At 41.3% G+C, this 115814-nt stretch overlaps 7 protein-coding genes across 12 annotated transcripts; 4 read left to right on the plus strand and 3 right to left on the minus strand.

Annotated features, from left to right (window-relative positions):
- Nucleotides 1–2710: 2710 nt before the first annotated feature.
- Nucleotides 2711–14359, plus strand: septin2 (septin 2). Of its 4 annotated transcripts, none has more exons than XM_080440907.1 (13): nt 2711–2866; nt 3835–3890; nt 4848–4962; nt 8261–8347; nt 8522–8645; nt 8860–8994; nt 9331–9448; nt 9663–9764; nt 10094–10239; nt 10534–10656; nt 11881–11941; nt 12387–12476; nt 12782–14359. In XM_080440907.1, exons 2-12 carry the CDS (start codon nt 3852–3854, stop codon nt 12465–12467), a joined length of 1131 nt encoding a protein of 376 aa, XP_080297033.1. In that variant the 5' UTR covers nt 2711–2866; nt 3835–3851; the 3' UTR covers nt 12468–12476; nt 12782–14359. The 4 variants fall into 4 exon arrangements, with proteins under 4 accessions (XP_080297033.1, XP_080297035.1, XP_080297034.1 ...); XM_080440909.1 differs by having other exon boundaries at nt 2712–2866; nt 10534–10617; XM_080440908.1 differs by having other exon boundaries at nt 2712–2866; nt 3835–3875.
- A 1216-nt stretch (nt 14360–15575) lies between these two features.
- stk25b (serine/threonine kinase 25b) lies at nt 15576–22989 on the minus strand. Its single transcript, XM_080440962.1, has 11 exons — nt 22501–22989; nt 21135–21365; nt 20832–20888; nt 20262–20370; nt 19702–19859; nt 19201–19386; nt 18417–18562; nt 17003–17108; nt 16756–16833; nt 16092–16228; nt 15576–15915 (listed from the first exon to the last, which is right to left on the minus strand). The coding sequence occupies exons 1-11, from the start codon at nt 22531–22533 to the stop codon at nt 15876–15878; spliced, it is 1281 nt and encodes a 426-aa protein (XP_080297088.1). The 5' UTR covers nt 22534–22989; the 3' UTR covers nt 15576–15875.
- A 2185-nt stretch (nt 22990–25174) lies between these two features.
- LOC308094246 (bcl-2-related ovarian killer protein homolog A-like) lies at nt 25175–36304 on the plus strand. 2 transcript variants are annotated; one of them, XM_080440774.1, is made up of 5 exons: nt 25175–25444; nt 26051–26420; nt 27602–27730; nt 33721–33884; nt 34998–36304. In XM_080440774.1, the coding sequence occupies exons 2-5, from the start codon at nt 26192–26194 to the stop codon at nt 35121–35123; spliced, it is 648 nt and encodes a 215-aa protein (XP_080296900.1). In that variant the 5' UTR covers nt 25175–25444; nt 26051–26191; the 3' UTR covers nt 35124–36304. The 2 variants fall into 2 exon arrangements, with proteins under 2 accessions (XP_080296900.1, XP_080296901.1); XM_080440775.1 differs by having other exon boundaries at nt 26075–26420.
- Nucleotides 36305–36678: 374 nt separating this feature from the next.
- thap4 (THAP domain containing 4) lies at nt 36679–41421 on the minus strand. 2 transcript variants are annotated; one of them, XM_080440617.1, is made up of 5 exons: nt 41286–41421; nt 40561–40714; nt 40357–40466; nt 38267–38370; nt 36679–37433 (listed from the first exon to the last, which is right to left on the minus strand). In XM_080440617.1, the coding sequence occupies exons 1-5, from the start codon at nt 41308–41310 to the stop codon at nt 37317–37319; spliced, it is 510 nt and encodes a 169-aa protein (XP_080296743.1). In that variant the 5' UTR covers nt 41311–41421; the 3' UTR covers nt 36679–37316. The 2 variants fall into 2 exon arrangements, with proteins under 2 accessions (XP_080296743.1, XP_080296744.1); XM_080440618.1 differs by lacking the exon at nt 38267–38370.
- A 1040-nt stretch (nt 41422–42461) lies between these two features.
- Nucleotides 42462–48679, minus strand: agxtb (alanine--glyoxylate and serine--pyruvate aminotransferase b; the record flags this gene model as incomplete). The annotated part of the gene is made up of 11 exons (XM_080440372.1): nt 42462–42569; nt 42790–42918; nt 43098–43193; nt 43974–44043; nt 46760–46858; nt 47007–47091; nt 47247–47317; nt 47396–47496; nt 47840–47904; nt 48041–48233; nt 48407–48679. 11 exons carry the CDS (start codon nt 48677–48679, stop codon nt 42462–42464), a joined length of 1290 nt encoding a protein of 429 aa, XP_080296498.1.
- Nucleotides 48680–55334: 6655 nt separating this feature from the next.
- Nucleotides 55335–93280, plus strand: kif1ab (kinesin family member 1Ab). The gene is made up of 48 exons (XM_080440381.1): nt 55335–55422; nt 56900–57077; nt 59877–59950; nt 60312–60494; nt 60622–60684; nt 60817–60995; nt 64873–64984; nt 65443–65520; nt 65685–65750; nt 65864–65887; nt 66255–66333; nt 66636–66714; nt 67058–67236; nt 69548–69747; nt 69938–70017; nt 70650–70725; nt 70840–70919; nt 71149–71255; nt 71429–71512; nt 71679–71859; nt 72465–72537; nt 72863–72953; nt 73338–73486; nt 73845–74023; nt 74259–74396; nt 75206–75324; nt 75919–76004; nt 76167–76299; nt 76454–76628; nt 77316–77406; nt 77682–77800; nt 77908–77963; nt 78157–78271; nt 79442–79508; nt 79773–79857; nt 80043–80148; nt 80458–80481; nt 80595–80709; nt 81040–81173; nt 81999–82060; nt 82212–82357; nt 83150–83338; nt 85272–85343; nt 87303–87406; nt 87871–87990; nt 88365–88557; nt 88944–89062; nt 89654–93280. Exons 2-48 carry the CDS (start codon nt 56972–56974, stop codon nt 89700–89702), a joined length of 5139 nt encoding a protein of 1712 aa, XP_080296507.1. The 5' UTR covers nt 55335–55422; nt 56900–56971; the 3' UTR covers nt 89703–93280.
- Nucleotides 93281–97088: 3808 nt separating this feature from the next.
- espnlb (espin like b) lies at nt 97089–102179 on the plus strand (the record flags this gene model as incomplete). The annotated part of the gene is made up of 5 exons (XM_080439678.1): nt 97089–97103; nt 97365–97500; nt 99215–99333; nt 99780–99965; nt 100473–102179. 5 exons carry the CDS (start codon nt 97089–97091, stop codon nt 102177–102179), a joined length of 2163 nt encoding a protein of 720 aa, XP_080295804.1.
- Between the last annotated feature and the right edge of the window lie 13635 nt (nt 102180–115814).

The following is a 115814-nucleotide window of genomic DNA, read 5'->3' on the forward strand; positions in this document are numbered from 1 at the left end:
ATCATGCAGGAGCTAACATTAGCTCTATAATCATGCAGATGATTACGATGTTACAGTAACGTCGTAATCAGTGTCGTACTGTTCATAATCATTACAGCCCCGTTTGCACCTTTGTTGGTATCAGCAAAAGGTGGGATACGGGACGGGAGCATGCATGGACGACGTGTGGAACGGGAAACACTGGACTAATAAAGTGTAAAGTTCTATTGCTTACAACATTCTTATTGTTTTGTCAACTGAAAAGTTAACATACAGTTACCTTCCTTTGCTGGCTCCACCACGTGTTTTTGTTTTCAGGCAGCTATGGCCTATTTATTATATACCACAAACTAACCAGTCAAATGTATAATAAGCTAAGTATAATTTGTTGTCATTATAACCCCAAAAGTTTCCCTGTAGTTTCCCTGTAAAATCATGTTTGACACACCATACAGATAAGATAACACGCCCACTCTGCATGTTTCTCCTTGGCAGAGAGCACTGATGGACACCATTAGGTTTAGAGGCCCCTCTGGTGGTGCTTGCTTTCACAGTTCAATGAAAAAAGGCTTTATTTCTAGGAATAAAACATATTTCCATAGAACTATAAAAACCAAAAAACACATATTCAATTGTAATTCCTTGAGGTAGTTTATGTAAGAAATTAACATATCGTGATTCAAATATAATGATTTATGACAAATTTCATTCAATGAATTGTTTATGACTGTGGTGTTTGTTAATGGGGATTTTTTTTTGCACAACCAGCAGGGGTCAAAGTTCCCAACCTTTGTGTCCAATGGTGTAGCCTACAATAATCACAGATGGTTAGGCTACCTGAAATGACAATCTCCTCAGTTGTAGCCATACACCTGCGACTGTGTCATTTTCTGAGTAGCCTCGGAAACCCATGCCTTATTTTTATTTTCTGAGTAACTTTAGGAAAGGCTGTATTGTTTTGTACTTGTAATTGCCCCAAATTCATATATACACAGTACTACTAGCCAGTTGGGCACCGGCTAGCCTCGGAAACCCATGCCACCGGCCTACTCAGGAACAATGCAAGTCGAGAATGATGTAAGTTGGAAATGCATGGCTGGGGTCATGCATTTTCCTGGATCCCTTTATGCCCATATATGGTGATTTATGTATCTGTGTCTGCGTCTCTTTTACGCCCATATACGGAGTCAGGCATACCCAAATATGAAGTCTAGGCTAGTCTATGGCATCATATTGATTACATTAGCGTACCGTACTCCATATATGGGGATTTACTGTATATGGATCTATCGATATTTTGGGGAGATCCGCTGATCCGACAAACATCTCGCCCTCGGGTCCTCACCGATAATAATAATAATAAACTTTATTTGTATAGCACCTTTCATGACATGAAATGCAGCTCAAAGTGCTTTACAGAGCAAGAATACAATTTCAGTACAACCAATTTAACAATAAAGCAAAAAAAGAAAAGCAAAAGCATAAAACAACATTAAAATGATAGCAAAAGGCAGTGAATCAGGCAATACAGTGAGGACATGGGTAACAACACAGTTAGTCAACCAAAAAATCTGCTAAAAGCAAGAGTGAAGAAGTAGGTCTTGAGCTGTGCTTTAAAGCTATCGACAGAGGCTGCCTGTCTTAGGTGTAATGGGAGTTTATTCCACGCTGTCGGCCCGTAGAATCAGAATGCTGCTTCCCCCGCAGAGTTATGCACGCAGAGTTTGAAGTTGGTCAGTCCCATATATCAGCATAGTAGCGGTTGGATTGGCAGTACTGGACAACCGGCTCCCCATATGCTATATCCAATCCAATCCACCTTATTTATAGAGCACATTTAAAACAACAGCATTGAACCAAAGTGCTGTGCACGCAAAGGTCGGATCGGCCTACTCGGATCGGCCTACTCGGCCTACTCGGATCGGCGGTTCTGGACGACTGCCTATCCGTTCTCGAGTTATGTGAACTACAGACACACGCACACGGACAGAGATTTTTTGAATAAGTAGTAGGATATTAGGCGACAGCCCCCCATTTGAAAATATTTTGTTCCTGATTTTTCTGGAGAGTGGGACCCAGCTGTGGATGGAAACCCCACAAGGATCCCTGGAGAACCACTAGTCTAAAATGTTGCATCTGCCCTATCTGTCTTAATTCTGATGACATTTAAAATATATTGGGTGTTATTCAGTCATAAGTGTGTGTGTGTGTGTGTGTGTGTGTGTGTGTGTGTGTGTGTGTGTGTGTGTGTGTGTGTGTGTGTGTGTGTGTGTGTGTGTGTGTGTGTGTGTGTGTGTGTGTGTGTGTGTGTGTGTGTGTGTGTCATCTGAAATGAAAGGCATGTTATTAGATGTGGTTAGTCTGTGGTTGAAAAGGTATCAAATTAAATGGGAACCTGCATAAAGTTACAGCTGTCACTGTTCTGAGCTGTGTCTCGTCTGTACTAGAGAGAGCTCTCTAGTCTGGTACTGGAGAGAGTTGTGACTACTGGAGATATTTGTGACTGTACTGGAGAGATCAGTGTCTGTTCTGAGAGATCTGTCTGTACCGAAGAAAGCCATAGGCTCAGGTACTATACTGATATATGTGGCGCTCTACTGGAGACTGAGAGATCCGTGGCTGTAGCCTAGCTCCAGGAGAGATCCTCCCGTGGCTGTAGTCTACTTGAGAGATCCTGTGCCTGTACTGGAGAGAGCTGTGGCCGTGTACTGTAGGCTCGGCTGTAGTCGTTCACGCCCAATGCATTCTGGTCCGTGTAAAGGAAGCTGCTGCAGCGGAATCTGAAGAATTTGAGGTGTCCATCGGCGTCTGTCTGCAGCCGCAAGATCCGAGTCCACCCCAGTCTTTACTACACTCCTCTGGACATTTGTTGACGACAACCTGCAAGGTAACGTTATATGTTTAATTGTTAAGGAGTTTAAATTGTGTTGGAAAAGCGACACCCGCGGAGCGGCTTGGCTAACGCTACTAGCATCCTGTAGTACGAGTTGTTCAGTAGTTGTGCTAGCTTTGTAGCCCTTTAGCTTTATGTAACTGCTAGCTAAAATGGAACGGTGCTTTTAGCTTGCTGCTTTTATAAGTTTAGGCAGTTCATATGTCTACACGTCGTGTCAAAAGATGGGTGTACAGCGATCCTGTTTTGAAAAGCATAATGTGCGATTCACATGTAAATAACTGACGTTGAACTAAGTTAGCAGTTAACTAACTCCCATCCGAATCCAAGTCCCATCATTCGGATGAAGGTACACAGAGACCGTAGCTCTGATTCATGTTAGCACTTCTTGAAGACACATTTAGCCTCCAAACTATTAGCCTCCAAACTATCAACTCGAGTAACTTTTGTTTGGCTTTTGTCCAGTGTCTTACTGATGTTAGACCTCTAGTTGATTTGTAGTGGTCCATTTTTATTTCAGTCTCATTTTCCCAACTGATTAGATTAGGTAATATGATTGGTGTCATCCCATGATAAGACTTCTTCTTCATATTAGACAGTTAATTTCAAGCACATATGATGACATTATTGAACTGAGGACACTGTTGATGGAGAGCTTGAGCCATCTCTTACGATCAAGTAAAACATATTTAGTTAGATCTAGCTTGTCCAATCAAACAGCAGGAAAAGAGGGCCTAAGGTTTTCTGTGGTGAGAAAGAACTCTCACTATTATTGTGAGTAATCAGTATGAACCAGACTTCCTGTGTCTCACACAAGTCTGCAGTCTAGTAACCTCCATTTTACAAAGGCTTTGCAGGCCTATTGCATTGAGACCATAGTTGAACTTGCAATAGTTAACACACTTTTTTTTTTTACTTGCCAGTGATTGACTGAATGTGTAATTACATCTTTCTTATGGCAGGTTGACGGAGTGGAAATATGTCTCAGGCAGACAAGATGAAGGTACGTCCCACAGAGGTACTACTCAAATGCAGTTTTACACCTGAGCTAGTACAATGCCGTAATACCAGACTTTTACATTTCAGTGATCTTTCTAGTTTAATGACTTGGCAATAACGATGACGAGAATGCATTTTGACACACAATCATCACTGGCATGCAACTGGTATCTTGGAAATGGTTTTCCATGTCTATTTGATCTCAGCTTAGAATTAGAATTATTTAAACATATTTTAACTCGACGTTTCATGTTTTTCCCCCCCTTTTCTCCACTTAATTACCCTGAACATCCCTTGATAACTAACTACTGCAAAATAATGCTACTCTCTGAAGGCCTGGCCACTCAGGCAGATGCTCCCAGCTGCTCTCCAGAGACTGCTGCCACGTGATGACTCACTGTTTTGTGTCAAGTCAACCCAAGGGCCCAGAGGCAGAATATGAGAACATACGCATGTCAGGCTTCTCAGTCACCCACCTTTTGTGAAAGAATGGGGGAGGGGAGGTTTTTTACAAGTCACACAAAACCACAGGGCAGAATTCTGGCTAACAAATCAGCTGTGTGTGCACAATTATCTTTTGGGTACGGTGGGAATTACAGGTACTGTATGGCCATTATCCTACTGGCCTATACACAGTGACACAGGCCTTTTATCATCTGCACACTCTTCTCCTTGTAAGTAACACTGGAAGGAAGGTCTTTAATACTGTAGATGGCAGAGGGCCACAGTGCCTCTTCTGTTCTGCGTGAACAGCTTGTCTCTTCCTGGGGTTTCTCCTCCGGGGGTAATAATGTCATGATGCACTGATTATTATGAGAACCAACGCAAGCGTGTCTAAATTTAACTTGATGGTGTGATAAGGGGATGTTCCCAAGTGAGTACTGAAATTTTAAACATTGATTTATGTGAGAACAAACATAGAGATTTAGTTTTTTTTAAACAGCTGCCATTTTCCTTTCTCCCATTATGTCTATAGCAAGGCCAGTTCTCGAACCCAGAGACACCAGGGTATGTTGGATTTGCCAACTTGCCCAACCAGGTTCACCGCAAGTCTGTCAAGAAGGGCTTTGAGTTCACCCTCATGGTGGTCGGTAAGTGTGCTGTGGCATTTTCTTTTATGTTCTTTTTCTCCTTGTCACTCTGGGGCGTCTCTCAATGATGACAGTTTTCAAGAGCTCCCTTTTAACTCTAAGCACTTTAGGAATGTGATGGCTACAGAAAGCGCTTGACATTGGAGTTATGTATTTCCTTTTTTGTCTCTTTTGGAGGGAAGTTCTGTTTTTTCTTTTTTTTTATTGAGGAAGAGGAAATGACACATTGTCTGCCTGTGCACGATATGCACACAGACCGAAGAACAACATGAATGCTAGGACACTTTTCATGTTCAAGTTAATGATGATATTTCTTGTGATGCTTTGTGCTGATGGTCATAGATTTGTGGCCAGAGGATTGGCAAATGGTCAGTTGTTGTGATCATATGCTTCCTGGTTCTTAAAGGTCTCTTCCATTTTTGTTCTCAGTACAGAGTCACAGTAATTCCTTTGTTCGCATGTGTCTTGTCTTTGAGCCTGTGTGCATGAATGTACAGGTGTATATCTGCTTGCGTGGGAGCATGAGTAGTTCCAGACAGATTTATACAAGTTGTACAGCTAGTGTCAGTTTCTATGTAAACTCTTAGTGTGATTTGTCCGATTGTGTAAAGGCCCTCTCTGCGGGGGTTGGGAGATAGAGGGGGAGTCTATTGTACACTCATCATCCCCCTTTGCCTTAAAATAAACCAGAGAGGAATGTGGCCCTAGCGACTCCGGGAAGCAAATTCACACTGGACATGGCCTGCCTCTCCTAATACTTGAAGAACTGGGAGTGCTTGCTTGGTTTGCTCTCTAAAGACTTTTTCAACCTGTACCCTAAATGAGACTAATTGATCCTCTTCCCCTGGAGGACCTGGCTAGTAAACATACATTTCTCATGTTGGAACTAAGGGGTGTTTCTGATTTGCTGTTATCAGAATTGGCCTTTAATCTATGAAGCTCTTGAAATCAATTATCAGGCAAGGGACTTGTCTAAGCACATTTTGTTCCCTTTTAAGCTTCTATTCGCATATCATGGAATCATGTCATGAACAGATGAACGAGTCAATACAATCACAGATAGCTTCACAGAAGCCTAATGCAGCATGCATGAGAGATGATATGTGTGATTTAGAACACAACCAGTTTGGGTTATTGTTGGCGTAGCGGAGACTGTTGTAGACTGCACCCTGTCTGTCTGTCCATCCGTCTGTGTGTCTGTGAACAGCTAATCTCAGTCACTGTTGGCCCGATAGACGTGAAACTGCACACACTCCCTGGATGCCAGAGCAGAACCTCTGGTCCAAATGTTTCAGATCGGCCTTTTATAGCGCCTCCAGGAGGCATATTTTTTGCAAAACTCATTTTTTAAATATTATTGCTCCTACAGATTTTGTCCAAACATCATGCAAATCGGTACACATAATCTCTATAGTCATGTGATCAAGACGGATCTGTCCAATATTTCATATTCCATCCTAATTGGCGAATTCTGAACATTGCTGGCCCTCAATAACCTACCTGACATGGCGGTTTTTCGAGTTTTGGCCTTAAAGTGTTCAATGTTCTCATTCAAGCTTTTGAAATCTTTGAGACATATGGTGATGATGAAATGTGCTTGCTATGCATTGGGTCAAGGATTCAACTTTTCTCATCCTAGACTTAAGTGTTGACCAACGTTTGTGTAGACTAGAGAAGTGAAAAGCGAGGGGGGCTGGGGCTCACACAGTCTGTCACTGTGGTTCATGAGATTGAGTCTTGGATGTTGGTCTCTTTATACTCATTTTTTCTCACCATATACTGGGCAAACTTTCTCACACTTTCCCCGACTAGGCCTCATGCTTTCCCATGAGAATCACTAAAGTCTCACACATTCGGTGTGTATTTACGATGTCAGTCAGACAGACAGATCTACATTACATGGAACGAGCTTATAGTGTTACTGTAAGTCGAGAAGTCAAGAGAACAGCTGTTGCTACTCACAGCACAGAATATTTTGCCTGTAGAAAATAGGATAATTATTGGGTCGATTTTTTTTTTCTTCTATTCATTATTTATTTTGCAACAGATAGATTGATGCTTCATGTAACTTTCCAGAGGCTTAGCAGTCTCTCTAATGGGACTGTAACGTGAGACTAGAAGAGAACACTCAGGATCTTACTTCCTGCCGTTATTATAATCCCTACAAGTCGATGGCATTGAGTTGGTTTGAGGAATGAAATGATCCAGAAGGGCTTCTCTAAACATTTAGAGCTTGGATGTTACTGAAGGATCAGTAACACTTGCACTCATTCCACAAGGAATGTTTTTTTAACCATCGCAATTCGCAAAAGATGGCTCTGGGGGAAGACTGGGTTAATGTATTTTCCGTATAGCGTGAGGTCCAATGCCTGTCACCAGGATATGTGAGGTTTCCTGCTGCACAGTGTGGTTCTTGCATCTGTTCTGTCTAGAACCTGAATTTGTCTTGATGGAGATGTGATTGAAACTGTAAACCCCTGCATGACTTTCTGGTGGGTGGTTGTGTTTCTTATAAGTATGTCACCTACAGTATATCTTTGGTTGTCTTTTATGGCTTAGGTTAGACTTCAAAGCAATGTTCACGGGAGAACAGAAAAGCCAATGTATTCTGAGGTCTATAGAGCGTCGCAGTTCCCGCCCACTTCCTGTTTTTTTTGGTGCCGGAAGAAAAAACTCAATGCATTTTTCCATTGACATTTCCAAAAATATTTATATCTATTAATTTAAGCCTTGAATCAAGCCATCACGAGATGACATGAATCATGACCATAAAACGTTTTTTTCTGTGATTTCTTTTTTAAATTTTATATTTAATTATATGATATACTATATTTAATAAATACCCTTTGTTTTGCCGTTTTCAACAAAAAAAAAATCACAGAATCAAACGTTTATGGTCATGATTCATGTCATGTCATGATGGCTTGATTCGAGGCTTAAATTAATAGATATAAATATTTTTGGAAATGTCAATGGAAAAATGCATTGAGTTTTTTCTTCCGGCACCAAAAAAAACAGGAAGTGGGCGGGAACTGCAACGCTCTATTGTTGGATTTTCTGATGTTCATTGGTCGAGGGCCGGAGTCGGCCATAACAGAATGGGTAGAGAGCCCGGAATCTGTCTTGAGAGATTATACGATCTATATCAAGAATTAATTTATGAAAAAACAAACATAAGAAGATTACCGTAAATACTAGGGTTCTGCCAAGAGCGAGAATATGTATTATCTCTCTTCCAATTCATTCTTCTATTCCTGCTGATGTGTAATGCATGGTCTTTATTTACCATCCTCTGTAGGTGAATCTGGATTGGGGAAATCTACTCTGATCAACAGTCTCTTCCTTACTGACCTCTACCCTGAGAGAATTATTCCCGGAGCTGCAGGTAATGCACAGATTGATACACTGTTCCCAGTTCACCTCAGCTGAGCGTATCATTCATTAGTATTTCATCCATGTCACTCATACCTGAGACCTAGTAATCTAAAAGCCTAACCATCATATCTGTCTTTGCTTTATCTTACTGTTTCGATTGACTCGTTTCCTTCTCTGACGACAGAGAAGATCGAACGGACGGTTCAGATTGAGGCTTCCACGGTGGAGATAGAAGAGCGAGGGGTGAAGCTTCGTCTGACTGTGGTTGACACACCAGGATACGGAGATGCCATCAACAGTCAGGACTGGTAGGCCAGGGCTCAGTTGATGGAAACTGCTTTTTTTACTATAGATTTGTGAACATGAACATTGAAATGTCGTCCAATGTTTGTGCTCACAAATGTAGGTTAAAATATGCAAGATTGTATGAAAAACATACCATAGGTTAAAAAGCATACTACATATCCAATGGTCTTGAGTGTGTGGCATTGACGAAACTAATCACTCTACTTCTTCTGCTAGCTTCAGTACTATCATCAGCTACATTGATGATCAGTTTGAACGCTACCTCCATGATGAGAGTGGACTAAACCGCAGACATATTGTAGACAACAGAGTTCATTGCTGCTTTTATTTCATCTCCCCACTGGGCCACGGGTGAGTTCACAGACAAAACACACACACATGCGCACATGCACAATTTTGTCTGCTAATTGTGTTGTTTAATCGCCTCCAATTTCTCTTGTTTATCCTGTATGAGTTGTCTCTCCTGATTGGATGAAATTGGTATCCTAACCTGAAAATGCATTTTTTACTTAAAAAGCTGGAGAGATGGGCAGACACCTTGTTACTCAACATCTTGTCTTTCTTTGTCTGACTCAATTTCTCCCTCTGTGGGTCTTTCTCTCTTAATATCCATGTATCTATTGCTTCTTAATATCCATCTATCTATCGCTTGATATCTCTGTCTCTCTGTGCTTCCTTTCATCCCAGTCTGAAGCCGTTGGATGTCCAGTTCATGAAAGCCATCCACAACAAGGTCAACGTGGTTCCTGTCATTGCTAAGGCAGACACGCTGACCCTTAGGGAGAGGGAAAGGCTTAAGCGCAGGGTAAGGACTACACAGCCTGCCATTGGTCTATATCTGCCTGAAGTTATTCATGTTGACCATCTATTTATGGTCCTTTAGTTTTAATTGCAAAATATACATATACGTATATAAAAAACAAAGAGTGGTGATAAAATAAGATGTATGACCAAGCATTAGGACAAACCACACCAATATGCAGTAAAACCTCTGTGGTCCTTTTTATTTTCTTGTGTAGGTTCTGGATGAGATCGATGAGCACGGCATCAAGATCTACCACCTCCCTGACGCTGAGTCTGATGAGGACGAGGACTTCAAGGAGCAGACCAGGATTCTCAAGGTAAAGCCCCCCATCTCCCACTGACCCCTCTGAGTTCCTGCTAATTGAAATCGGGTTGAATTGATCTTTCTTTCCCTGAAAGGAGAGGTGATTCTGTCAGGGATAGTAAAGATTGATCTTGGATATAACAGATCATGAAAGACTGCAAATCATGGGAAGTTTATCAGTATAGCGGCCTAATTCGGCAACCAATATTTGACACTAGATGCCCACTTCATCTGAGACACTTCCACTCAGGAAGGAAGCTCCGTCTTTTCTGTCATGTAAATGCAGCATTATTAAATAGCAGGCGACTGAACCTGGCCATTCTCTGTTGTTCTCTGTTCCAGGCTAGCATTCCCTTTGCTGTGGTGGGCTCCAACCAGCAGATCGAAGCCAAGGGGAAGAAGGTGAGAGGTCGTCTGTACCCCTGGGGAGTGGTGGAGGTGGAGAACCCAGAGCACAATGACTTCCTCAAGCTGCGCACCATGCTGATGTGAGTGTCTTCCTGGAAGAAGGAGGTTTAACGCAACTCCCTCTGTTGTGGCCTCTTTTTGAGAAGGAGACGAATAAGACAATTTAGGCATTTAGCAGACGCTTTATCCAGAGCGACTTGACAAGCCCAAAATATGGGTGCCATGGTTAAAGTAGTTAACTAGTTTTATGTACTGCAGTTTTCCCCTGCACTACGTTATCGCACACCCACTTACATGATAGTTTCTCAAATTGTTTATTCATTTATTATATTTGGCAATTCGTTCATTGTTTATTGTGTTCACATTCTCTGCAGTACCCACATGCAGGACCTGCAGGAAGTGACCCAGGACCTGCACTATGAGAACTTCCGCTCGGAGCGCCTCAAAAGAGGCGGCAGGTTGTCTTCCCATGGTTACATTCTGCCTCTGTCTCCTGCGTACGTACCTGTCTGTCAGCTTGCCTTTCTGCACCTCCCCCCCTCATCAAAGAGCAAACCTCCCATATACGACGGTAGTACAGTATTGGTATACCAGTAAGTTATAGCCAGGTAGATGAATACATGCACAAGAGGAGTTCACTGCTGCAGTGCAAAGTCACTTGAGTCATAGGTCTGGTACGCATAGATGCTAATTCAGGACATGGATATTAAGAGTCAGTCAAAGGAGAAGAGCTTTGGAGAAGAGCTTTGGTCAAGATTTATTCATTTGTAAAGGGATAGTATCCCTCTGTCATGACGGCATAAAGCAACTGACATTTTCTTATTTCTTTATTGTATCATTAATATTAGTATGGCCTTTCTGTAGTACAGTAGTTTTAACATTTGCATGTTGACAACAATTTGGCCATAGTTGTGAATGACATTTGATCATAATACTTTGGGATGTAGTCATGGGTTAGTTATGGGTAGTTTGTAGCATGTATAGTTTGGGTAACTTTGTAGATCGGCAAGGGTCTTATTCATATCTACCATGACTTGTGTCAGTATCATGAACTTAAATCAAAGTATCCTTGAACGTAAACCAAAAGATTCTTTGAGACTTACTTCTGAAGCCAACCCAGGAAACGGCAGTGGTTTTACTGTCGTCCCATTGGTCCGCCATCTGTCCAATGATGGCTGTCTGGCCTGAGTTGTCCAATCCCGCAAGTGGAATGTTGGAGGTACTTTCTTTCTATTGGGGGAGGTTATGGCTGTTCCCTTACTCCTGCACTTGCTACTTTTACTCTTGAATCTTGCTTCTGTGGCTTGCATCTTTCAATTCTTTGTAGTTCTTTACAGTAGATATCCACTTTTCTCACCTGATGTGTTCTGGCTTCTGTCAGAGAAAACTGTCACTAACCCACTGACTCCCCCTTTTCACTTTCTATATGTCGCTTGCATCACATCTGCTTGATGCCACTTGAAATGACCTCACATGCTCTCACACACACAACCACACCAAGAGTCTGGATGCACTGTAGACCTTTACTGTGCATCCTGCTTCTCTGCTGATTCTAAAATGCTCGCAAGCATAGCTAATGCACATTCTATGCAAACAAATTATTTTGCTGTGTGTGGGTTATTTTTATGCAAGTTAAGGTAAGTTCTCATGCAAATATTGGATATTGAGTGCACTTCTCAGACCATCTCACTGACAAACATTTTCCTTGCGTGTTATTTCAGGAAGGGACCAGAGCCGGAGGAAATGGACAAAGACATGATTCTGCAGGAGAAGAATGCTGAGGTGAGATACTCCATAAATGTTATGCCTAATTTATACTGAGTCACGGCTGTGTTGCATGATAAAAGTACACATTTGTAGTTGAAAATAACATTATTTTCCTTGGAAAACTTGTCCAAAGTATGAATTAGCCGTTAAATAACTTTTTTGGTTACAGGATTTCTCCCTGTCGAGTCAGACCCCAATGACATACATTGTAAAGCTCTTGTTAGGAAAACATTAGTCTCATTTTGTTAAGATGTTATATGATGAGTTAATTTTAGACTCCACACAGACGGGAATTGATAAGAGTGATAAAAATTAATGCTTAAATATTGTTGCTTAGAAGGATTTCTAATGGGGAAATGGTATGATGGTAAAAAGGCTGCCGGAAAAATATGTGCAAGTCATGATTGCAGTGGAGAGATTCTATGCTCTGTTCTTAAGTCCAACGTTTCTTATGCTTCAGTTGAGACGAATGCAGGAGATGATTACAAAGATGCAAGCCCAGATGCAGAAGCATTCAGACGGAGAGGGAGAAGGCGTTTGAAACCACATGGTAAGAGCAGGACACAAGCATGTGCTTACACACACCAGATACACACACCAGATACAAACGCCAAAGCACACTCACCCGCACTGCTACGTTTACGTACATCTGAACAGTGTCACATCTAACTCTCTGCCTTGACATCTGTGGATAAACCACTGAGACACGATTATGTCTAACTGTGGGGATTTTCTGAATGCAGCTTGAGTTACGCAAATCTTCCAAACACACAAAGCCTAGCCAAACTCTTGAGTGCCAGGAATGCTTGAATACTTGAATTGTGACAGTGTTCTTTATCCTGCCTTTTCTTGTAGGATTTTAAAGCTGTTGCTTGAGTTTGACCAGAGACGGCAGATGAAGGAAGAAGGAGCAACTAAACGAGAAAGATTAACTGGTCAATATCTGCTTGCCACTATCTTAGTGTATTTCACTTCTTGGGATGTTTTTTAAATATCTAAATATATATACAAACAGTATTATGTTTTATACAGTTTCTACATGCTTTGGTTTCAAATATTCCCTATTTTTAATTATTCATATTGTTTCATTGTATTGGATTAATTCCAATTATTCAAATGAAATAATAGGAGCCTTCTTTAAAAATTGAGGAATATCACTTTTTTTTTTGCTGTGGAGAAAGCCCAAGTCTTGCTGCTACTCCCCAGTGCTGTTTATGGTGGGCCTTCTGGTCCTATGAAACCACTAGCAGATCATATGCTATCTGTTGTTTAGCGTTCTAAATGGGAGAGCCAACTACTGTGAAAGAATAGCAGCTCTTGCTTTTTTCAGGAGCAAAAATGACAACCACCCCCCAAATAACCCTTTTTTCTATGATTAAGCTATGATGCCAATTTGAACATTTTCTTTGTCAAAAGATAACATGTTTTCAGATTCACTCTGGTAAGCAGCCAAAATCAAGTTTCTCTTATAAATGTCAGGGCTCACCCGCTTTCATGTTAATATTATTCCACGGTCCTGCATACAATTATGGACCCTCTCTGAACTGGCATTATTTGATTGGAATAATTCCTGGTGAAAGTCCCTTGTGTGCTAAATTGGGATCAATACGTATTTTTGTAATGTTAACCAGTGAATAGGGATCCCAGGTCGCTGTTTGTTGGCAATTTCACCCTACTTCTTTTGGACTCCGGTATGTTGTGACTAAAATACACTGACTGATGATATCCTCCAGTCTTCCTGTAAACCTGACAGATGAAGGAAACACAAGCTGTTTTTTTTTCTTCTTACTGTAATGTGCCTCTGATGGATTCTGTTCATTTCCCCCTAGCGTTCCATTATATTGTCAAATTCATTAATACTGACTGACAAAAATGTGGAAATGAGCTGATATTGAGTATAACAGACATGCCTATGAGCGGATATATTGCTCCCTTATGATTTCCTTTGTGAAGTTATGTAAGAGAATCATTTCAGTGGACGTCATGCTGTCTAGCCTATACTGTAATGAATTCTTGTTTCCTTGATAACTGAAAACATGTAGGCAAGAACAAAGCCACATGAATGGAGGCATTACATCTCTGAGGAGGTCAAATTACCTAGTTCTGGAAATATTTGTTGCCAGGCAACATCAGTTTTTTTTTACATTCTATCTATAGAATTCCAGGAACCAGGAAATATTTTGTGCTTCCGTGTATTAGTGATGTAGCTTCTTCATTCAACTATGTAATCTTTTAATTGTTCCAACTGCTGAATATGTTGTTGCCATAGTTACAAAAATGTTAAAAGGTGATTTGGTGGGGACAGTATAGCCAACATGTCCCTCACAGCCAAGATCAGAGTTCTTAACATTCCAGTTTATGCGGTTTTATCCAATAATAAACTACCGAAGTTCATGTTGCATATCTTGTAATAAAAAGTTTTTATTAAATCTACGTTCTAGAGCCATTCTTACTATCTTGTTTTACTAGATACCTTTAATTTAACCGTAGCATCATAATGTACTAAATGAATTCTGGACATATTTACCATGCTGTTAACTGAAATTCCTTTGGCATGTCCGCCTCTAGTCTGTGCTTATTACAGGGTTACGGTTTGATTTAACCACTTAAACCCGAGCATCCCGATTCTAAGCATGTCATAATAGGCTAACATTCAGTGGAAATGACAGATCTACAAGCTCAACTCGTTGTGACATGCTGTGAGCTTGTAGAACGGCTATTTTCGGTGATATTTGACCTAGAGGTTGAAAAGGAGGATGCAAAGTATAGACCCCTGGGGAACTCCAGTCAATGGAGTATTATAGGGTTTAAGTGGTTAAAAATGTATTGTCATGCTCTGCCACTCAAGGGAGATTAAGATGTCTGTCAGTCTAGCAGCAGTGTGCCAAACTTAACCACAGATCAGCTGACGCCCTCTGTTACTCTACTAGCAGCAAGAGAGCAGCAAGTGAGGTGAAGCATGGGTGAGTGATAATTTGGCAAAACTGCAGCGTTAGTGCTGTGGGGTTCTGTATTACAAAGAACCAAAAATAATTAGACCCTGTAATATTGAAATTAATGTGAACTGTTACCTACTTATATTTACCGTCTTCATATATTATAGTTAAGTAGAATGTATGAATAGGTCAGTATCACAGATCACTGCATAATCAGATACTTTTAAGTGAGCGACAGCGATGTGTGATCAAGTATTAGCCAGGCTGAAGTCACTCAGAGCACTGGACTGAGATTTCAGGCAGAGTTCATATGGTTCAGATTCCATCTGCACTGTTCCAATAGTTGACACTGCTGCTTGTGAATGACACTCCAACTGAAGGTGAAGGACGTTGGCAATGTTCTTCCAACGACCAAGAACTTTGTGATTATATTGGCCAGCAGGACCATTTAGGATGCACAAAACAGGACCTAAAGCTATGCCATAATAAAATATCTTTAATATCTGATTCTTGGAAGTATGTTTTCTACTGTATTGTTACTGTTGCAAAGAAGCCAAGTTAATTTACTTCCTTCAGAAAATGTAATCTTGTCTTCCCACCTGATCAAACAAACCACTGAGGTACTTTCTAAGAAGCTGAGTAATAAATGACCATTAGCCATTCCTCACACTACCATCTAAAACAACCAAACAGAAACACGCCAAACAAAAGTGACCTTTTTTATAGACTTTATTATAGGACTTTTTTCCTTCTCAACCTAACTGGTATACACAGCGCTCTCAATGTCATGGCTTTTTTTCTTAAATACTCTCCATTCTATAAAGAAAAACTGTAAAAATATTTAATTATAACTAATTAAAAGTTCTCTTAAGGGGACAGGGCAGAGGACAAAGAGGAATCAAGGAGGGTATTTTTCTGTGGTCCTTATTTTATTCCTGGGGCACGGGGCAGTTCTTGGGGGGGGTGGGGAGGCAGAAAGAGGGGTGAGGGGGAGTTACATCCAGCTGGGGGTTTCACCGTGAAGAAGGGGTGGTGTTACCGTTTAAAGAAAACCTGGAGGAAAAAGGAAGAAGTGGAGTTAGAAAGACTACAACATCAAGACTTAATCTTAGCCTTAAACACCTACAATTGTAGATCTGCTTATAATGTCCAAAACATGGCAGGTTGAAAATGGAGGTCTCCTCCCAACAGTGACGATATACTACTGTATATCACAGTTAAATGTTGACCTGCACACTCTCTCCATCATGTGTGTGACCAGGCGGTCAGAGATGCCAGGACAGGACTCCTCAGCAAGGTTGAAGGCGTTCTCCAGTTCCTCAATGGCTCCAACACCACCACCATTCGCTCGTCGCTTCTCCTTCAGCTGAAAAATGATACACGTTTGTATAAAATTATACTTCCACATAGGTGAAGTTACAGCCACTTTTCTCGTCACATGGATCAAGGCCGGATTAACCCTTTGTGGTGCCCGGAGAGACGACCAGGTTTGGTGCCCCTCGCAACAGAATTTCGTCAGCTAGCAAGCCGGGCTTACACATGATGCAAGTTGATTCCTTATATTTCTACTAATCAGCTGAACAAAGACAGACATAAAGGAGCAAAGATAAACTTTAGTAGTAGGATGCTTTTTGCTAAATTAGACATTGCTGACTTTTATTTTTCCCTAAACTAACAGAGGTGTGTGTGTGTGTTTATATGTGTATGTATGTATGTATGTATGTATGTATGTATGTATGTATATATATATATATATATATATATATATATATATATATATATATATATATATATATAAAATGGTATTGCTTTGTTCTAGCCAAGGAACTTCATATGAACAGTTAATTGACATGTTCCGGTTATGCAACCACCGACCCCAAAACTTTGCCGTACCTCTCTGAAGATGGGCGTGACCAAGGCAGACAAACATTGTGACTTCGGTTGGCGATACGGTTTCACCAAATCGGCTGACTGGAAACAAAATTAGGGTATTAGATTTTTTTACCTAAGTGTTAAGACATCATCTCCAAGACTGTACAAATGTATGGGTCCATTTGATTACATACTGTATGTACTCTACACACTCTCACAGAGCTAAATGAACTGTGTACAGTGCATGCATCTTTAAGTGTGTACATACATCGGAATCTGTGTGTGTGTATCCCTGCTGCAATTTGTTCAGGGAGGTGGGTCGGACTGTGGGGAAGGTCCATATGGGGCACTGGGGGTCATCACCATCAGCATCCCTAAAAAAAGAGAGAGAAGCAGAGAAAGAGAAAGAAATAAGCATGTATCATGTATGGAATAACACATTTAAGGGCAATGCTTATGTAGAGGTCCTATGTGTACGTGTGTATGTACGTGTGTGTGTGTGTGTGTGTACACGTACATTACATTACAGTCATTTAGCAGACGCTTTTATCCAAGGCGACTTACAATAAGTGCATTCAACATAGGCAGGGAACGAAACTACTAATCACCATAAGCATTAAGTGCATTCTCTTCTAAAACAAGCAACCAAGAGTATACCTAGCGCTAAAGTAAAAGTGCAATATATCAGCTACCTACTTTCATAAACAGATGAGACTAAATGGGAAAATCAAATGAGCAAGAGCTAAAACAAATAAGTGTATCGAATAAACAAGATCCAATAAAACAATAAAACAAGAGTTCGTACAACTAGTTAACAACAAGTAGGCAAGGCGAAGAGGAAGGGTAGTGTTTCCTGAAGAGGTGGGTTTTCAGCCTGCGGCGAAAGATGGGCAGTGACTCTGCTGTCCTGACATCAGTGGGAAGTTCATTCCACCACTGTTAAACTGGATGCGAGCCGCTACGGGGAGCCAGTGTAGAGAACGGAGAAGGATAGTTGTGTGGGAGAACTTGGGGCGGTTGAACACCAGACGAGCCGCAGCTTTCTGAACAAGCTCCAGAGGTCTGATGGCAGATGCCGAAGCACGTACGTACGTACGTGCATTGTGCTTCAGTCACAACTAATTCATGAATACGAACTACAGAAAGCAAGTAAAACTGAACTACAGCAAACTGCAGTAACAGCACTTCAACGGCCCTACCATAGGTAATGCATTAGATGATTTGTACACTTCGTATGTGCACGTTCCTCACTGTATTATTGTACTTGACTTGGCATTCAAATAAGCTCTGAAACAACAACCACATACCAGCCTTTAGCTGCATATAGGGCCTACTGTATTAGAGGTATGTGCTGGTAAGCTGATGATCCCGATAATTTGTGGCGTTAGTGGTCTACAGGCGTACAGACCAATCTAAAACAATACGAAAGAAACAAAAATCTCTCGTCATAATGAACCACTTTCAACCTGGTGTCCCTATTTTGGGCATGTTATAATAGGCAAAAATAGCAGATCTACAAGCCCACAATGTGTTGCACCATGATGCCTTGTGAGCTTGTAGATTGGCTATTATTTACGAGCTTAAGTGGCTAAAGACAAAGAGACATGGTTGAATCAAACGTTTCCACTGGAAGTGGGAGATCGTGTGTGGAAATGTAGAGTGGTGCACTGGGGACTACTTGCATGTCTGAGTCGTCGGAGCTAGACTCGTCTCCATGGCCCTCTGACTTCCAGCGGCGGTAGCGGTCGATGAGCTCCGTTAGGTAGGGTGTCTTCTTGGTGTAGCGTGTGATGAACTTGTGCTTCACCAACTCCTTGGCCGTCGGCCTCTGCGTAGAGAGAAGGAGAGCGGACAGAAAAAAGATCAGCATTCAATTATATTTTCGTAATCGTAGCATCTTCAAACAAAGAGCCCTTAGTCAAATTACAACGCTTATTTCAGCCTTTTAGCTCAGGGCATTGGGCTAAGTCTGAACATTAGAGACAGTACAATGCAAACCACACCTCCTATCTGAGTAATTCATCCAGTCACAAAAATAGATATGACTAAGCGGTTTTACTTCAAGAAACAGCATTTTTCAACCCAAGCTTGACTCATCAGAGCATGATTTCTAGCTGGTACTAGAAGTATCTAGCTAAGTATTTATTCAAACAATGAGTCTAAAAGCCAAGACATGCTCCCTCCGATGTGTCCTTCCGAAGTAGGAAAATATCCATTTCAGACGGCCTTTCCGATCTAGTTCGGAGAGTCAGGACATCTCGACTCTCGAGTGCAGGAGTTCTGAGGAAAAGTTTTGAGACCACCCATCAGAAGTTCTGAATGACGTCAATTTGTAGTTATATCACCTCCCTTTCCGAAAACTTCGGAAGGAGCATGTATTGTGCTTAACACTGATCCTAGATCAGTACTTCCATAGTACCTTGAGAGGTACCAGATGGATGCCTATAAAACTTCTACTTGACTCACAAAGCGGGGGTCTTTATTGAGACAGGCCTCAACAAACTCTTTGAAAGGTTTGCTGTAGGAGCCCTCCAGAGTGGGAGGGGTGTTCTTAGGGATGAGGAACAAAACCCTCATGGGATGCAGGTCTGAATTGGGAGGCTCCCCTTTGGCCAGTTCGATGGCAGTGATTCCCAAGGACCAGATATCCGCCTGATGGGGAGAGAGAGAGAGAGGTTTTTAACAATTTTCTCCTTTATGTTAATAAAGTATTTCAAGAACTACTGTGCCATTGTCCATTTGTAGTTACAAGGGCTGGGGCTAACTGCCAGAGTTGACCAGCTAAATTTAGATTTTTTTTCAGGAGGAATATTTTAACAAAGTAAAACACATCTTTTACCAAAAGAGCGAACAACACTGAACCTTCCAGCACGTTTAATAGACTGAATATTTAAGCAGACAAGACTGTAACTGAAATCAAATAAACAAGTTATGTGGTTTTATGCGTGGACTGGACTCCGGTCTCACCTTGAAGTCATACGCTGACTGTTTGATGACCTCTGGAGCCATCCAGAAGGGCGTGCCCACAAATGTGTTTCTCTTTATTTGAGTGTCTGTCAGCTGACCGGCCACCCCAAAGTCTGCTAGCTTCACGTCTCCCTGCTCTGACAGTAGCACGTTGGCAGCTGGAAGATGAGAAGGAAGGTAGGAAGAAAGAAAGAAATAAAGACCAGTGCTAATGGTCAAGGCATGTCAGCACGATAACTGAAAACATTCAGTCTACATTAATGTTAACATTTTATCGTTCTAGAATGGCTGTCCATTAAAAATGACTAAAGGTCTTAACAGACGGGGAACGGTGGGCGCTTATCTCTATAGTCATGTGATCAACACGGATCTGTCCGATTTTTCATATTCCATCCTGATTGGCTAAGATTGGCATCAAAAGTTTGCACGTTAGATGAGGTATGATACATTATACGCCAACCCATTTAGCTGAAGGAAATACAATTCTTTCCAGTTAGCTGTACTGAATGAGTGCATCTATTCTCTCCAAGTGTTGCTTCTGCATTATGCTCATAACTTACCTTTGATATCTCTGTGTATCTTCCTTTCAGAGTGCAAATATTCCAGTCCCTTCAGTATTTCCCTCAGTATGGTGGCAATGTAAGTCTCTTCAAGAGGCCCTGGACGCAGCTGAGAAAAACAAGAGAGTGGTTAGAATATGACCCAGATAAATGAGAAATGGATGGAAAGACGGAGACAGAGAAATAGGCAATGAGTTCAGTTCATATGTATGTGTGACTGAGAAAAACAAGCAAAAAGAAAGAAGAACAAATGTGGATCTAAGGATCCCCGTCCGGAACAGCGTGGCTCCAATGTGGATCTCAGACTTCATGTGGTCTTCTATTACATATCTATGACATAGGACTCCAAATTTGGGCAAGATTTCAGCCCGATCAGAGCTCCATTGACTTCAATTATAAAGATTATAAAGACAGACAGACAGAGAGACCGACCCTCTTCTATACTGCTCGTGTCTGAGGAGCCATGCCGTAAAAACGAAAGAAAGAATGGCTTAGGAATCAATATCAGATTCTTGTTATAGTATTATGCTGCCAATTAAGCTTTTTGATGCTAAATTAATATTGTCTTACCAGATCTAGAGCAGAACCTCCTCCTAAATACTCCATGATAATCCATAACTTGGTCCCCTGAGAAAATAGAAAAGCAAGTTACTGGACAAAATGTTTTAATCAGAGAGTCAAACCAGTTTACATTGCATTTCTGATGACAACCACATTCACTATGTCATTAGTATTGTAATGTATGCGTGTCACACGTTATCACAAGGTCTTTGTTGACAGTGGGCCTGACAGTCAAATTCCCGGTTTATTTCGATTTTTCCTCATTATTCAGCTATGATCGATAGTTCCATCTGTGTGTAGGTCTTTCCTCACCTTCAGGTATGATCCGTAGTACTTCGTGACAAAGGGACTGTCACACTGGCTCAGCACTGTGATCTCCTGTTGAATGTCCTCAATCTCATCCTCTGCCTCCTCCAGGTCTATGATTTTAATGGCCACCACCTCTTTAGTGCGATTGTTGATGCCTTTGTAGACCTCTCCGAAGGAGCCCTTCCCAATACGCTCCTGCTTGGTGAAGTACTCCTCCGGGTCCAGCCGGGAATTCTGGGCCACCGATGAAAAGACAAACAGTGGCATTTTGAGTGCATTATGTTTTGTCTGAGTGTTGCTAGTGACTGTGTTGTCTGTGTGTGTTAGCCCGAGTGGAATGAATGTGATGAAAGCGAAAAGATAATTTCCTATCAGTGTGATTGTCACTAGTCATAAGTCATCCAAGGTAAAGTTTAATCTATCTTTTATACTTCAATAAACTCATCCAATGCTCATAAAAAGGCTAATGTATGAATAGTTTATCTGCTACCAGCACTGACCCTTTCAGTCACAACACAATTAGCTCTCCACTCTGACACTGTGTAATTTAAGATGCATGACATTTATAAGTTGAGTGGTTCCACTCCGGGTAACAAGCATTATATTGGGCAAACAATTAACTGTTCTGGTATAATATAACAATTACCATTTAAAAAAATACTGCTGCAGACTTGCCATCGGGAAACATTTTCATTAAAGGACGACTTCACCCATTTTCAAACTATCTTCATATAATTGGTCCTCACTAATGCTCATGATCAAATGATACCGTTTTTTCTACTCAGTTGTGTCTCATAGGAGGGCTGTGGACAGTTCAGAACAACGCCTACCAGTGACATCATCGATAAGCACTTTTTTTGTGGTATTAACACGTGAACAATGGCTTCCATCATATCAGGCGAACTTTCCAGGAATAGAAAGCCTGCAGTTTCTATTAGCTTGGATTCCCCATCAATGATGTCACTGGTAGGCGGGTTTCTGAACTGTCCACGGCCCTGCTCTGAGACATGACTAGTGAGCATTAGTGAGGACCTATTATATGAAGATGGGTGAAGTGCTCCTTTAAATGTGTCATAATATCCGATCCCCATTGTTGTTGACAAGTAGAAGATTAAACTGAATGGATCTGGGATGGGCGTGTACCACCAAGTTTGATCACTATGGCATCGCCAATCTCTGGATGGTGATCTAATGATTCCATGATGCCCCACCACCGACCCACGCCCACATACACACTCTGTATTCACACTCAGAAAGCCTCACACATCCAACCGTCACCTCCCTCGTTTCCCAGACAAGACGAACCCCCATCAGCCTTGTCTGGGAAACGAGGGAGGTGACAGTTCCCCGAATGTAACATTTACTGTACCTGGTTCTGCAAGTCTCGAAGGTGCGCCATCATCCCTTCGGCGGGTCTGACAGGAAAGGAGGGCAGCGCAGCCGCAGCCCTCTCTCTCTGTCTGTGTTATGAAGTTTTAAAGTCTTCAAAATTCTTCTTTTTCCGCCCCCCTCCTCCTCCTCCTCCTCCTCCTCCTCCTCCTCTTCCTCCAACTCCCCCCAGTTAGCTGTCTAGGAAGCTAGGTGGCTATCCAGCCAAGCTAGTGAGATAGATAAACACCCAAGGCTGCTGGCTGGCTGGCTGGCTTTAACAGGGATGTCACTCCGCGGCCTCGAAGTCCCCCAGCAGCGGCCTCAGCGGCCCGACAGGAACGCCAGCTCTGTGTCGTGTGACTCCATGTATATGAGCCGCAAATGAATTAGGCGAGGGGAGAAATATCCATATTTAATTCATATCAAGGAACGCAGTCTGTTCGTTCTTCATTTGTGGCTTCAGGAGGACAAAATAATGGCCCAGACACACTGGTGGCAGTGTTGCCATGTCCGCTTATTATAAGCGACTTTGCGCTTGTTTTCCCTGTAAAGTTGCTTGTAAATATTGGTTGGCAATATTGTTGCTGGTTGCGTTTTTTGGGGCTTGTTTCTAAAGTGTAGTTCCTTATTTGGGCTTGTTTCCGAAATGTTGTTTAAACCAGTGGTTCCCAAACATTTCAAGTCAAGGACCCCCAAATTAATATGCATTTGTCTGCGGACTGAAAATATTCTGTGCCAGGGACCCGTGTGCCAGATTTGTGTTGTTAAAATATTGCACTTTTTTTTCCTCCCAAGATTCTTTTGAAAATAGCAGATCTTCAAGTACTTCAGTTATTTTCAAATAGCCAATGGGCTAAAGGTTTAAAGTGCTCATCATGTGTCCAAGTTGCTTCTTTTGGGCTTGTTTTCATAGACCTGGTTGCTTATTTCTCTCACTAAACCTGGCAACGTTGCACACTGAGCGCCTGCGCAATGAGGCGTTTGAGAAACTAGGTTTGTGGGAGTTGTATTTTCTGAAAGCTCGTTCATTCTGCTCTGTCCAGGTTAGATGATAGCAGTGGTGGAAAAAGTACGATACTAAAAGTATCGTAATGTAGAAATACTCCGTACACAAATTCCGTATTCAAAATGTACTTGAGTAAAAGTACAAAAGTATTGGTATCAAAATATACTTAAAGTACCAAAAGTAGAACTCATTGTGCAGAATGTCCAGTTTTATAAGTTTTCAAATGCATAAAAATCATTTGAAAATATCAGATCTACAATGCGTTGCATCCAGAGTCTTGTGATGCATTGTGAGCTTGTAGATCAGATATTTTCAGATGGCCGAAATGTAGTGGGCTTTTGATTGATTGATAGAATACTTTATTAGCAGTTTGCAGAACAAAGCACAGGAAGGTACAGTTCAATACAAGGTCAGCGAAGAGGATTTAACAAGCCTATGGCTTGTTTCCATTAGGGTCCTTGGTAGCCCCATTTAGAACCTCTCCCTCCGCTGTGTAGCTCCGAGATGAGGTCCTACGTGGCCCGGTGCCGTTTGGGGGAAATTTGTCCGCACATTTTCCACTTTACATGTTTCTTACCCCTTTCTGCACATCGTATCCAAAAAGTAAAGGTTTTTTTAAATGCTCTCAGATGTTTGAAATTTTAACGTACCATAAAATCTATCTAACGAGTTGAAAAAAGTGTTTAATTCGCCTCTCTCCTCCTCAGCCGGTTACATGTTTTTAAGACATTGCGCAAGAGTTGCGCCCGTAGAGATAACATTACTGATTCCCCTACTGGTCAAATGTTGAATTGCATCTTCTAATGCATAATATTATGGAACCGGCTGAGGAGAGAAGCGATTTAAACGCTTTTTTCAACTCGTTGGATAGATTTTATTGTACGTTAAAATTTCAAACATCTGAGAGCATTTCAGAAAACCTTCACTTTTTGGATACGATGTGTAGAAAGGGGTAAGAAATATGTGAAATGTGTGTGAAATGTGCGGAAAATTTTCACCCAAACGGCACCGACAAACGAGGAACCGAGGTTCCGATTGGAGCTTGGAGTCCTTGGCTGAAGTGGTTTTCCCAATGCAATCTTACGGGAGCAGTACTGCACATGCGGACGGGGGTTGACTGGCCACAGGCTGACTAAATAAGCGATTTAAACGCTTGTTTCAACCTGTCAGTTAGTTTTTTTCCCCCGCTAGAAGTTAAAACATCTGGGAGCAGGGGGGACGACCTTTACTTTTAGGATACGATGTGGGGAAAAGGGTAAGAATCATGCATAGTGGGAAATATTTGAAAATGTCCCGCCCAACAGGCACCAAGCTGTGTGGGACCTCATCTGGGAGCGGTAGTGGAGGGAGAGGTTCCAAATGGGATTAGTATCAGGGCTAATATAGCCTACAGTTTGGCATGAAAGGCAAGCAACAGGTGCCCCGGAACATAAGCGTATATAATCTATGTTTTAGTTGTTATTAAATATAATACATCACTAATGGTTAACGTTATATAATTATTTTGTTTTATATTTTGAAAGAGGCCAGCTGTAGACCTTGATTGTAGAAGGCCAGAGCGCCACCTAGTGGTCTTCTGCTGGTTCCATATTGATAATGATCAGGAAGGTGGAGCAACAGGAAGGCGTTCTCTGTCTTCAGATCGAAACTCATTATGCTCATGATTATCCCACGCGTTGGCTTTACAAGGTAACAGAGAGGATCACAGTTCTCTCTGTGGAATGCGACACTCCTAACTTTGATCGAATGGGATAAAATAGGCTGAATGTAGTTTTCAGAGCATATTTCACATTCGCGCGGACAGTTTGTTGTGGGACGGAGTTGGATTGTAGGATTGTCTGTTCTTATTTATGTCTTACCTCCTCAATATGGTCAGAACAAGTCAAATCATTCATATCGGAAGAGTGGACGTTTGAATTTGGACAAAATGTGCAAGGTAAGTGCGGCATGTCCTTCCCATGGCGTTGACCCATAGCATAAAGTTATAGTTATCTTCTAGTGAATTATTATGCTATGTTTATTATTTCATACAGTGTAGTCTATGCTGTTCCATTGCTCTTGCGCTCTATAGATCCATCATCATCCGACACTTTCATGAATATTTATGTACTTGTTTGTTTGTTGCATAATCGAAATCTGTTGCAATATCTTGCTGTTCACAGCAGCATGTGAGTCACTATAACGCCTATAACGCCTCCAGTATTATTCTTATATAAGTTTCAGTTCTGATCTGGCTTTACTGTCCTTACCACCCACTCACCTTTGTATGGGGGGGGGGGGACCTTGTGGTAGCTGCAGGTGTGAGAATAGTCTATTCTATGCAATAAGTAGGTTGATATAAACATGACATTGAATTAACTTTTTTTATTTATTTATTTTTACATATTTTACGTTTGTTAAACATTTGTATTCATTCATCCTTTAAGGAAATTAAAACTTTCAGTAACATACTAAATATGTGAGAGTGAATTGGGCTACATAAACAAAATGTCCTTTTGTCTTATGTGTAATACAGCTTCCTTCTCTCTGTTTACAAAATTAGAGTTTCTATTCCTCTTCCTTGCAGTCAGGAGACTGTCATCGGTGTTGACGCTCATCCTGCTGAGAGTAGGAGGGGTGCTGATCAGAGGAGGCCAGGCCTTCCCTGGCCCAGTCCCAACACCCACCACCACCCAGTAGGACCATGGATGTGCTTCGGAGGTCTACAGAGTTTGCTGCTGAGGTCCTGGAGGTGTTTGACCGCTCTGTGACTGAGAAAGAACTGGTGTCCCAGTCAAAAGTGCTGTGTAGAGACTACATTCACTCCAGGCTGACTCAGAGCGGGTTAGGCTGGTGCAAAACTGAACTGAACCTTGGCCTTCCTGCCTCGAACGCAGCAGTCGCTGAGCTGTCAGTGGTGCTTCTCTGTCTTGGTAAGAGCTGACAAATCCAGGATTATATTGTTATGAAGATCGACAACAATCGGTGTAGGCGAGCGAGGGTCAATATAGAACAAATGGCATCTGTTCCTGGGTGTCCTTTAAAACTCAAACACAGGCTGGTTGACATTTAAAGAACACTTGATTCTTTTGTTATTCTGGAAATTCTAAATGGGTGAAATTCACTCATCTTGAATTTAAGGTCAAAAGCGAGTGACCTTTGACCTTAAGTTATTGGTTGGGGTGGAGCGGATCTATACTGAATGTTTTACCCCTGTCTGTCCATGATTTATTTGCCATATAGTTGTCATTGGTTTATGTCATGGAGGGCTCAAGTAAGATGAAGTTGTCCCTGCATTTTCTGTTCCTTTATGTAACCTTTGGGGAGAGTGCAGTGACTAAACATGCTTGATTTAAACACACACTTTCTGTTGACAAAAGTGCCGTAGATGTTCCTGGCTCTTATTACTAGTTCCATTTTGAGAAATCTTAACGAGAACGGTTACATTTTCACACTTCTTTATGGTGCAACACTACTTTAATGTTGTACAACACAAGTGAACTGTGGCAAGTATTTGAGCACTCTACTACACGGTAAAGTACTTACTTCTGTGAACTTGCTGTCTGTATCTCATTACTGAACACAAGCTAACTTCCATGTTGGCGTGTGAGAGCAGAGGATTATGTGAAGTTCGGTTCCTAGTCATTACACCTGAGATCTTTTTTAAAGAGGGTTTGACCCAGTGACCTAGACAGTAGTAGATTGAGTGGCAAATAGAGTGTGTGTGTGTGTGTGTGTGTGTGTGTGTGTGTGTGTGTGTGTGTGTGTGTGTGTGTGTGTGTGTGTGTGTGTGTGTGTGTGTGTGTGTGTGTGTGTGTGTGTGTGTGTGTGTGTGTGTGTGTGTGTGTGAGTGTGAGAGAGAGAGAGACGTGCATTTGGAGCAAGGAGGAAGAATCTGCCTGTGACCTCCATTGTAGGAGTACCATAAATCTATATGCAAAGTTGCTTTTTGTAAGCAAATAGTAAAATGTAATTGAGAACATTGTTTGGGGTAACATATTGCATGATTGCTTGCTTAGCAAGTCTAAAGGCTTGACTTGACTTAGTCAATGTTTAGGTTTTGTCTTTGTCTGCTGAAATAACATTTTTTGAATATTCTCCAACTGTTACCTAGGTGACGAGCTGGAGTCCATTCGGCCGAGTTTGTACAGGAACGTGGCACGACAGCTCAACATTTCTGTTACCATGGAGAGCATGGTGTCGGATGCCTTCATTGCTGTGACAACAGAAATATTCTCCACAGGTATGGCAGCTGTTGTAAACGTACACAAACACACCCAGCGAAGGAACAGATTTAAACATGACAAAGTCTCAGACAGGGCCGATCCGTCACACTGATGGTGACGCAGTTGATGACGATCACAGCGTCAGTCCTTCAGACCCATGTGCCAGGTTGGGGCATGCTTCTTTAAAAGACACTGTGTGGGTGTGATTCAAGCAGAGACACTGTGTGGGTGTGATTCAAACAGAGATGAGCTGCTGTTCTTGTATAACAGGGAATCCTTCATCTGAAAGACAAAGGCTGGCTCTTTGTTCAATGCTTAGCTTATAATAAACTTTATTAATGGAGCACGTATCAAAACAAAATTACAAAGTGCTTTACATAAAACTGAAATAAATTACACAGTGCTTAGATGCACCCACTTATAGCTTGACCAGATTGCATCAATGCTTGGCAGTATTTTTGAGGGGGTTGGATTTAATTATCCAAGTTTGTGGTTGCATAAAGGACTAAAAATACAAGCATTCAAATTTCTTGGGTTGATTATATGTAATAATGACATTATCTTTTGATTTTGGTACATACATGACTGTTCCACTGTGTTTTTCTTTTCTTTTTTAATATATGTATATATTTGTCATGTTCTTTCTCAGTTATTTTCCACACATACGATGAGAGCAGGATAATATTATATGTTGCATATATAGTCTTAACATCATCAGCCAAATGTGATGTTCTGTGTGATCTTACTGTGTGATGGCCAATGTAATGTACTGCTCATACAGTAGAAGGATGAGAAGAGAAATTACTGGATATTTGGTCAGGTTATCGCGGCTATGAGCTTGTATATCTGCTATTTTTTGAATAGCCAAAGACATCTAAAATGACACAGATGCGTTCCCGGATTGAATGGGTTAAACAGCCATGGTCAATTACCTGAACCGATCGGATTGGAGCAGGGCCAAATGAGGTGATTGAGTTGATTGCTCATGTTTATCAGTTGAACTGTCATTTTAAAACTCCTGTAAAACAGGAAAAAGCCAGGTCTTATGCACACCTGATCAGCTCAGAGACGGGTGAGTAGGCAGGGATCAGACGTCAGAATATAATAAAATGACCCGCACACCGCCTACACTTGCACAATAAGGCCAACTTTATTTAGGCAACGTTTCGGTCAATAGACATTCAGGCATCAGATGCAGGAAACGCTAAGAAAACTAGCGTTATTTCTGTTAAAAAAGACTATCTTTTTTTTGTAATTTACCAGCAAGGTTCCTGATTATCTAACCCTTTCAATATTTGTTTTGTTGCTATAGAGATATGTAGATTACAGTGGTCAACTTTAGACGGATAAAAAAAAAGAGCAGCACAGTGTTTCCTTTTGTCTGATGCAGATACTGTTATTTGTAAACCCGTGTGATAGTTGATATAGTGCTGTGATTAGCTCTAAATCCAGACAGGTGCAGACTTAAAATCTACTAGGCTTGATAGAAAATACTTGCACTGGTTGTTTGTTTACCAAAGATTCCAGGATTTTTGCTTAGCAGCGTAGTTTGGAGATAGGGCGGTAATTATTTAAAGTCTCAATCACCACCTTTTTGCAAAGGAATGTCATGGGCCCTTTTCCAAACACTAGGAAATCTGCTGCGCATGCTGTGTTAACAATGACTACTGTATATCCCTCATGCAATTGTCTCAATCTTTGTCATTTACTGTCTGACACGCAGAATGACCTTTGGAATTTCCACACCAACTCCACTAGTGGGCACATTTTGACGTAACCGAGAGCCACATGAATAGCTGTATTCTATGAGGTTTTACGATGGATTGGGTGTTCCTGGTCTGCATAGCACATTCCTGTGTTAATTTAACACAGAGTGAAGTTCACTCTCAGGGTTTTACTGAGAGATCAAAATAAACAGGACTCGTTTTTTAGAACTTTTTAGTGTTTTGGCTGAACTTGTGACTGTTCTGACGTCACAAAGGGGGGTAATTTTTAGAGCAGCCTGGGATTCCTTCTGAAGAATAACAACCACTTGATCTCATGGGACTCAACAGCTACACAACTGGCTATTAATAGAACTATATTCATCAGTGCTAGTTTTCCGTGCCATTCAAATTTGTTGCATTACTGTGCTTTATGATCCATTATCTTGCCTCTAAGTGCTTTATAGTAACATTTAACTCTGGGCAGTCTGCAAATCAGAGTTGATGCTTTCACTCATCGAACCCTGGCGTTCCTATTCAGGCCAGGGCGTGTCATAATAGGCGAACATTCTGTAACACTAGCAGATCTACAAGCTCACAACACGTTGCAACCTGACGCATTGTGAGCTTGTAGATTGTCTGTTTTCGGCTAAGATATTTGGTGTACTGTAGAGGGATAAAAGGAGGGGACCCCTGTCAACTGAAGTATCCAGGTATAGGGTTTAAGTGCTTATGTGAACCTGAACCCAAGTAAACAACATGGGCAATAGTCACACATGTTTTTTAATTCGTTTTTTGGGCTCATCAAACATAGAACAGAAGACATACATAAAATATTAACCCATTTAGACCTGAGACCTTCTAAATCCTAACCTACGTTTTCTGGAAAAACGTGATTTATTTATTTAAAAAATGTATAAAAAAAAGAAAAACAAGAAATGACAAAGTCATAATATACCCGCTTGCGGCAGGCTATTTTTGCCCCAATCTGCAGCACAAAATGTAAAAGTTGTCATTAAAATAAAATCTCAGCCATTCGAATGCAACAAAAATAACTCCACAGAGGTTCATTGGTTGGCTACCAATATAAAGTGTGTGTGTGTGTGTGTGTGTGTGTGTGTGTGTGTGTGTGTGTGTGTGTGTGTGTGTGTGTGTGTGTGTGTGTGTGTGTGTGTGTGTGTGTGTGTGTGTGTGTGTGTGTGTGTGTGTGTGTGTGTGTGTGTGTGTGTGTGTGTGTGTGTGTGTGTGTGTGTGTGTGTGTGTGTGTGTGTGTGTGTGTGTGTGTGTATACAATATCAATGATAATAATTGATCTACAATCTCACAGATCTGCTATTTTAACCAGCTGATATAGTTACTTCATAATGTAGCCTACCCTTACCCAAGTCAAAACTACAGTGTTTCACTTAGAAATGTATGAACAACAAAAATGAAGACACACACACACACACACACCCAGGAGGACTGGTTGATAGTGTTGTATGCATTGTTCCTGGACAAAAGACCGGTGGTGACCAGTTAGTATTCATTTATGTATGAAAGAAAGAAACTATTTTCACAATAAACGAAGTGAGTCCATAGAATACAGGTAGCGTAAGGGCAGTCATGTTAAAAACATCAACAGTGGTGGAAAAAGTACTGTAATGTTTTACTTAAGTAAAAGTATCAATAGTGCAATGTAACCCTAACCCTTTATAAAAGTGAAGCTCACAACTTGTCTTTTGATTTCACTGTTTGAAACAGCTAGGCTTGAGTTGTAATGCATAACTGCAAGTTTGCCCTTTTCACTACTGGCTTACATGAAAAATGTTGCTACAGTAACCTTGGTTGTAGTGTGTATTCATTCATTTGTGAACAGGGCAGTCATGTTAAAAACAGCAACAGTGGTGGGAAAAGTACTCGTACTAGTGTTGCCATGTATACTAATTACAAGCGACCTTGTTTTCTGTGAAGTTGCTTGTAAATGTAGGTAGTTGCTTGTTATATGTTATTATTTTGTTGTGAGCTTGTAGATCGGCTATTGCCAAGTCGTCTATTTTCAAATAGCCGATGCATATAGGTTTAAAGTGGTCATGTAGCCTAATAGTCACTTAAGTCTTTGGGCTTGTTTTCATTGACCTGGTTGCTTATTTGTCTCTCAAAATCTGGCAACCGTGTCATTGTTTAGACCAACGAAGAAGAAAATGGCGGAAGTGATCCTCTTTTCCAAGGCCCGTGTGAAAGACAGTATTATGTTGAGAAAATATAAAGTCATTACAGCACCATAACATGGTTAATAAATTTTATTTTGGGATGTACAATACATGAAAATTACGAGAGTAATAACGCGAATTGCGTCGATAACTAATGGGGAGCGGACATTAGCGCTCTTGGCTAAAAACAGTTAGTTAGTAACATCATACAAGCTAACTATTAGCCAAATTCGGCTAGCGCTCGGAGGACTGCATAGTCCCATAGCTTGGGAGGACGAGGCCGCCCGTTCAGAGTATGGGAAAGTATCCCATTGGCTTAAACGACAGCCAATGACGCAAATCTGTCGAACAAATCTGTCGAATGCAAATGAATCTGTCGAATGCAAATGAATCTGTCGAATGCAAATTTGTCGAATGATGAGTCGTAGGTCTGCCTCTTCATAGACCCGCAGCTTTCGCTAAGCGGGTAATAATTTGCTATATACATACTGTAGCAACATCTACAATGACACAGAGGCTTTCCCGGATTGAAGGGTTTTCCAGGTCTAAATGGTTAACAATAACTACAGTAGATTTGTATAGCTCTTTTCTAAAAGCAGCATTTACTAAGTGTTTGCACAGCACATGGCAGGCCTCTGGCCCATTCATTCACCTCAGTGTGCTTCCTACTGTACCTCTCATGCTTTTTGATCCCTCCCTTCTCGTTTTCTCCTGCCTTAATCCCAGACAATCTTGTATCTATTCTGGTCTTGCTTCTCAGTAGGGAGTTAAGTGACCTGGCTGGGGCTACAGTCATCTTGTTTAAGCTTACCCAGAGTCTCATTAACCTCTACAGGACTAGCGAGCACAGGATGCCCTGGTTCAGCACTAGCAAGCAGAAATCAGGGTACAGACTGTCCCAAAGGAGGTTAATGCCATTAGGACCTATTATGCATCATGGACAGTTATCCCTGCTGGCCTGGAAACAGTGCTCAGAAATGGTCAGTCAGTCATCCTGGTTTATCAGAACTTAACCCCTCATGGATGTATTCTTCATTTAAAATGGAAATTTCCCCTAAAATATCTCTTGTGACGCAAACATCATAATTTAAACACTTAAACCCTATTTAAAAAAATAGCAATACCAATCTTATCTCTATTAAGGTGAAAGAAAAACACAATTAAATTTAAAAATATATTATTTTGTTTTGTTTGGGGGGGGGGGGGTCATCTAATTTTTTTTTAATAAATCTTATTGTCAAAAGATAAAGCGTATTTTTCAAATTATGACAGTCTTCTGTTGTATGTCAATTCATTGCCCCAGAATAGAAACATGCAAAAGGCAGGAGCCTTATGAACATTGACATTGAGTGTTTTGCTTAGAGACATAGCAACCATTGTTTTGTCCTGTTCAGTTTACTATGGTCTTGTAATATGGTAAATACATCTTATCAGCTACAATAATACAAATGTATCACCAGCTTGTTGAGTCAAATCGGGTGTTGACCATTCATTTCATTTCAGTACAAGGTCCATTGAATTTGCCCTCTTCTAGAAATCCACTCTTATCTCTTATCAAATCACAGTCTGAGGTGAAGGGAAGTTTTTTTTTAAATGACGCAGAGTAGAAACGGTTATTGGAACATGCCATGACCTTGAATTCAAACTCTTACAGTATGGGTTTGTTTTTAAAGTGATTACAAGTCAGATATTGTCTGCTTACTTGACCAAACTCAGGCCTGGCATGTTCTGTGCATGTTCTGTGAACTTCCGCGAAATCTGCCATCAACAAATACTTCATCAGCGTCAAGCATTGCTAATAATAGTACCAAATATGTCTAACAGTGACTACTCTGCATGCCAAATCTAGACACGATTAATCACTTTGGGGCACCAGTGGATCAGGAGGTAGAGCGGCCGCTTGGGAACCGGAAGGTTCCCAGTTCGATCGGGTGTTCGATCGGGTGTCGAAGTGTCCTTGAGAAATCGTTGTGAGAATATAGATTAGCTATATTCACAATTGTGGGGGAAATGTTTGAAAATAGTGTGAAGTGGTTAATAATGGCACATGCACTTCTGTTGACACCTGACATAACACATAACCACCCAACTGACATCAGTTCTTGTTTGTAGGTATTACATGGGGGAAGATTGTGTCCATGTTTGCAGTTGCTGGGGCTCTCGCAGTAGACTGTGTGAGAGAAGGCCATCCAGCCACAGTGCACATCGTGGTGGACAGTCTGGCCCAGTTTGTCCGCAAATTCCTGGTGTCCTGGCTGAAGCGACGTGGAGGATGGGTAAGAATATAAAACCATAAACCATCTAGCTTTCAGGATAATTTACAGGAAACATTTTGAGGAACTGTAGGACAACCATTTAAGGTATATGACCAATGTTTGTACCCGTTTCCTTATAGCATGTCTATAATTCACATAGATTAAACCATTTGCCAATTTATCCTTGAGTTGAGTGCATGGCCAATCTATTTTACCTCAGCATTAGAACTCTTTAAGTATGTATTATCATTGATACTTTTTTTTATTAAGTTCATTCAAAACATGCTTTGGCCATATATTGAATAAAATGCAAATATGTACACAACAGGAGAAAAGAAAATGTGTCCCTCTGTCTGTGGGGATTTGATGTGTTTCCAGTCACACTCTTTAGTTTAATCTCATACTCTCATGGTTTCTCATCTTTTGGAGTAGAGCCTGGTTCAGTTTCATAACCTGTTCCTTTGGGATTATAGAGAGCTGTACTGTGCATAGTTTTGGCCCTCCCTTGCCAACGCTCTTTGGATTGTCCTGTCGCCATGGTAACTTCTACAACTCACAGGGAATTTCAATCCTGGAAGTGCTTGTTTATACTGCCCTCTGCTGTCTAACAGTTAAAATACACCCAATTGCACTATTTTCAGAGGCAGCACATATCATTGCTGTCCGGCAGAAACCAGCTAACTCCATTTTGACGATTTTTTTCCATAAATCAGGGCCATTGAATTCGTCTGTGTATTGGTAAAAAAAAATATTGAACCAATGAAAAGCATTACAAAATGCTTCTGATACAACCAGCTAACTCCATTGGCTCCTCAAACTTTCTGCTAAACCAGCTAACTAGTTAGCTGGTTTTGCTGACTCCAGGCTCCACCCCATTTAGCTGTTCTTATCAATGATGAACAAAACCCCAACTCCACTTTTTGTTTAGTTTTTTTCATTTCCTGAAAAGTGAACATTTTGGATTTAGCTGGTTTCTGCCGGACAGCAGAGATATAATAAATGTACTCTTAAATGTAATCTTCAGATGGCAGGGATGTTCTGGGCTGAAAATCTGTCTTATTTAGATTCAATGTAATCCATGTACACCAGTGGGAACTGCACAGCAATAAAATGTCTTTGTACTTCCTTTTCCAGGGAGAGATAACAAAATGTGTGGTGAAAAAGGAGTCTGTCCCTGAACACCACTGGCTGTCGTCTACCATGGAGTCCTTCAAGTACTTCCTAACAACAGTGTATGTCTACATCATGAAAGAACCATGAACAAATAGACAGACCGCACAGGGGCTATTGACAAGATGCTCACATCTCTGGCTCAAAGACAATGGAAAGAGTTGTGAGAGGAGCGGCTCGACTGATGGGAAGGCAACTGGTGAATATCAACTCGTTGCTGAGTGGCCATCAATGATTGTTCCGTCAGCATCAAGCTTATCTCATATTGGTGTCAAGTATGTCTATACCAGTGACTACTCTTCATCCAAAGTTTAGCCACAGAAACATGTATAAACATCAGCATATGATTGACTCTTGTTTTTATTGGAGGTTTCTCTGTCACAGCAATTAAGTAGCACTCAAATACGGCTTGGATAAATGCTGTAAACAACTCCAGTGTTATAATTGTAATGCACTATGCCATTTAGCTTTCCAGTGGCTATGAGTGTTGTCCTGGCTTCTGATTAAAAGCAGACTGCTGAGGATCAGTTTGATTCTGTCTCAAATCTGATCCAAACAATTTCAAGTACAGATAAATGCCATATTTAAGTAATCTAATGAATAGTGTGGTCTGGCCCTGAACGGGCCCAGACCACACCATTCAGTTACATGCTTATGTAACAGAATGTTACTGGCAGGCACTTTGTGTTTAACATTTGCCATCAGCGTCACTCCAACTGTGAGCCCTGTGTTGGCCATCAACAAGGGTTAAGTATGTCATGTCTTATCACTTTATAATAAAAAGGTGGAGGCATTTCAACTAATGCCATATAGCGATATATTTTTCTGTATCAACCTTCTACATAATGGGTCATGTTTGAGGTACATGTTTGAGATCTCCTACAGTAAACATAGCTTCTCATCCCAAATATGAGTGGAAATATTGAAGATACTTTAAGAAACATTATTGATGTACATTTGGGTGCATCTCATTGCACACTGGGTTTGTGGCCATTGCCCAGTGTTGGTCAAACGCTGCCATTCAGAGATTATGCATTTGGCCAAACACCCTGCAGGGTGAAAGAATGTCAAACATTTCATGATTTTGCATATTTAAAGCTGTAAATAGGTTATTTATTATTTTAGTAATCAGAGCCATTCTAGCCTACAGAGCCACCATTCTGGGTCAAAACACCATGATTGAATGTATATGCCTGTTGGTTGGCACTTTCACAGTGTTAAATTATTTTGTGTGAACCATTCCTTTTAAACTCCAAAATAAACTTTGAACAGAATTCACAACAGTTGAATTCACTAAACGATGGTTTATTCCTTTATTCCACTGACCTAATTAAATATGCCATTACATTACATTAGTCATTTAGCAGACGCTTTTATCCAAAGCGACTTACAATAAGTGTATTCAACATAGGTAGGGAACGAAAACTACTAATCACCAGAAGTCTTTAGTGCATTTTCTGCAAAAACAAGCAACCAAGAGTATACCTAGCGCTAAGGTAAAAGTGCAATATATCAGCTACCTATTTCCTTAAACATATGAGACAAAATAGCTAAATCAAATAAGTGTATCGACTAAACAAGATCCAATAAACAATACAACAATGCGCCTCTGTAAAGTGTTATATAATGGCATTTTACTTTAAAAAAAAAAAGCTTATCTGATACAGACAAAGCTGTAATTCATAAAGATGAGATGACCTAAGCTGAGAACAGTATTGAACAGCATAGTAACAGCTGACGCATAGAATCAAGTACTCTTTGCCATGGCCTTGAAACATACAATAGCAATGCATGACTCCACAGGTAGAACAGTAAGCATTCCACTCACAATGCATAAGACACTAACCATTAGTGCTTTAAATCTAAAAAAGACCATGTCCAAAATACATGTAAAAGCATGATTCATTCATAAGATTGATGTAACTTAATTGGATACTGTCCAGTATTATACACTTAATGTCAAGTATGCAGCATTTATGGTTTTCCATACATAAAATGTAAAGTGTGTGCAGAATGTGATGTGCTTCATTCATTGTAGGAAGGTGCATTAGTTAAATCCTAAAGGATGCCCTGATTGTATACACCTTACTCATTTGTACTGCCTAAACAATTACTGTGCACTTGATTTACGTTTGATTGCTAAGTTAAATGCCTTCAATCATAGTGTAGTGTTAACATGACCATTAGACCAAACAAGTGACGACAGATAAATGCTATTTTCCGCACATGTACAGTTTTATTATAGCAAAGATATCTGCATCTATCCATGGACTGACGGTTGAGTCAGGGTACACGGTTGTAGGTGATGTGCAAATGCTGCATCAGCGGCTGTTTGTCTGTTGCCATGGAAACAGTCTGCTCCAGCTTCCCGTCTGATCTTATTTGGAACACTCTGGTGATCTGAGAGAAGGGGAAAAGCAGGTGCCCATGACAACAACATTAGCATACTTGCTAAATGCAAATCCAACGCTAGCTTGTATGACAGTTGAGTGCAGTGAGTGCGTTAAGAGAAAGCCGTACTGCAATCTATTCCTTATGAGCACCTACCATCTTACCCGTTTAGAGCGTTTAACCACACCCATATATGGAGTGTGGTCTGTCAGTCCTTGTCCCTTTTATGCCCATATATGTCCCTGATGTCATCAGTATATGCCCATATATTGTAATGCCCATAGATGGGCATATTGGTTGGATCGGCAATTCTGGACAACAAGATCCAAACTACTCAACGGCAGGCACTGCACTCCCTCGAGTCCTTGCCGCTGCGCACGCCGAGTTTGAAGTTGGTCGGTCCCATATTATGCACATGACCATATCTGTGGCTCTGGACAACCGGATCTCTGCATCTGTCAGTCCTTTTTGTGCCCATATGGAACTGATTGATTTGTTTGACCTGATTCCATGAGGACACATTGAGGTTAGACAACACACTCCACATTTGGGCGTAGCTACATTGGGAACTCCTTATGTGGTTATGGATGAGTCATAGTGAAATGAGCGTGACGACATGGTCCGCCGGCGAACCCTTAAGCCACTTTTAATATAAGATGAATGTGGAGACGGCAGGTGATGTTTAGAAGTTACCTTGTTGACAAAATGTGTGAACATGATAATCATTAACACTGATGCTATGGAAAGTTAGATAATGTGATGATGTGGTACCCAAAGGAAATAGATAAAATTGCAGATAAATCAGAAACGTGTAATGTTGGATCACAGAAACATAGTCTGACCTCCTTTACATGTGGTTCCTTGGCAAAAGATGTTCTGGCCAGAGCCTGAGACTTGAGGTTAATTTGCTGTCCATCGATCTCCCCTTCCTCGATCTCCACCAGGCCTGTACCACAAGAGAGACTGGCACTCAAAAGTACTGTGTGTGTGTCTGTCTATTGCTCTCAGGCTTATATAAGTCTTAGGGCACGGCCACACCAAACTATGGTTGCCCGCTGTTAAACTCAGGTTGTGCAGCCAGTATGGCATGTACCAGGAGGCGTATAAACACAAGGTGTGCGTGACACGTTGAAAGATGCGCAACACCATCAAACCACGCCATTCCCATTGGAAAAGCATTGGCAGATTCCGCCCCATGGGTAGAACACAAGTGCGGTGTGGCCGTGCCCTTATACCTGATTTATACTTGGTTGCAGTTGTATTACGCACCGAAAATAGCCAATCTATCACGCAGTGAGCTTTTAGATTTGCAGTTTTCTTTCTGTGCACGACACCTGCACGCAACTCATAAATCTGGCTTTATTTTACCCAACATCAATAACTGATATGTTTTGAACAGATATAAAACTGCTGTGAGCAAAAGCTTCTTTTTTTTTTACGAACCCTTTTCCCCACTTTAGTTATCGCCATTCCCCTCCATGGGTACTATGGTCCTTATCACTGTCAAACTACCACTGTTGGCCTGGGGAGAGTGTCCCGTTTCGGTCCGGGTCCAGTGTTTTGGACCCGTGCTACCCTCTAGTGTAGACTACTATGTGCCTCTTCCGATACACATGGAGTCACCAAGTGTTACTTTTCACCTGACAGCAAGGAGGTTCACTGGGAGAGTGTAATGCATACAGTATGTCTACCAGATCCCTCCCCACTGAACAGGCTGAACCTTTGCTGGCTTCCCACCAGCAATCACTGCCAATAGACCTTTTTCATGGCAGCAATATTGACACGAACTCACTGGTAAACTGTTCTTATGAACAAAGTTAAGGTTCCAGTCCATTTAGTGGAGCAGAGCCTTAACAGTGTGCCAACATGCAAAATAGGTTCTGTGGTCTGTGCATAAATGTAGTCCCGTGTTTCCAGAGGGCGACATACCCGTTTCCTGTTTCATTAGCTTTCAGTAGCTTCATTTGATTGGCTCAGCAGCAGATTTGAACACAACAGGAAACGCATATCGATAGATGAATAGACCGATCCCATTGATCCCACACAGCAGTATACAGAGTAAAATAAGTACTGTCTGTCTCTGCAGTTACAGGGTGTCGAAATATCACATCCATATCCCAACTTCATATGTGTTAAATTAGCTGCAGAGCCAATCAAACCAAAAATCCCTGATATTCTTAATAAGATTGATCATTCCCCACCTCACCAATAGTACGAAATGGTACACACTTGTCTTCTAAGTGGGCTCGGCAAGATCTCGTGAGAGTGTGTTGCTGACACACTCAGCAACACACTCTCGAACAAGTCTCGAACAAAAAAATGTCCTCCACATATGTGGCTTGTGAAGAATGGGTCCAATGTTTACTTTGTTCACTATACGGGCGGGGGCAAAGTAGTCGGTCATAATCTAAATCTATGCTCATGGTCATGATTCCATTGCAATTAAGAGACTCAAATCCTACAGTACTTTTGGTTGTGACACAGAAACAGGAATTCAATTGAAGTTAGAGAGTCTTGGTCAATAAACCGGAGCGGGAAACGGGCATGCCACCTTCTGGAAACACAGTACTACATTTACTCTGTTTGAGCTGAATGGAACATAACCTTAAATAGTATCACTGGTAACACCTGTGTTTACCTAACTATTGCATGTCAAAACGGCTGCTGTGAAAAAGGTCTTTTGTCTTTGTTGGAGCATCTGGACAAGATGGAGCCATGGCTAAGGGGACTTGAACCCCAGTCTCTGCAGTGTTGGGGGATTGTTTTACCTTTATGCCAGTCGGACATTCCTATTTAAGCCTTACTTTAATTTAAGGCAAATTACCTAATCATAATAATGCTAATTATAAAATAACTTCACGGTTAACTGAATAACTGTGTGTATAAGTGTGTGTGTGTGTGTGTGTGTGTGTGTGTGTGTGTGTGTGTGTACCAGAGTTCTGTGCAATGATGAAGGCCACTTTGTTGGTTCCTGGCTGCATTCTGATGAAGCCACACTCCCTGTGCATGGGCTTTTTCGTTTCAGCATCGCATGCATTAAACCTGCCAACCATATAAAGCAGAAATTAACCGAGGACTCCAAAGGTTTAACAGCAGTACAGACTTGATAACTGTCCTCTCTTCAAATCAAACTCACATAAAGTTGATGACAGGCTGGCCGACATGACTGAAGCATAGGGCTTCTGTGTAGCGGAAATGAGTAACGTTGGAAAAGGAGCCCTCTCCTGGTTCATCTGACTGCCATTTACCCAGCAGCCAGTCAAGAGGCAGGAGGCCAGGGTTCAGCTCAGCTGAGGAGGACAACACACAAAATGAATACAGTGTATTATAGATATATACACATATGTATGTGTGTGTCCTATATGATACAGGATAGGAGGGCACTATAGGGACATCTGGGCACCTCGATGTAAAATTGGCTATTTTGTCCTTCAACTTCTTGTTTACGCCCCAAAATGACTGGAAATACAGGTTTTGTAGCAAGTGTGTGTGTGTGTGTGTGTGCGCGCGCGAGTGTGCCTGTGCGTGTGCGTGTGTGTGTGTGTGTGTGTGTGTGTGTGTGGGGGGGGGGGGTTGTTTGGGAGAACTGATAGTTTATTCTGAATTGACAGTTTGTAAAGCCTACTTTTCTATCCTATGCATGCAATATAGGCTATATCTGAAGTGTTCTACTCCCATATCAAGCTATATAAATGTCATTAGATCATGCAGCATGCACATCATCAGGCTGTCCACGACCACGACCGGCTAAAATCAGGTCATCAGACTCACTCAATCACCGACAGCACAGTTAAGAAGCCTATGTACAGTTATATTGTTTTTAAACGATCTTTCCATTCCAATTTGAAATAAAATATTTACCTGTCTGATGAAACGGGCAGGACATTGATAAAGGCTGTTCGATCAATCACGATTTTAACACTGTAGTAGTAAGTCTACAGAGAGCTCAAGTAGCGGTGAATTGAGGTCAACTAAACGCACACCATACTGCGACAAATTTATATCATCCCACTTTGTACCAAGGAATCATGGGAAATGTAGTATCCTAGGGGGTCGTCGTTCGTGCTGCTGGTTGAATCTTCTCCCATTTGATTGAGGGGTGGTTTATTGTCACAACATGCGAGGACAATCCAGATGGCAGTTTATATAATCAAAATAGCAATCAAAATAGCAAAAATGATATGACACACACACACACACACACACACAGACACAGACACAGACACAGACACACACACACACACACACACACACACACACACACACACACACACACACACACACACACACACACACACACACACACACACACACACACACACACACACACACACACACACACACACACACACACACACACACAGTGTGCAGTAGTAAAGCTAAAGTGAATGTGCTGTATTAAAACTGAATACTGTGTGTGGGAGCACATGCATGCCTATGCATGGGTGTATGTGTGAGAAAGAGAGAGAGAGAGAGAGAGAGAGAGAGAGAGAGAGAGAGAGAGAGAGAGAGAGAGAGAGAGAGAGAGAGAGAGAGAGAGAGAGAGAGAGATAAAGAGTATGCATGGGGACACAAGAGTTTCAGTAGTCTTACTCTTAATGGCCTGAGGATTGAAACAGTCCCTACACAATGAAGCAAGAGAACAGTTGGGCAAAAATAATGCACACTTTATTGACATCCTCAATAGTTTTGACATTCTGTGGACAGTGGAATATAGAATGTCCTGTAGCCTATATTTTTTTAATTACTAACAAGGAAGGTTGGCCACATTTCATAAATGTTATGTTATTTATTTATTTGATTCAACTCTATATTTGCAATGTGGCGCATATTGCACCCTGCACTTGTAAGTCGCTTTGGATAAGATCGGCTGCTAAATGCCTAAATTGCAATTGTATTTTTGAATCCAGTAATATTTATCATGGTGTGAACCTGAGCCTCTCATACTGTAAGTACAGTTGACCTTTTGTAGAACACAGCATATTTTCTTCCCCTTAATGAATGACAATAGGGATCATGGAATGAGAGTCTTTTCCTCTATGCTTTACTCTTTTTGCAGTTCTTGAGGGCATCTGCCATGGCTGCCAGTGCCATGTCAGCGTTAGTCGTCTTGCAGTTGTATCCCATCAATCCAATTCGTATCACCTAATATAAAAAAAAATACAATACTCATTAGAATTCTGTGGACATTTAGTTTTGTATAGCTTATAATTCCAACTGAGTGATGAGCTAGTAGTATAAGTTAGCAGTATTAATTCACTTCTTTAAAGGAGCCTCTCTGAATATCTTCATATTCAGTTATATATTCAGCTTACGGCTGGCAGTGTGATGGATTGATGACCATATAAAAAACAAAGGTTCTCACCATGCCCATAGAGGGGCCCAAGCCCCCAGTAAACTCCATGTTATGGTGCTTCATGACATAGGCCAGAATTTCCCTCCAGTTATAGCCTTCAGGGATGGAGATGCAGGTGACGGAGGGCAGCCGCAAGTCCTAGGGGTCGGAAAATACCAGCTGGTGATTTCTTGATATAGGGAGAACACCACAATAGCCTTGTTCTGGTGTAGCGCAACACAAACAGTGTTGCCTGACAGATACGATATAGACTAGAGGAACTCTAAGCACTATATCCATATTAAAATGTCCTGTATTGGTGTGTTTCTGAGCCTCACCTTGTCTGCGATGAAGAGTTTGAGACCCAGGTCCTCCAGTCCCTTGTAGAGGTAGGCTGCCACCTCCTTGTGCTGCCTCCAAGACTCTTCCAGTCCCTAGAGGGGGACAGAGAGCACAACATCAATACCTGTGCCACCATATGACCATGAGGAAGGCATTGAGGCCCCAGCAAACAGGGAAACAAGGTAGGGGACTAGGAAAAAAACCCAATGAAATTGATGTCCACTAAAGCAGAGGAACAGGGAGGACAGAGACACAATTATGTGCATTAATAGAAACATGACTTATAGCTCACACAGTCAGACATCGTATGATTTATGCTAGCCAGCAAGGGTAGATGATCTATTTCTGTTATCATTTGCTAGCCTTTTTGTTGTCACCAGTCTTATCACCACAACAACAACATGCTGCGTAAGTACAGGCAGAACTCCAAAACTAGGTTGAATTTGGCAAACTTTAACTAGTGTTCATTGATTATTCATAATAAGATCAGTTGCTCAATATGACCTTGGTGTTTGTTTTATTTTCTTTAGAAGGAGAAATAAGACTAATGTGGGGGCAGATGTATTAGGTTGAATGTGAGACCCAACAAAACTTGAATAGGTCAAATCTGAATATTTGGATTTGTCTGAAGATACTGTAGCAAACACTCCAGGCTTGTCCGCCCAATAAACTTGAGTAGTGCTTTCTCTACTGTTAGAGCTCTGCTGCTACTGACATGTCATGTAGGCCTGCTGTAGCTCATCTGCCGTAACATATGCAGTGTGTGTAAAATATGTAAGGTAATCTGACATCAAAATATAACCAGCATGCCTCATGGAGAAAAAGTCAATCATTGTAAAATGATTGACTTTTGAAAAACAGGGAACTGTTACCTTTTCTGCAAGAATGGCCAGGCTCTCTCTTAGGGCAAAGAATCCAGACACAGGGCCTGTGTGATGATATCTAACAAACAGGACACACACACACACACACACACACACACACACACACACACACACACACACACACACACACACACACACACACACACACACACACACACACACACACACACACACACCTTGTCATTATCTTAAATAGTCTTGCACAATATATTAATACTTTTCATTCTGGTGTTAAATTACTCATTTTGCAAGAATCAATTTGAAGTAGAATTTTCCATATTGTATATAGGCTGTGATGGCTTAGATCAGTGGTTCTCAACTTGAGGTCCGGGGACCTTGAGGAGGGTTCCAGGGGGTCCCTGAACAAAATGGACCCTTACGTGTCTGTAAGTTTGAGATTGTACAAATGGAACCAAATGGACCCTGAAGATTTAGTAGATTTGGGGAGTCTTTTCTGAGTCTTTATTTGACGGTTACAGTAGAGAGAGACAGGAGACACAGAGAGGGTAAGGGAGTGACACGCAGCAAATTAGACAGTGGTATCCGCCCTAACTGCTTAGCTATGGTAGCCTGGAATCCAGACTGATTCACTACATTCGGTGGATTTTTTTTTTCTCACTTTGAAGCTAAGTGAGAAGGAAAAGAAACAAGAAATGACAAAGTCATAATATACCCGCTTGCGGCAGGCTATTTTTGCCCCAATCTGCAGCACAAAATGTAAAAGTTGTCATTAAAATAAAACTCCACAGAGGTTCATTGGTTGGCTACCAATATAAAGTGTGTGTGTGTGTGTGTGTGTGTGTGTGTGTGTGTGTGTGTGTGTGTGTGTGTGTGTGTGTGTGTACAATATCAATGATAGTGAAAATAATTGATCTACAATCTCACAGATCTGCTATTTTCACCAGCTGATATAGTTACTTCATAATGTAGCCTACCCTTACCCAAGTCAAAACTACAGTGTTTCACTTAGAAATGTATGAACAACAAAAATGAAGACACACACACACACACACACACCCAGGAGGACTGGTTGATAGTGTTGTATGCATTGTTCCTGGACAAAAGACCGGTGGTGACCAGTTAGTATTCATTTATGTATGAAAGAAAGAAACTATTTTCACAATAAACGAAGTGAGTCCATAGAATACAGGTAGGGTAAGGGCAGTCATGTTAAAAACATCAACAGTGGTGGAAAAAGTACTGTAATGTTTTACTTAAGTAAAAGTATCAATACTGCAATGTAACCCTAACCCTTTATAAAAGTGAAGCTCACAACTTGTCTTTTGATTTCACTGTTTGAAACAGCTAGGCTTGAGTTGTAATGCATAACTGCAAGTTTGCCCTTTTCACTACTGGCTTACATGAAAGAAAAACCCAAATGGGTCCATTTGGTTTCATTAATGTCTTTTGTAAATGAAGTATTCAATAAAACGTCATAATAAAAAATAGCAGATCTACAAGCTCACAAGGCGGCGATGCGTTGTGAGCTTGTAGATCTGCTTTTTTCTGATAAAATGCAGCTGATTTTAGCGTCATACCTTACATGAAAAATGTTGCTACAGTAACCTTGGTTGTAGTGTGTATTCATTCATTTGTAAACAGGGCAGTCATGTTAAAAACAGCAACAGTGGTGGGAAAAGTACTCGTACTAGTGTTGCCATGTATACTAATTACAAGCGACCTTGTTTTCTGTGAAGTTGCTTGTAAATGTAGGTAGTAGCTTGTTATTTGTTATTATTTTGTTGTGAGCTTGTAGATCGGCTATTGCCAAGTCGTCTATTATCAAATAGCCGATGCATATAGGTTTAAAGTGGTCATGTAGCCTAATAGTCACTTAAGTCTTTGGGCTTGTTTTCATTGACCTGGTTGCTTATTTTTCTCTCAAAATCTGGCAACCGTGTCATTGTTTAGACCAACGAAGAAGAAAATGGCGGAAGTGATCCTCTTTTCCAAGGCCCGTGTGAAAGACAGTATTATGTTGAGAAAATATAAAGTCATTACAGCACCATAACATGGTTAATACATTTTATTTTGGGATGTACAATACATGAAAATTACGAGAGTAATAACGCGAATTGCGTCGATAACTAATGGGGAGCGGACATTAGCGCGCTTGGCTAAAAACAGTTAGGTAGTAACATCATACAAGCTAACTATTAGCCAAATTCGGCTAGCGCTCGGAGGACTGCATAGTCCCATAGCTTGGGAGGACGAGGCCGCCCGTTCAGAGTATGGGAAAGTATCCCATTGGCTTAAACGACAGCCAATGACGCAAATCTGTCGAACAAATCTGTCGAATGCAAATGAATCTGTCGAATGCAAATTTGTCGAATGATGAGTAGGTCTGCCTCTTCATAGACCCGCAGCTTTCGCTAAGCGGGTAAAAATGCTGAACGTATCAGTCTGGATTCCAGGCTATAGCTATGGGGTCCCATAGAAAAAATAAAATAAACTTATCAAGTGGGAGTCTGGCCCAGTGCCATCTATTGGAGAGTTACGCCAACTCCGTTCACTTCTGCGGGCCAGGTCTTCTACATACACATACATTGGCGAATAGTGACAAATCCCTAAACCGGAAGTTCATGGAATGCATTGAAGTCGACGGCTCCTTGTCACTATTTCCAGCTACATGAACCACGTGACCGACGCTGTTTCTGACCCCTCATTGGCGCAACTCTCTAATAGAAGCATCTGGTCTGGCCTAATGCATATCAAACTGGGGGTCGCTGAAATTAAAAAGGTTGAGAATCACTGTCTGTATTCAGTAGACTTACAGTCTGGCTGGTTGTCCGTCATTGCCCCAGTAGTTTGACAGGTGAGTCATGTCAAAGAGGTAGGATACTGGTTTTGTTTTCCTGTTAAACATCTTCTGGCTGTGGAAGGTCATAATATACAGAAAGAGATAAAGGAATGTTTGCTTCAGGTAATTATTTCCCCCCTCTATCACCAACTATATCATTGAACTTTTGAAATATGCAAACATGCACAGTTGCACACAAAAGTGTACACACACTCACACACCATGCTCTTTCATTGAAGGAGATGGGCGCTGTGCCAGGGGGTGCATTCAGAGCCTTCTGGGAACCAGTGTACAGGATGTCAATTTCTATGAAAACGATTACAGATTAGATTGTAACACACACACACACACACACACACACACACACACACACACACACACACACACACACACACACACACACACACACACACACACACACACACACACATACATGAATGAATGATTTGACTGTCCCTTACTTTGCCTGTCCATGTAGATAGGTGCTGCCCCCAGTGATGCAACTGTGTCAACCAGGAAGAGGCAATTGTGTCTGGAGCAGAGAGCCAGAGAATTAGAGAGTAATCATTAACACATCAGCAGTCATACTTGACAAACGTATGTGGCTCACTTCAGACATATGTCTCCAATGCCATCTACTGGGTGGCAGAGGCCGGCAGACGACTCTCCATGTGTGAGGAAAAACAGAACAGGCTTGCTTTTAGCCATGGCCTACAGATGGACGGGAGAGATGGCATTAGACATATAGACTATGCTGTTGATATTCACGCATCAACTCTATGCATGCTGTTTATTCAGGTATCAATTAACCACTTTAGCCCTATTTTATACTTAAGCTATTTGAAAATAGCTTAACGATGTTTATGATGTTTGAACATTTTGAATATTCTACAATTACATGCAAAATAGGGACGCCAGGGAAAAGTAGATTGGCTCTTATATTTAAAAGGCTTGGAAAGATTGAGATGAAATAGGGTGTAGATACAGGGTTTTTTGTTTCCATTTCAGTAGTAGCTTCGGTAATTATAGGCTACTGAGCAGACATTATGCCTACCTGTTCAATTTCCTGCAGGGTGAAATATCCACCAGGTGGTTTGACCATTCTAGTTACATTAGCACCTAAAAAAGAAAAATGATGATAATAAATACATTTGATATCGTACAGGAGAACCACAGCCAATGACAATGTAATGAAAAGTATCATTAGGATACTGTCTCCTTTGGAGACCCAAGGAGTGCGTGCGTAAATACGCACCCATTCTTTCCGCGATTTCTGCCACGCGCTCTCCCCAGATGCCATTGATGGCCACCAGCACGCTCTCTCCGGGCTCCACGGTGTTGAACACCGCACACTCCATGGCAGCGTGTCCGGATCCGCTCATTGATAATGTCATGTTGTTCTCCGTCTGAAAGGCGTACTGGATCCCCTTTTTAATGTCGTTCATTATCTAGGAAGCACATAGCAAATAGTTTAAATACATACATTTCGGGCAATGTATCAATTCACTTATTGGTTTTGTGGGATTTCACTGTAGAGAGAAGATGGCCTTTTTACCATGTTAAAGATGCCATGACTTAAAGATGCCAGTCAACTTCCCAACAGAAGAGCTATAACATTTACCTCATACATTTCTGCGTGTAGGTGGCCGATTATAGGCCTTCCACCTGCGGCTTGGACTCGTGGCGGTACGTTCGAAGGTCCAGGTCCAAAAAGGTAACGTAAAGGTGCTTCCAGTGGCCGGAGCATGCAGGCTGGCGGCGGGACCGGCAGAGAGGACATGGAGCGGTCTAGGCGCTGCAGCAGAGGCGCACTCCTGGAGGCCAGAGAACCCTCCAGGGTCGTTACCTGCTGTGCGAGCAGTGCGCCCCGACTAAACAAAGCCCGCTGCATCATGGCTGGGGGGGTCCTCGCTCCTGAGAAGCCGTTGAGTTGAGAGATTGTCACCGAGCAGACGAGGGGACTGAATTTGACTGAGTTTTTAGAGAAGATTTAAGATAAACAGGTCTTTGACCTCTTGGCCATGGGGCGTTGTACGTCACTCATTTAACTAGAGGCTGTGTAATATGAGACCCGTCAGGATATCTTGTCACAAGGAATGTGTTTTAATCATAAGCTAAAAAAAAGAAAAGAAAAAAAAACGACTTTTGGAACTAATAGGTCATGATCATATGGTGAGGGCAGGTGTAAGGGGTGGAGTAGCAACATTGGACTTTAAGGGGCTTTTCTTCACAGCTATACACAAAATAAATCATAGTTTTCTTGGAAACTCAACCCATTTATTAATGAAAGCTGTTACTCTTCAATCTATTAATGGATGCTACTCTTCATTAATGTGTCTGTACCAATAATTAAAAACACACTGGCATGCATATGTCACACCCTTTACGTGACTTTTACTTGACAACTCAGAACCAGTTCTGGTTAGTTTGGGGTTGTAGTGAGAGACATGGTTTGTTAATCTTTTCCCACCCCATGAGCCAGTGCAGTTCAGGATATTAAAGAGGAGTCTTCCCTCTCTGAGAGAGCAGATTGGCTGAGAGGACAGGCAAACAGACAGGGCCCACGTGCACAAACACACACAGACACATCTCTCTAAGCGCAATGGCAAATTTCTCTTTTACACAATAGTAGGCTACACAATACTATTACTATTTTTAAGTCCTTTCTTTGTGAAGTAAGAAAATGGTTCAAAATTATTGATCCAGGTAATGTGCCAGTTAATGACCCATAGTGTGTTGACCACTACAAATTCCAATCTGGTTTCAGAACAAACCACTCCACTGACACATGCCTTCTCTATTTGAACGACTCTATCAAACAAGATGTCGACAAGGGCAAATATTGCGACATGGTCATGCTGGACCTCCAGAAGGCCTTTGACACCGTTAATCACCCAATTATGATCAATAAGCTCAAAGCAATAGGTTTTGATGATACGTCAGTGAACTGGATGAGATCCTACCTGGAAGGGAGGGAGCAAGTGGTGGAAGTAAACGGCACCCAGTCCCCCCCCCTCCCTGTGACTTGTGTCCCACAAGGAAGTATACTAGGACTTTTACTGTTCCTGATATATGTGAATGATATGTCATTAGCCTGCGACTGCAAACTGTTCCTGTTCGCAGATGACTCGGCCCTGCTAGTCTCGGACAGGGACAGGCTGCAGGTTGAGAAAACTCTCAGCTCCGAACTCAAGATCCGAACAAGATCTGCATCTGGCTCTCTGACAACAAACTTTCATTACACCTGGGTAAAACTGAATCCATCCTCTTTGGGTCCAGTCCTAACCTTAGCAAGGCAGAGAGTTTCACGATCAAAGTGGGTGATGATTTCATCAAAAGAAAGGATGAAATTACCTACCTGGGCTCCATCTTGGAGGCAAACCTCTCTGGTAACAAAAATGCCGAAAAAGTTATCAAAAAGGTCAACCAAACAACACGCTATTTGTGGAGGATTGATCGTCTAGTCAGTAAGAATACTCTGAAGATTCTTGCAGGGGCCCTCATTCAAGGTCATTATGATTATGCATGCACTTCATGGTATCACAACACCTCCAAGGCCTTAAAAACAAGGCTCCAAACATCCCAAAACAAACTTGTAAGGCTACTTCTTGGCCTCAATCACAAAACCCATCTAACCCCTGCTCTTTTTTGCTAGGATTGGATGGCTTAGGGTTGAGGACAGAGTACAGCAACTTGCTATGGGCCTGGTCTTCAAGATACACCACAACATTGGGATCCCCCAGTATTTGTCAAAATACTTCCAAAATGTTAATGAAGTCCATGATCATAACACCAGAGGCAGCTCCACAAAAAAAGAAAATGTGGAATGCCCTACCAAAAGGAGTAAAGGAGTGTAAAACCCTACTCACTTTCAAAACTGCCCTAAAGATACACCTTCAGGAGGCTGCAATTCGAAAATGGCCCCCTGTCTAAGTCTTAACCTACCCCCCCCCCTCCTTCATTTTCCTCTTTTGTATATATATTTTTTTTTCTCTCTTCATACCAGTAACCTGAAAGCTGATTGTATGACATTCTGTATAGTAGTGTGTATATCTGTCTGTCTCTTATGTCATCATGATTTGTGTGCATGGGGTTCTCATCTTAAACAAGCTGCGTGCTTAATGAGAGTTCCAGTTTAGTAGACCTTGTATTGTGAATTTGTACTTCCATGTACTGTTATGTACTGTCATGTACTATTCTCATGTCTTACTAAATAAACTACATCAATCAATCAATCAAACCACATAATCGAGCCGAATCAAACGTTCCGCAGTTCGATTCCAACTGGAGACCTGTCTTGCACCAGTTTCCTGTCTCTTTCTACTATCTAAATAAAACCTGTTGTTTTTCCTCCTAGTCAGGTGGTCAGTATACGCCTGTTTGATGCAAACAAGAGGTCCCTCTTAGTTATACAATGCTCTGTTTGACCTAGATTAGAAACATTGTTCCTCAAAACACTACTCCTTCCCATTCAGAATGTGGATACATTCATGTAAAACATCCTGAATAAAACTGATTGGGTTTAATTTAACTTGAATTGTTTGGTATGGGAAATGTATTTCGCCTTTTCAATGGCCTGTACATAACAGAAGAGCTCAGCTTAAAGGTTAATTTACACCGTGTCACTCCTTGAAAAGTGTGACTCAGCTGAAAATAGGTTAAATTCAGTGGGCTACATTGCCATAGACCGAGTATAAATTAGGATTAATTATTTGCTTAGTAGAGTAATTGAACATCTAGTGTTGTGTAGTCGTACAGCTTGCTTTGTCCGGTTTTTCTCAGCTATTATGCCACAAGAAGACTATGAGTGGTGATGCCCCTCTCCCTGTCCAATATAGTCAATAATTACACTGGCTAAATAAATGAGACCCAGTGCTGTTTACTTCACATTGGCCTTTGTACTACAGAGAGGAACATTCAAATTTCTCCAACGAGAGTAGAGAGGATTGGGGTGGAATATAGAGAGAGTTCATACTAACTTTTACCTCTTTGATGTTTGTGATAATATTAGGACCTAATACCTGTTCTTATGTCTGGTGATGTGTAACACTTGCTAGAAAGTGTGCCAGTGTGATGCTTGAATTTCAGCTTTAGAATATGTTAGTCCTATACCTCAGGACAGTCAGAGTCTTACTACCGTAGTTAACATTAACTGGGGGTACTACTGTGGCCAACCTCCAAAGGTGGACAAAAAATCTAAAATAATTGCTCCATTGATTAGAAATTGATAACTCAAATTATGCTCCTCATTGACTTACATTGTACGGTGAAACAGCTCTCAAAGTCAATCTTTTAGCACATAAACAAACACAAACAAAGCTGATTCAGACAATATAGAACATCACCAAACCGAGTACTGTTTTCTTCCTAATAGAAATTGTAAAATCAACAGGATGTAAACATAAAAAATAAAAAAAAACAGTACTGGGTTTGGTGATGTTCTATATTGTCTGAATCAGCTTTGTTTGTTCAATTCAATTCAATTCAATTCAATTCAATTCAATTCAATTCAATTCAATTCAATTCAATTCAGTCTTTATTTAAGATTCTCTGAGAAATCATTCAGGGTGACCCTGAGATTACAAACAAATGAAATCAATTAAAATACAAACATAACATCAACAAATAATCAATCATATGTAATTATTAACCACTTCAGCCCTATATACTTTGCCTTTTGGCGAATAACGAAAATAGCTATCTATGTTGTGAACTTGTAGATCTGCTTTTTAGTAATTTTTTTAAATGTTTGAAAATGTTCACCTTTAATGCCATGCCCAAAATAGGGACGCCAGGGTTTAAGTTAAATACTGACACTATCACTGAGAAGTGCCACTGTGCAGGATTGACATGCATTGTAATGTTCACTGCATGTGTGCGGGCTGTCCAGCAGATGGTGATCAAAACTGTCTTTTGCTTATTGGAGGCTGGTTCTTTACACAACACTCCTGTTTTTATTGATAGAAAAACATCATCGTACTGACATACTGTCAGTGCAATGATGTTTTTCAACAATAAAAACAGGTAGAGGTTGATCATTCAGAATAATAGTCAGATATTTACTGATTATACATAACACTTAACTGTAAAATGCTTTAGATTAAAAACTACTTTCTAAGTGGCACATTTGTTTGTTATGTTGCATTATTTCCAAGTATTATGGGAATTCCTAATTATTCCATTCCATTGTGCAGTACATCAGGCAGCAGGGCCATTCAGCACCATGGACAGAGACCTTTTTGGTATAGGTACAGGGCAGGCTACTGTAGGCCTGCTGAAACATCAAGTGAGACTAAATAAACTTGTTCTTGACCAGCTAGCAATGTTCAGTACTGCTGTCTCCACCTGATAGCTCAGAATCTGATAGCTTCAGAACCATGGTTTGAACCATGAACTTTGCCCCTGGTCCCTGGAACCAAACTGCATATGGTTCCTGTGGTTGAAAGGTTTCTGAGTTAAAGGGTGAGTTCCTTCCAGGGAAATGTATGTGTTCATAAAGGGCAGAGTCAGTAGTGCTAGTCCCAATTACTATGAGGCATTAAGCAATTGACCAATTTGACAGTATAAAGATCCTATCAGTCTTATTACAGGGAGGCTATGGTTGGAATCACTGTTGTTTGCCTTGTTTGGAACTAGAGTTTGGGAGCAGCCTCAAAGGAAAATTAATAGACTCCTTCTCTTCTCTCTTCCTCGATCCTTCTCATTGTGCTCTGTGCCTCATCCCCTCTTCCCCTGTCTCCAAGCAGATGCCAGTAGCCCTTGAAGAACTCACTGCTGGAGTCTGGGAAAACCTTCTCTTTTCTCTTCTTAGCACTGCACATTATTGATACAGATCCTCTTTGAGTTTAACTAGAATTTGTTGCCCTATTTTCTTACTTATGTGTACCTCCTATATCCAAGAATCCCATATCATGTGGATGTGGCAGTGTGGTTAGTTAGTGACATCCCCATAATGTAAAAGTCCCCAGACTCATTCCCTGCTGCAGCCGAAGGCCCTGACTGCTCTGGTTAAAGGTTTAATGACATTCACTTTTACACCACATTCAAAGTCTTTGTCCTGGTCCTTCAAAAGTGTACAAAAAGTTTTAAGTGAAAATTCCATTCCAGTGATCAATGGCAGGTGTTTTTCTCTCACATTTCTAAAGCCTTTTCAACTGCAATGAAAAAATAAATCTTTGCCTGCGGGTGTCGCTGGTGAGGGATTTTGCCTGTCAATCATCGCCTCTGCTCCGCCCCCCCCAAAGGAAAGGATAGGGGAGGGGAGGGGCCAGGAGGAGAGTGGGCGGGATTATTCGACAGTGACCTCACTGTCGAAGGGCCAAGCTCAGATTACTTTTCAGCCTAATTATTCAGAAAACCCCAGACCACAGAAAATCCACTGAATGTTTTAAGTTCAGGTTTTTTGGGTGTAATTGAGGTCATAAAACCCCAAATAAAACATTGAAAATAAAAAAAGTGAAAATGAATGTCATGATACCTTTAAGAATGGCAACTAACTATAGCTTATTTGTCATGAGTGACTTTTGCTCTGTAGACCTAAATGATTGTATTATCAATGCAAGGGACAACCTTTCATTGAAACAGTGAGTTGGTTATAAGTGAGTGCATGTGGACACGGGCATGTGGACACGGGCAGTGACAGTATTTTTGCTCAGACACTTGTTTCTCAAACCACAAGTGCTCCGTCTGGCCGATATGAAATCCTGCTGAAATCGTCTCTCCTGCGCCTCCTGTAGGCTTCCTCTCAGCTTTCCAGCCGTCTGCCTCTACACAGAAAACACTTGGGGAGGTGTACTGCTTACTCTTATGAAACAAAGGACACAGGCTAACTGCAGCTAATCTAATGTGTCTCGGGTTGTTTACCGTGATGGGGCCCCCTCGGGTGCCTCGCTGTCTCCTTTCCATTCTCTCCGTTTCTCCCCCAGCCTCTTCCACCCTCTCTGCATTCATCACACACTTTTTATTTCCTGCACTCACCATCCTTTTTTCTCCTCTTGTTTTCTTTCCATCCCTCCCTCCTTTCCTGATACTGTCTACTATAGCCTGCATTCTCATCCTGGTACCCCCCCCCCCACCCCCCCTCTCCCTCTGCCTGTCTCTCTCCTCCCTCCCTGCTTCATCTCAGGGTGCTGCATCGCTCTGTCTGGCTTCCTCCCACATGATGATGCTGCTGCTGATGTCATCGCAGCCTACTAGCATCCCTGACTCGGCCTGTGCGGCCATTTTCCCATCACACTGACAGAGGCCTCTCTCAAGCTCAGCACCTCCTGCATCCATCCATCCATCCAACCATCCAACCATCCATCATATTTATCCATCCAACCCTTGCTCCTCCCTCCCCTGCCTCCCTCTCTCCTTTTCTGTGACTGACGCACCACTGTGTGCCAGGCTCTGGCCCACCCTTCTCTCTCTCTCTCTTTCTCTCTCATTCTGTCTCTCTCTCTCTCATTCTGTCCCCTCTCTCTTGCCAGGGGCGGATTCTACATGCATGGATGCACTAAGGGATGCTGTTAGCTGATCAAGGAGCAAGCAAGAGAACAAACATATCAGGGAAAATAGACAGGAGGAAGCAAGACACAGGAACATTTGGGCTCAGCTCGGGCAGAGGACTCAGCCTCTGCTGTTGTTGAGCGTGAGGTAAGACCAGTACCTTTCCATTCTGATGATGATGGTGTTGTTTTTCATGGCATGGCGCAGCAACAGAGGCAGCAATGGGTGGTACTCTTTGGGATGGACAGTGTATGTGTTGTTGGCCATCTTGAGGCCCTCAGATAAACAACAATGTGAATAAGGGCACTGCGACAGGATGATGATTACACAGGGTTCTTGTACCTTATCTAAATGTCCAGGTTCATCATTATGTATTATCAACATGAGAATGGTTGTGGCATTCTCTTGAAATTGCTTAAGGATAGACTATGCAAAAATAGCCCAGGATTGCCCAACTAGCCTCCTTTCTGTCGCAGTGTTGAGGTGACTTGGTTAATAATTAGTATTTATGTTTAGGCTACTGTGAGAATGGTTAAACACAGTAGTGGCCTGTAGTTCAGCTGCTGCTGCTGTTGCTGTTGCTGCTGCTGCTGCTGCGTTGCTGCCTTTGAGGTGCGGCAGGCTACACAAGATGGAGGTGACAATATTTACTTTCGCCAGTGTGTCAAAAATTCATATATTTTACCCTTTCTCTTTCTGGATGCCAGCTGGTCACTAGGTGCAAGAGAATCATATGGAGTCAAACAAATCCACCATGTTTGCCAAACAGCATCGCATTTACAGTGGATGGAAACAAATCCAGAGCAACCAGTATCGCTTCGCATTTACAGTGGATGGGTTTTTGATTACAGCGTTTGTTTTTCACCGCTGTATAATGTTGCTTTTCGCATCTTATCTGTAAAGCTGTGGCGTCGGAAGTCCGTCATTCATTTGTCACGAGAAACGCACAAAAAAACATATATTTGTTTATCAAAAGAGGAGTAGACGTCACAGCCTCAGTGAAGGTGCAGCAGATTACATTACATCGCATAGAGCCTCATCCGCCGCCATATGGAGGAAAGGATGAGAATCCTAGAATAAGCGGCCATTTCAGTATAGTTATCAGGCTATGGCAACAACACAGCATCTTTCGGAAGTGCTGTTTCACACGAAACCGATGGGCTATCTTAGTGGCATGCAGGTTTATAGGTTTTAGCAGAATTATATTATGTTTTAAATGTAATGGGGATTGAAGCTGGTGGATCAACGGCTTAGTTTGGCAACTTGTTTGAAATAATCAGGTCTAAACAAATGTATTTGCCTATTTCTGTCGCAGCAAAACTGGAGGCTGGCAATAAACTGAAAGTAAGACTGCTGGGCTAAAACACAATGCAGCTAGACCAACTAAACCTATTGTGATAGGCTTAGACCTACCACCTTTAGTTTTGTGCATAATAAGAGTAGCACAGAATGAGGAATTATGCATGTAGTGCAATACAAAGCATGTCTCTTCTCTTATAGATTAGATACTGTCAGTCTATGTGGCCTAATAGTCCATTACTGGTGTAGGTAATGATATTAGACTGGTGGATGGTGGAAGACCAGTCTATAATCTCAACAATTCCTTTTGTCTATATTTCTCCAGGTGCCAGGTGTGTGTGCCAGACCAAAGCAGCTCCCCACTGTTAGTCACAGCGCCCCCCCTCCCAGCAGCAGTATGTCGGGGGCTTCGGTCAAGGTGGCGGTGAGGGTCAGGCCCTTCAACTCAAGAGAGATTGGCAAGGACAGCAAGTGCATCATTCAGATGACAGGGAACACAACAAGTAAGTATGATAATCAGGGGTAGATTACCGCACAGACCTACCAGGCCCAAGAGCTCAGGGGGTCCCTAGTCAGAGCCTTTGTGTGAATTGTCACCGTTATTAACTTTGCATTTCTTGTCAAAGGGCTCAGTCATTCATGTCAATAACAGAGCCCCAAAAGTCCTACTGAAAACTAAATAGATAACCTAAACATTCAATTTGTAGATTGTTACAAGAAATAAACCATCATAATACCTATCATTATTTATCCTGCCAGTTTATCTATAGGTCTTTAGAGGGGCATGCAAAAAAAGCAAGTGCCAAACAGCATTGGAATCTCAAAAATCCTGTTAGGGTTAGTCAGTGTCCCTGCGAGGGGGCAGTTATTAGTGACAGTGTTAACATAAGCCTACTAATAGCTCCCAAAAAGCAACATTTTCCCTATTGCATACATTGGAAAGGTCTGTCTACCGTATATTTTTTTGTTGAAGTCAAGCATCATGAATGCAGTTAATATTAGATGATATAAATGTAGCTAGATATTTAACTGTGGAAAGTTTTCATTTGCTTGAATTTATTTACATTATTGTATTCAATATCCATACAAGTTAAACAATTCAATGGTTTTGCAACTAGCTACACAATTTAAGGTTATTTTATTACTCACAGCTAAAACCAGACCAGTTATCTGAACTCTGAGACAGGAATCATGTAATCTGTTGCATGTTTGTTTTGAGCTAAGAGGAATTTACAATATTTAAAAACAAAACAACAACATCTATATTGATGACTCCTTGAAAGTCCTTGTCATGGTGGGATGCATTTACTGTACATGTAGGACTCCAGCCTACTAACCTGTACCACTCTTCACTCAGGTTCATCTTAATTATTGATAGAATTTGATAAAGCAGCCTTTACTGTGAGAGATGAGAGCATTACGAAGGTAAAATCTAATTGTTGACAGTCATGTTCATTTTTGAACATATCACTGATTTATATTGAAGCCCTTTCAACATGTTCCACCACATTTACTTGTCTGTTATGCAAAGCTTGCCTCACAGAAATAGACAGTGGGGGCATGCAGCATATCAGTGGCTGCAGGCACCCAGAGAAAACAAACAAGGGCTTCTGTCAGGGCTCGCTTCTGTAGCCTGTGGTGTGTGTGTGTGTGTGTGTGTGTGTGTGTGTGTGTGTGTGTGTGTGTGTGTGTGTGTGTGTGTGTGTGTGTGTGTGTGTGTGTGTGTGTGTGTGTGTGTGTGTGTGTGTGTGTGTGTGTGTGTGTGTGTGTGTGTGTGTGTGTGTGTGTGTGTGTGTGTAGGATGTAGTGACCTCTAAGCTTTTGCCTCTCATCTCTCAAGCTGCAGCGAGCAAAAGGCCTCCTTGTTTCTGCCTGAGCCCAGACACGGGTCAGCTGACGGTGTGAGGGATGAGGGGGAGAGATAAAGAAAGACTGCATATTTCTTGTACCACTCCTGAAGCTCTGAGCCTGTCTGTGTTTTGATGACCTCATTCTTGTGTCGAAGAAGCAGTGTAACCATGTAAACCCTATACTTCATTGCAAGTCAAATAGCAAAAATACAAGCTCACAATTTCACAGTGGGGACGCTAGGATTCATGGAGCGCTAGGGTTCTTGTAGTTAAAGCTTCCATTGTTTCAACTCATGAATTGATCGACATGCTGTAAGTTGCATCATTTCCCATGGTTAACAATCCGTCTTCATTCTTCTTGCTGCGTTGTGTTCAAACTATATCTTCCCAGCAGTGTACAGACTTTATCAATCTTGTCTGAAATGTTCCAGCCCACCACTGCTATACTTACATTTTCCACATGATGCATTGCATTGCAGTCAGAGAGAGAGAGAGAGAGAGAGAGAGAGAGAGAGACTGACAGACAGAGAAAAGAGAGAGGAAAGGATAGACTCATATTCCGCTAGCTCCACATCGTTCCTCCTATAAATGATGAGTGTTGCACTTTCCACCAATAATCACTGCAGCCAGCCAGAGAACCTCTGTTGTGGCCCTATTCATTCCTACCTTCACCTCTGGCATAAAAGAGAGATTGTGTTCAAATGAGATTGGAGGATTCTTCTCTCACCCAACCAGAATGTTTGATTCATGGTGTTAGTTTGCTTTCTCTGCTACCACACAGTAAAATCTTCAGTGTTCATTTTACTATGCATGGGTGTATGTATGATTGCGTATTTCTGTATTCTTGGTTTGTTTCTTGCTAAAATCTGCTGACGTAATTATTGTTTTTCATTTTTGTCAAACTAAGTTCTGAAAATGAGTTTTCTTTTGTTTTGTTTTGTTTTGTAACAAAGTTACTCTTGAAATAGGGTAGGCATAATAAGCCTCGAAAAAGTATTTATCCATGTTATGGTAAAACACAGAAATAAACTATTCATTCAACTATGAGAATGTACAGATGTAGTCAGGTAGACCCATAAGGGTCCAATTGTTCCTAACTATCAATCACTCTCCGAGTCATAAATCTATAAATTAACTTTACTGTGCAGGGTTCTTAATATTTAATCGTGTTTCTCAACTAGCGGGTCAGGACTCAAAAGTGGGTGGCAAGATGTCATGATGCTGCTCATACAGGGAGCAGCAGAGAATATTGTGTTTTGAAACAAGCTGATCATATGTGGGTCCCAGTGTGAAACCAATTATAAAACACACTCTATAAGGCTAATAAATGCATACAGTACCTCATCATATTAAATTAGCCATATATCTAGTGTTGTTTAAATTATAGCCATGAAAGGCAATAATTTCGCTGATGCCTCTAATATGCGCTCGCCTTTCTTTGTGTCATTTTAGCAATCCTGAACCCCAAACAACCAAAAGAGAACAAGAGCTTCAACTTTGATTACTCATACTGGTCACACACAACGGTGAGTTGAATTAATATGTTCCTGTAATGCTTTTTGGTTTGCATTGATTATTTCAGTCAGTACATTAACAGTTACATGAAGAAGAATATTGTCAGAATGCAACGTCTTTCTCAAAAGAATGTAAATAATGTTTCATAGAACCGAGGAACTACAGTTTTTGGAGGACTGATGTTTTCTCTTATTCAGTGTTTTTTTCTTTTGATCAATTATTGTGTTCCATCCATGCCACATTGTTTGCTACTACAATGACCTAATATCCACATTGGTTATCATCAACAATATTATCATCTTTACATTATCTGATCCATGATAAGTTATCCTATCTTACACTTAATCTTGTATCTATTTTCTCTCCCTGCAGCCTGAGGAGGACCCCAACTATGCAGGCCAGATGCAGGTGTACAAGGATATCGGAGAAGAGATGCTTCTCCATGCCTTTGAAGGATACAATGTGTGTATTTTTGCTTACGGCCAGACCGGATCTGGAAAAAGCTACACTATGATGGGACGAAACGGCGACGACCAGGAAGGAATCATCCCTCTGGTAACACAAAACATATTTTCTAACCACCTTATGTCACTGAGGATATCTGATAATTGTGCAAATGAAAAGGATCCAAAAAACAAGATGGAAATAGCTACAGCACCACAAATAATCATTTGTTTTTCAGCTGTGTGAGGACCTTTTTCTCAAAATTAACAGCAATGACAACTCTAAGTCCTATTCTGTGGAGGTGAGTGGTGTCAAATTCTTTATCCATATTCACGTTGGGTGCATTTTGCTTTTACTTCTGGTGGGGTAGGACATAATTCTTATTCCTGAGTAGACTCCCATGTTACTGATGACTGTCTCTTTCCCCCACTAGGTGAGCTACATGGAGATCTATTGTGAGCGTGTGCGTGACCTGCTGAACCCCAAAAACAAAGGGAACCTACGTGTTAGAGAACATCCCCTGATGGGACCATACGTAGAGGATTTGTCCAAACTAGCTGTCACATCCTACAATGACATCCAGGACCTGATGGAATCAGGAAACAAGGCCAGGTAACAGTGGATGGCTGCATCTCTTTAAAGGTTCTATGATATTCATTTTCACTTTTTTTTTGGGGGGGGGGGTTATGACCTCAATTACACCCAAAAAACCTGAGCTTTTGAACATCCAGTGGATTTTCTGTGGTCTGTTTTTTTTAAATAATTAGGCTGAAAAGTAATCTGGGATTGGCCCCTTGACTTTGATGTCATAGTCACTGAATCCCACCCCCTCTCCTCCCCGCCCCTCCCCTCCCCTATCCTTTCCTTTGGGGGGGCGGAGCAGAGGCGATGATTGACAGGCAAAGTCCCTCAACAGCGACACCCGCAGGCAAAGATTACTTTTGACATTGCAGTTGAAAAGGCTTTAGAAATGTGAGAATTTTCAGTGGAATTTTCAGTTAAAACTTTTTATTCACGTTTGAAGGACCATGACAAAGACTTTTAATGCGTTGTAAAACTGAATGTCATGAAACCTTTAACAGTTTTTGACCATTTATACAATATTAAGGAAAAAAGGAAAAGGGAGGTCTGTGTTAATACCTACAGAGAAATTGAATTGTTTAATATCATACAAAAATGAAAATTAATACCAGTGTACAATAGACAAAAAACAAACCAAGGTATGTGTAAAATAAAGGAGACAAAAGACAAATAAAAATACAAAAAAAAAAAGAAAAAAGAAAAGAAAATTAAAGTAAATAAATATTCAGCAATAAATAATAAGAAATAAGTAAATATGCATTTGCATGTCCATATGCAATTCGTTTGTATCTTTGTCCTTAACATGCAGCCCTATACCCTGTCTGCTGATGTACAATTATGGGTCCAGTTTATAAAAATGACAAAAGCACAATGTCAAGCAAGCACAGTAATGTCAGTAATGTCAAACAAGCACATAAAGAGAAAAGGAAACAAGATAAAAAAAAAACATTTGTCATGTCTCCACTCTACAGTTGACTGAACTCAATACAAGGACCCACAAACTTAAAGGGATTGTAGGCGATTCAGAGATAAACAAAGAAAAAAACTCCAGCAGTTCGTTTCCCCGACCACCAGGGGGTGACGCAGGGAGGACTTCCATAGAGTTAAGGGGGCTTCTAAACGGGCCATGCCGAATACAGGTTGCTTTATTCGGATACAATTAGCGGAACTGCCCGCCCCTGCCGGTTCTCTGAATTTTTATTTTTAAATAGGCTCTTTCATGACAAATTGACCACATATATGAAGTTAAACAACTAAATTCTATCCAAACGCTTTCTGAAAAGTAAATTATGTGCCTCAAAAACGAAGTTTGAGAGCATTTTAAAACCGAAAGTAAAAAGTTCACACGGACACGGACGCTCACGGATGCGCACATGCGTGCGTTAATTTACGGCCCGACACAAACATAAACAGTAGGGAAATACGGATTTCAGAAAGAGGACTGTGTTTCAATGCAGGAAAACACCCCAGCATCATTATATAGTGGCTGATAGAGGGGGAAAAATGCAAAAATATATATGTAGAGATATTTTTCAAATTTAGGCTTAATGTTGCCAACAATCCCTTTAAACTTTATAAATCATTGTGATAATAATGTTCCAGTCGGCCTGGGCCGTAGCGTGGCGGTCCAGGCACCCAAGGTTGCAATGCCAGCCTGACAGTCGCGGGTTCGACTCCCGTTCCCGACGACCTTTGCTGCGTGTCACCCATAGAGTTAAAAATAATAGAGGGCACCCGAAATCTCCTCCCATCCACTTGCATTGAGTTGCTCACCCAGCGCATAGTCCTAAATCACCCCTTCTTCCGGGTTGGAAATTTGGTGGGCGCGGCCTATTTTGGGCCCCAGTGCGTCACTTCTGTGACGCGTTTTGCGTCACAGAAGCGCGCAGCCCCGTGCGCAAGCTCGTGCGCATGCTCGTGAGTCGAGCCCATTGGTCGAAACCGTTTTCGCTCGTTCATGTTGAGGCCCCTAAGCTGCAGTACCATGAATGGCCAGCATGTCCATTTGGCTTCAATGAAACCACTGGGTTCTGGGGGCTTGGTGTCACCCCCCCATCTCTCTCCCCATTTCCTGTCAGCCTGCTTTCCCTAATATCCCTCTCTAAATAAAGGCATACAAAGTCAAAAAAATATATATTTGTAAAAATTAAAAAAAGTTCCAGTCACCACATTGACCATGCACTGAAATAAAAATAGTAACAATATTTAGATAATAAATAATTAAATCATTTAGAACAATGACATGACTGTAATAGAGCACCGAAGTCTGACGTAATTTACTCATCCTACCTGGATCGCGGTTTATTTCCCCATTCAGAATTCCCATAGACTTGTTTAATATCGCGTCAAATAAGAACTGTGTTCCAAAAATAAACAATTGATCCCGGCGGTTTGACTGAATTTTCTCAACTGACGGTGAGAAAATGCTAATGTTACTTCTGCCGAATTAGTTACATTTTCGCCAGAAACAGACTGTATCAAATATGAGGGCAATATGAGGGGCGGCAGTGGCTCAGGGGTAGAGTGGCCGGGTAGAGTGAACTGGAAACCGCAAGGTTCCCAGTTCGATCCTGGGCTGGGGGGCTCCCTGGGCTGGGGGGCTCCCCCAGAGTTAGTGTCGAGCAAGACGCTGAACCCTTAATTGCTCCCGATGAGCAGGTTGGTGCCTTGCATGGTTTCCTCCGCCATCGGTGTATGAATGTGTGTGTGTGAATGGGTGAATGTAATGCACAATCTATGTAAAGCGCTTTGGATAAAAAGCGCTATATAAATGCACTGACTGACTACTATAAACGATACAGAGCCTCCTCCCCGACAATATCGCTGTGACAGTTTGTTTATTTTTGGACCATATGAGACGATTTTAAGATGACCCAATGTTATTCTCCATAGAGAAATTACAGGACTTCAGTACTCTATAATCAATTTTTTAAACAATTCTACTTCTACAATTGATCACACAAAATATTATTAGTCAACAATATGCAGTGAAATAAAGAAATGCAAACACCGAATGAAAGCATGGATCAATCTGTGAATGAATAGACAAAAAAACATTGATGAATACCTATGATCACAAACATAAAAAAACAATTTATTTTCACGGACAATGCAATGAGGGGAATATAAAATAGGGACCGATATGGAATCTGAAACGAATTAATAAAGAGAAGGTTAAAAGTTGGAAAGGGCTCACTTACAGTAGACTTCTGATAAACTAGTCCTAACTCAATAATGTTGGTGACTGACTTTGGATGAGCTCAGCCAGGAGTGCACACGCTGAACCGACAGAGGATCTGGATGCAGCGATGGTTTGGCTGTTGATGGTTCCATGGGGCTTGGCTTTTCGAGGAAGACGGGAACACAGTGTAGACACTTTTGGCACAGATCTTTGTAGGGCTCAACCCCAATGGTGGTTCTGGGGTGACTTCTCGCTTTGGTACTGTTAGGCAACCGCATGAAGTTGAACTTTCTGGTGATGGTTAAGTTGTGGACACCAAGAGAGATCTGGGGAACTCAGTTGTCCTTGTTGGCTTGAACCGTAAGCCTACTAACAGTTCAGTTAATAATAACATGAGTAATCAAGAGCATAAATCAAAGTCATGATGTCATGACTAGTTCTGATAAGGTGAGACATATCAGCCTCTGTTTTTAGGGAAAGTTGTGTGATGTACAGTAATAGTGACAGGATTAAATTCAATTACTGATTGATTGATTGATTGATTGATTGATTGATTGATTGATTGATTGATTCATTGACTGATAGAACCTAAAGATCACTGGGATGGGTGAATGACAAAAGATGGGTTATAAATGAATGGATAGATGGAATGAATGATGAATAGGTGGAGTGAAACATAGATTCCGTACAATGTGTACAATGCAAGACTTTTCTGCTATCCCCCAGGACGGTGGCAGCCACCAACATGAATGAGACAAGCAGCAGATCCCATGCCGTCTTCAACATTATCTTCACCCAAAAGAAACATGACATGGATAGTGACAACACTTCAGAAAAGGTACAGTGAGACTGCAAGTCCGCTGGGAACGCTAGAATGCTTGTAAAGAATACTAGCATTTTAAATGTGTTTTACTTGTGATTCTCAATGGCAAAGATGGCAGTATTATGTCCCTGACAGTGCTATGAGTTTAGTATGCTTCTTCTATATAACTGATCCATTTATATTCCTGTCATGAATCAGCAGAGGTCTGAATAGCACAACTAAATACTATCTCACAGCTCTAATTAAAATCTAATGAACTGTAGCATCTCTGACGCAAATTGCTGTGATGGTTTTATCACCTTTAATAAGCGGTTTGAGACCATCTGTGGTGTTGTTACCTGCGTGAGGGTGTTTTATATTAATGGATCATCACATTATGTCTTGTAGTGCAGTCTTGAGGCCAGTTTTACTGATTCTTTTTTCTAAATGTTTTACAAGATGATGAATTATCCTGCTGTTATGTTGGATCACAGGTCAGTAAAATCAGTCTTGTGGACCTCGCTGGCAGTGAGAGAGCTGACTCAACAGGAGCCAAAGGAACCAGACTCAAGGTGAGAGAAGACTAATTTTAGAGATAAGTTTATTGTATTTATGCAATGTGCTATAGTTTGGGTCATAGAACATATCAATTACTTTTTCTGTAGTAATGATAATAATGATATATATTTATGGGTTTTTAAAGTGATTCTAAATCTTATTTTTTTCTAATTTCCAGGAAGGAGCAAATATTAACAAATCTCTGACTACGCTTGGGAAAGTAATCTCTGCTTTGGCTGAAGTGGTGAGAGTCCCTTACAGTTTTCCTCAAACATATTCTCCTCTACATTGGTACTCGTTTTTGTTCCAGTAACAAGCATCATTTTGCAACCTTTATTCCCACCGACACATTTTCAGGACTCAGCGCCAACAACCAACAAGGTAAGCAATACTACATACTGTACAGTATAACCACTGAATTCAAAAGACAGATTGTACCTAATTTTGAACTGATTAAAGGGATAGTTCACCCCCAAAATGCCTTTTTTTCTATTGATTACTCACCCCATGGAGCCTTCAATTCATGGAGATTTTTTTTACTTTTGTCATATTCGTATGCCAATAATTTGATGACCGGCGGAGTCTCCGGTAGGAGACTCAAAGCGTCTCGGTCATCAAATTATTGGCTTAGGAATGCGACAAAAACAAAAAAATCTCCATGAATTTAAGGCTTCATGAGGTGTGTAATTGATATAAAATAAGTATTTTGTTTGAACTATCCCTTTAATTGTGAAATTATTGTGTTTAGAACAAGAAGAAAAAGAAGGTGGAGAATTTCATTCCCTACAGAGACTCAGTTCTGACCTGGCTGTTGAGGGAAAACCTAGGTACGCATATGCACACATTAAAGCCCAAGTGTTAATTTAAATCAGAGAAAAAACAGACCCATAAAGGCCCATTCTGTTTAAATCTCTGAAGTCCTCTTCTCCCTGTGGATAATAGCTCAACAATTAATTTTTCGTTCTCACTTGGACCTAATGTCTCCTCTTCATTCTAAGCTTACATTGTATTTTGTTGGTATCAGATGTTCTTTCTAAATTAGTAATACATTTTTATGAATACATTTTTATATTTGTTATAATTTATGATGGTTATAATAACAATTGAGGTCTTACTTCCTGTGTGCTAGGAGGGAACTCTCGTACGGCTATGATAGCTGCCCTCAGCCCTGCTGACATCAACTACGATGAGACCCTCAGTACCCTGAGGTGAGAAAACACTTACTGTTCACCTCTTTACCTCCTCTCTCAAGGACTTCCAGCTTTTCTCTGGAGAACCACGTTTGGAAAATAACTTTGGCTGTCAAACAGGTTTTTATACAGAATATTGTCCAAGCTTAATCCAGCAACATTAACTTAATTTTTTTCTTTTAGTATATTAAACTTCTGGTCCATATAATTAGCCTATCATACACTGGTATTACTTACAGTAAGGCTATAGCATCTTTCCAGTTCCAATTTCTAGCTCAATTTAAGTCAAGACTGAAGAATTAAAGCAGCCCTGTTAAGCTCCTCAGTATTTGCGTTCTGTTAAATGTTGATTGCTATTCAGGTATGCTGACCGTGCCAAGCAGATCCGTTGTAACGCAGTGATCAATGAAGACCCCAACAACCGTCTTGTACGTGAACTGAAGGAGGAGGTGTCTCGACTTAGAGACCTGCTGTACGCCCAAGGATTGGGTGACATCATAGAAAGTAAGCGCTACACTAACACACACAAACACACATTCTGTACACACAGACATAGTATATGAACACACATTTGTGCACACATACACACTCAGACTACAGATTTATATGCATGCCACACAGGTACATATACTGTACGCACATGGAAGCACATGCACATGCACACGTTCACGTACGTACACACACACACGCACGCACGCACGCACGCACGCACGCGCACACACACACACACACACACACACACACACACACACACACACACACACACACACACACACACACACACACACACACACACACACACACACACACACACACACACACACACACACACACACACACACACACATATTACTGCAGACCTTTGCTTAGTAGACACAAACGAGAGGATGAGGTTTATTTGTGTGTGAGTGAATCTCACACCCATTCTTATCTCTCCTCTATCCTATCAGCATATCGAGGCACCGGCCCTGTCGTCACTGGTTTGAAATGTGTGTATAAGTCGGGCAAGCCTGCGCTTTGCAACTACTATAAATGAATCTGCAGCCAGCTTGCACCACACCACACACCAGAGACCTAACTAACAACCCCCACCCAGAACCACTGGACTGCAAAGCAAAGAATGAACAAGCAAAATAATATAAATCAATTCCTAAACATTTAGGGCTACATCAAATCTGATCAATCAGGATAAAACCTTATGCTGTATTCCATGATCCCTATCTTAGAAAACCCAAAATGGCCTCCTCTCTTACCATGGTAATCCTAATTCCTGTCATTTTATGTTTTATGGTCAGTCTAATGTTAAAATGATTTAATTAGTATTGCTACAGTGTACAGTAAACAAAAAATACAACTAGCAGGGCACTTATAATCTTAACAACCTGCCTCCTGATCATACTTAGTGTGCCTTTAGAATCTGTAACACCCAATTCTTAATATTCCAGTTAATTGTGGAATAACAATGAGGTTAAGTCCACTATGCAAGGCAGCAGTTGTGTTCTGTCATTCAGTCCAGTTTCACGTGCCCGGAGAAATATGTTTATTTCAAGTTTCAACAGGAGGACGCCATTTTAGATTGCCCTGAAGCTTTCTTCTCTCCTGTGCTCTGGTTCTGTGTGTATGGTAGCTAATTGGAAGTCCACACTGCTCCACTAGTCCTGGAGAAGCAGCAATGAGTCAGGCTTTTCAAATGCAGCTCTACTGCCAAGGGCCTGGTGCTCCCCTCCCCTCCAATGCATTAACGTGGCTCTCATCCTGGGTCACATTCTTTAACCCATTAAGACCGGGAACGCATCTGTGCCATTTCAGATTTCTTTGGCTATTCAAAAAATAGCAGCTCTACAAGCTCATAGCGCGGCACTGATTGCCGCGCTACGAGCTTGTAGATCTACTATTTTAGGAAAATCGTGATATATCTATTTTTAAAGCGATTTTCTTTTTACTCAAATCTTTGCTTCTGGGGATTCTACAAATGTCTTCTAAATCCTAACAGTTTTTTGAAAAAACGTATGTTGCTAAAATATCAGTGGTTCTCAAACTCTTTTCATGTCAAGGACCACCCAGAATGATATGTATTGGGCCACGGACCCCTATATCAAATTACGTTTTTCCAGGGACCCCCCAGAAGCAAAGAATTGAATTAAAAATGTTTGCTTAAAAATAAAATAAAAATATGTACGTATATATTCAAAGATTTGCACACATTTTCACGATATTTTTTTTTTTGCAGATCTACAAGTTGCGCTACGAGCTTGTAGATCTGCTATTTTTGAATAGCTAAAGAAATCTAAAACGACACAGATGCTTTCCCGGTCTTAATGGGTTAAATCAAATATATTCTAAACAGCAGGTTGTAATTCTCTCCATGTGTAACAGATTCATGTAAATTATTTTTGTTTGTTTGTTTGTTTGTTTGGTTTTGCTTGTGATCAGGTGTAACGATGCTTGTGAGCTTGATGAATGTATGTGTATGTACATTGCATTTCAATGTCAAAGAAACATTTTGATTTAAAATTTTTAGTCTACATTGCGTTGTTTGCCCCACCAATTTGATTTGCTCAATTGCTCTATTCTCTCTCTCTCTCTGCAATGGCTTTGGTAAGCAATCTACCTGCGCTTCTATGAACCATTATTTGAGCTGTTTTCTTCTTTTTTTTTGTACTCCTCCCCGCTCTCCTTTTCCCCCCTTTTATCCGTCTCTCTGCGTGTTCTTCTCTGCCCCCCTACCAAAATGTTTCTCCTTACTTTCCTGGCATTTTTGCTCTTTCCTTCCTTCCTTTCCGTTCGTTCGTCTGTCCGTCCTCCCTTCTCTTTTCATCTTCGTCCACGCATCGCCTCTCTTCTCTGGCAGACTTGTGCGATTACAAGAACTTTGTGAATAATCGCCACGCTGCCATTCAAGGTGGTGATCTCTCCACAGTGACCAATGCCATGACAGGGATGAGTCCCTCCCCCTCTCTCTCGGCACTGTCCAGCCGGGCCGGCTCCATCAGCAACCTGCACGACCGCATCTTCAGCCCCGCCAGCGAAGAGGCCATCGAGAGGCTCAAGGTAGGCAGGAAGGGAGGAGAACACAGGTTTTGGTTGGAGAGGTGGGTGAAGACGATGGGTAGAGTAGACCAGAGAAGATAGGAGAAGAGAAAAGAGAGTGGGGAAGCAATTTCATTCTCCTTTAACCAACATAAACCCTATAGCGTGGTGCGCATGCTTTCAACTTAAACTGTCTTCACCTCGCCAACAGGAAACAGAGAAAATCATTGCTGAACTCAACGAGACTTGGGAAGAGAAGCTGAGACGTACTGAGTCCATTCGCATGGCAAGGTGGGTCAGAAATGTCAACACGCCACATTCTTTTAGGTGCAGCAAGATCTTCTACCCGAAGCGTTCATTGTTGTAACCACTAGCCAGTGCATTCTTTCAACTATTGGGGATAGTAATAACTATTTTTCTTAGATTTTTTTATTTAACTAGGTAGGGCTTTCCAAACTAGTTCAGACAGTCAGGACATCTGGGTGTGCACTGCAGGAGTTTACGGAAAAAAGTTATCAGAAGTTCTGTATGATGTCAAAATGTAGTTATCATCACCGCCCTTTCCGGAAAAAAAAAGTTCAGACGTCGGAAGGAGCATGTATTGCGCTAGAGAAGAAATCTACCTTGATGCAAATCCTTCCTACAGTGCTAGCTCTGTATACAGTCTGTAATGCCGACTGTGGTAGCTGAGTGGGTAGAGAGGCCGTCTGGGAACCAAAAGATTGCCAGTTCGACCCCCGGCTCACCCAGTCTACCGTATGTGTCGAAGTGTCCCTGAGCAAGACACTTCACACACAGCTCCCCCTGTATGCTCATCAGCTGGGTGAAGCAGTGAAAGCAATTTCCCCTCCCCTGGGAACCAGACCCCCCCCCCCCCCCCATTCTAAGTTGTTCCACTGACAGTTGTTGTCTGCTCACTGTAGAGAGGCTCTTCTGGCAGAGATGGGCGTGGCCATGAGAGAAGATGGAGGCACTTTGGGCGTTTTCTCTCCCAAAAAGGTCAGATACATTCTGTACTGTACACCCTGGTAACACCAAAATCACTATGTTATACTGTAGATATTGCTGTCTCACACAAAGTAGCAAATTGAAGGTTGCTGTTGTCTGTCTTAGACCCCTCATCTAGTGAATCTAAATGAAGATCCACTGATGTCTGAGTGTCTTCTATACTACATAAAAGAAGGCACCACCAAGTAAGACTTACTATACTCTCACTAGGGCTTGACATTATATCAGTATATATAATATATATATATATAATATATATATAATATATATATATTTCTGCACTGATAATACATACATAATGTGTAAATAGTAAATCATATTTGAATAGTTTGTTTATTAGGCAAATAGTAGTTTTATATGAGCATATCTTTTATATCCTTAACCTGATACAGTGGATCATTTATTTCCCCTCAGAGTTGGCCGTGATGATGCTAAGTCAAGACAGGACATTGTCCTAAGTGGCCATTTTATCGAAGATGAACACTGCACCTTCAGCAGCACTATAGGCCCTCAGGGAGAAGGTAAAGGCTACGTGCATGAAAATAAATGTATCTTTTAGTCTTTTCTAAAATAAAATGGAATAAAGACATTTTAAAGAAAACTAATATTACATTTTTATAAGATTTAAGTCTTTTTAAAAAAAACATTAATTTACCATGCCACTTCTAATGCCACTTCTCCATTTCTCCAACAGGAAATGTTATTCTGGATCCCTGTGAGGGAGCTGAGACTTACGTCAATGGAAAGCGAGTGACTACCGCCACTGTTCTACGCTCTGGTAAATTTTATTAGGAAATAAACAGAGAGAACCAGAAAACAAACCATGTACAATCTCATTCAGGTGTAATCTATTCTTATCTAATCTAGTATGGTCTGACGTGCGACTGTCTCCAAAAAACAGATGAAGGTTGATTTTTCCCTCTTCTCCCTATTGCCCTTCCCAGGGAACCGAATTATCATGGGCAAGAGCCACGTGTTCCGCTTTACCGACCCAGAGCAGGCCCGCCTAGAGCGGGAGAGGACACCGTGTGCTGAGACGCCCTTGGAACCGGTGGACTGGGCCTTTGCCCAAAGAGAGCTGCTGGAGAAACAGGGCATCGACATGAAACAGGAGATGGAACAGAGGTACGAGGCCAGATACACAATGAACTGGCAAACACACATTGAATGGATATAGAATAGAACAATGGTTCTCAAACTTTTTAATTTAAAGGATCCCCATAACTCTGAGAGTGTACAGATTTGTACACTCTGAGAGTTACAGACCGACAAGGGTCCATTTGGTCCATTTGGTCCATTTGGTGATTTACCTGGGAACCCCCTGGAACCCCCTCAAGGACCCATGGGAGTTCCCGGACCCCACTTTTGATAACACTGGTATAGAATAAACAGACAGTAACAGACCATAGATGTGCATAATTGAGCTGCATGGCTATGTTTTAGCCCAAGTCTATTTTTTTCCCCCAGAGTGACATACATGCACACTTTATATATAGACAGATAGATAGACAAACAGACAGCCACAGAGAAGACAGTATATTGATATGTTATAAACCTGTGTAACAGACAGTAATTACAGGTTTGTTGATTGATTGATCCTTGTAGTTAATGTGTTAATAGTTAAGCACCAGATTGAAACTCACTGTGGAGGTTATGCAGCTCAACTCATTATCAACCAGAGTCAAATTAATTATTTAAAGTATTTTAAATTAATATTTAATTCCCTGCAGGCTTCAGGAGCTGGAGGATCAGTACCGCAAAGAGAGAGAAGAGGCCAGCAATCTGCTGGAACAACAGAGACTGGTGAGATGACTTTTATTTTGTGCATACAGTATAGTGTCCGTGCGTGCGTGCGTGCGTGCGTGCGTGCGTGCGTGCGTGCGTGCGTGCGTGCGTGCGTGCGTGCGTGCGTGCGTGCGTGCGTGCGTGCGTGCGTGCGTGCGTGCGTGCGTGCGTGCGTGCGTGCGTCTTTGAGTTCATTCAACTGAAGCAAAGACTCAATTTAAGGACACATGTAACTCCAGAGGTCCTCTGGTGAAACCAAAAACGCTATACTTTATGTAAACAAGCGCAAACCATGACACTGATAGATGCAATGTTGTTGACTTGGTTCCCTGTTCTCATCCAGGACTATGAGAGTAAGCTGGAAGCCCTTCAGAAACAAGTGGACTCTCGCTACCTTGAGTCCCCTGAGGAAGAGGAGGAGCCTGAGGAGGAAGGTGAGACTGAGCTGACCTGTAGTAGCGCTTTGACCTGTTGAATGTACAAGGCACAGTTATTATATTCAAGAGTTGTTTACAGTATTTGTCTATTGTGAGTTTGTGTTTGTTACAAAACTACTTAGTGTGGATGTTGAAGCTTAGAGTACTGTTACAAAGGTCAGTGTTATGACCTCTGTACATGTTTCCTGTACCATAGGTCATCATCTTAACCACTTAAGCCCTATATACTAACAACGTTCTGAGCTTGTACATCGGCTATTTTAGCTGTTTTCAGAAAGTTTTGAAAACTGTCACCTACATGCCCAAAATCTGGATGACAGGTTGAAAGTGCTTAGCCATTTCACTCACAGATGAATGATCTTAGTTTGTTCTCACTTCCAGTGCCGTGGACCAAGCGTGAGACTGAGCTAGCTCTGTGGGCGTTCAGGAAATGGCGTTTCTACCAGTTCACCTCCCTCAGAGACCTGCTGTGGGGCAACGCAATATTCCTTAAGGAAGCAAATGCTATCAGCGTAGAGCTCAAGAAGAAGGCAAGACTTTGTTTGTTTGGTTTCACTTCGTTTTATTTTTATTTTATGTACAGAATAGTTCTGGGCTGTAAATGATGCTTCTATTCTTATGCTTGCAATATTGGCATATCCATCTTTTCTCATTACATCGCTGCTGGCACACTGTAATGTTGTTTTCCATCCAAGATTGTGATTGTGAAATGGCCTGTCAGTGGTCAAGGACTTAACAGCACTTGCACTGAGTGTCTGAGTTGGCAAAATCTTAATTTGAAATGAAACCAGTCGGTCTAGACATCACATTACTGATGCACAAAGAAACATTATCAAGGGTTCTTTCTACTCACTAATTTCCGCTGTGTCGGTAATGTTATTTCTGCAGGTCCAGTTCCAGTTTGTTCTGCTAACAGACACCCTGTATTCCCCGCTGCCTCCGGACTTGCTGCCTCCCTGCGTAGCCAAGGAGAGAGAGAGACGACCATTCCCCAGGACCATAGTCGCTGTAGAGGTTCAGGACCAGAAGAACGGAGCCACTCATTACTGGACTCTGGAGAAACTCAGGTACAAACGAATTGGGAATTAAGAATATTGTGTGTGTGTGTGTGTGCGTGTGTGTGTGTGTGTGTGCGTGTGCGTGTGCGTGTGCGTGTGCGTGTGCGTGTGCGTGTGCGCGTGCGCGTGCGCGTGTGTTAGCAGAGATATATATCTCATCCAACATTAACACATTAAACCTTGCTCACTGACTCTGCTTTGATTTCCATCCACTGAACACTACTCTCCATTTCGCCCCCTGCAGGCAGAGGCTGGACCTGATGAGGGAGATGTACGACCGTGCAGCTGAGGTGCCCAGCAGTGCAGTGGAGGACTGTGACCACGCAATGACTGGAGGAGACCCCTTCTATGACCGCTTCCCATGGTTCCGTCTGGTCGGCAGGTCAGTCATTACTCAATCTGGGATTCGGTAAAAAAAAAAAAGGAAACAAATATTTTTCTTTTCCTTTGTTTTTGCCTCTGGGGGCACCACCTCCTTTTTTGTGTAGAAACAGGAACTCGGTTTGGCTCCTCCCCTTTTTTAGTCCACTTCCTCCCAGGGGCTACTGTGTTTATTCCTACTAACAACAACACTGCATGTTTAGGGCAGTGGTGCTGACAGATTCTCCTATTAGCAGAATCTGTCTTGAGAGATTAGTGATGACTAAACCACCCATCCTCAGATGGAAATAACATCTGGATGGGTGGTTTAGTCAAAACCTTGTGTAACAGGTTTTCCACACAGCAAAAAGCCTGGTTTTCATTCCAAACTGACCAGTGTGATTCGCCTAGTCTAGAATTCTAGAAAATGCTTTCTGGTTGGCGCCGCTTTTCTTTGTTCACCCACATGGTGAACATAGCCAAATCAAATAGTCTTGTCTCGCCAGTCGAAATTCGAGTTGGAATAAAAAATGGATATACTTAACAAAGTATTCCAAGAAGTACTTCAAGAAATCAAATTCATCAAATTACAAATTTAATCTGGTCTAGGGGAATCATTTTGAAGGAAAACTGCAAAAGAAAAGATACCATGTTGAATAAAAAAAAAGCAATACAAACTGACAATGCCTAAAGCCATGCCTTTAAAATATTAACCAATACAAAAGTTAACCTTTGTCTCTAAATTTCTCTTTAACTTTGTCACCCTTGCCTTGCTTTTTAATGTTTACAATCATGAATAATGAATAATAAAGCTCTGCATCTTTCCTCCAGGGCGTTTGTGTACCTGAGTAACCTGCTGTACCCCGTGCCGCTGGTTCACAGAGTGGCCATCGTCAGTGAGAAGGGAGAGGTTAAGGGCTTCCTCAGAGTGGCTGTACAAGCCATCTCAGGTACAGAACATAACTGACATTTGGGATTGTTGCAAACATGTGAAATAGTAATACATTCACATACGTTATTAAAACATTTTATTTTTTTAGGTGTCATAAATCCAAATATAGGTCTGTTTTGCTTCCATTTTGACAGTCACCTGGAGAATAGAAATATTTCTGCTGCCTGGGGCTACCCTTTTGTTTATGTGTGTATCACTGTTTGGACGTTTAATGTTTGATGTTTGTGTTAATGTTTAAAGGCACATAAAAGAAACATTGCACTTGACTCCAAAGTCTTAATGTCACAAGTGCAGACTTGAATATATGCAGACACAAACAATAATCTACATGATTTAATTAAAGTGCACACTTTAAATAATATGATAAATCACCTGAATCACCTAAAGTATTGTTGGCATGTGAAGACAGGCACATCCCACACTGAACAGTTTGGTACCTGTATAATTGCCTTTAAGAATGAGTGGTTATCGTTTGTTCACATGAGTTTGGAAATAGAATGTAACATCTTAAATTTACGTATTTATCTTTCAACTCCTTTCATCTCTTTTGTATTAAGCCTTAAATAAATACCATGTCTCTCTGTCACTCCAGCTGATGAGGAGGCTCCAGACTATGGCTCTGGTGTGAGGCAGTCAGGGACTGCCAAGATCTCCTTTGAAGACCAACAATTTGAAAAGGTACTCACAATTCATCATGTCATGATAATCTGACACAGTTTTCAAGAGGTTTTGTATTGGGACTGAACTTTTGTGTTGACCCCATCAAATATGTTAAAAAGCACAATATTCCTCTTGGATCTGAATAGATGCAGCACTAAACCTATGTGTTTCTCTCTCTAGTTTCAGACGGAATCATGTACTGGAGGTGTTATGTCTCATTCCAATTCGTCCCAGGAGGAATTGCGCTTCGTGGAGGGAGAAGGACAGAACTCTGAGAACTCTGCTGATGAGGTCAACAACAACAACTGTGCAGGTGAGGGAGCCATTTTGAAAGTTTTAGTTGCATTCTAGCTAGTGGCTAGTATCCCCCGTGTGTTGATAAAAAAAATCTTCTCTGTCTGTACCTGTGAATTCCTACCTCTTTATATATTTTGTTCTCTTCCTGTGTCAACATGCAGCCACCCCAGAGGCACCAAACAGCCCATTGAAGGGTCTGGGTCTGGGTCTGGACCTGCCTCTGGACCTGTCACAGGAGAAGGTTCTACCCCACCTGAGTGTTGGCAGCACATTCACTTTCAGAGTCACCGTCCTGCAGGCCTCTAGCATCTCGGCGGAGTACGCTGACATCTTCTGCCAGTTCAAGTGAGTGAACACTTTTTTTTACGCCGTGGTTCCTCAGAGGCGAGCCATCTAGAAGAGGGTCTGTGTGTCCGGAGCTAATCTCACAGACCATTGGACTGATTAGCGCCAAATTTATTGTGCACGCTACCAGTAGGCCACAACACAATTTATTTTCTTTCTACAGTGTTTGAAATATAATGTGGGGCTCTGATATAATGCCCAAATTTGTAGTCACATTATATGCCATTGATAGGTCATAGACGACTGATATCACAGTCTGGCCACGTGAATTCTAAGATCCACATTGGAGTCACGGACCCCTAGATTCCTTAATTTCTTTATTTTTTTTATTTTTTACAGTCACATTTTTTTTCTTATAGTCTAATAGTTTTTTATAGTCTCATAGTTTCTCTGATCTCTCAAAATGTGCAAACTGGCTGATGGACATTTTAACCATGTTCTAGTTATCAGAAAACCATTAACTGAGTGTTATCACCATGGTATGTCTAAGACAAATGAAATACTAGATTAAAACAAAGCACAGAGAACTAACACTACTATGTAGAGGTAGAAGCATGATGGGCTACAGAAGTCTGAGATGATTAACGTTTGAGTTAAAATTGTCAAGCATACAGCATACAGCCTTCTCTCTACTGATAATATCACTGACATGTTTGGATATGACTGTAATGGCTTTACTTGTCTTAGTTTCATCCACCGCCATGATGAGGCTTTCTCCACTGAACCTTTGAAGAACACGGGCAGAGGTCCACCTCTCGGCTTCTACCACGTACAGAATGTAAGCACAGACAAATGCAGTCAAACATTTACTTTTAGTCCTGTCATCATGCAATCTCTTGTATTATATTACTATGTTTTTACCTATGCCTATATTGTTATTTTGAGGACTATAGAAGATATGGCTGTGATATAATAATGATAATAATCTAATAATTTGGGAAATCATCTGATAATGGTATTTGTTGTGTCATTCTTACCACAGCCGTTAAAATATGGTCTATAAACTGGTCCTTAGAGTGCAGTTGTTTTCAAAACAACCTTAATATGTTTCAGATCACTGTGGAGGTGACCAAGTCGTTTGTGGAGTATATCAAGACCCAGCCCATTGTCTTTGAGGTGTTTGGCCACTATCAGAAACAGCCTTTCCCACCACTCTGCAAGGACCTCATCAGGTGAGGACCACCCCATCTCCTCTCCAGCATATATAGTAACTGGTTACTCATTATGGCCAAAATAACGTTTATGAATATTTTACAATATTTTTGTTTTTGTCCTGTAGTCCGTTGAGGCCTTCCAGGAGACAGTTTCCCAGGGTAATGCCCTTGTCCAAGCCAGGTGAGCCACTGGTTACTTTTCACTCATCTGGAAGTGGATACTGTATATAATATTCTTGTTTTAATAATATTGATACATTTTATTCTTAAGTGTGTTTCCAGAAACCCAAAGACACCGTATTATTACTGTATATCATCATCATGTTCTGTTCTGTTTAACGCAAACTATGTCCTCATTTCTCGTACTGCTCCAGTGCCGGCCACCAAACTGAGCACCCAGACTCGATCCACAGCAGGACCAGGACCGTGTCACTCCAAATACGACCTGATGTCGTTCTTTGAGATCTGTGAGCTGGAGTCCAATGGAGAGTAAGTGGCAACTTCACCTCGGCCTTGTGGTGCAAGCTATACCATACATCATGGGACAGAGTTCACCACACATGGAGGACTATCTTTCTGCTGTAGTGAATACGTATACAAACTTTTTTCAGCATAACTGAAATGTAGATTAGATTTTTTTGTTAAACCTTTATTTAACCAGGTAGACCTCACTGAGATATGGAATCTCTTTTATGAGAGGGATCTGTCCAAGAGGGCAGCTCAATAAAACAAGCATATACAGAAAATACATTTTTTTTAAAAGCAAAGATAGGTTATTTAAAAAAAGGGCTGGCACAAATACTGAAACAACAACACTTTCATGTTCCTTTAAAGTCCTTTTTTGAGACAAAAGTATCATTCTGTAAGTGATCAGTTCTGATAGTCTTTCTGAAAGGTATTCCATCAAAAGGGGGCAGTGTATTTGAAAGTGTGGTGGAATCTCTAGCCCCAAGCAATGATGACAGACCAGTCTGCATGTTCCCTATTTATTCAGCAGAAGTATACTTTACAACATTCTAGGTTTAATCTAGCACGCGCAAGAGCAGCAGAAGATGCAGCTGCTCCCATGTAGTTCCTGTGGCAGACAGGGTTAAATGTATTCTTACCCTTCCAATCACCAGGTTCTCAATATGAGCATCCTGCCTACATCATCAGAATTCATGTTACAGTCATAATATGTCCAATCTGTATTCTCTATTTGAATCACAGACCTTTAGACACACGTGTCATTGGCTGGTCATTGTGACATGTCCAGATATCATATGTGTCATCATGTTTCATCATTCTTAATATAGCATTTCAAGCGAGACAGTTATAATAATAATAATAATTAATTGCCTTTTTATAGAGCTTTTCCAAGTGTTCAAAACGCTTTACAATGTCTGTAGTCTATTGACCAACAAACATATGTGTATGTGTTTACTCAAATACATACACACAATGTACAATATGAATCTTGCATATCACCGCATAGTATAGAAATTCCCTAACAAAAGCTTTTTTACCCAGCTCAGTACGAGCATGTGGAAGAGTCAAGGTAAAAACATAATGCGAGCGGAGGTTAGAATGTCCATGGTTTCTGGTAAGAGATGTACAAAGACATGATGTTAATATGTTAAGTATTAAGGTTAATAAAGTTTGTAATTTACATATCTCTAGCTACATCCCAGCTGTGGTGGACCACAGAGGTGGCATGCCCTGCCACGGACTCTTCCTCCTACATCAGGTAATGTCCCACCTCGCCACATTTATTTTTTTACACCATGGTCTTGTCACCTTCCAGAAAATCATTAAATACCTATGTAAATGGAGCACGATTATTGTAAAAATATGATGAGGAGACATTGTGGCCAACATAAGCAACTACTTAAGCTCAGCAAAACAAAAAAACATATTTTCAAACGGAAATATATGTAGCTTTTTGCTTTTGCATTATTTTATATATATATATTTTTTTAAATTAATTTCCTGCCTTCTCTTCATTCCATAGGGTATTCAGAGGAGGATAACCGTTACCATAGCGCACGAAACAGGAAATGATGTAGAGTGGAAGGAGGTGAAGGAGCTGGTTGTGGGTGAGTACTGGGGAATCTCCAACCGGCTTGTGGGTATTAAGTGGTTAATATTGAAGAGGTACTGTGAAGAATGAAATACACTCTCTTTACAAAGTCTACAGACTCTCTTGTCAAATGTTATTATTTTTTGGTTCTTTTCATCGTGTTGTTTGTTACCGTGTAACATTTCACCTGTTTGACTTCAGGGCGTATCCGGAACACTCCGGAGGCTGATGAGACCATCATCGACCCCAACATTCTGTCTCTCAACATTCTGTCTTCAGGATACGTCTGGCCCAAACATGACGACAAGTATGTGCTGTTAACACACCAGATTGTAATAACACTGTAATGTTGTACTTAATACTTTATACACTATATTTTCATTTGCAGGATTACAGTTGCATTTGTTTAAATTGTTTGGTAATTTAACTAGAGATATAGCTGTCAGATCAGTGATAGTCTAACAATAGCATTTTAAACTGTCCACCTACCATAATTGTCCAAGATTTTAATTGTTAAGTATATCAATGTCATGCCTCATTTGAACTAATTGAACTATTTACAGTCAAGAATTTCTAACTTTTGGTGTCTTTATCTTTATCCTTATTCCAATGACAGTGTCTCACTGGGAGTTGATCATAGGTATTCTGATCATTACTTTTCATCTTTTCTTTGTGTTCATGAGCACTTTTACTTACTTACTTTTTATGAATGTGGACAGACTGATCAAATTCCCTTTGAACCTCCCCTCTCAGGACTTTCTACCGCTTTGAGGCAGCATGGGACAGCTCCATGCACAACTCCCTCCTCCTCAACAGAGTCACTCCCTATGGGGAGAAGATCTACATCACCCTCTCTGCTTACCTTGAGGTACAATCATTACAGTTAACTGTTAATTATCACAGATGCTGACTACACTTCTACTTTGTATTATAACAAGCTTTGTAGTACCAATACATTATCAGATAAGTACCTTTAACCAATTAAGCCTATTTTATACTTCATCCTTCAATGTGCCATGTGTGGGAAAATAGCCAATCTACAAGCTCACAGCTTGTAGATCGGCTGTTTCTGAAAATGTTTGCCTAAAATTACATTGTTGAAATTGGTTAAAAAAAACCTTACACATCTGGACAGTGTAAACACCTCTGGTGCACATACAATGTTCTTCTCATTTAAACCTCTGTTGCTGTTATTCAGATGGAGAACTGCACACAGCCGACAGTGATCACCAAAGACTTCTGTATGGTGTTCTACTCCCGAGACGCTAAGCTACCAGCCTCTCGCTCCATCAGGAACCTGTTTAGCACAGGCTGCCTCAGGCCCTCTGAGAGGTAAACATAAGTGTGTGTTAAAGGGGCATTTCACCTATAGAGCACCGAAGTCTGACATCACTGCTGCTAGAGGGCACTATATCCCCCTGGGTTACGCATTATTTTCCCCATAGAAATTCCCCATAGAGAAATCTTAGATTGCGTCATATAAGAACTGTGTTCCAAAAATAAACAAATCACTCTGCGATTCAACTGGCATCAACTGGCTTTGAAAAAGTACCCAGTTATCCAAAGAGTAAGAAAATAAAAACAAATTCTCCAAACACAGACGTTATCAAATGTAACCTAATATCATATATGACACAGAGTCACATACCTGACAGAATCGCTGGGGTGATTTGTTTATTTTTGTTCTTATATGACGCAATCTAAGATTCCTCTATGGGGAATTTATATGGGGAAAACAATCCTTGACGTCAGGACTTCGGTACTCTATACGTAATGTGTACTGATTGTTCTTGTCAGCCTTCCATGTAATTTATCAGCAGGAATTTGCCAAATATTCTTTCTCGATTTTCTCTGTTTGGATTAAAATGTGCACAAAAGCTGTATTAGCTTGTTTACTGTAATAAATATAGAGAATAACAGAGTAATCTGTATTTTGCAAACTATATACCTCTATCCGGCTATAGTGCATGCAAATGTTTCATTATTTTTATTTCATTGAGCTGTGACTGTCACTACATGGAATTAGTGTCACTCTGGGCGGATACATTCTCAATATTTCTCAAACCATTTCCATGAAATTTACTGCTTGTAAATTTTACTTTACAAATTAAACTTACTAAAGCAGAAAGTCACTTTTTGTCTCTCTTGCTCTCTCAGTAACCGTGTCACGGGAGTGTACGAAGTCAGTCTCTGCCATGTGGCAGACAATGGGAGCCCAGGTAAGAACATTTTTAAATTTTAACGACCAAATTTTCAACAGAATATGTTCCTTTAAAGTACTCAGTAAAATGTGTGTTCATTTATCTCAGAGTTGAATGAACACTCGTTTATGGATTTGACATTTACTATTGCATCCTCTCTTCCTCCCAGGTATGCAGCGGCGTCGCAGACGCGTCCTGGACACCTCAGTGGCGTACGTCCGAGGAGAGGAGAACCTGGCTGGATGGAGGCCTCGCAGCGACAGTCTCATCCTGGACCACCAATGGGAGCTGGAGAAACTCAGTCTGCTGCAGGAGGTGAGCTCTCTGATTGGTTAGAGAGAGAGTCACGTTGTAGGATGTGTGATAATGCAACAGTGGAATCTTCACTAAGTAAACTGAGTTCCTCGGAGGGGGATGATGAGAGAGCGCCCTAAAACAGTGGTTCTCAATGTGTGGTCCGGGGACCCCACGTGGTCCCCAAGGGGGTTCTGGGGGGGCCCTAGCTAAATGATTGATAGTTAGGAACCAAATTGACCCTTAAAGGCTTGTAACAAATACAGTATGACGTATATAGCGGCGTATATAGCGGTGCTATTTATGAGTTATTAATTTCATCATGCATCTCGGTAGCCAATCACAGCACGTCCTGCGAAGTGACGTGCTTAAATTTTTTACATTATTATTAATTTCATCATGCGTCTCGCTAGCCAATCACAGCGCGTCTGCGAAGTTTGAAGTTAATTTCATCATGTGTCTCGCTAGCCAATCACGGCACGTCCTGTAGAGCTTAGCCTATGGGCGTGTTTTCCACAGCATGGCGTCACAGCGAAAGACACATTTTCGTGACGGAAAGAAAAACTTTCACCACGGATGGGTCCTAAACCCTCTTATAGGAGCGGTTACACCGCTCAAAAATCCTATCAAATGGGGGTCTGTGGCCAAATGCATATCAAACTGGGGGTCCTTGAAAATAAAAAGGTTGAGAATCACTGGTCTAAACAATTCTCACTCTTCTGTGTGTGTGTGTGTGTGTGTGTGTGTGTGTGTGTGTGTGTGTGTGTGTGTGTGTGTGTGTGTGTGTGTGTGCGTGTGCGTGCGTGTCCTCAGGTGGAGAAGACCAGGCATTACTTGCTGCTGAGAGAGAAGCTGGAGGCGACCCTGCAGGCGGGGCAGGATGCTCTCTATAAGAGCACTGACATCAGTGAGTTTGCCAGGAGCCCTGTCCTCAGCCACAGCCCCGGAGGCAGCCCCGCCCTCGACAGCCCCAACCTGAGGCAGAGGGAGCTGGCTGCCAAGGTGACTACTGCTCAACACTGGGCCTCTTAATTTACTGGATTCTGTTTTCTATTTTTCTGTTTTGTTTTATCAGCCAGTGCACAGTCAAATCTAAATTAATTTCACACTCAGAGACCATACCAATGTTGATACGTGTCCTTGTTTATTCACAGTTTTGACTATATTGTTCATTTATATAGAGTATTTCCCCATACTGTACATTTTCTTCAAAGTCATTCAAATGTTACTGAACATCCCTAAATATTTGAGTCAATGTTGGCTAAACATCGTTGCGTCATTTGAAAGGACATTTGAATTTAGTTTCGTAAATCTACCTTTTTCCCATGAACTATTTTCAACTACATTAGACTTCTGTACACAAAATAACAACGACACAATGATAACATCACTTTGACAACGAAAAATCGGTACAATAATATTTAGTGTATTACGTATCTCCATACATTTAAGTCTACTCTCTGTAGGTTTTCAAACTGAATTAAATCCAATGTCGTCCTCAGAAATCAACATAACCACAGTACAGTATGCTTTGAAAAATGGTCAGCAGTAATGTCAGGTATTCCATGAGTCACTGTCCATGGGCTAAACATGACAGACCGGTATGGATTTTACTGTGTACCTTGTATAGGCTCAGTGTATACTCTGCAGTAGTTATACTGCATAACATAATACTATTTACATTTTAGAGTAGACCATAGAACATACATAATTATGCCACCGATTATTCGAATTTTCGAATATTCGTTACAGTCTCCATAATCGAATATGATTTTTAAAATTCGATTTTAATTATATATATATATATATATATATTTTTTTTTTTTTTTTTTTTTTGTTATGCCTTAGTTTCAATCAAAATATATGCTAATACTAATAATAGTAATATTATAGTCTTAATAATTGTAAATGGCCACAGTTTGTTTTACTGTAAAGTGGAGGAAGCCAGCTGCGCTGTCTGTGCAGACTCAGAGTGCTGCTGCAGCCACACACTCAGGGCCGGATTGGCCGTCGGAAGGACCGGGACTATTCCCGGTGGCCTGCATCCTAAAAAAAAAAAAAAAAAAAAAGGTTTTTTTATTTTTTATTTTTTTTTTATCATGGGGGGGGGGGGGGTTACGGTGCCGTCGAATAATCGAATAATATTCGCCAGGGCTGTCGAATATTCGAATTGGCTCAAGGTCAGATTGTGGCATCCCTATACATAATATACCGTAAAGTCCTAAGTGCTCATTTATGCATTTGTAACTCTGATAATGTATAAATGTTTCAGTGGTGTAAAGTAACTAAGTACATGTACTCAAGTACTTTACTTAAGTATAATTTTGAGGTATTTTTTTATTTCCAATTTTCAGTACTTTTACTTCTACTCCACTACTAAATATTATACTTAGTATTAAATTTAGTTACTAGTTACTTTTTAAATTTTGATTATTATTACAAAACATACATTAACCACTTCAGCCCTCACATTTTGGCCATTTGAAAATAGCTGATATACAAGCTCACAATGCGTCGCATCGAGCTTGTGGATCTGCTATTTTCAAAAGATTTGTATACATTTGAAAACTTGTGAAATGGAACCTTCTGCATAATGAGTGCTTTTACTTTTGGTACTTTAAGTACATTTTGATGTCAATACTTTTGTGGGTTCTGGGCTTTTACTTGTACCAGAGTATTTATACATTGCAGTATTGATACTTTTACTTAATTATTAGTACTCACTCAAAATATGAGTACAGAGTAAAAAAATGATTGTCTGTGTGTGTGTGTGTGTGTGTGTGTGTGTGTGTGTGTGTGTGTGTGTGTGTGTGTGTGTGTGTGTGTGTGTGTGTGTGTGTGTGTGTGTGTGTGTGTGTGTGTGTGTGTGTGTGTGTCTGTGTGTGTGTGTGTGTGTGTGTGTGTGTGTGTGTGTGTGTGTGTCCTGCTGCTGCAGTGTCTCCGCCTGCTGATGCACACGTTCAACAGGGAGTACAGCCAGGTGAGCAGCAGTGCCAGTGAGAGCAAGGTGAGCCCCAGCTTAGGTCCTCTAACCCCCCCGCCCCGCCCTGCCCTGCCCCGCCCCGCCCAGACTAGATCAGTGCTTCTCAAACTGTTTCATTTCAAGGACTCCCAGGGCCCTATCTTGCCGTACCCCTTATCCCTAAACATTTTCGCCATTTTTCATTTTAAAGTAGTTAAAATAGCCGATCTATAAGCTCACAACGTGTCGATCTAGATCAGCTGGTTTTTTAAATGTTTTTCAAAATAGCAAAATATGGCTAATAAGTTTAGGGATAAGGGGTAAGGCGGCGCGCAAGGGAGGGCCTCCAGTATGGTGTGCATTCACGCACCCCAATAACTCAGAGTTACAGACCTGTAATAGGTTCCTATCAACAATTTAGCTGGGGACCCCATGGAACCCCCCTCGAGGATGCCTGAGGGTCCCCGAGCCCCACTTTGAGAACCACTGGACTAGATAACACCCCCCGCTGTCCTAGTCTCAGACCCACTCTCTCCCATCCACACAGTCAAATCTGGAGTGTTAATTTAACCCCCAAATTGTAAAACTGGACCTGTAAGGGTGAATTAGCTCTCCAGATTTTACAGTGAAGCTCCTCGAAACCTTTCCACTTCCTGTTTCTTGACATTGTCCTGTTTTGTTATTCTTTGCTCATTCATTCATTAGTATCTGTATCTATTCCCTCCCTTTTCATCCACTACTCTATTTCCATCATGTTCTCTTTGTATAAGAGTATAACCCTATCATCCGTCTATCCTAATATCTGTTTACCAGACCTACGTAAATAATAATAATAATAAATTTTATTTGTATTGCACTCTTCCTTCACAAGGAATATCAGAGTGCGAGTTAACACAATAATCAAACAAGTCATGACTGAGAATTAAAGGTAGGGTAAGTGATTTTCTTTGGTTAAAATAAGTGTTAAATAGCTCTATATTCTGATAGTACTCATTGCTATAGAGTGTTTGTTCAGTAAAAGGAGTCTCCTTGTCTCTCCAGCTCTTTATAAAACAGAAAATGCATTTTCGTTTCAGTTTCAGTTTCATTTCCAATTTTATCCAATCAGGATAGAGAACTCAATCAGGATATAGATTAAACAAGTGAAATTGGAAGTGATGACACTAAGAAATGAGCATGCAAAATTGGAACTGGAACACTTTAAAAATGAAGCTTAAAAATGGGTACTTTCTCCTGATTGGCTGAGATTTTGACACCTACCGGAAAATGTATTTTCTGTTTATTAAAGAGCTGGAGAGACGGGGAGACTCCTGTTACTGAACAAACACTCTATAGCAATGATTACTATTACTAGAATATAGTGCTTTAACCTTTTAACAAATACTTTTTGTTAAACCAAAAAATATCACTTACCCTACCTTTAACTTTACTTAATTTCTCTCTCCAAACAAATAATTAAATACCGGTAGTATTTTAGAGGAAACTCACATTTGTTCATCGTACCACTTTATTTTGTCTTTAGAAAATAATCTTGTTCCGCCCCAACATGTTTCCTTTCACCCTGTTCTATAACTCAATTATTCGATGCCTTCCCCACTCTCCCCTTGTTAGAAAAAGGCAGGCTTGTGTGTTCCTAATGTTAACTCCTGCATGTCTGTTAACGTGTTAACAAGCAAGGGGCTCTTTGAAAGGCTCATACTGGTATGAGGATGGCCTTCAGTACATGCCCAGCCTATTACAAATTGTCTGATTAAAGCATTTTCTCAAAGCATGTGTATGTTTGTATGTGTTTACTGTAATTGTTCTTGTGTCTTGTTCTGTCTGTATTTCTCTCTGTTTTGTCTTGTGTTTGTCTTCCTGCACATTTTGTGTGCACTGTGTGTGTGTGTGTGTGTGTGTGTGTGTGTGTGTGTGTGTGTGTGTGTGTGTGTGTGTGTGTGTGTGTGTGTGTGTGTGTGTGTGTGTGTGTGTGTGTGTGTGTGTGTGTGTGTGTGTGTGTTTCAGCTATCTGAAATGTCTGCATCGTTGATGTCATCCTCTTCTGGACTGAGCACGCTCACCCCATCATCAACCTGCCCCTCATTGGTGGAGGGACACTATGACATTAGGTATGATGACAGCTTAAAGACATAATATCACAATAACAAGCTTTTTAATCTCTAATTAACCACATGAACCCTAATGTCCCTATTCTGGGTATGTCATAGCAGGAGAACATTCACCAAAATTGGGTGGAACTTTAGCTGATCTACACGCTCACAGCACGTCGCAGTGCAACTTATTGTGAGCTTGTAGATCGGCTATTTTCGGCAACGATGTTTAATGTAGAGGTGGAAAAAAGGATGCCTGGGGCTCACCTTGCTGTCACTGGCACTGCTGCTCACCTGTTATGATATAGACCTGTGATTTTGTGAATTTTATTACATTATATTTACCCGTATCCAACATTTTACAGTAATTACGGTATGTAAAATGACGTGCAAATACATTTTGGACACTTATATGTCACAATCCTGCATGTTTTTGTTTTTTGTTTTAAATCATATTATGCAATTATTTTTGTCTTCTGTAGACACACTGAGCCAAATTCAGGGGCTTCCACACCAGATCTGGACCCCTACAGCCCAGTGGACAGGAAGAAGGCCTTCAGAGGATGTACCTTTGTTCCAGACATCCAGGAGATTCGTGTCAGGTTAGAGACTTAAACATAGTTATTTTATTAATCAGGTAAACATTTTGATCTGATCAAATCTAAATGGTACATCTTTGTGATGTGTATTGTGCTATATTATTGTCTTAGGAGTTTCTGTAAAATCTTTTCCTTGAATATTTCGGACTATTTAAGACACATAGTACACATATTAGGTGAATGGTTCCAAATAATATTTGGTGCCATTGAGATATATGTGGAACCAAAAAGATCTCATTACATCCAAGCACCAAGGTCTCTCTAAGGGGCATTTATACCAGTTTTACATTCAAAGCCCTCTATGCTGAGCAGCTGCTGGACACTGTCTCCGCTGACCAAATGTTCCCCTGTCAAATGTTACCTTTTCTGACATGCAGCCCCATTGTGTCGAAGAAGGGTTATCTGCACTTCCTAGAGCCCCACACCAGCGGTTGGGTGAAGCGTTATGTGGTGGTGCGCCGGCCATACGTCTACCTGTACCGCAGTGAGAGGGACACTGTGGAGAGAGCTGTCATCAACCTGTCATCTGCACAGGTGGAATATAGCGAGGATAAACAGACCTTACTCCGGGTAAGGCTTACTTTTAAGTCGAAGATACTGAGGAGATGAGATGACATGGCATGAAATGACATGAGTTTACGTGACTTGACAGGACATAATATGACATGACATGACATGACATGACATGACATGTAAAGAGTCCTTGGGTTTCATGAAAGGTGCTATATAGATTTATGTTATTATTATTATCATCATTATCATCATCATTATTATCATTATTATTGTTATGAGATCACATTAAATGAGATGGGATAAATCTTATTCATCCTTGAGGTTAAATGGGAATAAACACAATACTCAAATCTCACACATCGATCATATCTGAGATGTCACTACTGTGGATACACTGATTTGGACCAAACAAAGTGACTTGTCAATTCCCCCTGTGTCTCCAGACTCCCAACACGTTTGCAGTGTGCACCGAGCACCGTGGGATATTGCTCCAGGCCATCAACGACAAAGAGATGCATGATTGGCTGTATGCTTTTAACCCTCTGCTGGCTGGCACCATCAGGTGAGTGGTAGAGGCGTTCTACTCTTTGACACTCTTCCTTTGATGACAAGTATCTCACAACTTCTGCTGGGTTGCTGACGTGTCCAATAACAGGTCCAGGTTTTCGAGATCTTATTTGTGTACATTTAAGAAGACGGTGTCTTTATTGCAGTGGAGTTGCTATTTAGTAAACAAGACATTTGTATTTGTTAAGACATTTGTTCCTTCAGACTCTCTAATGGCACTTTTCGACTATGAATGGTAACCCAGAAGCTTCCATAACCTGAAACTTTCCAGAACCTGTGAAGTTCTGTGATGTTTTTTTGTTTTATAATTATAGCCAGAACCACCGTCATAAAAAAAGAGATCTTCTGTTTTCGCTATTTTAGAAGTTGGTTCCATGAACTTGCGGTTAGTACTACCTCCTGAGCAGGGTCCAAATTAGGTTCTGAGAATCGTATCTGAAACCGAGCCATAGCGTATGGAAACAAATCCAGAACCTGTGACATATATTTCGCCGGTCACGGCACAACATCACTTAGTTCATGTAGTCGAAAAGAGATCATTTGTTCCTGTCTTCTTTTTTTCCCATCCCGGCTCTCCTCTCTTTAGGTCAAAACTGTCCAGGAGAAAGTCGGCCCAGTCGACCCAGAGGATGTGAGAAGTGAAGCTGCCTGGTGGAAACAAGCTTAATCTAAATCTATGCTCAGCCCACCCTCCCGCTCTAATGTACATAAACCATATAAACCAACCTTATACATAGTCCATATAAAACAAACTCCTGTACAATGACCCTCCCCTGTCCTACACAACGGTACATTGCTCACCCTGAGAACTCCCTGACCATCTTCCCTCATTTTTGCAGTCTCTTTCAATAGATCCCCCGCGCCCCAAAAACCCTGCATGGTGTTTGTCCTCCTGATGCATAGAAGAACCAGACCAGACTAACGAAATGACCCATAGTCCTATTTAGGAGCTTATCTCTACAGGGCATTGCGACTAGTACACTAGGACACTGTCATTACCTAGGCAAACAGGTGTCTATAGAAAGATAGAAGAGATAGGCAGATCTTTACGTTGTTTTACTTATCTAAATAACGGTGTCATGCTCAATCCCTCTGTCATGCATCTTCGTACACCCTATACATCACCCCTGTCGTCAACCTTGCATTGTATTTCTCCTTAGACACAGTCAAATGAGGGCTGAACATAATAGTGAGACAGTAATATCTGTTTTGTGGTCTTTGTCATGCCAGTTGTTTCTCTGTGTCCGTGTGTATGTTGAGTGCAGGGACATTGGCACTTCTTACATCAGGCTCATTCTTCTACTGTAAACAGCATTTACATTACCTCAGTATGGAACGGCTTCTACGCCATAAAGTAGTACTGCACGTCACTGTTCTAGTAACAGAGGCTTCACATAAGCATACAGAGGAACAGGTTATTGCTGCAAGCTATGGCCAGTAAGGCAATAAGAGGGATTTGATTCAACAAAAGGGGAAGATTTTCAATTGCAATGTGTATATTTTCTTTTCTTTTAGTCTGTTTTTAAGTGAGTAAACTAAAGCAAATTTCCCCACTGCCCGTGAAGCTGCCCTTCGCTTGTTGTTGAGCGGTTGTGTAATAATTTTATGTACAGTTTTTATTTATTGCTCCTAATTGACATTTTCTGTACTGTATTTCGTTCATGATGGGACAACTGACCACCATTTTTTGCATTGCACTTTAAAATCTTGAGTTAATGTTTCGTATCATTTGCTCTGTTGTTTTAACCAAAGCATCTTGTCTGAAACGTTCCAAAACTTTCCACTCGGACGATGTTCCCATAGTTGTTTTTTGTTTCATTTTTTTTCTCTTTTATTAACAGATCTTTATTGACAGATTTTCTTACAAAGTTATGCTCACCCGTGGCAACTTCAAATCTGTTCTATATTTTAAATAAGACTATTATAGACAGTTAGATTTATTTTTAGATATCATTTGTTTTATGCTATCCTAGCCACTAGAGTACTGTACAATGCCAGGTTTGATGTTGAATGGCCCTTTGCTCTTTTAACAGCTAAATGAAACGGGAAGTAGCGAAGTAGCTGAGATCTTGTATTTTATTGTGACGTTCGGTATGTGGACCAAGGACCGACACAGTAAAATCCTCAGTTTTAATTTACCCCTTTTACGGGTGCATTTGGTTACATTTGTACACTCTCGGAGTTAAATTAACAGTGAGGATTTTGCTGTGTGAACCCTGATGATACCAGAAGTTCAGAACAGTTAGGTTATTATGTTTGTGTGCAAGTGCATTATCCATGCACCAGGTAGTGCCTCCCATTGTTTACCTCTTGTTCTTTCGTTTTCATCCTTTCTTGTCCCTCCTGCACCTCATATCATTCTGTTCATTGATAAGCCCAACATTAGCTTAACATTAACAGTGTATTCTGAGCAAGCTTTTATCTACTGTCTGTTAGATATTATGGATCTTTTTCTATTGTTGATCTAAGGCAGTGACTGAATATAATGTCATATAGAACATACAGTAGCAGTAGCCCTGTAACAATACATACAGTACATAGCACTGTATATCTTCAAAGTCATTTACTGTAAATGTTGCATTTAAAAAACCTGCTGAGCTTTTGTACTGTATCCAAATATTTTACAGCCTGGTGCTTGTATCAGAAACCAATACAGTATGATTATCTTGATGTTATTACACATTTTACATCCAGGGATTAGTTCCTAGTTGCTTTCATGTGTCTCTGGTCCTACATCATACTAAGGTGACCCCAAATGTCTGTTTGCAAAATGGACATCACCATCAGAAATCTCCAGGTGATTTAAATTGATAAATGTGTAACTTGTCAAAGCTAGAATGATCTTGAGATCATCATAATCTTGTCAGTACTCTATATTGTCTTATAACACTCCATATTGAGTCTGAACCAAAGCCATGGTCTGCCAGCCATTTGGTCTTTGTCTTGCTGTTTTCTGACTTAACTAAAGGACAAAACGTATTAAGTACCCTGTATGCCTCAGGCCAGCCAACCTGTTGTGCATCACCACTTAATACTCAGAAAATACAAGCAAGATCTGACTCGCATGATGTTACTGGACGAGATAAACAGACTAATTCAAACCACCTTGTATTGTAGTTCTGTATGACTTCTTTTAGTTCACAATTGCACCACCTTGTGGATTACTTTTTCTTGGCAGCAAATTGGTGTATTAAGTGTGATTTTCATGGAAGGCCTAAATCAATTTACTTTACCTTCTGAATCATGTTTTGGGTCATCTTTGTATTGGACATAGAGATTTGTTTTGTCTCTTTGTTTTTCCTAGAATGCCAATAGATGTTTATGTTGCCTGCTGGAACAGTGGACGTACAGTAGAAAGCTTTATTTATCAAATCACGTGGGAAATGGATTTATGGGTTTCCAATGTAGAATGAAATGAGTAATCATGCACGAATCATCATATTTATTATGATTTTATTGTTAAGAATGTATGGATATGGAATTAAATTCACCATGCCCCGCTTGATGGCAGAAGACAGTTTTGTATCGAAATTGTGCTCTTGTCACCTTATCAATCAGTCCTCCACTACTGCATCGAATTACATCTGATCTTATCCTATAAATATGATTTCAAGTCTAAATTATGTTACCTAAAATAAAACAAAAGCAAATCGGTGACACCTCAAGGCAGTTTCTAAGTTTTCAAGCTGCTTGATACAATGTGTAAAGAAGATAAAATTATACGTTGTTACTTTATGGATTTGGCTGCTTATTTAAGTGGCATAGTTCTGGATCTAAGCATGCAGATCCTTTATCTTCCTCTCTGCTCTCTTTGCCTCTGTCCCTTGCCTTACTGCTTGCTAATGATGCCAGCTTCCCCTCCTCTCCTAAGTGCTGCTTGTAAACTATTGCTACCCATGACCCTTGTATCAACTAACTGGATACCTTCTTGGTTCTTGTCATGTATATAAAACCAGACTGCTGTGTTGGATCCTATCACACACAGATCATATTAACTCTCTTTAGCGCTCCTCCACTTTATACCATGATGAGTAAGAATTTAAAAAAATCAGACCCGGTGCTTTGTTAAGTGTCCTCTCAGAAGCAGCGTTAGTGCTAACACGGGGTAAAGTTTTGCACTTTTGATGTCAAATGCGGGAGCAAGACAGTGAACAAAAAGGACTTGGTAAATGATCCTGGGTCAGCACTCCTGTTCTCTGAGCTGCTTGATAAGGACCGGGTCACATGAAGTCTGATGATGAAGTCTTAATCTCAGTGCTCACGTTTATCTTTGAGTGTTCTGGAGTTTCTGCTGGTGTCTTCTTATGTCTGTGGACACGTAATAAAAGTTGTTGAGAAAAAAAATGAAATAAATAAAATAAATGTTGGAACTCATTGTCTTGTGTATGTTTGGATTTTATTGTTGGATTAAGTCATTCTTTATTTCTGTTCATTTCGCATTGACATGACAGTTGATGGCTTGGTTGTTATGGCCATATTAGCCTATGACCTTGTATGACACAATCTCTGGTTCTTGGTAATGCTTGGTAGTGGTTTTAAAGTTCAAGTTTGGCTGAGTTCACAGGGAACGCTTTCACTGTTCGAAACAGACTGGCTTTTGAATAAACAGCACTTCTCTCATAATTCACCTGATGGGAGAGAAAAAACAAAACAATTGAAAAATGTTGACCCAGCCTATCTATAACCTCTTTTTTGGCCTGTAAGAGCAAGCATTTCCATGCAAGATGATAAACTAATTAATCTTTGACTATAAAATTATGCCTCAGTTGCATAACATTGTGCAAATATGGCTCAGTTGCATAACACTTTGTGCAGTACTTTCACTTTCAGGACATTGTGTACATACGTATGTATGCATATGTCTGAGTGTGTGTGTGTGTGTGTGTGTGTGTGCGCGCGCAAGTGATTGGTTGCTGCGGTTGTGAGCTTCTCTATTATTGATAAAGCACTCACAATGTACTCAACCCAGCAGGAGCCGTTACACTAATCTGCTTATAAGAGAGGCATACTGTTACAAATACAAATACAAATACAAATGAGCTTTATGGAGTGAGGGGCACAGAGGAGGTTCCTGCAGACAAGTCAGGGGTTTAAGGGTGTCTTTGTGATTGTGTTGTCTGGTGAGATACTGTACTGTAGGTCAGCTGTATGTGTGAGGCATTATGAATATTTTACTGCGCATTAAATGCGTGTCTGTGACTCTGTGCATGTCTGTCTAGGTTCCTCTGACTGTAGCTGCCCCCTCTCTGTCTTTCGTTCTCATTTTTCCTCTCATTATTTGTTTCATGGGTTACTCTGGCGGACCTACCCTTTCCCCACACTACTGTATATCACTGATAACTATCAGTGACATCAGGTCTAACTAACTATCAGGTCTCTCTTGAGTATGAGACCTCAGGTGTCAATGAGATTACATGTTTAGAATGTAAAACACACACACACACACACACACACACACACACACACACACACACACACACACACACACACACACACACACACACACACACACTATGAAATTGTATCTAGGATCCAAATATTGATTTCCATTTGGTCTGATTTGGTGCACAGCGTCTCTGCCAAGGCAAATCTCTGTGCCACAGCAGTCCCTTGATGATGGACATTGCAAAAGTAGTCAGACAACCATGCATTGAGTATTACTGTCCTTTTTAAAAATACGGTATGTAATACTATGCAAGCACACACTCACAAGGCCATGCATGTCAGTATGCGCATATATAGGTAAGCAAATGCACCCATGTACACGCACGCACACACGCATAATTGTACATTGCATGCACTCCCAATGCCCACCAGACTGTCCATTTACATACTGTACAGTACGTAACCTTACTGTAGGTCTATATTTCCGGTTAGTGGCCATCCTATCCTTCTTGTTAATTATGCATACTAAGAAGGACCCCCATCTGAGGCTTGGGTCCATGTGTTGCTGTTCCTTCGTCTTGGTATGTATTTGCTGAGGGGTGAAGAGGGCGAAAAACTAACTTATGGACTGACTTGGGATTTTCTTCTATCTTCTCATCATTCAACCAGTCTTACGTTTGACATCTGGCAGCTTCAGGATCGGATTGTAAGTGATATTGTATTATTTTCTGATGAGAATAGATTGGCTGGAATGGATGAATATACAATTTGGAATATGGAAAATGGGGGGGAAAAGGTTTATCCTACATATATTAGTAATGAGATAAGATGAGATGAGATGAAATATACTTTATTAATCCCTGAAGGGAAATTGAGGCGTTACAGCAGCATAATGTAATCTACAAGTCAAACAAAAACACATCAGAAATTCCTGCAAATCAACAAATCAACTCTGAATTGTAGTTGGTCAATACAGTAGAATAGATTCTCCTAATGTATGATGTATGATGTGTGTGTGTGTGTGTGTGTGTGTGTGTGTGTGTGTGTGTGTGTGTGTGTGTGTGTGTGTGTGTGTGTGTGTGTGTGTGTGTGTGTGTGTGTGTGTGTGTGTGTGTGTGTGTGTGTGCGTGTGCGTGTGTGTGTGCACTCGTGTGTATGCACTCGTGTGTGTGTGTGTGTGTGTGTGTGTGTGTGTGTGTGTGTGTGTGTGTGTGTGTGTATACTGTATAAATGTGTGTGTGTGTGTGTGTGTGTGTGTGTGTGTGTGTGTGTGTGTGTGTGTGTGTGTGTGTGTGCGCGTGTGTGTGCATGTGTGTGTAAAACAATGTAAATAAGCTATCTAAGACGTTCAAACTTCTATTCTAACCTTATTCGATTCAAAACTAAAGCTACAGTACAGGTCTCAAATTGGTGAAACCCAATGTTCACCTAATTGAGTGGCACAGCTTAGCATAATTGCTCAATTATGCCCATTGTTCTGCAACGTTTAGGCTTAAGCTATTGAATGGCATTGGGCTTGTTAAGAAATCCTGAATCAGGAAGGTTACCCGACTCAGGATATCACATCTCTTTGCTCTAACACACCATACACTTTCTCCTGCACTCCACAGGGGGTACGCTACAAGCTCCTGTTTCACTTATTCCTACCTGTCTTATATGCTGTGACTGGTGTTCTGTACATTGAACACGTGTGTTTATGTGTCATCACAGGAGACTCTTAGAAGATTACTTTGGGGCCTCTTATTGACCCACAAGTGATATTCTGTGTCATATTTCTCTCCAGGTGGAATAGGCTTGCTATATTCGCCCTGCTAATCCTGTTTCCTTTCACGCTCTCAAAACAGGCATAGCATGAATAAGTGATTGAGCAAATTAACAAATAATTTAATGATTCAAACATTAATGAATCAATGAATCGACCAACCAACCAACCAGCCAACCAATGTATTAATCTACCAATCTATCAAGAAAAAAAAATACACCGTAACATTCACCATTAAACTTTTATCCTCATATATTTTCTCTTCTTTTAGGCTGTGTTGTACTTTCGTCAAAAACGAATTGAACATTAAATAAGTAAAATTTAAAATCAAAACAAAGTAGATAAAAAAATCACACCCAGTGTGAAGTGGGCGGTGTGGTCACAGTGGTCATCACAGTGATGGAAGTTCACTTAAAGAAAAGTAATATTGTGGACCAACACCCCTAACTTAAAAAAAGGTTTTTAAAGTGCATAGTCCTATTTATAGGGCTATGCACAATTGTCATGTTTCCCTAGCCAATCACAGTCCTGAATAGACTGTGATTGGCCAATCACGGTGCAGGGTTAGGGGGGTACACTGGTGGCCAATCACAGCGCAGGATTTGGGGTGCAAATATCCAAACCTCACATAGAGGGGCGGTTTCACCGCCCAAAAACAATGAGGGATGACACAGCTACAGTATCGTATATATAATAACCCTGTAGAGATTGCAGTTCACACGACGGTACCAGTGACCTACTGTACTCTACCTTATTACAGTAGGTACCAGTGATTGTACCATGTGTGTTGCTTTCAGGGTGTCCCGAGAGAGGAGCTGACTGTCCAGTAGGTGGGAGACATTAGGCAGTGATCCAGTGATCCAGCACAGCCAGCATGGAGAACAGTAAGGTGACCGCCATCAATACAGGGAATAACCCTGCAGGAAACTGTTTGAACTGTTTTACCTGAAATACTAACATTTCTAAAATTATCAATGGGATTTTATCCTGTCTAAATAAGTTAAAATCTTTCATTAAACAGAATAAAGGTTCTGACTTAGAGTTTCCAAACAAATAGACATAAAATGCATATAATTTTGTGACTGTAGCTACATAATCATTAGGCTCTCCTCACTCCCGTTATATGTATGTGTGTATATGTCACCAGCAGCCAGTGAAGGAAGTGCCGCCCTTCCCTCGGGATCCCACCCCGCCCCCAGTGACCGCGCCTTCACCAATGACCCCTACCATTGCCTCTATGAGGTACAATGTGGGTTCCATTCAACATGTACAGGTGGCCTCCTCAGGTGAGCCACTGTCTGGTTTCTCCCAAGAGCATCTGAGCTTTACTCATGGTATTCGCATTTCTTAGTGTATACATTATAACTGAGTGCTTATAGTCAGGTTCAAGTTCACCTAAAGGCTTTTTGCACACTAAGACCAACCATTAGGTCTCACCATTAGGTCTGTCATGATCATGACATTTTACATGATGATTACTAATTGATTTAAAGGGACTACACCATGAATTTTAACTTTCTTCTTTTTTGTGTGTTTTTGGTCTCCCCTACCTCTCTTCTATCCCCCAAAATACCCCAGTTTGAACACTCAGGCTTTCACAGCAAATCTGGGGTTTTCTGTAAATTGGTCTCAAAACAGGCCAAACTTATTTGCACCCTGACGTGACGTCACGTCAGGGTACAATCCCTCCCGTTTTTCAGTTAAAAAGAAAAGAATAATAAATAAATTATTTATTTTTTCTTATTTTTATTTTTTACTTTTTCCACACAGAACCAGGAGATAACATGCATACAAACTGGCTCAATAGCGCCCCGTGCCAAACAGGACAATGTGGTATTGCAGGTGAAAGTGCTTTATAAGCCAGAGAGAAGTTAGTTGGAATGAGTATATCTGAGGCTTGATTTGGGCTCAAACCTTTTGAAAAACGTTTGAGGGACATAAACAATATGATATTAAATATTATTATTATTTTTTTAATTCATGGTGTAGATCCTTTAATTGTGTTTTTGGCATTGAACATAAACATAAATAAAAATGATTTTGCCTATTGGGCTTAAAGGGATATTTTGCCAATTTTGCATCAAACCCCTATTTTTATCTAGGTCTAGGACCCATAAACATGATCCTGGTGTGTTTTTTGTGTTTAATCTGTATTTTAGATTTTTATCCATATCCTCAGAGACTATGAGTCATTTGACTCATAGTCTCTTTATCTCACCTTATTTCCTGACTACAATGTAGACCACACCCCCACGCAGCCTCCCCTCCCCACAAGGAAGGGCAGTGCCCCAAAGCATTATGGTCAGTAATGCAGAAGTCCAGTCAAACCCAAGTCAAACACACAGACTTCTATATTTTTCTGGCCATAGGGTGCAAATTTCAAATTTTGCTACTGTTATCTACTACAAATATTATTAACATTGAGTGACTGTAAGTTCTTCCAGGGGTGAAATGCTCCTTTAATAAACATAAATTGCACAGATATGACAAATAACTTAAATATACAAAGAAATGACAATAAAAAAATATACTGCCAAAATAGGCCATATTTCATAATTTTATATTCAACATCCATCCATCCATCTTCATCCGCTTATCAGGAGTCAGGTCGTGGGGGCAACAGTTTCAGCAGAGAGCTCTAGACTTCCCTTTCCTGAGCAACATTAGCCACTTCCTCTTGGGGGATCTGAGGCGTTCCCAGGCCAGTGTGGAGACCCCCATCTGTTCCTTGGTCTGCCACGGGTCTCCTCGGGACGTGCAAATTCAACATACTCAACATTTGTTTAAAAATAGCGGAAATAAACAATCTACAACATCGGCCATTTGCACTATATTTGAAAATCTTTGAAATGTATAAACATTTTTCAACACGGAAAAGATTATGACTATTATGCAAAATAATTGAAATGATCTGAAATTATTGGGATAAGGCGATTATGCAATATTTGTGAGTAGGCACCATGTGATTATTATCAGTTGATGTACAGTATGTGTTTACAGTGGTAACATCATTCACCCATCTGAAGCCTCCAGAGAGGGACCACAACAACCTGTTGGCTCAGATGAAGATGAAGTCCCTGAGACATGCCGGTATCACTGCTGTGTTTACTGGACAATCGGTGAGCTATACAGTAGCTATATACTGGGTACAGTATATACTGGGTATATACAATACTCCCCTTTGGCTGAGTGTTAGATGCCTTGTTGTTGATTTCCCATGTGGGAGACCAGGTTTGAATCCAGATGGTTACATAAAGAACAACAATTTTAGAGTTGAGTTTTGCTTTTGCAGTTATTAAATTATATAGCTGCTCCGGCAGCACTATTCCTATACGGTAGGCTATACGAGGCTGAGTGGTTGTTGCATGGAACATGTGGAGCACATATGGAGCATTGATGTGTTCACATCAATGCTGATTATTTTTTATAACATAGTGTAAGATCAGTTTTTAATAGCTTTTCCTGTGACTATTGATTTATAAAACTTACATAAAACCTTCAATGAATCCAAGTAAAGTTGGACTTTCAGTTGACCGTGAAAATCCTCTGTCCATGCCGTCACCAGAGACTGGAAGATGAGGAGGAGCTTGAGGAGGTACATGTACCTATCGTGGACATAATCATGGCTGACATTGATTCACTGGTGCCCACGCACGATGAGAACGGCCGGCCAATAGCTGAGTGGAAGAGGCAGGTGATGGTACGACAACTCCAGGTCAGACTACATGATGAAGAGGAGCAGAGGAGACAGGTACTGGCTGCAAGTGTGTGTAATGTTTACTGTATACATGAGTGTCTATGTGTACATAACCATAATGAAGGGGACGAAAGGTAGAGAAGAATCTCACTCTGTAAAATCTCTGCTGTAATGCTTAATTTATACTTTGTCATACAGCGGTGTCAATGCCGAAGATAGCAGATCTACAAGCTCACAAATGTGTCACAATGCCATTTGTTGTGAGCTTGTTGTGAGCTTTGGTTATTTTCAGCACGTGACATGGCATGCAACAACGATAGATCAGGCTTAAGTTTTGCACAATGCTGCATGCATTTGTTCACTTTACACATGTGTTGATTTTAAATGCTAATAGATGCTGATATATTTGAAAATATACCAATTAAATGTTATTTTCAAATCTAATGTTTTACGATGACAGAATAATATCTTATATAGTATTTTACAACAATCTTGAAGAGATTCCTCAGCATCATGTGTGGGTTTAGCACTAACTTCATTGCTCACCCCACCCCCCACCAGGACATGGCCAATTGCAACATACCGGTGGACGGCTGGAAGTACTCGCAGGTCCACAACGCTGTCCTGGGGCCGTTTGGAGAGCTGCTGACTGAGGACGACCTGAGGTACCTCCACCAACAGATGGAGAACGTGTCCCTCCAGAAGCGCTGCCAGGCCTATGAGCTGGAGCTGACCAGACTGACAGAAGAGCTGAGGGCCATTCTGCCTGATCCTATCGTCAACATTTCCCTCAACAGGGACATCTTACAGCAGATGGACATGGAGGGACGGCTGCCCCTGCCGGTGTGGTGCAGCCGCGTCTCGGAGATCATCAGGAACATGTCACTGTTGCTGAACAATCTCACCGGCAGCGACGGGTTGGGGCAGAGGAACACGGTGGACGGGTTGATGGAGGGGGTGAGGGAGCTGCAGGGCGTGAGGGATGGTTTGGGACGTAACCATCCGGGGCAGGTCAAGTGGCAGGACCAGGAACTAGGCTCAGCGGCCCAGGAGGGAACATCTGCAGCATCCGCAGGCTGCAGGATACCCCATATTGGGATGGCATCAGCCTTTAGTCACCGGCTTGAGAGCAACAGCTACAGCAGGATTCAGAGGGAGAGGGTGCAGCAGGAGATTCAACAGTCTGGAGTGTCTGTTAAAAACCTCAGGTCTAACTTTGAGGGACAGATTGGGGCCATTTATCCATTTGCCGGTTTTGTGAACAACTCTCACAAACAATACACTAGTGGGGGCCAGGGGATGAAGATTGGGATAGTGGTTGGAGTTCCTGAAATAAACAACCAAACTGCTTGTACAGATGTGGGCTGCAAACTGAACAACCACGATGAACCTAAACCAGTTATGCCTGTGATGGAGACCACCAGCTTGAGGAAAGAACGTATAGTAGTGTTGTTCCTCAGCCACTGGAAGAAGTCTGCCTATGCTATTACAATGAGAGCAGCAAGGCTTAAACAGGGACATGAGGCCACATCAGAGAAAACCGATGTTGTTACAGCGACATCACTACAGCCTCAGCAGAAAGACGCCTCCATGTTTGATTTCTGCCGCCGAAGAACTGCCGTTGATAAGATGCTCCACTCCTGGAGGAATGTGAAATGGGGCCAGAGAGACACGCCTACTGTCTGTTGCTCCACCCATTCCCCCTCACAAGCCGCATCCCCTCGGCTAACCTACTCCCCTGAGCAGTTTCTGCCGGAGGAGGATGGGGTTGCGGCAAGCCATGACACCTTGACCCTTGACCTCTTCATGCTGGGATACTTCCGCATCCTGGAGCAGGACCTGTCACCTGAGGAGAGGAAGATGAGGCACCTCCTGTGCTTTGAGGTCTTCGACCACGTGGGCAGTTTCCCCTGGAAGACCGTCTTGGATTTCCACAAGGCTGTCATCCAAGAAATCCAGGCTGGGAAGCGGCAGTGGAGTGACGGCTTTGAGGACATCAAAGTATGCTTCTTTGGGAATTCCAGCAAGTCCAGGAGGTACCACAAAGGTGGAGCCAGAGAAACCCCATGCCCGCCATCATTATCTGCGTCATTATCCCCTGATACCAGACAGGTACCTATGGTCATAGTTCAAACTGCTTCTCCAGAGGACTGTGGGAGTGGCACAGACTTCTCCTCTTTTAGCAACGATGAGATCTGTCAATACATTGATCGAAGCTTTGCTTTCTGGAAGGAGAAGGAGGCAGAGATGTTTGATTTTGAGCATTAGTCTGTTGTATAAATGTGTGTTTTGTTTTGCTTTGTTTTGTTTGAATGTTTTTGCATCAAACTGACAAATTGATCGGAGGTGGGTTGTGATTATTTGTGCTTGTAGCGAAACTGATTGAGAAGAGATGATTCCAAATAAATTCATGACAGCAAATTATATAAAACATAACATTAACCTTATTCCATGTTTAGATGCAGGCTTATGTGGTATAAAGAGAGAACTCTCATAATCTCTCGCCTAATAGTGTTAAAGAGGATATGACCACCCTACACAAGCACCACTTGCTTTTTACATTATGCTTCAGGTTTCAAGGTTAATTGTATTGCTTGGCTTATTTTGTTGTAGTAAAGTCTAAAATACAGAGGAGCCAAACATGGTGGAAGGGCTACTGCAGCAAGAACTCGTAGTCTTTTTAACATCAAGGTGTGCTTATTGAGGGTAAAAGATTGTAATGAAAACATTTGATGGAGCATGACAAGAAACTGGAACTCCACCAAACCAACAGCTCGAGCTGTTGGTTTGGTGCAAGTGCGGTAGAATACCTACCTTATAAAACCTGTATATGCATTTGAAGAGATCTACAATCTATGACAGAATTGACCCATATGACTCAGACTCAATACCAAACACATGTCAAGCTCAGTTAGTGTTGATGCAGTCATGCAGATTTTATATACAGTATTTGAAACAAGATTTTTTTTTCAGGTTTGCAATTTGCAGTGCTACAAAGTTTACAAATAAATATGTAGAATAGCACATACGTAGTGTAGCACTACCCCTTTCAGAGAAGGGCATAAAAGGGGTGAGCAGGTTTGCTGCCTTCGTTTTGGCCCAAAGCCTGCATTTGAGTGTTTGGGGAAAAACTTGGAGGCTTGGGGTTATTGGGCCTATAATACTGGGTAAGTTAACTTGTGAACCAAATGCTTTTGTAATTCATTTTGGCAATATGGTGACTTGTTTTAACAAGTGGTATTCTATATCCCCTTTACAGAGTTTGGCAAGTGTGGCAGTTTATGAGGGGGAGCTGGGACACTGCCGGAATCAGTAAAGGGTAGGGGGATGGGTTTTCAAGAGGGTTTATAATATGTTTGTTAGGCCTGCTTAGGATAATGTATTTTCTGTATTTCCAGAGCCTCCAGGTCCGTCCAATGGTTAGGTGGGAGCCTTAAGGATAGCCTATATGTTGACTGGGTATGTTGTGTTATTTTGTTTTGTTTGTTTTGTATTTTGATATTTTTATTATATTTTGTAATGTCTAAGGTGAGTCAGTGTTGAAGGGTAACCATATGTTTTATGTGTGGTTTATTGTAGGAAGGAGGTCAACCAGCCTTTTTCGCTGTTTTTCTCTCCTGTGTCATATTTCATATTCCATATTTTATATTAGATACTGGGTTGTGTCAATGATTGTATGTCGGGCTAAGGTGTATCATACTGGGCCATTATTAATTGATTTAGCATGGTTTGGATTTTGAGTTTGCTGTGTTTACTTATTTACTTTGATTTTGGTTTTGTGTATTGGTATTCTTTTCCTTATTTGTTTGCTGTGTAGGTTTATGTTAGAGGCCCCTTTAATAGGCCCTGAAGCCTTCGCCCCTCTATCGCCTAGTTGCCCAGCCTTTAGTCAATCATACTAATAACCCCCCTTCTCCGTTCTCACCCAAAGTGCCCACTTTTCCTGGTACCCACTCTTCCCCCCAAAAAATTGTGCCCAGATTTCCCTAGTGCCCACCTTTCCTGTATTGCTGTCAATCACAGGGCCCTGAGTGCAGATGCTGATTGTCTCTTCCAAGTTTTGGTTTCGGCAAAACGGCCACCCAGTGCTTGGGGCCAGACCGGTCTGCAGAGGACTCATGATAATGTGAATTCACGCGACCGGGATGGTTTACCAGGCTACTGCTTTTGTGGTTTTAATGGAAAATTGTTGAATAAACTTGACACTCTTGATGCATCGGCCTCCGGTTATGGTCATTCTGATCCCGTACCTAATCCTGATCCCTTGTTCAGTTACATTGTCTAGTGTACAATATATATGGTTAATGGTTTTGTAGGATCGCTCACGCATGATGTGAGGGTGGCGTAGTCACTTCCTCAGCTGTGCCACACTAGCTTTACAGTGTTTCACAGTGTTTGAACAGCAGCAGCGTACAGAATACTGGTATATCAGGAATAACGATCAACAAAGACAGATAAGTGTGTTATCTGTCTCACTTTGTGTATTTGTGTTCTCTCCCCTTCATCATTGAACTGACCCATTTATTCCATATATTTGTCTCTCTTCTATATTTGACTCTCTCCCACATGTATTCACATCCATCCTGCTCTCTCTCTCTCTCTGTTCTCTGTGCATCGCTTCCTCCTCCTCCTCCAGTGTTTTGTGCTGTGTCATGGTATGCTCATGTTCGCCCAGCTGCTCCAGGTTCATTACCTAGTCAGCTGCATCACGACCATGGAGCGGCACTTCGGCTTCGACAGCACGACCATGGGCATCATCAGCTCCCTACCCGAGGTTTAGTACAGCGCCACCCAACGGTCACTGCCCAAAATAACTACACAGCAAGACACAGTGAAAGATTGAGAAAAGAGTCATTGATATTTACCACCCCACCTCTTAAGTTGCTTGAACTTTTTCTCCCTCATGAAAATAAAATGACTATTCCCTTTAACACACCCAACTTGAAGTAATTTTACTTTATGTAAAGTCGTAAACAAAAACCATTTATAAAATGTTTTTTATGAACCTAGACATAAGTAGCTATGTATAATATAAATCATCATATACATATTAGGATCTCAGGGAGGGAATTAGCTTTACTAGTCAATTTAAACATTTAAACCGTCAGAAACCGAGGGAAATTAATTTTATATTGTTGTTCAGAATATTGTCTCTGTAGACTACCGTAAGGCTGAAGCATAATGGAAAAAAAAAAGTGGGCTTGTAGATCGGCTATTTTCACTATGTTCGTAAGCAAGCATTGTGCAGCAAAGTATAATACAGGTACAAGTGCTTAATCATCAGACCAATTGATTTAGTCGATTGGTTCTAAACATCTGTTTTGATATACGTTTGGTCAATTGCCCAGTATAGTGCTCCCTCCTGTCTGGAAAGCCACAGCCAGTTGCTGATCCTGGCAGCCTTTCAGATTTTATTTGGCATGGGCATGGTGCCCTCCAGCCCTGTGGCATCTCTTACATAGATGACTTTGCAAAGCCAGGAAATTCAGCACTTTATAGGTGAGTGAGATACAGCATTGGTACTTTGGTAGATTATTTCTGGCAAAGTGCTGCCTCTGTTCTGATAAGCTTCTTTTTGGCCTATCTATCTATCTATCTATCTATCTATCTATCTATCTATCTATCTATCTATCTATCTATCTATCTATCTATCTATCTATCTATCTATCTATCTATCTATCTATCTATCTATCTATCTATCTATCTGTCTGTCTGTCTGTCTGTCTGTCTGTCTGTCTGTCTGTCTGTCTGTCTGTCTGTCTGCCTGCCTGCCTGCCTGCCTGTCTGTCTGTCTGTCTGTCTGTCTGTCGATATCTGATTGATAGATGTCTACCAATCAATCCAAAGAAGAGATGACAAGACAACAACACGCTCCTCCTGTGCTATACTATGTTATGTGATTGCTTATCATACCTAAGGACATACTGCACTCATTTTTCAAGTTGTCGACAATGTAAAAACAACAGAGATCAAATGTATTAAAACCACAAACGAAACACTCACACTTAAAGGCAGGCTAAGTGATTTTCTTTGGTTAAAATACGTGTTAAATAGCTCTATATTCTGATAGTAGAGTGTTTGTTCAGTAACAGGAGTCTCCATGTCTTTCCAGCTCTTCAGAACATTTATTTTCAGGTCGGGATACAGATTAAACTGAAATTGGAAGTAACACAAAGATATGAGCAGATAAATTGGAACTGGAACACTATAAAAATGAAGCTAAAATGAAGCTAACTTTCTCCTGATTGTCTGAAATTTTGCATCCCACCTGAAGATGTATTTTCTGTTTATTGAAGACCTGGAGTGATAGGGAGAGTCTTGTTACTGAAACAACACTCTATGGCAATGATTACTATCAGAAAATAGTGCTTTAAAAAGTTTAGTTTTAACCAAAAAATATCACTTACCCTACCTTATAAGATACCGTAGAACGGGGTAGGCAATCACTGGCACACAGTAGGCCTATAATCACTGGCACACAAAAAGTGTGGGAGAGATGATATATAGTTATTATAGCATATGTACTGTATATGGACAATCAAAATCTGTTGGAAATAGTATTTTGATGTGGTGTCAACATGACACTTCATGTCAAAAAGGTTGCCGACCCCAGGGACCCCTGCCGTAGAATATTATACTATTGTATAACCATGGGTTCCCAAACTTTTCAGCCCGCGACCCCAAAATAATGCGACCATTGACTCGCGACCCCACCTAACCCTGAAGGTAATTTATGCACATAAACGTGCGCGTTCGGTGCGCATTTGTAATGTATTAAAATGGTAAAATGTACTATTTGTAATCATTTTTAGATTGTATTTCATCCATTCTGTTGAATAAAAATAAATAAATAATAATGACCCAAAATAATTTCGCGACCCGACCGTCAGTGTCCCCCCAACTTTAGGAACCCCTATACTCTATAGTCTACCACAAGTAAAAAAAAATCTTCTTAAAGAAAACACATAATTGTGAACATTTATTTTACTTCTGTGAAATGTTTGTCATCAAATATTTGACTGGGATATGCCAGGGATCATGCGCTTCCTCTGCCTGAACTCTGCACAAATCATATTAAATCATATTTTTATGTTTTCTCCCCCATCTGACTGTTTTTGTCTGTTGTTGTGACCAACATATCTGGAAAAGTAATGGCTGGATTGTCCCATTAAGCTGTGCACATTCCTGCTCCCAAGAGGAAGGAGCTATTGATTTTGGTGACCCCATGACATGTCCTCTACTGCCACCATCAGGCCAAACTTAAACATTCTTGAAATGAGCATATCTCCTGAACCATACAAACACACAGATTGCTGTGCACATTCCTGCTTCCATGAGGAAGAAACCTATTGATTTTGGTAACCCCATTGATTTTCCTCAAGCGCCACCACCAGGCCAAACTTTGTCTTGCCCCACAACCCTCAAAACTATAAACAGTAAAAGGTCAAGGGTCAATCAGCAGGTGTGTAACAGGTGTGTTGTGAATCTCCATCCTTCTTGCCATTGATTTTGGTAACCCTATGACCTGTTCTCTACTGTCACTCACCATTAGGCCAGACTTTCAACTGAGCAAACTGGTAGAGATTTGTAAGCCTTGGTGGAAGTGTATAGTTTACTGAGTGCATTATCTGAGTCACAATGGCTTTTAGACAGTAAAATCTTCAGTGTTAATGTATCTATTTGTATCTCAGGGTGTGTTAGGGGTTCATTTGGTTCCATTTGTACACTCTCAGAGTTAAATCCACACTCAGGATCTTACTGTGTACTCTGTACCTCATCTTTTACATTGGATAAACCTCATTCCCTCATCCCTCAACATATTATTTTTCAAGACTTGAACGAAAATCTTTATTCTCTCCTCTATTCTCTCACTTGCTAATAATGACACATTGTTACTAGTGAAGCACATGCATTTTATGGGAGAACACTGTGATTACTTGATCTCTCTCTCTTCTCTCCCCCACAGGCAGCCCAAAAGACCTGAGCCCCTCAGACCATCGCTGGATGGGGGATGAGGGTGAATGGGCAACCTGGTCATCTCTGCTTCTTTGGCTCTCACCTCCATCCATCTCTTCTTTTCCCCCAGAAACAAGCTCCAGGTCAATTTACGTAACTACTACAACGTTAACAATTTACTGATTACCTTTAAGGCATTTGATAGCCTGGCTCAAATTATGTTTTTTAGTTATTAAACCCCTTATATGCCTTCACGCTACTTGAGGTGCTGCTGGCTGTTCCTGAGTCTGAAGGCTGAATATAAAGATGACCGCTTTGCTGTCAGGGCTCCTCGACTCTGGAGTGGCCTACCTGAGGAGCTCAGGCATGTTAAATCTGTGTCTTTTTTTAAGTCACTTCTTGGTCCTTTCCATTATTTAAGACACACATATATAGGTATTTGGGGTCGTGGCCAAGTCCACCATTGGCTTGGAGGTAAACAACACAGGTATCAGCATTGGTTTGTGAGACAGATTGTTTACAGTGATATTATTATATCCTAACACAAAACTATGGTTAAGTGATGTATTGCAGGGAGATTACATGTCCACACTGGCCTGGGAATGCATTGGGATTCCCCAGGAGGAAGTGGCTCAGGAAAGGGAAGTCTGGACTCAGCTCTCTGCTGAAACTGTTGCCCCCGCGACCCGACTCCGGATAAGCGGTTGAAGAAGGATGGATGGAATGGATGTCCAAATATTTGTTTTTCAACTCACGAGCCACAAAAAGGAGTCAAATCCACACAAAAAGCACCTTTGTTTGCACCTCCAACATGTGACATCAATCCCTTCCCCTATTTGCACTTAATAGGGTGTGACATCACTGTTGATTATAGTTTTATTCACTTAATGTTTTATTTCTTACTGCACTTTTCATACATGTATTAATGCCCATTACAGTTTTGTGCTTTGTTTGTTTTGCATTCCATAGTGCCCACTCAGCACCTATTGTACACCTGTCTGGCGTGTCCGCCCTGGAAGAGGTTGTTTTGATAATTGCTCTATAAATAAAGTGGATTATTAAGGGCCTGACCTCGACTAAGTCGACTAGTCGACTGGTTAGTCGCGGGGGGTCCGAGTCGACTGCGTGTCTCTTAGTCGAATCTAGTCGAGTTCTAGTTTTTTTTTTTAATGGCCAAAAATGTTTTAAATCGTTTTTTGGCCAAGTCTACACCTGCAACCACACGTAACTTCCACTTTTTTCTTCTTATTCCTAGTCTTTGTATTGGTATTGTTTGTGTTGGAGCGCCTCAGTGCGGCTGCAGAGTTCATGTGCAACCTCTTCCAGAGAGAGATAGAGACACTAGAAACTCTGCTGGAGACACAAAACAAACTGTGTAGACTTGGCCCTTTGAAAAAAAAAATATTTTGGCCCTAAAAAAAATAAAATTGTCGCCAATTAGATTCGACTAAACAAATCCTTAGTCGGGGACAGGCCATACTAGTCCATACCCGGTCGACGCATCCGTGGGGGGATATGCGCACATGATCTGGCAACCCGGGAGGCAGCCCCGTAACCATGGCGACAGTGTTTTCCACAAAAACGCTAATGAACAGCTTTGGTGATATCGAAAAACGGGCTTCGCTGTTAGGTGCACATGGTAATGGTCAATGGCTGTGTGCAATTTCGGATCAATTGCTCCAGCCGCTGAGGAGAACCGGGCAGAGCAATTTTGGCCTCACCAACCATGACACCAACCATGACAGAGGTTTTTCAAATTATAGGAGGATAGGAGGATAATGTCCGCACAGGAAAAATGACAAATGTTGATATGATATCAACACAACACCAGTTTCTTTGCATCTATTAAACTTTGTTAAAATGTTTCAGATGGTCCGTGCGGCTCCAGCTTCTTCCCTTCTGATGATTCTAACTCTGATGTTTTTTTTTCCACATGTGTGTTGAATAATCCAGAGAGCCAAAGAAGCCACAGCCATCGAATATTACAATAACTTCCAATCGTCATTGTTGTCACAAATGTTCAGAGGTTTCGAAAACCTAGGCTTTTCTGTTTTCTGAGTAGTCAGTGTGCACTCTCAGTGTGTTTCCGAATCCCAAAAGCCAAAACCCCAGATAAGAGTATTTAGAAGAACTGTGAATCCCCCAGGGTTGGCACCTGGGGTGGTCAGTCAGATTCCAGGGGTGGCCTGTGCCACCTCAGGCCACCCCCTGGACACAACACTGTGAGCACAAGCACACCCTTGCATGCATGCCAATATGGAGCAGTGGCGCATGGGTGCACATAATGCATTGCAAATAGGGACATCATTATCATATTGTCTATACATTATGCAGCACTGCATTATTCTGCATTTGACCTCACCGTGCCCCCCCCCAACTTGCCTGTGTTTAGGGACCATTCTGATGCCGCTGGCTGCAGCAGGGGTGCTGCTGGGCGGTGTGTTAATTAGGCTGTGTTTAGTACCACAGTCATCTCTCTACTTCTCAGTGTCCCTCCCTTCCTCATGGGCTGTCAATCAATAGGGGTGTGTGTGTGTGTGTGTGTGTGTGTGTGTGTGTGTGTGTGTGTGTGTGTGTGTGTGTGTGTGTGTGTGTGTGTGTGTGTGTGTGTGTGTGTGTGTGTGTGTGTGTGTGTGTGTGTGTGTGTGTGTGTGTGTGTGTGTGTGTGTGTGTGTGTGTGTGTGTGTGCGTGCGTGCGTGCGTGCGTGCGTGCGTGCGTGCGTGCGTGCGTGCGTGCGTGCGTGCGTGCGTGCGTGCGTGCGTGCGTGCGTGCGTGCGTGCGTGCGTGTGTGTGTGTGTGTCGTATATGATGAGGCATAAACTGCGCTTAGCAGGCTTGTAGTTGGTGTAAAAAGTGGAGGAGAAGAGACAGACGTCAGGGTTCCCAAGTTCCATGGTCATTTATTCAGCATCAAACAAACAGCATCATATAATCCAGGGCAGAGCCCTCTCCTGCAGCCCCTCTGGGCACGAGCACCTCCCAAACAAACATCTCACATAGTTCTTATAGTGGCCATTTACCAAAGAAGCCAGTCTAAATAGCCATATAAGGTATGTTCTAAAGATAAAAGCAACACAATGGCCATTTGGCTCAGCTGTTTAGACTGACAGCTGTTGCTGCGTTAGAATTTAGCCCATTCACCAAGCATTCACCAGTCACACACACTCATGATTACTCTTCTGACTTTAGATTAGTATAGTATCATTTCTTAATATGTTTTGACTTGCACACTGTCCAGATACCACACAATTCCCCCCACGAAAGAATTAAACTTCTTTCGCAACCAGGTATCTCGAATAAACAGTTTGCAAGAGAAAACATCAAAAACAACATTCTCCCATTTACACCCCCCATGACCAAAGACTGGAAGTTTAACAAAAGGACATTCAGCAGATTCAACACAAACAACACATGAGACAGAACAAATTAGATACAGGAATAGAAATTACACAATAGTCATACAGTGGTTTACATCAAATTTCAGAATAAAAATAAAATCTTATTCGCAGAGAAAATACATCTTATATGCTCTTCAGCGCATCGATCTCTCCTTCCGCCTGCCGTCGCTTTGAGAAAATCTTTTTCTCCTAGCCCCCTTCGCCTCTCATTATCAATCTCAGTCGCATACTTAACATAAGGGAATCAAATATCTCAAGACCAAACTTTTTATAGCCTTATTAGTTTGTCAGAGACACACCCTCACGTCGCATCAAATATGCATTTCCCCTTCTAATCAGTGTGCAGGCCTTTCTGTTGTCTTTAAACACTAGGATAAAATGTGCACAGCAAACCATAATATTCTGTGGTATGAACTTTTTACTCGCCCACCCTAATACGTTAGATTCAGCTGTTGTCGCGAAAATAAAAAACTCCTTCAATCCTTACCATAAGGGCCTACAGGATTTAAGAGACTAAAAACAATAAAAAAAACTCCTTCCATTCCCTACCATAAGGGCCTACAGGATGTAAGAGACTAAAAACATAATCCACATTTAACCCCAGAGACCAGAAAGTGTAACAAAGTCCTCGCATAACACTTTTACGCACGGCAACAAAAATAACGCTCCGTAGTTTAAACCACTTTATCACTAAAATACAACCTCTTTCCTGCATGTTCAGTGTTCTCATCCGATAATGCTGCTTTTGTCGTCTCTACCTCAATGTCCACGCACGTCAACAGAATAGCCGAGCGCAGGTCCAGATGGTTCCATTGTCCTCCAGCCAAAAGATAGCCTCCAGTTTCACCTCTCCTCCCCCCACGGACAACTCCGACACAGAAAGTTGTCCGCTCCGCCGTCCCCACAGCCAAGCCGAGAAGAGGAGACGCGTAGCCATCTGAGATCAGGTCATGAGCGGTAGTCATCACAGCGTAGCCGATGCGAGGTCCTTCTTGTAGGCACGAAGAACCCAGGTCGCCCCGACGTCTCCATGGCTTGCTCCGCGGTGGTCCTCCTCGCCGTAGGAAGACACCGGGTCCGATCCTCCTCACAGCCAGGCCCGCTCCCGTGGTCACCTCAAGATACACAGGTTCTTTAATCGAAGCACACACTCGCAAAAGCATGCACAACGATGGAGCTGGCCCGCCAAATATGTCGTGTATTTGAGTCATTAAACTGCGTGTTATCAGGCCCGTTGGTGGTAATAATGAAGAGGAGAAGAAGCAGAGAGCAGACGTCAGGGTTTCCAAGTTCTCCAACAAACAGCATCATATAATCCAGGGCAGAGCCCTCTCCTGCAGCCCCTCTGGGCACGAGCACCTCCCAAACAAACATCTCACATAGTTCTTATAGTGGCCATTTACCAAAGAAGCCAGTCTAAATAGCCATATAAGGTATGTTCTAAAGATAAAAGCAACACAATGGCCATTTGGCTCAGCTGTTTAGACTGACAGCTGTTGCTGCGTTAGAATTTAGCCCATTCACCAAGCATTCACCAGTCACACACACTCATGATTACTCTTCTGACTTTAGATTAGTATAGTATCATTTCTTAATATGTTTTGACTTGCACACTGTCCAGATACCACATGTGTGTGTGTGCGCGCGTGTGTGTGTGTGTGTGTGTGTGTGTGTGTGTGTGTGTGTGCGTGCGTGCGTGTGTGTGTGTGTGTACCCATGTACACAATTGCTTGTCTAATACATTGAATAAAACAATGCATTGTGCACATTGCATTGTCCAATTCAAATTGAAATCTCTCGCCAAGACATTTTTGCACATATGCCACTGTCACGTCTATGCAACAGTTTCCATACTGTGGAGGCACAAACCTTTACTCTCAATAATTCATGTACCCCATGCTCTACCAACGTCATCATGCTCTTTTTAAAGACTATACCTGCTGTTCCGTCTTGGGCTCTATTATCCTTCAACTCTAGTTCATTTTTGTCGTCATAGCTAATATCTGGTAATATTGGTAATGCTTTTTATTGGAGAGCATAGCAGAATATTACAGGTACTGTAATAGACAGTAGAGAGGATGGCGGTGACATGATGCCATTACACCTCCAGAATCAAACAGAGGATATTACAATCAGGTACTAGATATGAGGATGGCCCCAGTAAAATAAATGTTTGACTGATACTGTGGATTGCAGCTCAACCTTTTCTACAGTACAAAGTTTGTGAATAGTTACATGTCAATTTGCATCAGAGTAAAAGGAAAAAGTTTGAAGAATAAAGAAAAACATTTTTGATATTTTTGTTACATTCAGGAGTGTCTTAATCACCAATGCACCATACTGCCCAAATGTGTGTGCTGCTTTTTCACAGGTCAGTATTTGTGTGCAACTCATGCTGCTCCTGCTCGAGCAAAGTGTTCAACCCGGTGTAAGGAGAGGTTGGAATTGAGTTCATCTCAGCCTGTCATGCTGACTGTTCTAACATCACCATTGACCTGCACAACCCCCACAGAGTCCAAGTAAAGGATCTCTCTCTCTCTCTCTCTCTCTCTCTCTCTCTCTCTCTCTCTCTCTCTCTCTCTCTCTCCCCCCCTTTCATTGTCACTCTTTATCACACTCCCACTCTCCCTCTCAGTTGTCTCTTGAAGCTGCCATCCTGAAATAAATGAAAAAAGCAATTGAAAGAACACAGCCCCCTCAGGCATTGGAAGGACAATAACAGTCACCAGAACCAGGGGCGTGTGTTTTCAATGAGTCTAACATGGTTAAAATGGAGTTTGAAGTTACAATAGGTTTATATAGGAGGGGGGTGCGTCTGATCTAATAAATATCAGATATCTAAATATTGAATCAAACAACTTAAAAACTGTCCGGGGTAGATGTCACAATTACCCCAGAAGTGTTTTAAAGTGAAATAGTGTTTTAACATACAATACCATACCGATTTACTAAAATGTTTTATTCACACAAAAACATTTTAAGCCTTATGTATTGACAAAAATACAATTTGTTGGGTAAATAGCCTCTACAAGCTCATGTTGCCTCTACAAGCTCATGTTGCGAGCTTAGAGGCTATTTTTGCCATTTGTCATAAGAAAGTGGTCAACAAAAAAAACTCACCTTGTCTTAGTATTTTGAGACAGTGTGTAGGCCTATGTATTGTCATACATGAGAACGGTAAAAACTGAAGTAAAACACAATATGTGGCCATGATCATGATGGCTAATGAAAAGTCAGAAAATGTCATTACAAGGGGGAAACAATCTAGGTTTTTGTAAGATGACCTTTTCTAATGTCATTATTTTACATCTACTATGTTAAAAAAGATTTGGGGGGAGGACCCCCAACCCCCCCGCTTGGGGGGTGTGGTCAGTGTATGCAATCATACAGAGATATTCACTTTTAAGTAATGTGGTGAGGCTACAGTTCATGGACTATCAAATGATGATAACATTGCACCTCTAGGGCAGGGGTTGGCAAGTAAGTTTGGCCTTGGGCACCTATTACAGGTGCACACAGAAATGCTTAAGTAATCCTTTTTGTGCAGGTGTCATCCTTGAATGTTTCACTTAGAGGATATTTAGTGAACATTTTATCTGGAGACAGAGAGTACTCCTTTTAGAACAAGAGCTCTTTCAAGGTTCAAGGTCTCTTAGAATGAGAAACAATGTATCATTTAAGTCATGTGAAACACAACTTTGGTGTGTTTTTTAAACGTGAGAGGAGTTTTTCATCCTCAAGAGGAAAGTTGACAGTGAAAACATAACATTCAAAGAATGGAAATAGAACTATTTGTTCATCATACCTGATTTCATCAATCCATATCATCAGTCCATATCCTGTACTGTGAGTCAGCTATTGTAAATTATTTACCAAATGATTTGTCGGGGCCAGATATTATCGCTGGCGGGCAAGTTCTCTAAAAATGTTAAAATTTGTAAAAAAAAATATTTAAAAAGAAATCAAAGTAATTCAAATTTGTAAAAAATAATAAGATTCAGAAAGAATGAACTGATTCAAGTAGGCCTAAAAGTACTTAGAAGTCACTAAACTGAACTGAGTAAAAATACTTAAAAGTAATGAAATTAAGTAAACATATTATTTTTTTAGTAAAACTACTTAAAAGTTCATAAAGCCATTACAAATACTTCAGAATAACTTAATAAACCTAAATTGCACACAGCAGTACAGCAGTGTTACAGCAGTTTCTAACATTTCAAATGGCCATAACTCGGTGACCATTGCTCTAGTCCCGCCTCAGCACCCACCCACACATCAAATAGAGTAGCCTACCGTCTAAATACCAGTGCCAACACATCAAATAGAGTAGTACCGTCTGAATACCAGTGCCCACACATCAAATAGAGTAGTACCGTCTGAACACCAGTGCCCACACATCAAATAGAGTAGTACCGTCTGAATACCAGTGCCCACACATCAAATAGAGTAGTACGCCTGAATACCAGCAGCACCCACACATCAAATACAGTAGGCCTAGTACTGCTTCACACTGATGTGTTTTTTTCATCATAGCCTACCTTTTATGTA

This window comes from Gymnoscopelus braueri (genome assembly GCF_963280865.1).
Source record: "Gymnoscopelus braueri genome assembly, chromosome: 10".
In the NCBI taxonomy this organism is placed as follows: domain Eukaryota; kingdom Metazoa; phylum Chordata; class Actinopteri; order Myctophiformes; family Myctophidae; genus Gymnoscopelus; species Gymnoscopelus braueri.

Coding starts and splice junctions, on each gene's coding strand:
- septin2 (XM_080440907.1), top strand. CDS start 3,852: ATGTCTCAGGCAGACAAGATGAAGGTACGTCCCACAGAG. Junction 9,449..9,662: donor GGGAAAGGCTTAAGCGCAGG/GTAAGGACTACA, acceptor TTTCTTGTGTAG/GTTCTGGATGAGATCGATGA. Junction 11,942..12,386: donor TGCAGGAGAAGAATGCTGAG/GTGAGATACTCC, acceptor CTTATGCTTCAG/TTGAGACGAATGCAGGAGAT.
- kif1ab (XM_080440381.1), top strand. CDS start 56,972: ATGTCGGGGGCTTCGGTCAAGGTGGCGGTGAGGGTCAGGCCCTTCAAC. Junction 60,996..64,872: donor GAATCAGGAAACAAGGCCAG/GTAACAGTGGAT, acceptor GCTATCCCCCAG/GACGGTGGCAGCCACCAACA. Junction 71,860..72,464: donor AAACAGGAGATGGAACAGAG/GTACGAGGCCAG, acceptor AATTCCCTGCAG/GCTTCAGGAGCTGGAGGATC.
- thap4 (XM_080440617.1), bottom strand. CDS start 41,310: ATGTCCTGCCCGTTTCATCAGACAG. Junction 40,467..40,560: donor CAGCCTGTCATCAACTTTAT/GTGAGTTTGATT, acceptor TATGGTTGGCAG/GTTTAATGCATGCGATGCTG. Junction 38,371..40,356: donor CATCATTGCACAGAACTCTG/GTACACACACAC, acceptor CTTGTGGTACAG/GCCTGGTGGAGATCGAGGAA.
- LOC308094246 (XM_080440774.1), top strand. CDS start 26,192: ATGGATGTGCTTCGGAGGTCTACAGAGTTTGCTGCTGAGGTCCTGGAG. Junction 26,421..27,601: donor AGTGGTGCTTCTCTGTCTTG/GTAAGAGCTGAC, acceptor ACTGTTACCTAG/GTGACGAGCTGGAGTCCATT. Junction 33,885..34,997: donor TGAAGCGACGTGGAGGATGG/GTAAGAATATAA, acceptor TTCCTTTTCCAG/GGAGAGATAACAAAATGTGT.
- stk25b (XM_080440962.1), bottom strand. CDS start 22,533: ATGATGGCGCACCTTCGAGACTTGCAGAACCAG. Junction 20,371..20,831: donor GAGGTTCTGCTCTAGATCTG/GTAAGACAATAT, acceptor TGTTTTTCTCAG/CTGCGTCCAGGGCCTCTTGA. Junction 19,860..20,261: donor GATACACAGAGATATCAAAG/GTAAGTTATGAG, acceptor CTCATCTTCCAG/CTGCCAACGTGCTACTGTCA.